Source organism: Hemitrygon akajei, chromosome 14, assembly GCF_048418815.1.
Source record: "Hemitrygon akajei chromosome 14, sHemAka1.3, whole genome shotgun sequence".
Taxonomy (NCBI): domain Eukaryota; kingdom Metazoa; phylum Chordata; class Chondrichthyes; order Myliobatiformes; family Dasyatidae; genus Hemitrygon; species Hemitrygon akajei.
This window is the reverse complement of record NC_133137.1, coordinates 67,046,842-67,168,737: the sequence shown is the minus strand read 5'-3', so window position 1 is coordinate 67,168,737 and position 121,896 is coordinate 67,046,842. Positions and strand designations below refer to the sequence as shown.

At 40.4% G+C, this 121,896-nt stretch overlaps 1 protein-coding gene across 1 annotated transcript; it reads right to left on the bottom strand.

Annotated features, from left to right (window-relative positions):
• Window positions 1–253: 253 nt before the first annotated feature.
• Window positions 254–98,976, bottom strand: LOC140738654 (uncharacterized). Its single transcript, XM_073066273.1, has 42 exons — window positions 98,919–98,976; window positions 88,931–88,996; window positions 88,587–88,815; window positions 88,155–88,272; window positions 84,008–84,086; window positions 81,646–81,752; window positions 78,433–78,608; window positions 71,717–71,775; window positions 71,489–71,614; window positions 69,032–69,152; window positions 68,809–68,947; window positions 67,876–67,980; window positions 67,703–67,775; window positions 67,483–67,620; window positions 56,007–56,162; window positions 54,040–54,134; window positions 53,098–53,224; window positions 49,695–49,941; window positions 49,554–49,609; window positions 49,351–49,451; window positions 48,582–48,730; window positions 48,354–48,492; window positions 47,187–47,291; window positions 46,883–47,074; window positions 44,891–45,127; window positions 43,953–44,109; window positions 43,574–43,699; window positions 42,173–42,311; window positions 33,902–33,933; window positions 30,532–32,043; window positions 25,481–26,089; window positions 25,143–25,375; window positions 24,209–24,392; window positions 23,876–24,092; window positions 19,868–20,052; window positions 18,160–18,229; window positions 15,181–15,281; window positions 15,001–15,032; window positions 9,792–9,854; window positions 4,479–4,533; window positions 1,514–1,622; window positions 254–660 (listed from the first exon to the last, which is right to left on the bottom strand). The coding sequence occupies exons 1-42, from the start codon at window positions 98,962–98,964 to the stop codon at window positions 483–485; spliced, it is 7,188 nt and encodes a 2,395-aa protein (XP_072922374.1). The 5' UTR covers window positions 98,965–98,976; the 3' UTR covers window positions 254–482.
• Window positions 98,977–121,896: the final 22,920 nt, after the last annotated feature.

Below are 121,896 nucleotides of genomic sequence, written 5' to 3'. Positions count from 1 at the left end.
TGATCCCTCTCAATTCCTCCAGCAGTTTTTTTTTATCATCAGATAGTTTTTACTGGATTGCTGTTGAAAATAACTCAAATCTGAGCAATTAATAAGACAAGGTCATTATTAATTAATAAAGAGAGCATCTGTGCATAAAGAAACAATATTAATGTTTTATGTTGGGTTCTTTACCCACAGCAACTGCTTGACCCACTAAGTGCTTTCAGTTTTTCCAATAAGCTGAAAGTCTGAAAGAATGACATACATCAGATAAAATTTCTTTCCGTGCATTTATTGATTTTAGTAACTGTCAGTGATGTATCATCTTATCAAAATAATTACATAGATCCCACGATTCTTTATAAGATCAGGTGGAAGTACCTTATTTTTTAAAGAGGGTTTACCAGCCAAAGCTATATCAAGAAAATCATTAAAAGTTAACTGCAGATTGGTCGCAATTTTATATTAGAGGATCAACAGATGGTAGGAATTGAGCTCAATTAAGCTAGTGTATTTTTATCACAGTTGTTACTGTTGCACTTGCAAGCTGCTATGTAAGTATAGTTGTAAGGCATGCTGACTCCACTTCCACAATCGAGATTCACTGTCCTATTTTCAGTCCTGGTAGCTTGGCAACAACTACATTCGTTTATCATGCTTTTAGTATCAGTGTCAAATCTGGAAAATAAGAGAGTGGCAAATTGTGTATCAGTTCAAATAAAATCAATCAATAGGAACCAAAAGAATTTTAGCATAGGTTGGATGTCAGCTGAAAATTAAATACCTTAAAATACAATGAACACACCAGAATAATTAAAGTATGAGATTAAATAACTGTGATTTGTAGCAGCTCCTTTCTTTTCTCAACCTGCATATCAGAAATCTGATGTGGGTTTCACATGACTTTTCACAGTGATTTCATTTTTGGTGTGTATAATTTCAAACTTTGCTTTGAACAGCAAGAAGTTTTGATAGTTCAATAAAAGGGAATTATCTTTCCTGTATTGGAATGAGGAATCTAACTCAACATCATCACCTTGCCCCTCTGGATAGTGAATAAAGGCTAAGATAAATCATTGTGATTTATGAGGAACAAAAAGGAAAGTGCAGCAGAAGTTAACATCAAATCAGAGGCAGAGCAAACTCAAAGACATACATAGTCTACTTCTCCTTCTTATGCTCTTTCCTTTGGCTGGAGAGGGCTCAAAAAATGTCAGAAAGATAACTGGCAAACTAAGTTGAAACATTGCTTTAATCGTGGAAGTTCTGGTTGACATCCTTGGCTTGAGTGAAGTTTGTTCTTCACTATGACCCCAGCCTCTGATTATGGTTGCCCATCCAATTTCACATTACGTTATGCAATCTACTCAGACTTTTATATTGTGTGATTTGTCCCCTTTTTATGCCTGCAGTTCTTCCATGTTGAACAATTTTGTGCTATGCCACCTTCTGCAACTCTGCTTGACATTTTCCCAGGCATTTTTCTCTTTGCAATCTCTATCCACCTACAATTATTCTAAAAAGTACTTACTCAACCTTTCCAGGGCAGCTACCTTGACATTTTGCCAAATGAATTTCTGCCGAGCAGCCTGATTTTGTCTGTGTGACATTTTTGGAATAAACCAACAACTGACAAGCATCTATGAAAAGAAAATTAAAATCAGGTCAACATTAAAAATAGGAAAAACACAAACAAAATGCTTCTACTTGCAGCAAAACAACTGCCATTATAAAACTTATATAAATATCATCCCTAGCAGAACATATCTAGTAGAAGGGGGAAGTGAAAGGAAATTAATTTGGTTAGGTAGACTCCCAAGGAGCAACTAACTAAAACATAAAATATAATATTATCCTCCAACAAATGTTATGGATGACAACTGTGATGGAGGATAATGACTAATAGAATTGGAAGACTAATATGAAGCCTTATAATTCTTGCAGACTTTTCAAAGTAGAGAGAAGGGAAAATCAAATTAAAAGGGATTTGGTAAATTGGTTTATTATCACTACATGTATAAGGTAAAGTAAAACACTTTGATTTGTGTTGTACTATCATACAGATTATTTTATCAGATCAGTGCATTGAGATATTACCAGGGAAATGCAATAACAGAATGCAAAATGAAGTGTTCGTTTAAAGAGAAAGTTCAATACAGGCAGATAATAAGGTGTAAGGCCATAACAAGATAGCTTGTGAGGTCAAGAGTCCATCTTTTCATTCTAGGATAACATTCAATATTTTTTTAATCTGTCCTTAAGCGTGATTGTACATGCATTCATGCTTTTTCATCCTCTGCCCAATGGGAAGGGGAGAAGAGAGAATGTCCAGGGTTGAAGGGAACTTTGATTATGCTGATTACTTTAGATGCAGTGAGGTGTAAACAGAGTGTAAACGGAGGAGAGGCTGGTTTCCATTATGTGCTGAGCTGTGTCCATAACTCTCTGCAGTTTCTGCTGGTCTTGGACAGAGCAATTGCCATACCAAGCCGTGATAATTTAGAGAGTAGGCTTTCTACGGTGCATCTATAAAAATTTGTGATGATCAAAAGGTGCTATGCCAAATTCCTTCAGCCTCTTTAGGAAATAAAGGTACTGGTATGTTGTTTTTATTGTGATGTCTGCATGGTTGGATCAGGACAAGCTCTTGGTGATATTCACTTCTAGGAATCTTTCAACCCTTTTGACGTCTGTGGCATGGATGTAAACAAGAAAATGTGCACTGCCCCTTCCTGAAGTCAATGACCAGCTCTTTATTTTGCTGAACTGAGGGAAAGGTTTTTGGTATGACACAATGTCACTGGGCTCTCTTTCACCTTTCTTTACTCTGATTCATGGTTATTTGAGATTTGGCCCTGTATGGCATTCACCAGCAAAGTTGTAGATGGAATTAGAGAAGAATCTGGCCACACAGACATGGGAGTATGGGAAGTAAGTAGAAGACTAAGGACACAGCTTTGTGATGAACCAGTGTTAAGGAGAATCATGGCAGAGGGGTTGTTGTCTATTCATACTGACAACGGTGAGTTGGTCAGGAAGTCAAGGATCCAGTTGCAAAAGGAGGTTTTGAATCTTAGGTCTAGGAGTTTGGAGATGGGTTTACTTGGAATTATAGTTTTAAAGTTATGTCATTTTTTAACCCACTTACACCCTCAGATGACCTGAATAAATGAACCTTGCTCAATATGGTACTGTCCTTTACAGAATAGAAAGACCCCAGGTAGGGATTACCAATTCAGCTTAGTGGCACTACAGGTAAATATATGGGTACATAGAGAAAATTTTAGCTGCATGTTCAAATTATAAACATTAAATAAATCAAACAGGATATATTGTACTGAACTTTTACTTGTTTATATTGAAGTACTATTTGAACCAACTGGATACATTTGGTTATTGTTTTCATGGTTAACCTAATTGGATATATTTGACATGTGTGTACACTGATATTCCAGACAGACACTAAAAGACCCAGAGCATTGTTGGCTCAATGGTCGCATTTCAGTGAGAGGTAATTTTCATTTTATATTTCATACTTTTCTCTATTTCTCACATGTAAAAGGAAGTCTTTTAGCCCATTGCTATCCTGGCTTTCAGAGCATCCCCATCAGACCCATTCCATTCCACCAAGGTATTTTTGGACATAGATGAAATTTGTGTCCCATCTCTATCAAGGGGATGAGTGGGGGAGTTCTCCCAGGTGCCCAAATTATTAGAATGAGAGTATAATTGAAAACAACTCAACATTGAAACAAAGGACCAACACGTACGTCATATATCTACTTGCAACTTTTGTAAAATTTGTATAATTTGTCATCCGCAGCAGGGTTTATTGAGGTTGGAGAATGAAGGGGAAAGAAACAATTGAATTAGGTCGACTTAGCCTCAGGCATGTTCACCAGATAACAATTGCTGTATAGCATGCTAGATCATTTTATGAAGGCTGGAGGGAAAGTAATCTGCGATTAATTAAGATTTGCACTGAGTATTTTAGCTGGGTTTTCAGGATTTCCTTTCTGTCACTAGAGAGAGGTATCACAGAGGCTGCTAGGTGGTTCAATTGAAATGTTTTTATTAGCTTGCATGCTGCACCCACTTTCTTTAAGTGGCCTGTGATTGGGGTGCAGATGAGTTGTTTCCCAGAGTGAAATTGAGGAACTCCCCACCCTAAGTACAAAAAGGAATTCCTTGGCTTTAAAGTGTGAATTTGGGTTAATAGTTCCAAAAGCCAGATGTTGAAATCTGCTGTGTGTGTGAAAAATAGTGTGAGAAGAAATGAGAACAAATGCAATCAGATGTACAAGGATTCACATCTGAGAGACTACTAATGATTGTTGTACTGGATGTAATTTTGCTAGTGATTTTGCTCCCCAGAATGACGGAACTTTTTGAGACAATCCTCTGCCTCACACTAGAATCCAGCTGAAACACACGAGCCTGTCACAGTTTGCAACTGCTTTAAACTATAACTGGGAATAAAGGTGGCACGTGAATACCTTCTTTCAATAAACATGAGTTGCAGCAGTGAACTCGATCCCAAATTGTTCTTGTCTAAACACAGAGAAAAATTATAATTAGTAAACACTATAAACGTTATCAGAATATGAATAGCACTGGAATCAGAGAAACATAAGAATACTTGCAAATTAAGTACAATTTGTCATTTTCGGTTAAAATATGATTTCATAGGCATCACCTTTCTCCTTGAAAACTTCAAGCAGGCTTACCTTTCACAAATTCACCACCCCCCCCCCAACTCCAACAAACAAAACCTCGTAACCCTGATAATCTTAATCAAATCGCCCTGTCATTTTGCCTCAGCCTAAAAATGTAAGCTTCAATATACCTGACATGCTCGTTTTACTACGTGACAATCACATGGTCCTGTGCTGCAGCTCCACTTGGGGTGGCACTTCCTCTTAGATATCCTGCTGCTGCCAGTAGCATGCCCTTCTGAACCAGAGCTGATTCCATGGTTTTATAGTTGTGATACAGTGAGGGATATGCCTGGCCATAAGTTTACAAATTCTGGCCATATACATTGCTACTGATAGTCTACAGCACCTAATGTGTAGGAGCCACGTATCTATTGACCGTCTGTAATGTATTTGTATTGTGCATCCTCATGTGGTTTGGGCAGCAGTTGGCTGGCGGCGCACGCTGTTATGTGGCGGTAGGAATAAATGAATTTAATCCTCTGTTCACCTGCATGGCGACATAGAGAGGAGGGAGTGCATTTTTTTTTTTGTTGACTACTCATCTTCACTTGAATTTGATTCAATTATGTTCGTCTCACTCAATTTTGTTTTACGTGAATTACGGAACAGTCAGATGATTTTAATGTTGGTTTGTAATGAAGGATTAAACATTTTTTTGACTTGGAATTCAGTTAGTTGGAAGCACGTCATACAGTGTGATACTCTCTCACTTAGCCTCTCAATGACTTTTTGTTTCTTTTCAAGTAGTCCCTACATTATTTTTGGCCAGTTTTGAGCAGCTTCCAAATCTAGCCCATTTAGTGATGCCGGGCATCTTCTGTGTGAAAAAGGAATGCATGCTGCTCACTTCTACCGTACTGTAATGAATGGATACATTTTTCCACAGGTAGATGGTGGGGCTGGTTTATCCCTCCTCTTTGTTCAGTAGCTGCCACAGACCCAGTCTGGTATGTTTTTCTATACTTTGCCAGTTTGGCCTGTGATCATGCTACTAGGCAACTGGTGATGATGGACATTGAAATGCATGACACCATATACTACCTTGACATTCACTTTCTTGCAGGCATTCACAATAGAATCGATGTTGGAATGGACCAGTGTTCAAGGGCTCAGGCTTTGGTGAGTAAAGGTGAAGAGAGCGCAAAACTCAAAGGTGTCAGTGAAAATACACAATTAAGAACAGGTAAGCTCTTTTTATGTCTATAAACCCTTAAACCTTAGTTCAGTGTAGGCTGGATGGTTAATGTGGTGGAATGCTCCTCCTGTGAGATGTGGGCTTTCAGCATACCTGACGGGGTCCCTGATGGTTACATCTGCTGGAAGTGCACCCAATTTCAGCTCCTGAACACCTTACACATAGGATGCTGTAGGTCAAGGAGAGAGCTGGATGTAGTAAGGACCATCCGGGAGGGTAAAAAACTAATGGATGTAACTATGGTGTACTCTGATGGGATTGTACTACAGACTCCCCGATAGCCACTGGGACATTGAGGAACAGAAATGCAAGCAGATTAAAGAAAGGTGTAAAAACAATAGGGTTGTTTTTAGGTTCTTCCAGTTCCCTCATATAAACTGGGACCTTCGTAGTGCAACTGGTTTAAATGGAACAGATGTGAATTCTGAAGGGTTTCTTAAATCAATATGTAGATAGTCCAACACGAGAAGGGGTTGTACTGGATCTGGTGTTGAGTAATGAGTCTGGACAGCTGACTGACCTTTCAGTGGGTGAGTAGTTAGGCAACAGTGACTACAGCTCCTTAAGTTTTAAGATAGCTATAGATACGGATAAGTGTGGAACTTGTGGGAGAGCATTAAATTGAGGCAGGGCAAATTATGAGAGCATTAGGCAGGAACTAGGAAGAGTTCATTGGGAACAGCTTTTTTTGGGCAAGTCCATGCCTGGCATGTGAAAGGTGTTTAAATACCAACTGCACAGAGTACAGGACAAGTATCTTCCAGTCAGAAGGAAGGACAAGGATTTCAAGGTAAGAGAATCTCGGATGTTGAAGGAGGTGAAGAAACAGGAAAAGTACATAAATCTTAGGAAGCTAGAATCAAACAGAGCTCTTGAGGATTATAAAGAAGCCAGAAAAAAACTCAAGAAGGGAATTAGGAAAGCCAGGAGGGGCCATGAAAATCCTTGGCCAGTAGGATTAAAGAGAAGTACATCAGGAGCAAGAGAATAACTATGGAGATGGTAGGATCACTCAAAGATAAAGGGAGGACCATTTGCTTGGATGCAAAGAATGTGGGTGAAGTTGCTAATGAGTACTTTACATCAGTATTTACCAAGAAGAAGAGCGTAGGGGGACAGGGAGATCAGTGCTGAGAGAATTAATAGGTAAGTGAAGAGATTTCTGGGGCCTTGACCAATTTCTCTGTGCCCCCTCTAGCTGCAGGTGAGGTCCAGGAGGATTGGTGAGTAGCCAATGTTGTTCCATTATTCAAGAAGAAAAGCAGGGATAATACTGGAAACTATAAAGTGGTGAGTCTCACATCAGTGGTAGGGAAGTTACTGGGGAGAATTCTTCGGGATAGGATTTATAAGTGGAAAACCATGGCCTAATTAGGGATGCCAACATGGCTTTGTGCAGGGCGTCATATTTTACTAACTTGAACAAATTTTAAGACATATGCCAGTGATATTAAACCTGATTCTGATTAGGTTTTTTTTTGATGAGGTGACAAGGGTGATTGATTGATGAAGATAGAGTTGTGGATGTTGTCTATATGGACTTTAATAAAGGGTTTGACAAAGCCCCTCATGGACCTCATCTCATCCAGGTGATTAAGATGCACGCGATCAATGGTGAAATAGCTGTTTGGATTCAGAATGGACTTGACCACAGAAGACAGAGGGTAGTGGTCAAAAAGACTTATTCTAGCTGGAGATCCGTAATTAGTGGTGTTCCACAGGGACCTATTCTGTGCTGTTTGTGACGTATATAAATAACCTGGATGAAGATGTCGAATGGTGAGTTAGTAAGTTTGCAGATGATAGGAAGATTGTTGGTGTATTCTTTGTATAGGTGATTGGCAAAGAACACAGCGGGATATAGATCAGTTGGTATGGATGGAGAAATGGCAGATGGAATTTAACCTGGCCAAATGTGAATTGTTGCACCTTGGTAGGTCAAATTTGAAGAGAGAGTACAGAGGTAAAATCCTTAAGTGTTGAGGAGCAGAGGGATCTTGGGGTCCAAGTTGTTAACTCCATGAAACAGGCTACACAGGTTGATAGGGTGGTTAAGAAGGCAAATGGCATGCTTGCCTTTATTTGTTGAGGTATTGAATTTAAAAGTCAGCAAGTTATGTTGCAGCTTTATAAAACTCTATAGTTAGGCAGCTCCTGAGTATTCCATACAGTTCTGTTCACCCCATTATAGGAAGGATGTCGAGGCTTTGGAGAAGGTGCAGAAGAGGTTTACCAGGATGCTGCCTGAATTAGAGAGCATGCGCTATAACAAGAGGATGGACAAACTTGGGTTGTTTTCTATGGAGTGACGGAAGCTGAGGGGAGATCCATTAGAGGTTTATAAGATTATGAGAGGTGTGGACAATGTCTTTTCCCCAGGGTTGAAATGTATAATACCAGAGGGCATGTATATAAGTTGAGAGGGTGTAAGTTTTTATACAGAAAGTGGTCAATGAAAGTGGCTCCACAAATAAGCCAGGAAATTATGGGCCAGTGAGCCTGACATCAGTAGTGAGTAAGTTATTGGAAGGTATTCTAAGGGACCAGATTTGCACTGTAAGTATTTGGATAGACAGAGACTGATTAGGGATAGTCAATATGCCTTTGTGTGTGGTAGATCATGTCTAACCAATCTCACAGAGTTTTTTTGAGGAAGTTACCCCTAAAGTTGATGAAGTCAAGGCAGTGGATGTTGTCGACATGGGCTTTAGCAAGACATTTGACAGGTTTGTCAAGAAATTACAATTGCTTGGTATTCAGGAAGAAGCAGTAAATTGGATTAGCCATTGGCATTGCAGGAGAAGCTAGAGATTAATAGTAGACAGTTATCTCTCTGACTGGAGGCCTGTAACTACTGGGTGTACAGCAGGAATCAATGCTGAGCCTGCTGTTGTTTGTCATCTATATCAATGATTTGGCCTATAATGTAGTTAACCAGTTTGTGATGACATGAAGATTGGGGGCATAGTAGACAGTGAGGAAGCTTGCAGTGGATCTAGATCAGCTGAAAAAGTGAGATGAAAAAATGGAGGATGAAATTTAATGTAAGAAGTTTGCGGTATTACACTTTGAGAGGACAAACCGGGGTGGGGCACTGGCGAGTGCACTGGAACAGAGTGATTTGGGAATAAGATTCATAATTCTCTGAAATTGATGTCACAAATATACAGGGTTGTAAATAAAGCTTTTGGCACATTGACCTTCATAAATTAAAGTATTGAATACAAGAGATGGATGCAATGTTGAAGTTGTACAAGACTTTGGTTTGGCCTGATTTAGAATATTGTGTGCAATTCTGTTCACTTATTTAAAGGAAAGATACCAATACATTTGAAAAAATACAGAGAAAATTTACAAGGATATTGTTAGGAATTGAAGAGCTGAGTTATAGGGAAAAGTTGAACAGATTAGGACTTTATTCCCTAGAGTGTATGAAAGTGAGGGGAGATATGATAGAGGTATACCAAATTGTGAGGGGTATAGGATAGGGTAAATGCAAGCCGGCTTTTTCCGCTGAGGATAGTGAGAGTGTGGAATGAACTGCAGTCCAGAGTGGAAATGGTGGATTTGGATTCAATTTCAACATTTTAAGAAAAATTTGGATAGTTACAAGGATGGAGGGAAATGGAGGGCTATGGTCCTGGTGCAGGTGGATGGGACCAGGCAGATTAATAGCTCGACAGTGACTAGATGGGCGGAAGGGCCATTTTCTGTGCTCTAGTGTCCTATGCCTCTCTGACCAATGTACGAAAGAAGACATGCTGTGCAAACGAGCTTGAGTTGTAGAGTCCATGAGTATGTCCCTTTTCTTCAAGTTCTTCAAGTATTTCTGTTACTTTTTAAAATTTTACCAACCCACTGATATGTACTGATATGTAATAAAATGTGATACCAACTTGAGATTTAATGCATTTCTGGAAGATGCATTCATCAGGGGAATTTCTCCATATTTCTCCTTCCTAGGAATGAAACATACAGAAAAAGGTGTCATATAGTTTCCAAATGAAAATAAAGTCAAATGTAAGCCACTGAGAAATTTCATTGGACTATACATGGAAATATCTTGCTTTCTTGTGCTTCCTTCACAAGCAATTTCTGGATATCCCAGTATTCATCATATCCTGGTGTTCCAGGGCTTATTTGCAGAAAAAATGTTTTGGCAGCATGTCTTAGGGTAAAAATGTGTTAAATTAAAAAAAAACTCTTAATTATGAGTAACTGTTTTAGTATTTACTAGTACATTAGTCTAAAGAATGGGACCTAAATCATGACTGGAACTCAAATGGAAAATCACTCAATTCACTCTTCCTCTACCAGTTGGATTAGACAGCCTATATAGTTATAGAATGGAACAGAACCTTATTGTTATTGCTCAAAACAATGAGATTGCTATGTTACTCCAGTCCATGCAAAACAGATATTTACAATGCATGTGGTACGGCTTAATAAAAGAAATCACATATTTACGTGCAACAAGTGACTTTGATAGACCATAACACTCAAAGGCTATTGGCAAGCCAGGGTGTAGCATTATTCATCTGCACAACAGCCCTCGGAAAGAAGTTGTTTATCAGTTCTTGTTGTGTTGTCTAAGATGTTTCTATATTTCCTTCCAGATGGCAGGAGATTGAACAGACAGTATCCAGAATGGGATGGGTCTTTAATGATGCTATGAGTGTGCTGTAGGCATCAAGAGTTGTAGATTCAGGTCCAGTTGTTACGTGTTTGTTGACTATAAAACTGCCCAAAAATAGGAGGTTTTCTGAGAAAAGTTCATTTGAACTCATTAACCTCCATTCTTACAATTTTACGAGTTTTGATTCTGTTCCAGAACTCTTCTTTTCCCACATCTGCAGATCCTAATCTCCCCTCTGATCAAGCCTTCATGTTTCAAATTTCCCATGGATACACCTATCCCTTGAGTGTTCTCAACTCTTTCTCTGAATCATTTCCCTACTCTATTCCTGATAGCTCATTCTCTTCTTTTCTCTTCAATTTCTCGCAGCCTTGAAGGCTTTGTCATCTTTCTCAGAACACTTTTCTCTCATAATTCTATCTCTAGCTGCAAATCTTTATTCATTTCCATAATTCCCCCATGATATTGCAATTCTCTCTCTGCATTTCTTCCAAGTCTCCTTCCCAGCCTAGATCTTAATCATCCCTCCTCTCCGTCATCTGCACTGCATTCCTCCCAGGCCTCAAGTCTGATTCATTTGTTCATCATATTCATAGACCTCAATATAAATGTGTCTACAAAAGAGAAGGAGTTGTTTCCAGAGTGGTTTTTTTTGCAATTATATTATACAAGTTAACCCAGGCAACCTGTTCATATTCTATACCTTCACAGTATGGTCCGGGTGAATTTTGACCTGGCCCAAGAATCCCCTCATAACAAGTGTCTATGCCAAATATCTATTTACATGTGCAATCATAATCGATTGAAAAAGGACGTGGAAGCACGGAGAAACATCGGGAAATTCCAGGAAGACCTTCGTTGCTGCTGCTGCTGCTGTGAGGTCCGGGACTCTGCTGGGAAGAACAGGCCCCCGGTCCTCGGGGTCGCGTTGCCGATGGCCATTGGCGGGGCTGTCTTAATACGCTCGGCAGAGGATGGTGCTCGGAGAAGCTGTGCCGGAGGGGATGGTCGTCGGCTCAGAGGTTCGACGGACTCGGAGTCCTTTCGACGGACTCAGGTCGCTTTCGGTGTGTGCTGTGTCTGCGAGGCTGGTTTCGACGGAGCTTCCACTGTGTGCTGTGTCTGCGAGGCTGCGTCGGGCGGCACCTTGGAAGTCCATAGCGGAGGTATTCCCTTCTGCTGCCGGCGTGGGATGGCGAGTCTGTCGGGACCCTGGGGACTTGTGGAAACTGTGGTGATTTCTTTTGAACTTACAGTCCTTTAACATCTTGGACTATTTTTACTGTGCCCAAAGTCTGTTTTTTTTTTATCAATTATGCTATTGTTTGCACTGTTGTAACTATATGTTGCAATTATGTGGTTTTGTGCAGGTCTTGTAGCTTTGGTTTTTGGTCTTGTTTTTGTCTGGTGGATTTGGAGCTCCTTTCCGGGGAACGCACTAGACGGTAGCGCGATATTAATACGCAGCAGCCTCTCCGGACTCTGGATTGGGGATTGCCAAACGTTACGTGGATTTTCTGGTGTAGTCTGTTTTGTCATATGCTTTTGTGATATCATTCTGGGGGAACGTTGTCTCATTTTTTAACTGCATTTCATTTGTAGTTTCTAAATGACAATAAACTGAATCTGAATCTGATTTAGAATGTATAAATAGCCTATCTGACATGAATAAATGGGCGATTAATCCTTAATTAATGTTTCAGAGATCTAAAGTCCATTTCAATAGATACGGGTCAAATTTGACCTGGAACAGCCTCAATGTACAAAAAATTGTAGCACATGTACAAAAGTATAAAATTTTTAAATATTTTCATTTTTGCACATTTTGGGTCACTTTAGGAAAAGCCATCAAATTTTGGCTAAAGAAATGGCATGTAGGGTGTTTTTACTGCTGTCAAATGTCAAAACGGGTCAAATTTGACCCAAACAGTGTGTAAGAATTTTGTCCTGTCATGTGGTTATGATGGAGAGCAGATTTCATGAATATTATAATGTTTATAATGTTATAATCTCCACATCTTTCAACTTTTAAGCCTTTTAGATGCCAAATAACATTTGCTCATAAATTCAGTGTGATACAATAAATAAGATTTATTTGTTGCGTCTACCTTGCTGAGGCCTGGTAGCACCTCTCACACACCTCCCCTTACCTACCCCTTGAACAGGACCCCACTAAGGAGAATCAGACCATTGCCCCACACCATCACCAAGCTCTGATTCTGGAGATCTCCCAACCACTGCCGTCAACTTCACAGTTCTCTTACCCTGAACTGGTCGCTTATACTTCCTACCCAAGATCCACAAAAGCTGACTATCCTATTAGGCCCATTGTTTCTTCCTGCTCCTGCCCCATTGAAATGGTGTCTGCATACCCTGGCTCCACTTTGTCCCCCTTGGTCCTGTCCCTTGCTACCTACATCCATGACACTTCACTTGCTCTCCATCACTTCAATTACTTTAAGTTTGCTGGCCCTGATCACCTCATTATATAATGAACATCTTGTCTCAATACATTTCTATCACTCATCAGGAAAGCCTTAAAGTACTCCACTTCTTTCTGGACAATTGATCTTACCAGTTCCCCAACACCACTACCCTCCCTCCTCTGGCGAAAATGGTTCTCGCCCTCAATAATTTCTCTTTTAGCTCCACCTACTTTCTCCAAACCCATGGTTTAGCCATGTGCACCCACATGGGCCTAAGCTATGCCTTTCTTGTCATCAGCTACATGGAATAGTCCATGTTCCAAGCCTACACTGGTAATGCTCCTCAACTCTTTCTAAGCTACAATGCATTGGTACTGCTTCCCGTAACCCATGCTGAGCTTGGCAATTTTATCAACTTTAGCCTGCACTCAGATTTACTTGGTCCATCTGACACCTCTCTCCCCTTTCTTGATCTGTATCCATCTCTGCTGATACCTTTCATGACTGTCACAGCTGTCTTGAATATACCTCTTACCACCCTGTCACTTGTTCTCAGGATAAGGTTTTCCATTCTAGAGCATCTGAGAAATCCTCCTTTTTCAAAGAACAGTTTTCCCTTCTTCTACCATCAATGCACATCTACCCTCACCTGAATTCCCTCCATTTACTCCACATGTGCCCTTACCCAATCCTCCTGCTGCCCTAACAGGGATGGGATTCCCCTTGACACCTCACCAGCCTCAGCATCCAGCACAACATTCTTCATAATTTCCTCCATCTACCACAGGATCCTACCACTAAGCACCTCCCCCCCCCACCCCCCACCATCTCTCCACTTTCCATCGGGATTGCTTTCTGCATGATTCCCTTATCCCGGAACTTATCTCCGCAAGCCGGACATGCGCCATGGCAGGTGATAGGTGAGACAAGTTAAGGGGGAGAAAATGGATGGGTAGAGAAGGGGGGATGAAGTGAAAAGCTGGGGGGGGGGGAGTGGTGATTGGTGGGAGAGGTGAAATTGACGAACTCAGCATGGGTCACAGGAAGCAGTACCAATGCATTGTAGCTTAGAAACAGATTGGGAGCATTACCAGTGCAGGCTTGGAACATGGACTGTTCAATGTAACTGATGAAAAGCCAGGCAAAGCTTTGGCCCAAAATGTTGACTATTGCTCTTTTCCATAGATGCTGCCTGGCCTGCTGATTTCCTCCAGTATTTTGTGTGTGATGTGCCACACGTGCACCTCTCCTCCCTCACCACCTATCAAGGCTCTAAACAGTCCTCCTGGGCAAGGTGACACTTCACTGGTGTGTCTGTTGGAGTAATCTACTGGTCCTCTACAGCAAGGAGACCAGATATAGATTGGGCAACAGCTTCATCAAGCACCTTTGGTCAATCCACAACAAAAGACTTGACATCTTCGTGGCAACCCATTTTATTTAACCCCATTCTTGTTCTGACATGTTTGTTAATGGCCTCCTCTACTTCCACAATGAGACCGCACTCAGGTTGGAAGAGCAACACTTCATATTCCATTTGGATAGCTTTCAACCTGATGGTATAACATTGGTTCCTCTAACTTCCGGTAATATCTGCCGCTCCCTCTTTTCCATTTTCATTTCCCTCTCACCCCTTATTTTCTCTTCATCTACCCATCAACTTCCTCTGGAATTCTCCTCCATCCCTTTCTCCAAAGGCCCACCATCGTCTCCTTTCAGATTCCTTCTTAAACTGTTAACTTTTCCACCAATCATCTCTCAGCCTCTCACTTCATCTTGCCCTCTTCTCCCAATCTACCTTTCCTCTTTAACTCGTCTCACCTACCATCTGCCAGCTTCTACTCCATCCCCTCCCCCACCTTCTTATTCTGGTTTCTACACCCTTCCTGTCCAATCCTGATAAAATTTATGCATAGATGCTGCCTGACAGGCGGAGTTCCTCCAGGATTTTTTGTATATTGCTCAAGTTTTCCAGCATCTGCAAAATCTCTTGTGAATAAAGTTTTTTTAAATTATGTAGTGGTTTCAAAAAAAAGCACTTACAAATCTTCTATTTCCTGAACTGTCTGTGCAACCTGTAAAACAAAGTATAACCTTACTGTCAGCATTATATTTCCACAAATTGCAAATAGAATTACTCATTAATTAAATATCAATTTACTTAAAGTTTACTGTTGATCAAGTGGCTTGTCCTTTTTTTAAACTAAAAATGAAGCAACTCACTCGATTTAATGCATGCAGTCCTGTTTTCAGAAAGAATCGTTCCATCTGGACAAACACAACCTTCTGACAGGGGGGATAATTTCAGGTTACGTGTCAGCTTGCTGAAAAACAGGTTTGTTTGAAAGAAATGAAAATAGCACTTCTATTAAACTGGTGAATGTAAAAGTGGCTGCAAAGTTAATACTTGCAAGCAGAACAAGTGCTACACCTGTCCCTACACCTCCTCCCTCACTACCATTCAGGGCCCCAAATGGGTGACATACTTCACCTGTATGTCTACTGGGGTCATATACTGTGTTCGATGCTCCTGGTGTGCCCTCCTGTATATCGGTGAGACCCGATGTAGATTGGGAGACCACTTTGCCAAACATCCATACCCTGCCTGTCAGAACAAGTATGATCTCCCAGTGGCCACTCATTTCAATTCCAGTTCCCATTCCCATTCCGATTTGTCCATCCATGGCCTCCTTCAATGTCGTAGTGAGACCACACTTGGGTTGGAGGAACAACACCTTGTATTCTGTTTGGGTAGTCTCCAACCTGATGGCATGAACATCGATTTCTCAAACTTCCAGTAGTGCCTCCCCCCCCCACCTTCACCATTTCCCTCTCTCATGTTATCTCCTTGCCTGCCCATCGCCTCCCTCTGGTGCTCCTCCCTCCCTTTTCTCTTTTGTCCATGGCCTTTTGTCTCTTTCACCAATCAACTTCCTAGCACTTTGCTTCATCCCTCCCCTCCAGGTTTCACCTATCGCCTGGTGTTTCTGTCTCCCCTCCCCCACCTTTCAAATCTACTCCTCAGCTTTTTTCCCCCAGTCCTGCCAAAGGGTTATGGCCCAAAACAACGACTTCGCTTTTTTCCATAGATGCTGCCTGACCTGCAGAGTTCCTCCAGCATTTTGTGTGGGTTGCTCAGATTTCCAACATCTGCAGATTTTCTCTTGTCTGCAATGTAATGTTAGTGGGTTTTGGTCAAAGAGGATGTACAGTACTGCATCATGAAGGTACTGGTGAGATGTTGGATTATTGGAATAGTAATGTGGATCACTGGGAAGGTAGGGAGACACTTTCCCTTAATTATTGTAGGAGTATCTGGCCCGGAATTTGATCAGTAGGACTACTACTGCACTTGCCACAGTAATTAGCCATTGCCCCACTTTTTGTAGTTCAATCCAAGGAATTTATTGAGTGTCCTGATAAGTGATGCCACACATAGACCTATGGTTTTAGATAAAATAGTTGGGTTATGTGATGTGGTACATAGCAACCGGCACAGGGATCCACACTGAATTTGGAGTCAGGTCTATTATCACTGACATATGTCGTCAAATTTATTGTTTTGCTACAGTGGAAATAGTGGAATATCTAAAATATACTATAAACTATAATAACAATATATATAAATAATGCAAAAGGAGAACAAAAGAATAGTATGGAAACCTTTGACATTAACCAAGGTTCCCCCCACCCCCACTCACAATACACACAAACCTTTCCCCTATCAACTTACAAACAGCTGAAGCTGCTTAAATTTGGATTATTTGAGAAGCATTTAACAATGAGTAAAGATGAAATAAAATGAGTAAAATTATTCAGTTAGAATGAAATATATTAAAAATGTTGTCATTATGCTTTAATTAAGTTAAACAAGTTTTTTTTTAATGTAACTCATTCTTATAATTCTGATTCAAAACTGCAAACCTCCATGGAAGTGAATGGATTTCAGAATGTGTGCCAGGTCAGAAGATGTTAGACTGTCTCTTTGCCCTGCTCCAAGAGCAATATGTGGATTCCCCAGTGTAAATATTTGATCTCTCAACAAGTCCATGCTTCACCATTGGACTTCACGCAGAGTCCAGTTACATAACATACTGGCAGATTTGACAGCTGTTATCAGATTCGAGGTTTAAGTAATTAGTTATATGCACATCAAATTGCTGAAATTAATTGTACCTTGTTTGGGTAAATTCTGACAGTTTGCTAATGAAATGCTTGCATTGATCGACATGATTCTGTCCAATGTATTCTCCTCAAATGTTATTAAAAAAAAATCTATGAAGCTATCACATTGCTTAATCCAGTGCATCATACTGTTTAACCAGACTAAGAATCAAAAGATTGCAGATGCTAGAAAATTTGAAACAAAACAAAGTGTTCTGAAGATATTCAGAAGTCAGGCAGGATCTATGGAATGAGAAGCGATGCTTAAGTTTTGAGTTAATCATCCTTCATCTTAACTAGAAATTGGTTCTCTAATTTACTGTATTACAGGTATTCCCCATTTTCTCCACTCCATGTTTAAACCCACTGATTTTACAATATTTTCAGTTTTGACAAAGAATTATTGACATGAAATATTAATTATTTTTCTCTGTCTACAGACTTGCTGACTGTTTCCAGACTTTTCTCTATTTGGGAAGATTATTCAAGAAAGTCATTTGATTTCATTACCTCAAACATACTTCTGAAGGTGCACCACTTGTTCACCACGAATGAACTTCTCACTAGTGAACAAAATCTGGAATATTCCATTGCAGTTTGTTTATATCATGAGATGAGGAGGAAATCCTTTAGCTAGAGAGTATGAATCAGTGGAATTTGTGGAGGGCAAGTCATCAGTATATTTAAGACAGAGATTGATAGACTCTTGATTAGTCAGGGCATGAAGGGAATCGGGGAGAAGGGGATTGGGGCCGAGAGGGAAATACATCAGCCACGATGATGTGGCGGAACAGACTTGATGGGTCAAATGGTCTCATTTTGCTCCTATATCTAATGGTCTTCTGTTAAAAATAAAATTTGTGTAGTGAATGTTTTTTTTCTGAGAAATAGTTTTGTGCTAAATTTCTTCTCTGTAGTAACAGAGATATGTACGGTTATACTGTATGTACCTTTGTTCAACGTGGCTTAAAAGCCATTTTTCAATATAGAAAATCAGCAGTCAGTTCCTTCGGTGCATTGCTGACAACTTATACTTACTTGTTTTCAAAGTCATTATTGTCCTGACTTGCACAAGGCTCGTAAACCATCCAATTTGGGCAGCTGTAATCTTGAAAAACAAATAAAAATGTGACATGTTTAGTATTAAAGTACTCTGATAAATATCAACAAGCAATTAAGTGCCAGTGATAAACTGGTGACTCAGCAGCTGGTACTGCCTCACAGATTCATGCATCTGCTTTTGAGCCAGACCCTGTGTGCTGTCTGTAAGGAGTTTCCTTGCAACTATCTGCATTTCTGTCTGGTATTATGATTCAAAGTCCAAAGTAATTTTATTATTGACGTGCATATATGTTACCATATACTACCATTGGATTCATTTTTTTGCAGACATTTACATGAAAAAAGAAATACAACAGAATTTTACCAACATAAACAAAAGCTTTAAGATATCAATGTGAAAAAGAAAACAAAATGTGCAAATGAAAATAATACTGAGAACATGAGTTGTTGAGAATCCTTGAATGTGAGTCTTTAGATCATGGAATCAGTTCATAAAAGTGGTGGATGAAGTTATTCACGGTGGTTATGAGACTCGTGGTTGTAGGGTTGTTTCTGAAGCTGGTGCCGTGGGACCCAAGGGGTCTGTACCTCCTAAGCTGATGATAGTAGTGAGAAGAGAGCATGGCCTGGATAGTGAGGGCCTTGAGGATGAATGCTGCTTTCCTGTGGCAGTGCTCCATGTAAATATACTAAATGGTGGGGAGCGTTTCACCTGTAAAGGAATGGCTGAATCCACCGCTTTCTGTAGTTTTGTTTCCACCCATATCCCAGATACTTGCTGATATATTCCTTAACACAAGCAAGAGGCAAAAAAGGATTGGAGTTGATGGGCATGCGTGAGAACAAGTTGCAAGGCTGTTGAGGAAAAGGGAATGGAATGGGACTGACGGCACTGCTCTCCACAACCTAGTGTGAACTTGATTGGCTGAATGGTTTCCATTTGTGTTGTACAAGTTTAAAATAAATAAATAAATCTGTATTACTGTTGTGGTAATTATAAACTTCAGTTAGTATCTGAATAGTAATAAATCATAAAATATCTGATCTTGCCATTTGACCTTTTTTTTAAATGAAATATTTGTCACTAACATATCCTCAATGACTTTCTTTGGCAACTTATTTTGTGTATCAACATCCTCAAGTTAAAATTACCATCCTCAAGTTAAAGTTCACCTTTAACCGTCAGCTGTAGCTGAGGTGCAGAATGCTGCACATCAAAGTCTGGATATTCATGCCGCACATTGTATCCTCACTGACAAAATTAACTAAATCAAGCCAAATGATTCACATCTCATTCTGTACTCCTGCTGTACAGAATCTTGCATTGGCTGTGCAGGAGGATACAGGCTGCTGTATCCCTCACTTGAACTCTAAGAAATGTTGCCAGGAATAATAAACTCTAAATACAAATTCTGTGTTCATCTCCCAACTGCCACAATGCAGTAATTCATAGAGGATGGCAAGTTTACAAAATTCAGATCATCAGTTTCAGTGTAAACATTGTGACCATTAGAATAATTTAATTTAGTTTAAAGAATATTGAAAGTCTATACTTTTGAAGCTTCATTTTACAGAAACATCCCCTATATCAACTTATTAATTCCTTCTGGATAGAAAAGCTTGTGATTCTTTCTTAATGAACATGTCACGTTTGGAATACTGATGACAATTATTTAATACTTACTACAATAGCCATTTGTTAATGTTCTCCAGTCAACACATATGCCTATGCTTCTACAAGCCAGGGCACAAGCTTGTAAGCTGGCACAGGCAATTTTTGTAGCATTTGTGTTGCATTGGTCAAAGAGACAAGAGTTGTAATACTGGTAAACTTCCTGGGGAATAAGATTTCTGCATTTTTCAAATGGTCTATGATGTAAACAGAAAAGAGAAAATGTAAGGGTAATTGTTCTTCATCCTCAGAATGAATTTGAAGTGTTTAACCTAACAGGCTAAATTTCCTTGAGTTCACTGATAAACATAACTATCAGTTGTGTGACCCACCATGCCCTGTTAACCATTGTCTTACTCCCAGTTTTGACTACTGGATGAGTTTCATAGCACCTATCCCACCTTTTATAATAAAGGAGTAAGTGGCTTCTTGCCTAATGAATAGGAATGACATTTAAGCGAAGTTAAGTATATTTTGTACACGTTGCAGATGTTATTTAGATATAAAGAGACTGAGACATAATTTATCGTTACTAGTTCTTCACCCAGTGCACTCAGGAATGCACCATTGGATGCTCATCCACTGGCAGTAAGAGTGATAAAATCCTAAAGCATCCTTTCAGGGTAATTGTGGGAAAGGGTTTTTATCTTAAGGAAAATCTTGAATTATGTGTCACTATTTAAAAAGAAAGGGTTAACTGGACTGCTCTCCAGATCACTTTGAGTGTTGAAACTCTCTTCCTCAAAGGGCAATGAAGTGGAACCTTTGAATATTTTTAAGATAGATACTCGGCTGTTTGAGAGCAAATAGGAATTTGGAGTTGAGATTACCAAAGACTGTTTATTTTAATAAATGTCACAGCAGCCTTGATGGGTGAGTGGCCTACTCAAGCTCATCATTCATACACTTGCTTGTAAATTATCTGGCCCTATATATTGTGCGGGCAGCATGCAATTTGTGGGCTGGTTCTAGAACAGTCAGATCCAAGTGGGCACATCTCAGCAAAACACAATTCTAACTTGCACTTGTGTGGTTTATTGTAATAGTCAGTCCCTGGGAGGACATGATCCATTGATGGACATGCCTCCTAGTAATGGAACCAGTGGATAAATAATGGAACTCAGTAACAGCCTAATACAGTGAACAGTAGGGCTCTAGAAAATATGGACAAAAGTAGCAAAGGATACAAGTCCAGGTATCCCTAAAAGTGACAACACAGGTGAATAAAAACATGAAGAAGACAGGGGATGTATTCCTTCATTGGAAGTTGCATGGATGGGCTAAGAAGTTGTATACCAACTTTATAAACAAGGCACGCACAGAGTATTATCCAGATCTCTGGTCATCATGCTATAGGAGGGATGTGACTGTGCTGGAGAAGGTGCAGAACAGATGATGCCTGATTGGTGAATTACAGTGATTAGGAGATTGAATAGGCTGGGTATACCTGGAGTGAAGGAGACTGAAGGAGTGATCTGATAGATACAAAGATAGGTGGAGGGGCAGGTGGTGTTGAGGAAGGAGAGAGGCTACAGAAGAATATAGACGAGGAAGATGGGCAAAGAAGTGGCAGATGGAATACAGTGTCGAGAAGTGTATGGTCATGCACTTTGGTAGAAGAAACAAAAGTACAGATTATTTTCTAAATTGAGGGAAAATTTAAAAATCTGAGGTGCAAAGGGACTTGGGAAACCTTGTAAACAATACACACAAAATGCTGTGTTCCACCAGCATTTTGTGTGTGCTGTTTGAATTTCCAACACCTGCAGATGTCCTCATGTTTGGGAGACCTTGTGCTAGATTCCCTAAAGGTTAATTTGCAGGTTGAGTTGGTGGTGAGAAAGGCAATCTTAGCATTTATTTTAAGAGGACTAAAATACAAAAGCAAGGGTGTAATGTTAAGGCTTTATCAAACACTGATAAGGCCTTACTCACAGTATTGTGAGTTGTTTTGGGCCCCTTAGTTAAGAAAGGATGTGTTGTCATTGGAGAGGGTTCAAAGAAAATGACTCTGGGATTGAAAGGCTTGTCAAATGAGAGGTGTTTGTAGGCTCTGGGCCTGTACTCATTGAAATTCAGAAGAATGAGGGGGAATCTCATTGACACCTATTCAATGTTGAAAAGCCTTGATGGAGTCGAGTCGATGTGAAAAGGAAGTTTCCTATAGTGGGAGAGTCTAAGACCAGAGGGTACAGCCTCAGAATAGAGGGATATCCATTTAGAATACATTTGAGGAGCAATTTCTTTAGCCAGAGAGTAGTGAATCTGTGGAATTCATTGCTACAGGTGGTTGTGGCGGCCAAGTCATTGGGTATATTGAATTTAAGGCTGAGGATAGATCCTTGATTAGTCAGGGCATGAAGGGATATGGGGAAAGGGCAGGAGACTGGCGCTGAGAGGGAAATAGATCAGCCATGATGAAATGGTGCAGCAGATTCAATGGGCCAAATGGCCTAATTCTGCTCCTATATCTTATGATCTTATAAAATTATGCAAAAGGATAGATAGTAAGAATCTTGTATGGTGGGGGTGTCAAAATCATGAGGGCACGGGTTTAATGTGAGAGTAAGTGGTTTAAAGGAACCCAAGAGGTAATTTTTAAAATATCCACAGAGCAGTTTCAGTGTGCTGTCAGAAGTAATAACACAGGTGGATGCTCTCATAGCATATAAGAAACATTCTGACAAGTACTTGAATTCCCAAGGGTTAGAAATCTACAAACCTGCAGGCAAATGGGATTAATGTAGATAGGGACAATGGGCAGCTAGGTTATTGTTGGCTGGAAAACCTACTTTGTGCTGAATTACACCATGATTCTAGAGGTCAGCTGTATTAACAAACAGAGCAAATCATATTCTTATAGGTTATATGATTTGTTGAAATACTATCTTTATCAACTGGGCATTCGGCGGAGAAAGAATTATTTCAAAGATTAGCTTTTTCAAATCATTGCTGACAGTTTAAAATTAAAGGTATTCAATAAATATCTTCTGCCCCTTAAATAAAACCACTTATTGGCTGAAAAACACTTTTACCAAATGCCATAACATTACAATTTTGTAAAAATAAGATTTAGAAACTGCATTATCAAATGGATTCTGGAACGTTTGTTAAAGACAATATAATTGATAATTTTCAAGTTTATGCTGATTTTCAACTGTTTATTAATCAGTACAGGAAATTTAAAATGAACTTTTTCTGTGAAGTTTCCATGAACTTGAAGGCTGGAAGTACCACATGTAACTTAGAGGATTCATTTAATAAACTTAGAAAAGTTTATTAAATTTAGGAAACTTCTCATACAAGGAGGGTTTGACGGCTTTGGGCCTCTACTTGCTGGAATTCAGAAGAATGAGGGGTGACTTCATTGAAACTATCGAATGTTGAAAGGCCACAATAGAGTGGATGTGGAGAGGATATTTCCAGTGGTGGGGGAGTCTAAGACCAGAGGACACAGTCTCAGAACAGAGGGTCATCCTTTTAGATGAGGAGGAATTCCTTTAGGCAGAGAGCGGTGAATTTGAGAAATTCATTGCCACAGCTTGATTAGTCGGCATGAAGGGATTTAGGCAGAAGGCAGAAGATTGGAGCTAAGAGGAAAAATGGATCAACCATGATGAAATGGCAGAGCAGACTCGATGGACCAAATGGCTTAATTCTGCTCCGATATCCTGTGGTCGTTTTGGAAACAATTAAGCAAAATAAGCAGTAGGGGCTCCATGCCAGATGTTCCCTACAGCTGATGCATGCGGACATTTGGCTGCGGTATACAGTCCAGAATCCTGGTGCAGTTCAGTTGAGATTTATCAGAATGGAAATAATCTTTGTTATGTCATTTGGCAATTTTTAGTATTGGTTTGGAAATAGTTTTCTGCTTTAATAAATGCATTCAGAACTTGTTAGATATATCATAGTTGCTGCAACCACATTAACTTCATCTGTACATTAGCCTTTAGCAGATAAAGTCATTGACATTTTACTTATTTCCATTGAATAAAAAAGAGGAAGTAGTTCGCATACTTTTCTAAAAGTATGTTGCAAAGTGGGAATTTTGGCTTGCAAGGCGGAGGGGGATTTGGAGGAGGAGTACAAGGCAAATCCATAGGAGCTGATTCACAGTATGGCTTATTCGGATCGGAAACCTTCCAGTCATTTGCAGTAACGTGGCAGCAGTCTGTGGGCATTATTTCCCCGCTCCTCCTCCTGCATTCGTCCACTGCATTATCCAAGCAAGAGCCTTTGGGGAAGAAGTTGTGCTATTGTCAGTTTGAGAGAAACTACATGGCATTAGCAACCTTGCTAATAAATGTTTTAACATCTCATTTAATCTTCCATTACATCAATCAGACTTACCACACTGTCCTTGAGTATTATTCAGGAAGTACTTTTGTGATAATCTAATTTGAAAGGTATTTCCAGAGGCCATTATGTTCACAAGGATGTCAGGAATAGTAATATATATTCTTTCATTTTCTGATTGTATGTTAATTCCATTTGAACTGTAGGGAGCAGTCACAACTTTATCATCAAAAGTTATCTGTAAAGATAAACATCATAAATCCTTAAACAGCTGATATATGTCACCCTGAACTAAATGTAATCTCCTCTTGTACTTGAATGGCTGAATAGACGCCAGCTTGCTCTAGGTTCTGCTTTCTCTTTGTTCTTTATATGAAGTTCCAAATTAAAATACAAACGTTTGTATTTGACATTTTCTTTAATGACTTCTGTGGCTTGTCTCAACCTCTATGCTCCCTCACCTCATCCAAAATCTCCAATAATAGCATCCCTCAAGAAAATGGTGCTCCTACATCTTCGTATTTGTGCATCACCCCTTTTGGTAAAATAGCCTAAAACAGCACCATGCTTGGATCTCCCATTGTTATGTATTTAATATTTAATAATATTTGAGTAATATTGTAAATATATTATTTGACTAAGCATTTTTTTGTTATTTACAAAATGCACTGTGGGATGTACTGTATGTTAAAGTACATAGATGGCATATGTCAAATGTGTCTGCCTCACTTGAAGTTAAAATTAACTAAGATGCATTATTCCCGGCTCCGTGCTTTTGTTTTCAATTTGTCTTATGTTCAGCAGTTACAAAACAAAACACCCATGGATGCTCTGTTAACTTTTCCCAGATCTCTATATTTCATCCTTAAAACCTATCTCGTTTCGCAGACTTCTGTTTTCAGGTTCATCACTGTTTTGTGATGAGTCATGAACCAATTCAATAACAGACAATGTATAAGCATTTGTTGTTCAGTAATAATTCACTTACATGTCTCTTGTCATTAGTCTGGATAATTACAGAATTTGCATTATAAAGGATGGTCAACCCTCTTGCACAAGATAAGTCGATGCCAGGAAAACAAAAATAATTATCGACTAGTATGGAAAAATTGTATTTTGGCACCCGTTCTTCCACAAGGGTGTAAGTACAGTTCTCAAAGAAATCGTACTGTGTGCCACCAAATGTGAGATAATGAGGATCTCCCCAAATTAAACATTCACCTGAAAGCATAAAAATTGTTTAGGTACAGACAGACAAGTCAATGATTCAATAAATATTTTAATTGGAAGTTAATTTATGTAATAGTGTATATAAAATGTACTTACAATAACAATCCCACTTCTCACAGCCGTTTTCATTGAGAATTATTAAAGACTTCTGACATGTAGGTTTAGAATCTGCTACACACGTTTGTGGGGCAGAGGTGGTCAGCGTAGTTGGGAGGGTGTTGTTTACTGTAGTCAGGATGGAGGTGGCTACTGTGGAGGTAGATTGCGTTGACAGGACGGTGGTCGTGATGGTGGTTGGAATCAAGGTGACGGAGCTTGATTCAGATTTTTGGAGGGAGGTAGTGCTTGGTATTGTTGGGACTGTGTTGTTTGTGGTCATGACTGTTGTGGGTGCTGCACTGCTGGAACTTGGTGTATAAGGAACACAGCAAACTCTAATCCTGTAGTCCAAACACATCAAATCTTTAGATGTCTCTGGATTATAGGTACAAACAAGGCCTATCTCTTTATCACATGTCACATTATCCTGCATCTCACTTATTGGAATCTGAGGAAATTTGACAGCTTCACATTGAATATCAGTAATATTAGAATTAGGGTACGGACATAATGGCTTAGGCAATTGATTCAATAATTCAGTGTCTGATCTCGTTTGAAGACTAGGCGTATTTTCATTATACCATTTTGACCATGTTGAACATCCTTCTGTAGTAAGAAATGAGAAAAGGAAAACATAGTTAAAGGAAATATTTACAAAATGACTTTCTCAGATTTAACTGAGTATTTCAAGTTTTCTATTAATTTATTATGCATAAATTTGATTTCACCAAATGGTAACAGATAGTAATTGAAAATTGTTTTGAGTGATAAAAGTCCTGTTGCTTTCTGTAATGTATGGATCTGTTTCTTTTGGAGCACTGACACCTCTCCCCAACTCCTCTTAAAACTATGTATCGATCAGTTGTCTACACGCTGAATTCAAAGTGAAAATACGTAGCGATGGCTTCATTCGGGAAAGTTGACAAAATGCAAACAACGTGGAGGAGCAAAAGAAAGCCCCTACACTTCTTAGCCTAATGGTCCCAAGAATGTAGAGCCTCTTACACAACCTAGGAACCCCTGAAAAGCCAGCAAGCAATACATTTGATGAAATTGTTACAATTTTACAGAATCATTTGAGTCCTAAACAGCTGGCTATATCTGAGAGATTTAGATTTTACAAAAGGAACCAAAGGATGAAAGCATTTCTGAACACTCTGCGGAACTGTGCAACCTTTCCCAGTACTGTGACTTTAGAGATGGACTTTCTGATGCATTAAGGGATAGGCTTGCATGTTGCATGCATTGTCAAAGCAATCAAAGGAGGCTACCGTCCGAAAGAGACCTAATCTTAAAACTAGTATTCACCATTGCAATATTGTTAGAGACTGCAGCAAGTGATGCAGCAGAACTACAGAAAAGGAGATTAGAATGCAAAATGCACAACATGCCTCTGATTGGTGCAAAAAGCCAAAGATACTATCAATGTGGCAAATCTTCCTATGATGCAAATGACAATTGGTTCAAAGAAAAAGTCTGCAGAGTGTCACAGACAAGGTCACATTGAGAGAATGTGCAAGGCAGACAAAAATCACAACTGAATGAACAGTCTCAAGCACAAAAAATGCATAAAGTTACCAAATATAAAACAGAATCAGACATAATAAGAGTCTTACAAAGGTGAACTGTCATGCCTAGAACTGCAAAAGTATGTGCAATGTAAAACTGAAAATGGAACTGGATACAGGGTGAACTTTGTCCATAATTCCAGAGGCTGACTGCAACAGACTGTTTTCTAAGATACCAATAGAGAAGACCTCAGTGATGCTAAAGATTTACACAGGCGAACAAGTGTCTCCCAAAGGAAACTACAAGTAAATGTGAAGTATGGAGGCCAAACACAACAGTTAGAGCTTTAAGTATTGAAAAATGGAGGGCCATCACTTTTCAGATGTGAATGGTTGAGAAAAATGCAATTAGACAGGCACTCAGTCAAAGTAGCCAATGTGGCATCAACAGGCAATGGCTGCTCAGATGGTAGCGCTAACCAGAGATTGGCAAGATGCTTAATGCTAATGAGAAGGTGTTTGAGAAGGATATTGGTAAACTCAGAGGCATGAGGGCCAGAATTGAACTGGATGAAGCAGCAACAACAAGATTCCACAAAGCGCATTCAGTGCCTCATGCACTGTGTCCTTAAGTCGATGCTGAACTGCAGAGCTCGAGGCATCTGGAATTCCCTCCAAGGCCGAGTGGAGTGATTGAGCCATGCACATTGTCTCGGAAATCAAGAAAGTGAAGGCTGGAGCCGTTTGCATATGTAGGGATTTTGAGGTGAGCATTAACCTGGTACTGCATACTGTGCAGTGTTGCCCGTCACGAATAGAAGACATCTCTGAATCTTCGGCAAGTGGGAAATGGTTTTCAAAGATTGACTTGTCACAAGCCTATCTACAAATGTAGAATGAAGAGTCAAGCAGGAAGTTCCTCACAATCAACACTTACAAGGAACTGTTCCAGTATAGTCATTTTGTCTTTGGCATCTCATCAGCTCCAGCAATTTGGCAAAGAGCAATGGACCTGGTGCTGCAAGATATCCCAATGTTACTTTGATGACATCATTGTGACTGCAACCTTGTGAAGAGCTTACCAGTCTGAGTGAGTATGGTCTGTGTGCAAAAAGAGAGAAATCTGAGTTTTTCAAGAATGCAATCTCATATTGTGGACATGTCATTTACATAAATCAAAAAGCTTTAACTCTGACATCCCTCCTATACTTTCCTCCAATCACCTTAAATTAATGCCCCCTGGTATTAACCATTTTTTCCCTGAGAAAGCTTCACTAGCTATCCACTTGATGTATGCCTTTTATCAATTTGTACACTTCTATCAAGTCACCTCTCAACTTCCTTCACTCCAAAGAGAAAAGCCATCGTTCACTCAATTTTTCCTAATAAATCATGCTATGTAATCCAGACAGCATCCTGGTAAATTTCTGCACCCTCTCTAAAGTTTCTACATCTTTCCTATAATGAAGCATTCAGAACTGAACGCAATATTCCAATCAACACTTTATAGCGTGTGGTCCAATCAACGTTTTATAGAGCTGTAACATTACCTTGGGGCTTTTGAGCTCAATCCCAGATTAATGAAGGCCAAACACAATATACGCTTTCTAAGCTACCCTATCAACTGCATGACATCTTGAGTTTTCTGGTGTTGTAAAATGAAAGCCCATCCCAAAAATAGTCTTTGACAATTTGTCAGCTCTCTGACAGTCCAGGAGGCACAACTGTTGGCCATTAGTCAACAAGATTCATCCTCAAATTTCATCTGAAGTACTCTAAAGTTTTCCTGTGCACTGCTATCTACTTCAGTCAAGTAACACTCAGTCTTACAAAGTGTTGCCCCAAATGAGGCTCCTTGTCCAGCCTGGACTAAGATTACATGTCCAGCTCCATGGCTGATTGTGATTACCTGACTTCTCAGGCATTTTAAAATCATCTTTTGGTCTAAGGATCCACCAGCAAAGCCAGGACTTATTGCCTAAGTCTTAAATGCCTTTGAGAAAGAAGAGACCTTTTTTTGTGAGCACTTTCTTAAGGTTTTGAGGTGGGAAGTAAAAAAAATCAAATCTAGCAAAAGTGAAGGAATAGAGAGATATTTGCAAGTTAGTATGCTGTGTGAACTGGAGGGGAACTGCAAACAGATGTGCTCTCTGCATATCAGGCATTGTTCTTTTTTTTAGGATACAGAATCGGGCATGGTCGTTGCCAATGTCTTAGAGTTGACGACTTTTGCCCAGTCCCTGCTGTGGATGGCCATTGCTTGGTCTCTGGAGCTGACTGTAAACTTTGCCCAAAATTGGGACAACTGCAGATGTGGGAAATCTGAAATTTTTTTAAAAAGCCAACAAATGCTGCCAACACTCAGCAAAGTGAAGTGAAAGTCCTAGAACCTGAAGAGTTAACTGTATCTGTTAATGCACTGCTTGAGGATTGACTGAGTTGACTACAATTGCCTGGTGTCTTGGGTAAACAGACCATTAGCTTGCAAACTGGACAGTTGTATTGCACAAGAGAAATGAAGCTTCACAGTGGAACCCTGCTAGCTTTTGAGACAATGATTTTGAGCAATGCTCCCACTAATTTGTAATAACCAGTGTGCGCAAAAATATGATGCTGTGCAATTTTTTTGCCCAGTGACAACATGAAGTGCGCAGTAAATAATTACTTCAATAAAACAGCATAAATAAACCAGTTCTAAACTCTGCAAACAAATCATTGCAAACTCCATATTTTCAACACTGTCCACATCAGAAATTGGAAAAGGAAATGTGATTGTGTACAATTGTGAAGTATACTTAAAATGCCAATGAGGTAGGGGGTGACAACTTTTGTGCATAGTTTAAATTCCTTTGAGAGGTGGTAACAAAAGATGTGTGTGTACGCGCGCACGCCTTCGAGGGAACATTGGTGTTGAGTCATTTTTATTCTCAAATCTGAAGGCCGTGCATTGAAATCACATTTATGGCAAAGATGTAAGATGAAGTTGTCATCTTTACAAGATCATAAAACGTGACTTTACTTCTCAAGTGGATGTAAATGACGCCATGCATTTTCTTTAAGAAAAATAGATCAGTTAGTGACCTGATAAATATTTATCCCTCTGCTAACATCTGAAAACACATGACTTGTTCATATACCTTGCTGTAATTCATGGGATCCTGCTTCATTCAAGCAAATTTTCCTACACAGATGACAGCATAGTATTTAATTGTCTTGAAAGAACATATTGTTTTCTCAGGTACTATTTTTAGGTACATCATTTGATTTAACTATGCGGATTATGAATTTTTTGGCACTTTCGACATTTAAATGGCATATAAGGTTAAACCATCCAAAGAAATTTAGCTGCATGGATTCCTTACATACTGTTCATGCCAGAGAGGTAAACAAAAGTTAGAATGAACAAAGGAGGCTGTGAATATCATACTCTGTATCCATACCTGAAAGCATTAAAATGATTGGGAGAAGCACCCGTGCCTTTCTGGATAGGCTTTGGAGTCTTATCATATAATTTTCAAACAATATTATTTATCTATTTACCTGTGGATGTTGGCGTTTTAGTTGTTGTGGTAAAAGGGCTTGTGGCTGTTGAAAGTTTGGTTGTGGTAGGAAGACTCGTGACTGTTGATATCTTGGTTGTTGTGGAAAGACTTGTGGCTGTTGATGTCTTGGTTGTTGTGGGAAGACTTGTGGCTGTTGACTCTTCAGTTGTTGTGGGAAGACTTGTGGCTGTTGACGTCTTGGTTGTTGTGGGAAGACTTGTGGCTGTTGACGTCTTGGTTGTTGTGGGAAGACTTGTGGCTGTTGACGTCTTGGTTGTTGTGGGAAGACTTGTGGCTGTTGACGTCTTGGTTGTTGTGGGAAGAGTTGTGGCTGTTGACTCTTCAGTTGTTGTGGTAGGGAGACTCGTGGCTGTTGACGTCTTGGTTGTTGTGGGAAGACTTGTGGCTGTTGACGTCTTGGTTGTTGTGGGAAGACTTGTGGCTGTTGACTCTTCAGTTGTTGTGGTAGGGAGACTCGTGGCTGTTGACGTCTTGGTTGTTGTGGGAAGACTTGTGGCTGTTGACGTCTTGGTTGTTGTGGGAAGACTTGTGGCTGTTGACTCTTCAGTTGTTGTGGTAGGGAGACTCGTGGCTGTTGACGTCTTGGTTGTTGTGGGAAGACTTGTGGCTGTTGACGTCTTGGTTGTTGTGGGAAGACGTATGGCTGTTGACATCTTGGTTGTTGTGGGAAGACTTGTGGCTGTTGACGTCTTGGTTGTTGTGGGAAGACTTGTGGCTGTTGACGTCTTGGTTGTTGTGGGAAGACTTATGGCTGTTGATTCTTCAGTTGTTGTGGGAGGGAGACTCGTGGCTGTTGACGTCTTGGTTGTTGTGGGAAGACTTGTGGCTGTTGACATCTTGGTTGTTGTGGGAAGACTTGTGGCTGTTGACATCTTGGTTGTTGTGGGAAGACTTGTGGCTGTTGACGTCTTGGTTGTTGTGGGAAGAGTTGTGGCTGTTGACTCTTCAGTTGTTGTGGTAGGGAGACTCGTGGCTGTTGATGTCTTGGTTGTTGTGGGAAGACTTGTGGCTGTTGACATCTTGGTTGTTGTGGGAAGACTTGTGGCTGTTGACATCTTGGTTGTTGTGGGAAGACTTGTGGCTGTTGACGTCTTGGTTGTTGTGGGAAGACTTGTGGCTGTTGACGTCTTGGTTGTTGTGGGAAGACTTGTGGCTGTTGACGTCTTGGTTGTTGTGGGAAGACTTGTGGCTGTTGACTCTTCAGTTGTTGTGGTAGGGAGACTCGTGGCTGTTGATGTCTTGGTTGTTGTGGGAAGACTTGTGGCTGTTGACTCTTCAGTTGTTGTGGTAGGGAGACTCGTGGCTGTTGATGTCTTGGTTGTTGTGGGAAGACTTGTGGCTGTTGACTCTTCAGTTGTTGTGGTAGGGGGACTTGTGGCTGTTGACGTCTTGGTTGTTGTGGTAGGGGGACTCGTGGCTGTTGACTCTACAGTTGTTGTGGGAGGAAGACTCGCAGTTGTTGACATTTCCGTTGTTGTAGTAGGAATGTCTAAACAGCAACATGACAATGTATTATAAATAAAAAGAAACTTCCTGAGATAAATCTGTTATGTTCTGTCATTCTCTGGCCTCTATCTCTTAGCCAGTATCTCCACCACTTAACTCATTCAGTTTTTCTCAGATATTAGTCTACATGAGAGATTGTTCTATCCATCCATTACTTAAAAATTGTTGTTTCTAACTCTAACTGATCCTTATGCAAGTTTAGTAGATCAAGTTGCATCTTATTCTCTCTCCACAGATGCTATCTGATCAATGAGTATTTTCAACGTTTTCTGTTATTAATCTGCATTTCGAAACTTGGATTGAATTAATGAAACTTTGAAAACATTAAGGGTAAGTTTTAATAAACACCAGTGTGGCATGTGGCCAAGTGGTTAAGGCATTGGACTAGTGATCTGAATGTTGTGAGTTTGAGCCCCAGCCGAGGCAGCATGTTGTTTACTTGAGCAGGGCACTTAACCACACACTGCTCCAGTCCACCCAGCTGAAAATGAGTACTGGCAAAATGCTGGGGGTCAACCTCGCGATAGACTGGCGTCTTATCCGGGTGGTGGGGGGGGGGGGAGGGTGTGAGTCTCGTACCCTCAGTCACTTCACGCCATGGAAACCAGCATAAGCACCGGCCTGATGAGTCTATATGGGTCAGGATGGACTTTAACTTTAACTTAAAGAACACCAGCAATAATATTGTGGATAAGACTGAACACTACCTAAAATAGGATTACATAAGGGACAAATATTGATTAAAATTATTTGACATTCTAATAGGACAAGGGCATGTTATGTTTCATTAGAATCTTGAGATCTAAAATAGCATTTGTTAATTAAAGTTATAGTGCTAGATTTTGATTGAGAATGAGTGTTTTATTTAGTTATTTATATTTATTTAGAGATACAGCACAGTAACAGGACCTTTTGGCCTAATGAGCCTGTGCTGCCCAATTAGCGGACATAATGTGACTAATTAGCCTACAACCCAAACGCCTTTGGAATGTGGGAGGAAACCCATGCAGTCATGGGTTATGTCATTTAAGCAATTTAATACCATCAGCTGTGTCTAAGCACTCTTGTCATGCTGAGCATCTGCAGTGGATTGCCAGATGATAATGATGAAGTTGGTAAACATACTGAACATTGGCTAATGCTGGTATTTATGAACTCCTGGGCTTAATCACTGCGACAGGTTCACCCAAAGAACTTAAGTGCTGAAATTGTTGCCACACATAATTTCATCCACATTTATAGTATGAACATTATTGACTTTTGTTCTGAACGATGTTGCTTGTTTTTATCGTTTCTCTTCTGTGCTTTGGGCATAGATTTTTTAAAATTGGGTTCTTTCAAGTTTCTTATTTTGTGGCTGCTTGTAAGTAGATGAATCTCAAGGTTGTATAATTTATATGTACTTGATAGTAAATGTACTTTGAACTTTGACTTTTCCAACTTTTTGATGCCAAGGCAAATCTACACAATTAATCTGAGAAAACTGAAATTGTCTCATTAAAAATCCCAATCAAAATTGAGGATTCTTGGTAATAAGCACATGCAAGCAGGTCCAGCAATATTTTCTTTCCCATAGTTGGAACATGCCATGTTTGAATTTGAGAAATTTAAAGTGGCTGCTTTTGTGACCGATTAGTTGTCTATTCTTTGTGTAAATCTATTGAATCAACAATGGTTACACCTTATAGACTGTGTTGATTGACAGATTGCCATTTATCTTAACCATACACAGATTGTTAACATTGCAGAGGGATTAAGTACATAAAAGGCTTATACTAAATTAACAGCTTGGAGGATAATAGTATCCATTCAATCACTCATTCATATTTTACTAAAATTACCTGTACAGATTATTTTTCCTTCAATGCAGGTACTGGAACAGAAAAAAATAAGTGTCATGATTTCAGCCTCAACAAATTATCAGCAGAATAATTACTTAGCTACTAAAATATTTCCTTAGTGGTGAGTTTGTTTTGATTGTTTCCAATTGAGAAAGTCTCATGGAGGAAAATACAAGGTCTCATGACTAGTTTTTATTTGGGAAGGTAAGTACTTTCAGACAAACTAAGTAACAATTAAAAAAAGCTTGACTGGAACTTCTTTTGATGATTTGGCTGAAGTTCAAAGTACATAAATGTTACCATATACAACAGTGCAGATACCAACACATTCACTGTATGTTTCAACATTTCCATGTGCATTTAACAAATAAAGCTAATCTTAAATCTTTAAGGTCAGAGTTCATTGATGGGACTTCTGTATGAAGATGCAGCGAACTTTACAATTACTGTGTGTTGTGGCGTATTAAATTTTGTCCAATATATATTTTATATACATATTGGATGAAAGTCTGAAAAGCTCCAAGTGACACTTTAACTCTTTGTGCACTCGCAGTATGTAAGGTGTCAAGGTGTCTGTACAAGTTAAACACTGTATAATTGTTTATGTCTAACGTTTGCTGATAACTCTTGGAGTCTTCCTTGGCATCAGGCACAGTGGCACAAAAATGTCTGTCGATGAACAGGAGTTGCTTGAATGAAAGAAACCGTGCTGAGTTAGTGGCATGAGAACAAAAGATCAAATAATTTGTCTGTCTCTGTGTCTTGCTATGCTTGTGGATTGAACCCCTACATAACTGAGGCACTTTTCGCTCAATTCTGGGGACTTCACCTAGACCTAGCGATCGCAATTGGTGCCTAGGATGTACCCAGGGTGATTTCACAAGTTGGAATTTGGACAACAGCGGCAATCAAGTCCCCCAGTGACAGCAGCAGTCAAGTGGAGACTAAGAATTGTGAGCCCTGAAACCTTTGTGGAAATCCTTATGACTTACTACATAGTATTTTGTTTGGTTTATTTGTGCTTTCTATTTTATGACAATAAATTAGGCTTGTTAGTTTGTTGTGCTTGCATGTTTTTAACCACATCTCTTGGACACTCAAATTAGTTTGGGTCTTTTGGGTCTGATCAACCCGGCCCATACACCTTTGGCACTGCGAGCAGGGTCCAGCAAACTGTGGTGGTAACAAGCAAGTTGAGCTGTACTGTAGCCCAGACTTATCAGGACCCCAGATGGACAGATAACTCTGAAGGGTTTAGGTCACCTTCTAATGATCTGTGTAAATGACTTCCTCCCTGATGTTGGGAGAAGGCATTTGCTGAATTGTCTGATGTTAAGTTTCCGTCTGCAATGCTTTTAAGCATGTAGCTTTTCCCTTTAAGCGGGATTCTCTCCCTCAAGTGTGGTGTATTTTATGACTGTGCTGTGACAATCAAATACTGAGAGAGCCCAGCAGACTGAGGAAATTCCGCCACTGCAGCGCGAGTTGGACTCTTCGAGTCTTCAGAACACTGTTTTAAACGAAACGGCACCCGCAGCGGAAGAACGTGCCAAGCGTTAAACAAGTTGCTATGGCGAATGTGATGCAAATAATGCAGGCGGCGCAGTTGTATGACCGTAGATCCTGTAAAGGTCCAATCTCTGCTCCTGCAGAATCCAGATGCCTGGGATGGGGATATCTGGAATGATGATGATTCGGGCGGGGACGAGAGCAATGTAATCGAGGCCGCGCTCCCTCAAATGTGTAGGAGTTAAAGAGGAACGCCGGATTGCAGATGAACAAAATCAAACCTGCTGCGACTGCCCCTACCACCACTGAGAACACTATCCATAACTACATTACTACCAAATTACAGGATTTAGCCCAAAGGCTGAGTCAGAGGCCAGGGGAAGCTTTACCCAGCTGATTCACCCACCTCTCAGTTGGATTTATTAATGACGGACTCATTGGACTTGACTGAATTGTGGGCTGGTCAGATTGACAGAGCTGAACTCTCCTCGTGGGCAACGCTAATACGCGCTGTTCCTGCTCGCTATCCTGCTGCTTTGGATTAGGGCGCGTCTCCATGTCCCTGGACCCTCCGAGGCTATTTCATGCCTTCTGGATATGGCAATACCTGTACAATCTGCCATTTATAATAATAAAAACGGCCCTGACGTTGTGCAGCCAATTGATGGAATGGGGACGGCGCAAAGGCGTCTCGGCTCTTTTAGGGCCAGCTGAGGGTCAGACTGTTGCATACACTAGCAGACCAATTTGAAGGGTCAGATATAGATTAGGAACTGGTGAAGGTTAAGGCTGCTTTTAAATCCCGGAATGCTGCAAAGCAACTGACGGCTGTGTCTCAGCAGCGGGTATCAATGACTCCTCTTCCCGTTTTAAGTAGAAGGAAATGTTTCTGTCTCTGCTAAAGGGAGAAAAAAAATGACAGTGCATAGTACCTACTGGCGTTCTTTATGTGTTATCCTGTGAGCATTGTGGATTGCATTTAATAGCTCAAAGGGACTGGTTGCACTTCGGTGGCCCTGACATCGGATTGGGACTAATAGTTATGCTGTTATTGATTTGGCTCAGGCTGCCTTTTCCATCTCTATTGCCGAGCAATCTCAGTTTGCTTTTAGATGGAATGTCCTCCAGTTCACCTATACAGTACACGGTTTCCAGAGGGATATATATACAGTACGACTACTTCCCATAGTGTGGTGGTACAGGCAGGGGCATATCTATGGAAAAGAGCGCTTACGGCAAGCACTGAAATTGCGCCCTGGTCTCGGCCCAAAACGTCGACAGTGCTTCTCCCTATAGATGCTGCCTGGCCTGCTGTGTTCCACCAGCATTTTGTGTGTGTTGCTTGAATTTCCAGCATCTGCAGATTTCCTCGTGTACCCATCTTTTAGATAGATTTACCATAGTATCAGCTCAAAAATACAAGTCAAGCTCATTAATCTTTTAATTAATAAATTATGGCACTACATGAAAATTATAACTGCACCTTCCTTGCTTTCACTGATGCAAATTGGTCTATGATAGGATCAAAGTCAGTTTTTTCAGTTTCTTCTCTTTCTACACTCAGCAGAGCAAGATCACAGAGTCTGCCTTGGCCCATGGAGGCTCTCAAATATGAAAGTATTAGTTCTAACTTGCTGAATGATCTCTCAGAGCTGGCGATGGAAACTGTGATGGTTAGAATTATCTGAATAGCAATGCGAAGATTGAGGAAGACGCTCTCATCTCCATACTGAACAATAAATTCAAGAAGCTCTTCAGGTCTTGATATTTTCATGTTGATCCGCCTTGATAGCAACATTCTGCAATCCAAAATTTCTTCATACATATAGCTGCTGTCCATCAACATCAGAGCTGTACAATTTGCCCAAATTTTCACACTTCTTCTTTAGGTCGTTATTGTCAGAGCCGCAACTCAATCCCTGGACTTCGAGAAGGAACCCAAACTTGGCGTCAGTGTCGTGCAAACGAGCGAACCTTTCATCTATTTCTCTGTGAAGATGTTTGAGTGTTCCCTTCATGACTCTTTCCATTTCCTCCTTAGCTGTTAACCCAGTGTCTCTCGAGTTCTCACCATTTGTTTCTTTCGTCTCTGACGTCTTTCAACTTCAATATTCCATTCTTGACAGAGACCGACTCCTTCTTCAAGTGACTCACTGGCCATCACTTCTCTTTCATCATAAAAGTGATCTCGGAGGGCTTTCAAATCCAGGGCAGCATCGTGGAAATTCATGCTAGGATAATGCAGCCTCTTTTGAATATGGTCAATGCTAATGAGTACTTTGTTCCAAAATCCTAGCAAAACCAGAAAATCATAACTCAACATCTGGTTGTACAGCGGCCTTGCGTCACTTCTTGTTTCACTGGTCTCGTTTTCTTGTCTATCGTGTCCTGGAGAACTTGAAGTATCTCCTCAAGGTACTTGTTGATGGGCTTCACTGCTTCCGTTCTGTCCTTCCACTCCACCTGGTTTCGGACTCCGACTTAACAACCACAGGCACGGCGTTTTTGACTTTTTCCCGGAGCTGTGTTGAACGAGAGAGCTTCGATGGTTCTTAAAAAATGTGACCATCATTGTATCCTGCTTAGCTGCATGTACACCCATCAAGTTGAGTGAGTGATTGTCGCAATTCACAAACATTGCCAGGTTGTTTTTCTCACTTAATCTTTGATGAACACCACTTCTGTGTCCAGCCATCACAGCGGCGTTGTCATAGCACTGTGAATGACAATCTTGTAGCTTCATTTCGTCCTTCTCTAGCTGTTTCAAGATGTATTCAACCAAGCTCTCTGCATCCTTCTGGCTTATCTGGATAAAACCAAGGAAGGACTCTCTAACACGGAATGTTTTCTTCTCAAAATCAACTTCCACATACCTCACTACTTCTGACATCTGCTCATGTGTGCCTGATCAGGAGTCGAGTTGAACATGAGACCAGAGTACTTGGCTTTACGAATGCTTCCCAGTAAACTCTGGTGAACAATGGATTCCATCATGTGGATGAATTCGTTCTGGACACCCGGTGAAAGATAAGACGTGGATCCAGGATGACTTTCCAAATGAGTGAGGTGTTCTTTTATGACTTTTATGAGTCAAAGATATCCAGTAGTTTCAGTAAGCCAAGGAAATTTCCCACATTGGAGTCATCGTCTAGCTGAAATGACTCCGTGTCCTCGCAAAGCCAGGTTCTGAGTCGCAAGGAATTTTATGCAGTGAAAGATTCTTGTCAAGATATCACGCCACTTCTGCTTTTCCTTCTCAATCTGTGACTGAAATACTGTGTCAATAACTCCTCTGTTTCCAGCTAAATTTCTTTCCATTTCTTTCCACTGTGTGAAGCATTCCTGATGATTCTTGGCATTTTCATGAACATTAATCCTTTCAGGTGCTTTCCACTGGTTGAATCCACTTTCCTGCATCAATGAGGATTGATGGTCTGACCGGGAATAGAGAAGACAACAGATACAAAATGCAGACTTTTTAGAAGGGGAATAGACCAGCCATGAGTGAGTCACTTCCTCACCACGACCATTTCTCAATTTCCTCTTGAACCACGTTTGGTTCATTGAGCGGTTACCTGTTGGTAGGAAAGGCCCCTCACTGTTCTGGAAATACTTCAAACCCAGCTTTATTATTTCTGTTCTCAACGCATCAGGCAGAATTGCTTTTCCAGTATCCTTGTTGAACTTTAGAAGTCCAATGTCATGCTGTTCAATCACTTCTGGTATGACAATTCGAGGCTCTTTGACTCCATCCAGTTCACTAGGTTCAGTGTCGTCACGTTCAATCTCGTCAATAAACTCAACATCACCACCATCACCATCATCTTCCCCTCCCATCATGTCCATGTTCTCTGTGGCAGCCTCACTCTTAATCTCATCATATTCGGATTTATCTGACTTGACTTCCTCCTTGGCTTCTGATGCACTTGATCCTGATCCACCTTCGGATTCTAACAAACGTAGCAGGTGCAGGCGACTCCATGGAGCGTGCGGAACTACTTGTTCTGGGCTTTTCAAAGAAAGGCATGAAGAACCTGTTTGACTTCTTGGCTTCCTCTGCCCCCAACTTCCGTCTCTTCCATCCTTCAGCTCCACTTTCCTTCTTCTTCATGAAGAAACGTTTCATGGTCTTCTGAAATAAGGCGATCCTAGTGCTTCTCACCCATGATAATCAAAGACAGATCATACATCTGAAGAAAATTCTTTTTTCCCTATCTGAGGATGGCTTGTCTGACTTTAATAGAAACTGCTCAGTGGCGCCCAGGGCACAAGCCATACCTGCCATACCTTAGATACCCCACTGAGTAGTTCTCTGTGTAGCTTGCTACGTAGATGATGTGCTATTGCAGGGATCCTCTGAAGAGGAGGCTTCTGAAGCCCTTAATACATTGATCACAACCCCCTTGCTTGGTGGATCCATGAATCTTCTGGTTATTTGGGGGTACAGGGTGCCATGGAGTGGTCTAGGCCATAAGGATCATTCTTCCCGCTGATATAGCTTGTACTGTGGTAGGGAATTGTGGACTATGTTTAGAAATTAGGGATTAACTGCTTATAAAATGGCCCTTGGCTGCTATTCTCTGTGGGTGTGCTCCTGTTCAGATTTGACAGATAGATTACATTGTTCCCCTCCCTTTACTGAAGCACTGCCAGTACATTCTCACTATGGTGGACTCCTCTTTTTTTTATGGCAATCCCTGCTGTTAAAGCTAATCAGGGTGGTACCCTTCAGGGATTAGAACATCTCTTTTCTGCATACCGCAATCCCCTTGAAATAATGGTTCACACTTTACGGGTTCCAGGGCACAAGAGTGGGCTGTTTCTAATGGTGTACCTGGATCCTCTATGTCCCCTATTATCTTCAGGCCAGTGGTCTGATTGAATGAATGAATGAATGGCCTATTAAAAATAACAAGTTTGTTTACTTACTCCTGCCCATACCTGGTCTCGATGGTTACCTGTTCTTCCCCCATCCTTTGTATAATTTGAACAATCACCCCTTGAATGTACTCCCCTTTTGTTAATGACAGGACAATTTATTCCTTTTGTTCCTGATGGCACAACTGAACGAGCTGATAAAGAGCCGATTCAGTTCTTCCGGTGGGGGGGTACAGTGTTTGTGACATATTCGCCTTCCGCTCCAGTGGCGGGTGAAGTTATTGCTGACAGACAAGGAAATGCATAGTGGGTGATGGTACGAGGACAGACCCAACCAATGTGTGTGGATAAGGGTAAATAGACTCCGAGAGAATGAAAATATTTCTAACTATCTCTCGGCTTTTGTTTTTAAAGGTTCCTGCTGGAATGTTGCTTTGTTCTGTTTTAATGCTTGTCTTGTGTTTTGTTGGATATTGGACTTCTTTTGAGGGGAGTTGACAAGCCACTGATAACCTTGTGATTTATGAAAATAGTATTATTGTTTCATGAAAAATGTACATTATGTGATTATGTGCTAGTTGTGCTAATTGAGGGTCTATAATTGTAATCTAACTCTTGTATGCCTGAACACAATGTGATGTTTATAAATCTTATTCATTCTGTTTAATTGTTAGCAAGAAGTTGTGAACGCCCCTTAAGGATGAGGACATATATTTTAATGTGAATGTTACAGTTAGTAATTGGATCTGTATAATTAATAATTGTGATAATATTAGTTTTCAATCATCCAAGGGATATTAGTATGTATTCTTCGTTTTAAGCAGAAGGTCTATTCAGACATTCAAAGGGGCGGAATGTATTGTGGTGTAGTAAATCTGATCAAATATTGGATGAAAGTCTGAACAGCTCCAAATGACACTTTAACTCTTTGTGCACTCGCAGTATGTAAGGTGTCTGTACAAGTTAAAGACTGTATGTTTGTTTATGTCTAACTTTTGCTGATAACTCTTGGAGTCTTCCTTGGCATCAGGCACAGTGGCACAAAAATGTTTGTCGATGAACACATGAGTTGTTTGAATGCAAGAAACCGTGCTGAGTTAGTGGCATGAGAACAAAAGATCAAATAGTATGCCTGTCTCTGTGTGTCTTGCTATGCTTATGGATTGAACCCTTATTCATTGAAGCACCTTTCATTCAGTTCTTGGGGCTTCACCTAGACCGAGGGATTGTGACCAGTATCTAAGATGGACCCAGAATTTGGAGTTCCCCTGATAACAGTGACAATCAATGACAAGTGAAGACCAAGAATAATGAACGCTTAAATCTTGTTGAATATTTGTAACTAACTACATCGTATTTTGTATGGTTTATTTGTGCTCTCTATATTATGATAATAAATTAGGTTTAAGTTACTTTGTTGTGCTTGTAAACTTATTCCCACATCTCCTAGACACAGAAATTAGTTTGGGTCTTTTGGGTCAGATCAACCCAGACCATTACATACTGACGTTTTATCTTCAAGTTCAAGTCTATTGTGATTCAACCGTACACATGTATACAGCTAAATGAAACAATGTTCTTCAGGGACCAAGGTGCAAAGCACAGTACGTATATTAGTACAAATGAGACCTCTGTATGAAGCCTCATTTTGAAGGTACCACATGTAATCAAGTTAGCACATAAAAAGCACATGATAAATTATCTCTCTTAGCAAGAGCAATTGGTAGATTGCTTCCCTCCTTTTCACTTCATGAAGTTTGGCAACTTAATGTATCAAACATCATCTTCCTATTTAGATAAATCTTTATTGCAGTTCTAAAATTGTATTATGCTACAAATAAATACTAATTTATTCCTGGAAAATATCATTAAGTGAATCCTTACCAATTTCTGCAGTCATTTCTTTCTTCACCAGGATTCAATATTTCCCCATTATAATAACAAGTACAATCAGACAACTTCACACACTTCATTGTGTTTTCGTCCAGGTAAGGACGAGCCTTAGGGCATTGTGCATAACAACCTATATTTAATAGAAAGTAACAAGATCTACATGATTCACTAATTCTTCTGTTACATTCTCCCAAATTAATTCTATTAGAAAGCAAATGAAAACTTGTAAATCCAAGAAGCTTGAAACAAAATTAAGAGTAATGTAGGAAATGAGCAGTGAGGCCTTTTCTCTGTCAGATTCAGCTTGCTTGGGTGTAGCAGGGTTTCCTAACCTGGGGTCCACAGACCCCTTGCTTAATGGTATTAGTTTATGGCATAAGAAAAGGTTGGGAACCCCTTCCTGTACCTTTTTTGCTTTATATGTTTATGTTTAAACTATAACTAATAATTATGTGGAAAATAGTATTAAATTATATTAAATATATTCAAATAAATCAATTCTCTGCTTGTAATCTCTGCTGTCTATGGGAGCCTGATGTTTAAATACACTGCTGTTTCCTATGCTACATAAGTAACTCTTGCTTAGAAGTATCTTCTTGGCTGTGACGTACTTATACACATCCTGAGAGTGTGAAACTTAAATGCTCCTACTGGATGCCATAAATGATAGTTTTAAAGTTTGATTCTTTCAGAAATATTTTCATACTTAATTTTTGTAGCACCATTACAATAGAGTATTTAGATAGTGTTTCATACTGTGCACAGTGATGTGGACTGATCGATCTGTGCCATTGACAGGTATTAAATATGAATAAACCCCTTTGAAAAGATCACAGTTGATTACGGTACTGTGCAAAGTTCTTAGGCACCCTAGCTTATATGTAGGTGCTTAAGACTTTTACACATTACATTCTATTTACATTTACACATTTATCACATTGTAATTTAAAAACCACTACTTCTAACCAAGTAAGTTGCTCAAATGATCAGATCTGTACATCCTGCAGTTTCGCTATGTACTCTGCTGCTTTTAATTTAGTTCGCTGTCACTGATCTTTAAGCAGCTACAATTGTTTGTTGAGTGGTTGTTTTAATATTCAGCCGTCTATGTGCCAGAACAATTCTATTCTGCGAGGTAGTTAATTGCACCAAAAGCAAGATGCACTGCTCCGCAGACAAGCCAAGATTTGTCTTGGTATTCAGGAGCGCATGCGGCCTGATGATCCCCTGACCATGTCCCACCATTCAAAAAGTTGATTTGATCCTGGCTTCAACTCTGCATTCTTTCCTGAATCTCTCAACTCCTCTGTGTTTTAAGAAATGCATCCTCTCAGCCGGAATACACTTACGATTCAACAATGAACAACAAATAAGTTAGAATTTATATACAACCTTCAAGAACTGCTGAAAACTTCTTTCTAATTTCATGGTCGGAGCATGTTCTTGCTGTTAAAGTTCCACATGGTTTATAGTGCCAGCTGCAATCACCAGGAGTGTTAAAATAGTCACAGTACACAGCTGCAATATAAGGTACTGACTGGTTAATACTTTATTACCAGTAATTAATTCAAGTATAAATGTAACCATCTAATCAAGTCGTATAATAAAACTGTTCAGCTTTTAAAAACTGAATCAGATGACAAATATAATTGATTACTTTAAGATAATCTATTTTATAAAAAAACTCATCTGATGCATTCACTTGCTGTTAATATTGTTATTAAGAAATGTGAAAAATGGCCCTTCTATTATTGAGGCACTTTTGACTTACGACATCGATCAGGCGTTCTCCAGTCAACACACACACCCGCCTTATTGCAAGCCTCTGCATACATTGCTACAGCAGTACAGAATCCCAGGTATTTTCCTTCCAAATCACAGGCACAAGCCTCCTCAACACAAGCTTTGTAATATGGAGTTGGGTCAACCTGAAAAGGTAAATAAACATAAGAATTGTAAAATATAACACAACTGTGAGATAAAATTCAAAGGAATGCTTTTTTATCTTTTTTGTCAGAGGACAATACAAGTAAACATGGCTAATATTATTTGTGTGGTGCCAGTTTGATTTCATGGATAGTTGCCTTGACTCTATATGAGTTAAAGTTAGAAACCAATTCCAGTCTCGAGTGCATAGTTAGGCAGAAATTCCAGTGCAGTGTAGTGGAAAAGTATGGGGATTATGTATTGGGGCATGGGAGGGAAGAGGTGTTTGTTTGCATTGGGTAGTGGGTAGATGTGCATGTGTGGTGAGGTAGTGCTACTATACTGCTGGAAAACTAGCCCTCTGACTAGTCCAAGCTGATGTTAAGTTCAGACTCCTTCTTCTGTTTTGAGAGGAGATAAAACACCCACTGGCATTATTGGAGAAAAATAAAGATTGTCTTGTCGTGCCAGCTAATAATTATCTTTCGAGCAACATCATTAAAGAAAATGGAACACTTCGCAGTTCCTGTTTAATCATAAGCATATACAGAACAACAAAATTATTTCCATATTTTCAAACATGTTTGATAGTACAAGAGTACTTCATGATATTACAATACTTTTAAGATGTTCTGAGACTGTGAAATGATTTATAGTGATGCTTCTTTTCTTCCCCTTCTTAAGTTCCAGCTTTCAAGGAGCTTTGTGACCATATTTGAATTAATGTTTGACATCATTTCGGATCCCCAACTCAAATAAAGCAGATTTTTTCAGCAGACGTACCTTGCTGTGGCATGATTGAAACATGCTGTGTTTAATTATGTCACACTTCCTCAATGACCATGCTGAACAATATGGGTTTCTCTCACATGGCGATGTTTGATTGACTGTATCTGAGCATGTCATGGACTTCCAGCTGTTTCCAAAAACCACCGCGTTAGACACCAAGGAATTCCCTTTTGTTGTCATATCATCTGAGACATCATCGTTGAAGTTCCCACATAGACCACACACTCTATTCTTTAATAGAAATATTACATTATGAAAATAAATTTTGGGAATTATCATTTGCACATTTATATCTGTTTAATAGTACAGATTATCCACTGCAGGCATTTATTTACGGTTTGCACCTAGTGTTCATTTGGCAAGTGTAATTGAGAAAGTTTGTGCCAACAATGACTTGGTAAGTATATTATTGGAAGTTCTTGATCATTGTAGCTGTGTTAAACATCCTGAGTGAAGTATAGTCTTTTGAGGATCTTGAAGATAAGAGCATTATAGCATTTTTATTTCAGAATCAAATTACTGAAATTTCCTGCCTCTCACAGTAATGCATATAAAATGTATTTAATAATTTTCAAGGACATTTTTTTGAATGTTTTTATCTATTTAAGTTATTTATTCATTCATTCAGAAACAGGGTGGAGTAGGCCCTCCCAGCCTTTCAAGCCATGCCGCTCCGATTTAATCCTAGCCTGATCATGGGACAATTTACAGTTGTTACGAACCCCGTAACTGGGTTACTTACCAGCAAAGATAGAGGCGTCCGTTGGAGTCTGATGATACTATTTTTAACAGTATTTATTAGTAAAAATACACAAAAATAATATCAATGCAAATATACAGATAATATATGTCGTCAATACTAAACCTAAAAGTGCGGGTATAATAATAATCAATAAGAAATAAGCTCTATCGTTGTCTAGGGGATAATGAATTGTCCAATGGAAATATAAAGTTCGCTGCAGTTCACACAGGCTGCCGTCGTTTGTTTGTCGCTGTGTTGCAATTGTTGGAGAGAGAGAGAGAGATAGGAGAATGGGAACAGTTACCGCTAAGTGTTTTGCCAACCTTCCTTTATGATTTCGATCAGTCGGTGTCTCGTAGTTGTGGCCGTTCAAGTGTGACCTCTCCTTTAGTTAAACCGTTCTTCCGTGATGAGCCCGCCACCCAGGCAAGGGAGGACACACACGAGCTCTCACCGGCTTCGCTATAAAACGCTGTCACTGGATTTCTAGTGTTTCTCCTGGTGTGTCTGAGGGGTGTTTCCCCAGACCCTCCTTTTATCCTCACTCACGGGGTCTCAGATGTCAGTCAGGTTGGGATGATGCAATCCCTCAACCAGACCACTCTGGTTGTCCCCTGAGGGGTTTCAATGAATAGTACAGTACTCAATACACAATTCCTTCTCCAAGAGACAATAGCAGTAATCAGTGGTTCCGTTCCGCTTTCTGTTAGGAGACATTCCAAACCTTGTGTATTCTGTGTTGTCTATAACAACTGCCTTTGCTGTGATCCTGCATCTCCCTCTCTCATTATTGACATGATGTGTATCTCTCTCATTTCCTGGGTCTCAGACCCGAAATAATAGCGATCCTGCGATTCTCAAAAAGGAGGGGGCGACTTTGCACCCTTCGGCCCCTCAGAGTTGCTCCACATTCGTAACACAATGACCAAATTAACCTACTAACCAGCAGTCTTTGGACTGTGGGAGGAAACCAGAGCGCCTGGAGTAAACCCTTGTGGTCATGAGGAGAATGTATGAGCTCCTGTAGACAGCAGTGGGAATTGGTCCCGGGTTGCTGGTACTAGAAAGCGTTGTGCTAACCACTATATTACCCATGCTGTTTTGAAGTACAACCCTGGGCCAGAAACCACCAAGTGTGCTTATAATAAAACTCTTTGGTAGCTAGCAACTCATTTTTTTAGTGTGTTTCTTGTCATGATCAACAAGAATAAAGAAGAATATTTTAGTTTTCAATTCATACTTACTTTCCATCTTGAGTCCAGTGTGATTGAAAGTCTTGTTTTTTTATCCCATATCACAGTGATGCCATTGGAAAAGGCAAGGATCAAATAGAGTCCAACAGTATGAAGTGAATAAGAATTCACTGTACATTGTGTATCATTTATAAACTTCTCAGTTGTCACCACTCGGTTATCAGTTAGAATAATTTCCTTACCCTGTACAAACAGAATAAAATATTGGTGTCCAGTGATACATGTTTCTTGCCAAAATATTGTAAGAACATTCCAATGCAGAAAATATGTGATGAAAGTTAAAAAGAAATAACACCTCAAGTAAAATTCTGGTGTTTCTCGAGCATGTCATTCCTCTTTCACAGCAGGGAACATTCTCTGTGAGAATTTGGAGAGTGCCTTCTTGACGATTACATTGGTCCTAAGAGTAAAGTAATAAATCCAGAACAGGAATTATTAACCTTCAAGAGGAGTACAACCTTGTCGCGGTTTGGTGGCTTGCTTGCCTCCATGACCCAAAGAGTTATGCTGGCTAGAGTCAGGGCTTTATGCTTCGGCTCTTGGTAGGGCTACCCATGCCAAAAGGTCAAAGGGTAGAGTCCAGATTAAGAGTGGTCCACTAGTCTTCCAGGTTCAGGGGCTAACAACCCCAACTGGATAACAAAGCTGTTACACAAACAGCAATGAAGAATCCTTCCACATCTGAGTGCAACAGTATCCTGAGTCTCCACACGGGACTTGCATGACTGACAGTAGTGAAAACATTGAAGGAAGCCCTGAACAATGCCAGAGATGGAGGAACTTCACTGCTGCCCTAAACACCAGCGGTGTCACAGGCAGTAAGTAGGTAGGTAGGAATTATAAAGCAAGGCTTTGGTCGCAGTAAGACAAATAATATTTGCATTTGGATCTCCAGCATAAAGTCCTGTGACACACAGCATCTTATGAAACTATGTTCATGGGCCATAAGAGCCTATTAGCTGCCTCTAAGCGCAGCCATCAGAAGTGGATATAGCATAAGTTACTTATCACCAATAATAATCATATTTTTTGTGTAAATATTCAGTTCAAAGATTATACAGCTAACTAGTAATGAATCAGCCTTAGCACAGTTCCCCAGGAAGTTTGTCATTTAATTTTTTTTCCTATGTTTCCTTATACAACAGGAATATTGCCTTGCCACAATGAGTTTTCAGTTTTTACTTTGTATCTTGGCTTGTATGATAATCTTAGTGAAGGATAAATAAATGAAGTGCGCATGTAATATGCAGTGTGACTTCATTAGAGTAGGCCACAAATCACCAGGAGTATTTTCTGCTTTCTGAGCTCCAAAAGTTTTAACTTATTCTGCATCCCCATTATTAGTCCATCAAGGAAATCATAGAAACTGAACTGAGTTTGATAGTGTTCTCTCATTTGTTACTGATGTGTATTTAGTCATATCTGTTATGAATTATGGAAATAGTATATGAAGCTTATGTACCTCAACAAAAATATATTCGCAATTTCCGTCATAGACATATCTTTTCCCATCGAAGGTTTTATAGTGGCCATCACCATAAACTTCGCAAGTCCTTGGGCATATTTTATTGGTACAGCTCCACAAGCCGCCCTGGCACGTGCTGCAATATGAAGAGAGCACAGCCATGGTGAGTACATTCAGAAGATCACATGGTTTTCAGTATTTCTGCTGATGTTTATGTAATCTTACCATTTATTGCAGTCCTTTTGAATCGTTTGTCCGGTAGTATAAAGTTCACCATGATAAAAACAAGGGCAATTTTCAGGTGAAATGCAGTTTTTATTGTCATCTTCAACAAGACCGTGGGGGCAGGCACACCCAGGGACACATGAACTCTTCTGTCATAACAGATTAAAATGAGCGATTGGTTGGAAGTATTTTCATCGAGACAGTGGCTAATAGAATTTTATTACATTGATTTTATTACACTGCATTATGTTTAGGTCACAGAGCTTTTAGCTATAAGCTTCTCTGAATTGAGAATCTGTAAGGCATCAGGACAATAATTTTGCTTTACAATATTAATTTATGTAATTGTGATAACTAATGTGAAACATTCTGCCTAATCATTCATTTTACTGTTCCAGACATTTAGTAGGTTCAGTTCTGTTCGAGCTTATAGGACTAGTTGTTTCAATCCCTTTGGTAAGCAGATCCTAACTTGGGTCATAGCATTGAGATCTTGAGGTGTGGCTTTGTGGGTGGCAGATGCTTCCCAGGGGTCATCAGATGGGCACCCCCCTTCTTAGATGTTTCATCAGTTTAAGCCCACTACATCTCCAGAGGGCTCAACAGTGTGACCCGGTGTCCCAGGTGCACCCCACCCCCTTTCATATCTGACCACCCATGGGTCATTATAGGGCCCGGCTGCCATCACTTCTCTTCATCCATAACCTGTGGCTGCTTCGCTTGGCTGCCTCCAAGTGTTCTTTTAACTAGGAATGTGAAAGTCACTTACGCATGGAATGCTTAGAGTTCGACATGTCTTTTTACACAAGTCTTCAGATGAAGAAGCCGTTCCGTTTGTGCAGTCAAACATTACTTTGCCACCCTTGCATCCTAAAGAAAATAATGGTCAAAAAGCACCCGATAAATGGTTTTTCCATTAATTTAGTATTTTACACAATTTGTGCACCAATGGAGTTTAGAGATGATGGTCACCTGGAGGTTCTGGGTCTGGTTTCTTCCTGCAACGCAGATGTCCATTTTGGCAAATGCTACATTTAAAATGAAAGTTGAATTATGCTTCAGCTGTATTTAATAGTTATTTTCCATAATGTTAAATAATTAAATGATACTTACCAGAGGGTGCCATTCTTCCTAACACTCTGACCATTTTCTATAAGCCGTCCTTCATAATAGCACAAGCAGTTCGACTGTTCCACACAGACTCCACGTTCATCCAAATACTTCTGTTCAGAACAACCACATCCATAAACTGGAACATCTTTAATTTTGCAGGTATAATCATTCTCTGACAGTGACCTGCAGGTCCGGTTACAAGCTCTCATGTCATCCTGGTAAACCTGAGAGTTACTGCATGATACATCTAGAACCAGATAATAATTAAGCAAACTTCAGGCTAAATATGATTCAAAAGAAGCAATGGTCTTAGCTTGTCCTATGCTTTGGCTTCAAAAGGTTATGACCTTTGATGCCAAGTTATCCCATTGCACACAAGTTCTCCACTATGGTTTTTTTCACAGTTGTAATACGACATTTATGAAGCTTTGCAAGTATAGTTGAATTTGACAATTTGAGTAAACATAGTTGTAGATCACACGAAGGTTGATGGTGTTGTCAATAGTGTAGCAGGTTGCCATTGGTTACAGTGGATCATTGACAGGATGCAGAGCTGGGCTGAGAAGTGGCAGATCCAGAACAGTTTGAAGTAATTTACTTTGGAAGGTCAACATGAAGGCAGAATAGAGGGTCAACGGCAGGCTTCTTAGTAGTGGGTAGGACAAAGCGATCCTGGGGTCTACATCCATAGATCCGCATCCATATCTGCACGTTGATAGGGTGGTTAAGAAGGCATATGGTGCGTTGGCCTTCGTTAGTTGGTGGATTGAGTTCAGGAGCTGTGAGGTAATATTGCAGCTCTGTAAAATCCTGGCTAGACCTCACCTGGAGTTTGTGTTCAGTTCTGGTTGCTTTATTATAGGAAGGACATGGAAGCTTTAGAGAGGGTACAAAGGAGATTTACCAAGGTGCAGTTAGGATTAGAAAGCATGTCTTATGAGGATGGGTTGACTGAGCTAGGGCTTTTCTCTTTGGAGTGAAGGAGGATGAGACTTGACTTGATAGAGGTGCATAAGATTATAAGAGGCATGTACCCCAGGGCAGATATGGTTAATATGAGAGGACATAATTTTAAGGTAACTGGAGAAAAATATAGGGGGTCTGTCAGAGTCAAGTTTTTTTTTACACAGAGAGTGGTGGGTGCATGGAATGCACTGCCTGGGGTGGTGGTAGAGGCAGATTCATTATGGACGTTTAAGTGACTCTTGAATAGGCATATGGATGAAAGGAAAATGGTGGGTTGTGTGGGAGGGAAGGGTTAGGTTGATCATGGTGAAGGTTGAAAGGTTGGCACATCATGAGGCAAGTTGTCTGTATTGTGGTGTAATGTTCTATATTCTATTTTCTGAATGGTGCATGATGGTGTCTACATCACATGGAAGCACTAGAACAAGCCAAGATGCTTGAAAGGCAAGCCCCAAACACAGACGTGAAAGTAAATGGTGCCTGAGCACCTGTAAAGCTTCTTACAGCTAAGGCTACATCCACACTAGACTGGTTAATTTCGAAAACGCCGGTTTCGCGTAAAAATGAGAGGCGTCCACACTAAGCGTTTTTGAAAATACTTCGGTCCACATTAAAACAGATATTTCGGCAAATCTCCTCCTACTGCGCATGTGCAGGACGCATCTACCGAAAACAAGCGACATGTTTGTTGTTGAATCTTACCGTGAAAGACTTGGTGCACGTTTGTTCAGTTACAAACTAGAAAAACTCAAACAACGGACAGCTGTTGGCTCTCGCGCAGGAGGACTTAAAACTAAAAAAAACAAATACTGGAGCGTATGGAGGCAACCGACAGGGAGTTCACGGACAGATTGACCTGGCTGATGACGAATATTGAAAAACTGACTAACTCTGTTGCATTAATAAAGCTACTTGTTAAATGTATAAAACATGTCTGCATCAGTATTATCTTGTACTTCCATACAATGTTACATTAGGCTGTTACAGATCTATTGTCAGAGAAGTACTTGCATAAATAGGTAAACCACCTTCATACGAGCAAGGACAGAAAACAGGGCAAAGTGAGTATAGGAGGAAGAGTATAGGAAACTGATACAGGACTTTGTGATATGGTGCAACTCAAACTACCTGCGTCTCAATATCACCAAGACCAAGGAGATGGTGGTGGACTTTAGGAGATCTAGGCCTCATATGGAGCCAGTGATCATTAATGGAGAATGTGTGGAGCAGGTTAAGACCTACAAGTATCTGGGAGTACAGTTAGATGAGAAGCTAGACTGGACTGCCAACACAGATGCCTTGTGCAGGAAGGCACAGAGTCGACTGTACTTCCTTAGAAGGTTGGCGTCATTCAATGTTTGTAGTGAGATGCTGAAGATGTTCTATAGGTCAGTTGTGGAGAGCGCCCTCTTCTTTGTGGTGGCGTGTTGGGGAGGCAGCATTAAGAAGAGGGACGCCTCACGTCTTAATAAGCTGGTAAGGAAGGCGGGCTCTGTCGTGGGCAAAGTACTGGAGAGTATAACATCGGTAGCAGAGCGAAGGGTGCTGAGTAGGCTACGGTCAATTATGGAAAACCCTGAACATCCTCTACATAGCACCATTCAGAGACAGAGAAGCAGTTTCAGCGACAGGCTGCTATCGATGCAATGCTCCTCAGACAGGATGAAGAGATCAATACTCCCCAATACCATTTGGCTTTACAATTCAACTGCCAGGAGTAAGATATGTTAAAGTGCCGGGGTTAGGACTCAATGTATTTAAGTAAACTACTTGAGAACTTTTTAAAAGCTATTATTAATACTTTTTGAGAGGGTGATTTTAGATGCATATCATATTTTTACTGAGTTAAGTATTGTATGTAATTAGTTTTGCTACAATAAGTGTATGAGACATTGGAAAAAATGTTGAATTTCCCCATGGGGATGAATAAAGTATCTATCTATCTATCTATCTATCTACTTATTTATTCAGTAAGTTATGGGTCAAAGTATTTGGTGAGTACATTTCTAACTCTTCTGGCTTCAGTCTCATTGCTGTCTGTTCTGAAATTGTTAGGTTGTGTTCAAGAAAACAATGAAATGGCACACTGCCGTCACCATCTGTTCTGGCACATCATGATAGCGTTTTTAGATTTCTCCGGTTAAACCCCGTCCACACAGCTCTGGCCAATCTGGCGTTTTCAAAATTACACACTCTGGAGGGCGTTTTGGAAAAGCTCCTTCTTGGGGGAGGAAAACACTGTTTTAGTGTGGATGGAGGGTCAAAACAAAGAGAAAAAGCTTCGGTTACGGATTTATCCGGTGTAGTGTGGACGTAGCCTAAGGCTAATAAATACATTTGTGAAAGGCTGATAAATACATTTCAGTTGAACCAGTTTAGGGTTAGGGACTTTAAGACTAGTGAAAACTTTTACAAAACTCAAATCTTCTCAACATACTGCAAATGCCACTTCTCCAGTTTCTCATGATGACACCATTAGCAGCACACTCATGGGCATAGGCTCCCAATGCTGCACACAGGCAGTCGTTGATATTCTCACAGGCACAGGTAGCAGCCACACACATCTGGAAAAATGGAAATTAGCCTAATTAATCTCATTGTTCTCATTGTTGTACCAACAGGTTATCTAAATAGTGCATGATGGCAGTGGTGTCTAATCACATAACAGCACTGGAACAAGCCTAGGTGCTCGAGTCCTATCAAATACTGAAAGTTTTTGTTAGAGTAGATGTAGAGAGGGTGAATCCTATGGTGGGGAATCTAAGACCAGAGGACACAGTCCCAGAATAGAAGGATGTCCATTTAGAACAGAGAGGAGGAGAAATTTCTTTAGGTAGTTGTGAATCTCTGGAATTTGTTGCCACAGACAGCTGTAGAGGCAAAGTCATTGGATATATTTAAGGCAGAGATGAATAGATTCTTGATTAGGCAGGACATGGAGGGATATGGGGAAAAGGCAGGAGATTGGGGCTGAGAGGGAGATGGATCAGCCGTGAAGAATGGGACAGATTCAATAGGACAAATGGTCTAATTCTGCTCCTGTATCTTGTGGTCTTGTGGTCTAATCCACATATAAACATGTCAAAAACTGTGCTTAGTAAATACTAGATGATAATATCACATAGGAACACAAGGACAAGACAAGGTGCATGAAAGGCGAGCACCAAGCACAGACACACAGTCATTGACTTTTGCCATGTTTTAAATTGTAAGTTGTTTTGGAATTTTTCTTTATCAATAGATTTCATTTTTCCTTTGTGATAGATGATGGGTGAGTATGGGACTGCTGGTGAATAAGGCGTTGAAGTATTTTTACCGGCTTCACAACCAAATGCTTTGTATGGTTTTCCCAATATTAACTCCTCCACAGGAACCTTACCTGGTAGTAATTCATGTAATCCACTGTGGAGTGACATACTGAGAAGGCACCTGCTGGATTTTTGAGAAGGGAGCAGTGCTGTACGGCATAGTGTTCTGCAAATCAAGTTTAGTAACAGATGTTTTTAATCACCATGTTTTAAGAATTAATTCAAATATAATAACTAAAACAAATTAATTTTACTCTAATAAAATCTCAACATTCATGCACATCCCCACTGTACCATTTGACTTCCTGGTTTTGTGCCTTTGGTACAATTTTGAATTAATTCCTTTGCCCTCTAAATGTAAATGCTAATGGTTATTATAGAAGGAAGCCTATAAACATAATGGACAGTAGTTTCCTTTTAAAGGATTCGTTTAGTTCCAACTCCCATTCACAATGCAAGTTATAATATTGTGAATTTTTTTCTTTCCATAGAAAAACCTGAGATGTGGAGAGGAAAGATCTGCTGGCATATCATAATTTCTTCTGTGATTATTAACTAATGTTTGTGATGGGATAGATTTTGATTTAAATGGACATTTTGAAATCATAAACCAAAGAATGGAGAGGTTGGGCACATATCACTTTTCCCCCTGCTACCCAGACGATTTAAGACCACCTCAAGTATTTGATCCCACACACTACTATTTTCCACGTGTTCATACTGGTCCCATATCAAAGCTTTTTGAGCTCTCCTCTTTTTCGCCTTGTTTATAATAGTACCTTCTTTCCACTCAATTTGCTCTTCCCTTCTGAAGTCTAATGTTTATTTTCTCTTCCCATTAATAACTGTCACCAGAGTTTCATTTCATTTCCAGGACCTTTCATCACTCACTTCCGTAATGTCCCACGATGATCTTCTTTCTATTACCTCTAATCAACTTCTTGTTTCTTTTGCCCTGAATACCCAAAGTCTTTTCTTCCCCATTCTATACCTAAGGTTACTGTACCACTTCTGCCCTCTGTATTTTTTTCTACCGACTTTTTGTTTTGAACAATGTCATGAACAACTGCTCAGAGTCTGAAATTTTAATGAGGTCATTCCAGCAGCAGAAGAAACGGAGAAGCTTGAGCCATATTTCATTGTTGGTGTCACTTGCAGAACACTGAGATGAAATTGCTCAGGCCTTGTACTGCCCAGAAGACAGGGATGCCAGAATATTTCCATGCTGTTTTAATAGATGGAGAGGCCATCAAGATTACTCTCATGGGTCGAATGCAGATGGTGAGGCTTTTCGTGAGTTCTGATGAATGGTCTGGGCCTGAAATGTCAGCTCTTCATTCATCTCCATAGATGCTGCCTGACCTGCTGAGTTCCTCCAGCACTTTGTGTGTGTTGCTCTGGATTTCCATCACCTGCAAAATCTCTTGTGTTTATGGTGAGACTTTTGCAGAAATTAGTATGTCTGCTTTGGCTTCATTTATTTTTCAAACTGAAATACTTCCATGAGTCGAAGGAAGTTCAATCAATATTTGAATCTGTCTTTCCTGGTACTGTCTTTTTACTTAGTTCCTTGGGTACTGTAACACGTTGGTGAACAATAAAACTGCCTTCAGACTACTACACTGGGACTGGCTTAAGAAAAACAGGGAAAACTCTTGAGCAAAGGAAGATTAATGATGCTGTAAAAAGCTTGTTTGACCAGCTAACCTGTATGTAACATATTGGTTGAGAAGAACTAGAAAACTAGATATAACTAATCTCATGTTTTGAAGCAAATTTTTCACATAGAAAAGAATGTGACTGTAAGGTATTATACAAAAGGGGCAGTGTGAGAGAGAACTTCATGAACTGACTATTGAAGGGTGACCTACATTTAAGGTTACACATCAGGCTTGTCACTACCCATGGAGACTGCAAGTTGTCAGTAGGATGCTTTAACTTCAGTGCAGGACAGAAATTGGCCAGGAATTTTTCAAACAATGCAGCTGAATAAAACTATTTTTCTATTATTAAAAAGCACAATTCTTTGCTGTATTACCATTTTCCGAACTAATGCACGGGTCAGGTGTGATCGGCGGAGGACAGTTGTTTTCAACGGCCCAAGAATTGGCAAAAGTAAGAGGGGCATTTTCCACAATGTTATATGCAGATAAGAAGTCATCATTTGCATTGTCATTAAAGGTGCCACATAGACCTGTGAAACAGAAAATATATATTATTAGAATGATACATGAACATGTCTTTTAATCTGATTCGTTGCTAAAGTGATTACAAGATTAATTTTTACCACCTGGAGTGGCTCTGCTTTCAACAAAATCTTAGTTGGTAGAACACTTGCCCTTGGGTTGAAAAGTTATGGATTCTAATGTCACTTTTGAAATGTATTCTAGTGTGTTACCATATCATTACTGGACCATATCATCAACTATTATGTTTTTAACTGAGACATTAAAACCAGGACTCTGGGGTAAAAGCAAGCAATTTCAAGGTGCTTTTCCTAAAAGGAGAAGAGCAAACTTTTAGGCATCCTATGCAATATTTATTCTTCAGCCAACAACTTAAAAAAGTAAAATAAATTACCTATGAAATGGTTGCGCAACTCTACAAATATTATAATTTTCCACCTGCTTTATTACCTATGTGAAAGATACTGAGATTATGCATATGTATTTGCTAGCTTTCTGGTACCATCTGGTTTTTGTCAGATCCTTGATAATTAAAATTTACGTGGAATTGGAACATGCAATGCATTAAAACATAGCAATTTACTGTTTATACAGAATGCATTAAGAAATCATTACATGGGGACATCACCCCTGTCTGTCGATGGAGTAGCAGTAATTCTGTGCTGCTCTTAGCTTTCTCTCTCTCTCCCCAGCTTAAATTTTGAATTTATAATTTTTAATTGCTGATTCTTGAAGGGGAGTAATATGTCTATGAAAAGTGGGAAGAATTTGCATGAATCTACTGACAAAGGGAATGGAAAAGGTAATGGAAAAGGAAAGATGCCGAAGGAAAGATCTGATGAAATGCCATCATGGGCTGAAGACATCGTATGGACACTGAATTTAATTCAAGAACAGAATATGGTAATTAAAGATCAACTGGAAAAGAATAATAATGAAATGAAGTTATTTCTGGGAAATCTTAAAGATGTGGAAACTCAAGTTACTAAACATGAAGAGGAATTGAAGTTAACCAAGCAGAAATTGTCTGAAACTACAACCCCTTTGCAAAAATATCATGATACGATTATAGATTTAGAAACCAAGTCTCACCAAAACAACATACGAATTGTGGATTGCAAGAAGCAGCTGAAAATGGAGATTTAGCAGTTTACTTTGGTAAGCTCTTTCATACTTTATTTCCGACTATTTTATCAAAGCTGCCTGCTATTGAAAGAGCACACAGACTTTAGAAATTTAAAAACTCAAGCAGACCAAGAATTATTTTGGTTTGTTTTCATCACTTTAAAATTAAAGATCAAATAATGTGGCAGGCAAGAAAACAGAGAGTTTTCAGATTTAACGAGTCTGAGCTCTTTTTTTATGAAGATTACCCGAAAGAAGTAATGGAACAAAGATCAAGATTTGTTTCGGTAATGAAACAAACATATGATAAGAAATTATTTCCAATTCTGAGATATCCAACAAGAATGAAAGTTTTTCCTCCTAATTCTTCTCCACGTACTTTCTTCGACCCCAAAGCCTCGCTGGATTTTGTTCCGGCTATACCTATCACCAAAACCGATGTTACTACCGAATGAACTATCTGAAAAGCTGTTTGATTATTTGTATATTATTCATAGTTTAAAAAGAAGATATATGAAGGCTAATTGGATATTTTATTGAGAGATTAATAAAAGAAGATAAGAAAACCTGCTTATTATTATATCGTGGCGACCCATTTTCTGCGCAAGCGAACCGGCTCACAAATAGCCAGCGCACGGGGGGAGACTTTGGTAATGCACTTCTGACGTCATTTCCGCCCGGAGAGGGCGGGCGATAGGGATTAAATGCCAGCGCCGCGAAGTTTGAATAAACTAGTCTCGAAACGATTTACCGACTGCGTGTCGTTGTCTCTCGCTCTGTATGTAGTACATCGCTACATTGGTGACCCCGACGGTCCAAACGGGATTTGGACCAAAGATGACCGACTCTTCATCTGTTCACGCAGTTTCGCTAAAACTGCCGACTTTCTGGACGCTGCGACCACGCGTGTGGTTTAGCCAAGCAGAAGCCCAGTTCCAGATTCGGCAGATATCTTCTGATTCCACGCGTTACTACCACGTGGTGAGCGCCCTTGACCAGGAGACAGCCGCCCAGGTTGCGGATTTTATACAGTCGCCCCCGGAAGAAGGCAAATATGAAGCATTCAAAGCGCTGCTCATTGGGGCCTTTGGCTTCTCACGTGAGTGGGGTGCCCGCCTGCTTCACCTGGATGGTTTGGGAGACAGGCTGCCATCAGCATTGATGAACGCGATGCTGTCCCTGGCTGACAGACACAAGCCCTGTCTCATGTTCAAGCAAGCGTTCCTCGAGCAGCTGTCTGAGGACATACATCTGTTGCTGGCCGACGCAGATTTCAGTGACCCCTGGAAGGTGGCGGCCTGGGCAGACGTGCTGTGGAAAGCCAAGAGGGAGAGCGTGGCGTCCGTCGGTCAGATTACCAGGCCACGCGCCCAACAGCGGACCAGACCAGGCCTGGCAGGGGGGCGCACACAACACAGAGGTAGGAGTGAGGAGGACAGTGAACAGTGGTGTTTCTACCACCAGTGGTGGGGCACAGAAGCCTGCCGTTGTCGCCCGCCCTGCAAGGGCCAGGGCCAGGGTCAGCTGCCTCTAATGACTATGGCGGTTGGCCACCAGGACAGCCTCTTGTACATCTGGGACAAACAGTCGGGACGCCACTTCTTGGTCGACACCGAAGTGGAGATCAGCGTCTTGCCCCCGACGGGGTACGACACCCGCAACAGGAAGCCAGGACCCACACTGAGGGCCGCAAATGGCAGCACGATACGGACCTACGGCACCCGCACAGTGCATCTGCAGTTCGGCACCAGCCGGTTCACGTGGGACTTCACACTGGCCGCCGTGGCCCAACCACTCCTGGGGGCGGACTTCTTGTGAGCTCACAGCCTGCTGGTCGACTTGCAAGGGAAAAGACTGGTACATGTAGAGACTTTCCAGACGTTCTCTCTGGGTGAAGCCAAGTTGCTGGCCCCACACCTGGACTCCATCACGCTGTCGGACAACAAATTCACCAGAATCCTGGCGGACTTTCCATCAATTCTGGCACCGCAGTTCACGGCAGCCATGCCCAGACACGGGGTACAACACCACATCTCGACCCAGGGACCACCCCTCCAAGCCCGCGCACGAAGGCTCCCCCCGGAAAAGCTCCACCTGGCGAAGGAGGAATTCAAGAGGATGGAGGAATTGGGGATTGTATGGAGGTCTGACAGCCCATGGGCCTCCCCCCTGCACATGGTGCCCAAAGCAGCCGGGGGTTGGAGACCATGCGGCGACTACCGCAGACTGAATGAGGCTACAACTCCAGACCACTACCCCGTGCCGCACATACAGGACTTTGCAGCAAACCTGCACGGGGCAAGAATCTTTTCCAAAGTAGACCTCGTCCGGGGATACCATCAAATCCTGGTGCACCCTGAAGACATCCCCAAAACAGCACTCATCACCCCTTTCGGCCTGTCTGAGTTCCTCTGAATGCCGTTCAGCCTGAAGAATGCCGCACAGATGTTCCAGCGGCTAATGGATGCAGTGGGATGCGACCTGGACTTTGCGTTCATCTATTTGGACGACATCCTTACAGCCAGCAGTAGTCGTCAGGAGCATCTGTCCCACCTCCGCCAGCTCTACTCCCGCCTGAGTGATTTTGGCCTCACGATCAACCCGGCCAAATGCCAGTTCGGTCTTGATACTATCAACTTCCTGGGCCACAGGATTACCAAGGATGGGGTAACACCTCTGCCCGCCAAGGTAGACGCGATCCGCCACTTTGCCCGGCCCAACACAGTCAAAGGCCTGCAGGAGTTCGTTGGTATGGTGAACTTCTACCACCGTTTCCTCCCCTCAGCAGCCTGTATCATGCGCCCTTTGTACACCCTGATGTCGGGTAAAGGCAAGGACATTACTTGGAACGAGGAGGCCGCGGCTGCTTTCGTTAAAGCCAAGGAAGCCTTGGCAGATGCCATGATGCTGGTGCACCCCAGAACGGACTTTCCGACCGCCCTCACGGTGGACGCATCCGGCACAGCAGTCGGTGGGGTGCTGGAGCAGCTCATCGAGGGGCGCTGGCAACCTCTGGCGTTCTTCAGCAAGCACCTACGGCCACCCGAACTCAAGTACAGTGCTTTCGATTGGGAGCTGTTGGCATTGTATCTGGCAATCTGGCATTTCAGGTACTTCTTGGAAGGCAGGCCGTTCACCGCGTTCACGGACCACAAACCGTTGACCTTCGCGTTCACGAAGGTGTCTGATCCCTGGTTGGCTCACCAGCAGCGACATCTGTCCTACATCTCCGAGTACACGACGGACATCCAGCATGTCTCGGGAAAGGACAACGTCATGGCAGACGCACTCTCCAGACCAGCTGTCCAGGCCCTGTCCCTGGGGATGGACTATGTAGCACTGGCGGAGGCGCAGCAGGCAGACGACGAGATGCCCAGCTACAGGACCGCAGTCTCGGGTTTGCAGCTGCAGGACTTTCTCATAGGCCCAGGTGAGAGGACCCTCCTGTGCGACGTGGCTACCGGCCAACCTCGCCCCATCGTCCCGGCAGCCTGGAGGCGGCGAGTTTTCGACTCCATACACGGTTTGGCGCACCCATCTATCAGGACAACTGTCCGGCTGGTCTCCAGCAAGTTCGTGTGGCACGGACTTCGCAAGCAGGTCAGTGAATGGGCCAGAACGTGCGCGCAGTGCCATACAGCCAAGGTGCAGCGGCACACTAAAGCCCCGCCACAGCAATTCGAACCCACCCACTGGAGGTTCGACCACATTCATGTGGGTATCGTGGGCCCCCTGCCAGTGTCCCGAGGAGCGCGGTACCTCCTAACTAGAGTAGACCGGTTCACGAGGTGGCCAGAGGCGGTCCCGCTCACCGACACATCTGCCGATTCCTGCGCCCGAGCACTGATCGCAACCTGGGTAGCACGTTTCAGGGTACTGGCCCACATTACCTCCGACAGAAGCGCCCAGTTCACCTCCAGCCTGTGGTCGGCTGTGGCCAGCCTGTTGGGAACACAGCTACACCACACTACTGCCTACCACCCACAGTCAAACGGACTAGTGAAACGCTTCCACCGTCACTTGAAGTCGGCTCTCATGGCCCGACTGAAAGGACCTAACTGGGTGGACGAGCTTCCCTGGGTCCTGCTTGGAATTGGCACAGCGCCCAAAGAGGATCTGCACACCTTGTCGGCCGAGTTGGTGTACGGCGCACCCCTGGCCATCCCGGGAGAGTTCATACCAGCCCCAAGGGGACAAGAAGAAGAACCTGCAGCAGTCCTGGACAGACTATGCAAAAGGCTCGGCAACCTGGCCCCTGTACCGACTTCACAGCACGGACGGACCCCGACCCATGTACCCAAAGACCTGCAGAACTGTAAGTTTGTGTTTGTACGAAGGGGCGGACACCGGGCACCGCTACAGCGGCCGTACGAGGGGCCGTTCAAGGTGATCAACAACAACGGATCCATGTACGTTCTGGACATTGGGGGGAAAGAGGAGGTTTTCATGGTGGACCGACTCAAACCGGCCCATGTGGACTTGGCGCAGCCGGTCGAGGTTCAGGCACCGCGGCACAGAGGCAGACCTCCCAAACAGACGCTGATCCAGACTGTGGACATTGAGGGGTATATCGCTGGTTCTGGGGGGGTGTTATGTGGCGACCCATTTTCTGCACAGGCAAACCGGCTCACAAATAGCCAGTGCGCAGGGAGAGACTTTGGTAATGCACCTCTGACATCATTTCCGCCCGGAGAGGGCGGGCGCTAGGGATTAAATGCCAGCGCCGCGAGGTTTGAATAAACTAGTCTCAAAATGACTTACCGACTGCGCGTCGTTGTCTCTCGCTCTGTATGTAGTACATCGCTACAATATCCTATTGGATTTTTTTTGGAAAGAAGATTTATGGCTCAAGTTTGACTGTTTAAATGTCAAATTAGATATTTGACTGTGAAAAGAGGATAAAGGGATTTGTTCCTTTTATCTAATATTTGGTTTTGGTGTTTCTTTTTGTTGTTTCTTAATTTACTAACTGGTAGTTTTCCTTCCTATTAATAGGGTTTCTTTTTATATATATATATATCCGGGAGGGTTTAGTTACTTATGATATTACTAATTAATATTTCTGTAAAATTTAGTTCAGTTAAATATACTATTAACCCTTCTTTTTTAAATCTGTTTTATTATAGTGATATATAACTGAATTTAATAGTTTTCTTAGAGATTTAAAGCTTAATTTAAGATTGCGTTGGTTTTTCTCTTTAAGAGATTATATTATTTCGGTTCTTTTTTGTTTAATACATGACGGAATGTAAACACTTGCTGAGACGTTACTGTCTTTCTTGCAAGGTCATCTTATTTTTTGTGTACAGGCACTCGGGGGGGGGGGGGGTGGGGGGAGGGACGAGACAGACAGAGCGGCCCATGGCTTCGCATCTATCTTAGTTCGCTTGCCTTTTTTTGGGCTTTTGGGAGGGTGGGCGGGTTTAGAGTTAGGAGTTTTTTCCCATTGGGTGGTTCCGGAGCATGTGTGTTTTCTATATGGTTGTATTCCTCATCACCGCCATCTTTGATAATCCTGTATTGGTATGTGCTCTGCGCATGTATAAAGTAAATTAGAATAAATTTATACTATGGCAGTCAAACGGATTAATGTAATAAGTTGGAATGTACGTGGTTGGAATCAACCTATCAAACAAAAAAAGACTTTTAAAATTATTAATCGATTCCAACCTGATATAATTTTTGCTCAGGAGACACATATCAAGCCGGGAGATCACAATAGGTTTTTTAGATGGTGGAATGGTCTGCATTTCCATGCTACTTCACAAAGTAAAACTAAGGGCGTATCTATCTTTATTAAATCTAATATATTCACTCAAGAGGATGTTGAATCAGACTCTAATGGTAGATTTTTAATTGTTAATGGAGTGATTTGTCATAGAAAGGTTGTTTTGGTTAATTTGTATGGTTCCAATTTAGATAATCCTTTTTTTAAAAAAGTATTCGCTTTATTGCCAGATTTAAATGAGTATTTGTTAATAATGGGTGGGGATTTCAACTGTTGTTTAAATCCTGTGATTGATAAGAGTTCAACTAATCAGAGACTTCCAAACCGCTCTGCATCAGTTATCAACTCCTTTTTGATCGATTTTGGGTTGATTGAATTATGGAGGCATTTATACCCTGATAATAGAGAATATTCCTTCTTTTCGCATGTCTACAAAAATATTCGAGGATTGATTATATTATAATTGATCCCCACCTTTTGCCTAATGTTAAAAACTGTAAATATGATGCTATTGCTATATCTGATCATGCGCCTTTGAGTTTGACGATGTCATGTTTCTCCGTCCACCATGGCACATGTCTCAGATTTTGTTGCAAAACTCTGATTTTATCAGTTTTATCGAAAGCCATATAAAAGAATTTTTTCTTTTTAATGATATAGGAGGTATGTCCAAATTAATTATATGGGATACATTCAAAGCATTTTTACGTGGTCATATTATTTCTTATACAGCTAAACTCAAAAAACAGACAAAAGCAGAATTAGATAAAATTTCAAAACAAATTAAAGATTTAGATAATGTCTATGCGGTTTCCCCTAATATTGACTTATTTAAAACAAGGGTGGAACTTCAATCATAATATAATCTATTATTAACTCATCCAATTGAAGGTTATCTACTTAAGTTAAAGAGCCAATTTTATATGTTTGGAGATAAAAATAATAAATTACTTGCATTTCAGCTAAAATCGTCTGGAGCCAAAAGGCAAATTTTGAAAATTCATAGAAAGGATGGTACCTTGGCTCGGGATATGAAGAAATCAATAAGATTTTCCAAGATTTTTATACTGAACTTCATAAATCTCAATCTTCAGTAGATTCTTCTGAAATGAATGTTTTTTTACGAAAGATTGTTTTCCCTAAAATTTCTGCTGAGGATCAAAAAACTCTTGATGCCCAAATTACTGAATCCGAAATCCATAAAGCTATTTTTTCAATGTAATCTGGTAAGGCCCCGGGACTTAATGGTTATCCTGTAGAATTTTATAAAAAATTTGGAAAACTGCTTTCTCCATATATGTTGGAGATGTTTAAAGATTCTTTTGTGAAAAGTGACTTACCCCCTACTTTCTATGAAGCTTCTATTTCTTTAATCCTCAAAAAGGATAAAGATCCTACTGATTGTGCCTCATACAGACCTATTTCATTACTGAATGTTGATGCTAAGATTCTCTCAAAGATAATGGTCAATCGGTTGGAGAGTCTTTTGGGTAAAATCATTTTTAAAGATCATACAGGCTTTATAAAGGGTCGTTATTCTTTTGCAAATGTTCAGAGATTATTTAATATTATATATTTGCCCTCTTCTAAAACTCCACAATGTGTCATATTTTTGGATGCTGAAAAAGCATTTGATCGAGTTGAATGGAAATATTTATTTACTGTTTTAGAAAAATTTGGTTTGGTATTAATTTTAATAATTGGATTAAAATGATATATAAAGCTCCTGTTACTACTGTTGTCACCAATAACTGTAGGTCTCCCCTTTTTCAGCTATCACAGGGGACAAAACAAGGTTGTCCATTAAGTCCTTTGTTATTTAACTTAATATTAGAACCCCTTGCTATTGCTCTTCGTGAAGCTAGAAATATTCATGGGATTTTTATGAATGGGACCATGCATAAGATCCGTCTTTATGCTGATGATTTATTGGAATATATATCTAAGCCTGAAGAATCTATTCCTGCTTTGCTAAAATTATTTGACAAATTTGGAGATTTTTCAGGATATAAAATAAATTTTAGTAAAAGTGAATTACTTCCTTTAAATGAAGTTGTCTCTAAATATGATAATATTCCTTTCAAAGTTACAGATTCTTCTAGATATTTAGGTGTCAGAATTACAAAAAATATAAGGATCTTTATAAAGCTAATTTTCCTCCTTTAATGGACTCTATGAAGTACTCATTTGGTAAATGGAGCCCACTTACATTTTCACTTGTTGGTCATATTCATATAGTTAAAATGATGATTTTACCGAAATTTTTATATTTATTTCAGAATATTCCTGTTTTTCTGACTAAGACATTTTTTGATCGGATTGACTCTATTTTTCTATCTTTTATTTGGCATAATAAAAGACCAAGGATCAGTAAAATCATTTATAAAAGTTGAAAAAGGACAGAGGTCTCACTTTACCTAATCTAAGAATGTATTATTGGGCTGTTAATTTGCTATACATGTCCTTTTGGTTATATTGGGGTGATAGAAATGACTGGCCAGTTTGGGTAGACCTGGAACTGAGAGCTGTGAAACAGTTTTATTTAATTTCATTATTAGGAGTTGCTCTACCTATACAATTAGCTAAAGTTGCTAATTTAAATTTATATCCTGTGGTTAAGCACTCTTTAGAAATTTGGCTCCAGTTCCGCAATTTTTTTAATCTTAAAAAATTTAAACTTTGTAGTATAGTTTATCATAATTACTTTTTTAAACCTTCCTGGAGTGATCCAATTTTTTTACTTTGGAAAAATAAAGGTATTAAGTCTTTTTTGGACTTATTTAAAGAAGGCAGATTGATGTCTTTTGAACCATTAGTCGATAAATATTCTCTTTCATATTCACACTTTTTACAATATCTTCAAGTTAGACATTTTTTACAAAAATATTTAAGTAATTTTCCTTATATATTGGTGGCTGACTTGTTAGTCACTGTTATGAATATGAACCCCTTGATGAAAGGTTCTATTGGAAGAATTTATAATTCATTATTACAATGGGATAAGTGTCCTTTACTTAAGATTAAACAGGATTGGGAGAAAACTCATTTTGACTTTTATATGGCAGGATTGGATGCGGATTTTGAAGTTGGTTAACTCTTCTTCGGTCTGTGCTAGTCATTCACTGATTCAATTTAAAATTGTACATTGTTACCATTGTACAAAAGAGAGACTTTCTAAAATATTTCCCAATGTTGACAAGTATTGTGATAGATGTAAAACTGAGACAGCTACACTGACACATATGTTCTGGTCATGTTCTATATTAAAACCGTTCTGGAAGTCAGTTTTTTTGACAATTTCTAAAGCACTTAGAATCAATTTACAACCTAATAAATTGATTGTGCTTTTTGGAATAAATCCTCAAAATATTCACGGTATTTCTCTGTCTGACCAACATGTTATTGTGTTTGTTACATTGATAGCTAGGAAGGCCATTTTGTTGAAATGGAAGGATATATTAGCTCCTACTTTGTCACAATGGTTCTCTCAAGTGATGCTGTGTCTCAGTTTGGAGAAAATTAGAAGTCGAACCTTTGAACCTTTATTTGATTTTGAGAAGAGATAGGGCTCATTTGCTCGTTACTATCATTTCAGTTAACTGAAAGATTTCCTCCACGATCTAAGTGTAAATTTTGTTCGATATTTTTTTCTTCTTGTTGGCGGTTTGATGTTTATTTTTAGAAGCTTTCCGTATGATGCATGGCTCCAGGATTGTACCCCCAATGGGTTATTTTTTTTCTCCCACTTTTCTTGCTTAGTAGGGTTTTTTTTAATTGACAAAAATTTTCAATTTTTAAGATAATTTTTTTTGAGGTACTTCGATGTACCTGTGTATTTTTGAATAATAATAATAATAATAATAATAATAATAAAAATATTTAAAAAGAAAAGAAATCATTACATTATTGGGCATCATGGTAGCATAGCGGATAGTGCAACACTATTACAGCTTGGGGAGTCGGAGTTCGGAGTTCAGTCCCAGTGCCCTCTGGAAGGAGTTTGTACGCCTTCCTCGTGGAATGCATGCGTGTTCCCCGGAGATCCAGCTTCCTCCCACAGTCCGAGTTTGTACTGAGTAGGTTGATTGGACATTGTAAATTGCCCCACGATTGGATTAGGGTTAAATTGGGGTTGTCAGCGATTGCTGGGTGGGTTAAAGAGCTAGAAGGGCCTATTCTGCATGGTATCTCTAAATAAATAAATCGTATTACCAAAATAAAGGCCAATAATTCATGTTTTAGACAGTTCACAAATTAATCTGAATGGTAAGAAACTAACAGGTGGCTGAATGTATTGGGGAGGGGAAACCAGAGTGAGAGACTGTGACAGAACTGATGCATGCACAGTCAAGAGGGAAATATGAATAGCATTATTCTAGAGCACAGTCCAGTGCTCTTTCCATGTGTTCAATGGGAGTTAATTTTATGCATTGATTTAGCAGTCAGGTACAGTTTGGAAGAATTAAATACTTTACCTCTTGTGTGACCTTGTAAAACTTCAGGCAGTGAGATGTAAAGCTGCATGAGGGGAGATGTTTGCACTTGCATTTTCAGTCCAAATGCAGTTGCCACTTGAAGGAACATGGAAGACTGTTGAAATATTATTATATCAGCTGTAAAAAGAGAAACAAATAAAAGTTTTGTTAGTTTTGTTGCTATTTATTTAGTAAGTGAAACAAGATTATTTTCTTTTACCTGTTCTAAGGGGAAGACCAACTTTATTCCCATCAGAATAAACATTACCATCACTAGTAAATGTATAATGGCTCTACACAAAAGAGAGAGAAGAAAAGGAATATTTGTTTTGTAATTTCTGAAACACGCCACAAACAGAAACGATATGATTAAATAGAATTGTATATTTTCACCTGCTGGTTGGAGAGTACCACACGGTGTAAACACGTCTCTTTAAATGCAATTTGACATGGCCTCACTTCAATCACTACATTCCATGCATTTGTCTCTGCGTAAAACTATAAAACACAAAAACACGTATTCTGTCAAATTGATAGTGAGTTAATATATTATTGACTCCAAACTCTGAACTAATCCAAATTTCAGCATCTTAATTAAATTTGTATGAAGTTTAAAGCTTATAAATCATTTTCACTGTACTTCTATAAAATGCATTGTAGTGCAATTGTCTATGTGGAAATAATTAAGAATTTTGAATTTAGTGGAAGTGTTATTTATTTTAAAAGAGGCAATTCGATGGTAATACTTAATTCAAATATTTCTCACCCTAATTTGTTCTTTCCCATAAATGTGGTTTTTACTTTCCATTAGTGTATTCTTGCCTCTCACCACAACCACTCAAGGTGACATAACTTGTTCCAGTTTAATTTCCTCGAGTTAAAGAAGTTTCTCCTCAATTTCCCTGGTTTTATTAATTATTTCCTCATAGTTATGAATTAGTCATGGATTTCCTGTCAGGATTACTTTCCTAAGGTTTGATTATACACAAATGTACATGCACAAGAATATACACACATGAAAGGATACTATATCTTGCTTGCATCCTTGATGCATGCCAGAATTTTACACATTATTAAAACTATTTAATATATATTTTAAGTTTTTAGTTGTTAAATATGCATCTACTGGACACGTGATTTTCACTCCCCGTAGGCACTGGAAGTTCAGAAATAACAAAGGTAACCCCCCTTTATTCCTTAAAGGTATGCCCCACTGCCTAAGTAATCAAAATTGGGCATAAATAGATGGAACTTTGCCTAATTTTGGACACATCTTGCCTTATTTTCCTTCCTCCCTAATAGCACAGGAAATGAGATCTTACGTACAACAACAGCATAGTAAGAGCAATCTCCTTTCATTGTGTAATATTTATTATCAAATGTTGTTATGTGAGATCCCTCTTCAATTTTGCATCTTCCAGGGCAGCTGATGTCTGAACAGTTCCACATTCCACTATGACAAATACTAATAAAGAAAAATGTAACCGTTAGAAATTTAGCAAATAATTCAGTGTTTTTATATGAAAAATCTGAGATCTGATGTAATTACCATGTATGACAAGAGGTGTTTCTTATTTGTCCAGGTTCATAAATCTTTCCACCATATTCACAAGGACACGCACTTTTTTTGATGCACCAACCCGATCCTCTTATGTCATCGAGGACAGTGCCTGGGTTGGATAAAATAAGTAAACAATGGCATCTTGGTCCAACAGAGAGTGTGGCTTTCTCTTCAATTGAGAATAATTGTGACCGTTGTTATTGCAACAGAGAGGAAGGTTGGCATTTTATCAAAGCTATTTTAGAGTAAGTTCAGTAATAAATTTCCTGATAAGTTACAAACAAAATAAATTTGTCCTATCGAAGAGTCTCGGCCCAAAACATCAACGGTACTTTTTTCCATAGATGCTGCCTGGCTTGCTGAGTTCCTCCAGCATTTTGTGTGTGCAGATTTAAAGGTTAAGGTTTTCCCTTTAACCTTTCTCAGTTCTGTTAAAGGCCGTCAACCGGAATAATAGAAATGTGTGTGCTGATAAGTTACAACACTATTTTTGTGTAGAACTTAAATCTTATTGTGAGCAGGCACTGATTTTTTTGAAGTCACAGTCTCTGCTCATTCTGATTTTACTCATCATATTAGTGGATTTATGGCCAAATTTGCCGATGATACAAAGATAGGTGGAGGAGCGTGTAGTGTTGAGGAAACTGAGAGCCTGCAGAGAGACTTAGATAGTTTAGGGGAATGGGCAAAGAAGTGGCAAATGAAATACAATGTTGGAAAGTGTATGGTCATGCACTTTGGTAGAAGAAATAAATGGGCAGACTATTATTCAGATGGAGAGAGAATTCAAAATGCAGAGATGCAAAGGGACTTGGGAGTCCTTGAGCAGGATACCCTGAAGATTAACCTCCAGGTTGAGTTGATGGTGAAGAAGGCAAATGCAATGTTGGCATTCATTTCTAGAAGGTATAGAATATAAGAGCAGGGATGTGATGCTGAGGCACTATAAGGCACTCATGAGACCACACATGGAGTATTGTGTGCAGTTTTGGGCTCCTTACTTTAGAAAGGATATACTGACTTTGGAGGGGGTTCAGAGAAGATTCAGGAGAATGATTCCAAGAATGAAAGGGTTACCATATGAGGAATGTCTGGCAGCTCTTGGGCTGTATTCCCTGGAGTTCAGGAGAATGAGGGGGAACCTCATAGAAACATTCTGTATGTTAAAAGGCCTGAACAGATCAGATATGGCAAAGTTATTTCCCATAGTAGGGGAGTCTAGGGCAAGAGAGCATGTCTTCAGGATTGAAGGACATCCATTTATTAGAGAAATGCAGAGAAATTACTTTAGTCAGAGGGTGGTAAATCTGTGGAATTTGTTGCCATGAGTGGCTGTGAAGGCCATGTCATTGGGTGCATTTAAGGCAGAGATAGATAGGTTCTTGATTAGCCAGGGCATCAGAGGGTATGGGGAGAAGGTAGGAGAGGGGGATGACTGGAAGAATTGGATCAGCCCATGATTGAAAGGCGGAGCAGACTCAATGGGCTGAATGGCCTACTTCTGCTCCTATATCTTATGGTCTTATATCAACTTTCAGGTATGTTTTCCCAGTTGAATTGCTTGCTATCTTTAAAGAGAATGTGGCAATGATACCAATTAGCCCACTATAAGTAGTATGGGCTGTACATCAATTACCTGCAGTGTATATTTATCTATAGCAAGAGTGTAACCTATCTTGAGTGATAATGTCTGTCAGTTTTACTAACCATCAAAACAGACAAATGGAATATAATTTAACCAAAGGTCTACATCTCTAAAAGCATAACTTTTCCTCAACAGGATGCTTGATTTGTGTGTTATTATGAATGACTGAACATTTATTATTTCTCTAGCAACCCACACAAAATGCTGGAGGAACTCAGCAGGCCAGACAGCATCAATGGAAAGGACTACAACTGACGTTTCAGGCCGAGACCCTTCATCAGAACTGGAGAAAAAATATGAGGGGTCAGAGTTAGAAATTGGGGGGAAGGGAGGAAGAAACACAAGCTGATAAGTGAAACCAGGAGGGGGGAGCGGTGAAGTAAAGAGCTGGGAAGCTGATTGATAAAAGAGATACAGGGCTGGAGAAGGGGGAATCTGATGGGAAAAGACAGAGGGCCATGGAAGAAAGAAAAGGGGGAGGAGAACCAGAGGGAGGTGATGGGTAGTTAAGGAGATGAGGTGAGAGAAGGAAAAGGAAATGGGGGAATGGTGAGGAGCGGGTTGCAATTACTGGAAGTTTGAGAAATTGATGTTCATGCCATCGGGTTGGAGGCTAACCAGCCAGAATGTAAGATGTTACTCTCCAACCTGAGTGTGGCCTCATCGCGACAGTACAGGAGGTCATGGACTGACATGTCCGAATGGTAATGGGAAGTGGAATTAAAATGGCTGGCCACTGGGAAATCCCGCTTTTTCTGGCGGACAGAGCGTAGGTGTTGAATTTTTTTTTAGATAGTTACCTTCTGGGCATTCGCAAGTATTCACACATCTGTCACATTGTTGCTGTGATTCTGGGTCGGAGCAAGAGGGTAAACACAGAGCACCGCATTCCTTGTAGAGTTGGTTTCCAGGACAACTAGGGATTACTGGTTAGACAAGTTATACGTTTGTGTAAATCTCAGAATGCTTCAAGAATAGGGTTATATATTTCAGCATTAATATTACATGTTTATTGATTTAACTCTTACCACATGTAACCTTTGATCTCCATTGTTCCCAGAAGTTCTGCAGGGGGTTTTCATGTTCACTATAAACAATAAAGACTTATAATAAATGAGTCACATTACTAAATATTTTTTCTTTATCTGAAATGTGTTATTTCTATCATTTATACTGTATATAATTTCATTGTTTCTCAATGGTTTTAATGAAGTGATTATTCCACAGGATTCAGGACCAGTCCCGCCATTTGCAAGGTTTCATCATGTTATGCCATCAAGTTGATGGCACTTACTTTCTATCTATCTATCTATCCATCCATCCACCTACATACAGCATGGAACAGATCTTTCAGGCTCTTCATAAGAACATGTGAAATAGGAGCTGGAGTAGGGCATCTGGCCCATCGAGCCTGCTCCACCATTCAATAAGATCATGGCTGATCTAGCAATGGACTCATCTTACCACAGAACTCAGCATGCCCCAAGTTAACCCTAGTCTATTCACAGAACAATTTACAATGACCATTTAATATACCAACTGTTGGGTCTTTGGACTGTGGGAGAAAACTGGAGGACCCAGAAGAAACCAATGCAATCACGGGGATAACGTACAAACTCTTAACAGATAATAGCCAGAATTGAACACGGGTCACAGGTACTGTAAAATGTTGTGCTAACCACTTCACTACCGTGCTGCCGCAGTTACTTATTATGTTGGACTCAGGGTAGGTAATGTATGGCTCTTTTAAGCTTAATTCCCAATATTTGAGGGAATCGTCAGATAGTCTGTAAGATACTGTCTGAAGAGAAAGTTGTTTTTCACAAGCACTTCCATTGTTTTGAGGCCAGGCTAATAGAGATAGCAAAGTGGATTAGGCAGTCCATCCAAGTTATTGATACCGGACTCAGTTTGAGTGATGCAGGCATTCTTGTGTTCTATCATATATCTACAGCACAGGAAATGCTGAATATGTGCTTACCTTAGAAATTACCCAGGGTTGCCAATAGCCCTCTATTTTTCTGAGCTCCATGTAGCCATCCAGGAGTCTCTTAAAAGACCCATCATACCCACCTCCACTGGCAGCCCATTCCACTTACTCACCACTCTCTGCTTAAAAAAACGTATCCCTGACATCTCCTCTGTACCTACTCCCAAGCACCTTAAAACTGTGCCCTCTCATGCTAGCCATTTTAGTCCTGGGAAAAGCCTCTGACTATCCACACGATCAATGACTCTCATCATGTTATACATCTCTATCAGGTCACCTCTCATCCTCTGCCTCTCCAAGGAAAAAAGGCCGAGTTCACTCAACCTGTTTTCATAAGGCATGCTCCCCAATCCAGGCAACATCCTTGTAAATCTCCTCTGCACCCTTTCAATGGTTTCCACATCCTTCCTGTAGTGAGGTGAGCAGAACTGAGCACGGTACTCCAAGTGGGGTCTGACCAGGGTCCGATGTAGCTGTAACATTACCTCTTGGCTTCTAAACTCAATCCCATGATTGATGAAGGCCAATGCACCATATGCTTTCTTAACCACAGAGTCAACTTGCGTAGCAGCTTTGAGTCTCCAATGAACCTGGACCCCAAGATCCCTCTGATTCTCCACACTGCCAAGAGCCTTACCATATTCTGTCATCATATTTGACTGACCAAAATGATCCACCACACACTTATCTGGGTTGAACTCCATCTGCCACTTCTCAGCCCAGTTTTGCATCCTATCAATGTCCCGCTGTAACCTCTGACAGCCCTCCACACTTTCCACAACACCCCCAACCTTTGTGTCATCAGCAAATTTACTAACCCATCCCTCCACTTCCTCATCCAGGTCATTTATAAAAACCATGAAGAGAAGAGTAGGGGTCCCAGAACAGATCCCTGAGGCACACCACTGGTGACTATCTCTATACAGAATATGATCCATCTACAACCACTCTTTGCCTTCTGTGGGCAAGCCAGTTCTGGATCCACAAAGCAATTTCTCCTTGGATCCCATGTCTCCTTACTTTCTGAATAAGCCTTGCATGAGGTAACTTGTAAAATACTTTGCTGAAATACACACTACATCTATGGCTCTACGTTCATTAATGCGTTTAGTCACATCCTCAAAAAATTCAATCAGGCTCATAAGGCATGACCTGCCTTTGACAAAGCCATGCTAATTATTCCTAATCATATTATGCCTCTTCAAATGTTCATAAATCCTGCCTCTCAGGATCTTTTCCACCAACTTACCAACCACTGAAGTAAGACTCACTGGTCTATGATTTACTGGGCAAACTCTGCTCCTTTTCTTGAAGAATGAAGTGATATCTGCAATCCTCCAATCCTCCAAAACATCTCCCTTCCCCATTGATGATGCAAAGATCATTGCCAGAGGCTCAGCAATCTCCTCCCTCACATCCCACGGTAGTCTGGGGTACATCTCATCCAGACCCGGTGACTTATCCAATTTGATCCTTTCCAAAAGCTCCAGCACATCCTCTTTCTTAATATCTACATGCTCAAGCTTTTCAGTCCGCTGTGTCATCCCTATATTCACCAAGATCCTTTTCTGTAGTGAATACTGAAGCAAAGTATTCATTAAATACCTCTGCTATCTTCTCCAGTTCCATACACAGTTTTCCACTGTCCCACTTGATTGGTCCTATTCTCTCTCATTTTATCCTCTTGCTCTTCACATACTTGTAGAATGCCTTGGGGCTTTCCTTAATCCAGTCCACCAAGGCCTTTTCATGGCCCCTTCTGGCTCTCCTAATTTCTTTATTAAGCTCTTTCCTGCTAGCCTTATAATTTTCTGGATCTCCATCATTACCTAGTTTTTTTTTTAACCTTTTCTAAGCTTTTCTTTTCTTCTTGACTAGATTTACAACAGCCTTTGTACACCATGGTTCCTGCACCCTACCATCCTTTCCCTGTCTCATTGGAACGTACCTATGCAGAACTCCATGCAAATATCCCCTGAACATTTGCCACATTTCTTCCATACATTACCCTCAGAACTCCTGTTCCCAATTTATGCTTCCAAGTTCCTGCCTGATAGCCTCATATTAAACGCTTTCCTAACTTGTCTGTTTCTATCCTTCTCCAGTGCCATGGTGAAGGAGATAGAATTGTGACTGCAATCTCCAAGATGCTGTCCCACTGAGAGATCTGACACCTGACCAAGTTCATTTCCCAATACCAGATCAAGTACAGCCTCTCCACTTGTAGGCTTATCTACATATTGTGTCAAGAAACCTTCTTGAACACACCTAACAAACTCCACCTCATCTAAACACCTCCCTCTAGGGACATGCCAAATGATATTTGGGAAATTAAAATCTCCCACCACGACAACCCTGTTATTATTACACCTTTCCAGAATCTGTCTCCTTATCTGCTCCTCAATGTCCCTGTTATTATTGGCTGGTCTATAAAAAAACACCCAGTAGAGTTATTGACCCCTTCCTGTTCCTAACTTCCACCCACAGAGACTCTGTAGACAATCCCTCCATGTCTTCCTTCTTTTCTGTAGCCATGACACTATCTTTGATCAACAGTGCCACGCCCCACCTCTTTTGTTTCTCTCCCTGTCCCTTCTGAAACATCTAAAACCCGGCACTTGAAGTAACCATTCCTGCCTGTGAACCATCCAAGTCTCTGTAATGGCCACAACATTGTAGCCCCAAGTACTGATCCATGCTCTAAGCTCATCTGCTTTGTTCAATATACTATTTGCATTAAAAAAGACACATCTTCACCATCAGTCTGAGCGTGTTCCCTCTCTATCACCTGCCCCTCTTCCCTCTCGCATTGTCTCCAAGCTTTCGCTATTTGTGAGCCAACTGCCTTTTCCTCCGTCTCTTCAGTTTGATTCCCACCCCTCAGCAATTCTAGCTTAAACTCTCCCCGATTGCCTCAGCAAACCTTCCTGCCAGGATATTGCTCCCCCTGGGATTCAAGTGCAACCCGTCCTTTTTGTACAGGTCACACCTGCCCCAAACGAGGTTCCAATGTTCCAGAAATCTGAATCCCTGCCCCTTGCTCCAATCCCTCAGCCACGCATATATCCTCCACCTCACTTTATTCCTATACACACTGTCACGTGCCACAGGCAGTAATCCCAAATTGACTACCTTTGTGGTCCTGCTTCTCAACTTTTTTCCTAACTCCTTGTAGTCTGCTTTCAGGACCTCCTCCCATTTCCTGCCTATGTCGTTGGTACCAATATGTACCACGACCTCTGGCTGTTCTTCCCACTTCAGGATATTGTGGACGCGGTCCCCGACCCTGGCACCTAGGAAGCAAACTACTATCCGTGCTTCTTTCCTGCATCCACAGAATCGCCTGTCTGACCCCCTAACTATAGATTCCCTGCTGCCATTCTCTTCCTTTCCCTACCCTTATGAGCCACTGGGCCAAACTCTGTGCCAGAGGCACGACCACTGTTGCTTCCTCCAGGTAGGTGCCTCCCCAAGAGTAGCCAAGCAAGAGTACTTATTGTCAAGGGGGACAGCCACAGAGTTACTCTCTAGAATCTGAGTCTTGCCCTTCCCTCTCCTGACTGTGACCCACTTAACCGTCTCCCCAGGCCCCGGAGTGACCACCCGCCTATAGCTTCTATCTATCATCTCCTCACTTTCCCTCACCAGACGAAGGTCATCGAGCTGCATCTCCAGTTCCCTAACATGGTTCCTAAGGAGCTGCAGCTCGATGCACCTAGCACAGATGTGGCCGTCTGGGAGGCTGGGTATCTCCCGGACTTCCCACATCTGACACCGAGTACACCACACTGGCCTCACACACATCCCGTCTGTATTCTACACAGATAACCTACCTCGCCTCGACCTGTTAACAGCTAAGCCCCCTTGAGCCAAAGCCTTCTTACTCTGTCTCCCTCTACTCAGTTGACCGCTCTATAAGGCGTCTCCTTTTAAACTCTTCTCGCTGTTCTCACTGGCTGACGTCCACGCGCTTGCACAGTCGTGCCCTGATCAAACCGCTGAAGGAATAACCCACATGAACATACAGGGGTTGTGGCCACAAGGACTTGGTATTATATATGGTAAGCCCATTCTCCTAGCACTTTTCAAGAACTTTTGTGAAGCTTGTTTTTCTACTCCCTCTTTAATACTTACACCTTTCTAGAGCTTTGTGTCCTTTCTGACTTTTGCTATGAAGTTATACGGGATAAGTTTATCTCATTCTGGGATAAGGGCCAGGGATTTCAACCCCCCCCCCCCACCAGCATTGGCGTAGACTGTAGAAGTTCTCTTGTCACGTGAAGCATATGCACTGATGAGCCCAATGTGCCAATTCCATCCTAAAATGAACCAGAATACAAGAAGAGTTCACCTATCCTTCAAGGATAGTCATTGAATCCCGGTCTAGGTCATTTTTGTTAGTAAAAACTCTCTTCAGATCTGACCCTCCAAAAGAAGGCATACTGACAACCCAGTCCTTTATACTGGGTGCCACGACCCTTTATGTTTCATTCAATATCAATATGAGTTCCCAATTATTCTGTGTCCCAAATATCATGATGCAAAGTGGAGGATGCTTACATGGCTTCAAAGGTTTCAAGGGTACATTTAATGTTAGAGAAATGTATGCAATATACATCACTGAGATATTTTTTCTTCACAACCATCCATGATAACAGAGGAGTGCCCCAAAGAATGAATGACAGTTAAATGTTAGAACCCCAAAGCCCCCCACCCCAGCTCCCCCCTCCCACTGGTAAGCAGCAGCAAAGCAACAATACCCCCTCCCCCACCAGCAAAAAAATCATCAGTACTCCCCACCAAGCACTCAAGCATGACCAACAGCAAAGACACAGACTTGCAGAAACCCAAAGACTACTCGTTCACCCAGTATTCGACATACCGCAGGCTCTCTCTCTCCCTAATAAGGGAAAAAGAGATGTCTATGTTTCACAGCGAGAGGGGAGACATATCTAACAACTCACTGATCTACAATGTTAAAAGTCCTTTGTGTTGCTTTTTCCGAGCTCTGTGCCCAATGAACTCAAGTCTCTGGGCACATCGCCAGCAGCCAGCCCGCTGCTTTCGATTTTCTGTCTCCCATGACACACCGAATTCCTGAGAGGCACCGACCTTTGGCTCACCTGCCTCCAGAGCCACAGAATCCCGGAATTTGGAAGATGTTCTCCTAAGCTGCATCTTTGGCATATCGAATAACGGCCAGTCATGAAACCCCGAGAGTGAACCTTTGAAACCTTTGAAGGCTATTATTCTGGCTGGAGCTTTGTGACCAGTGGTGTTCTGCAGGGATCTATGCAGGATTTGTGATATATATTAATGACATGGATGAAAATGTAAATATGTGGATTGACATAATGTGTGGATTTACAAATCACACAATGATTGTGGAGTTGTGGGCATGTAGAAGGTTGTTAAAAGGTACAGCAGGATACAGATATGACTTGGGATTAGCTTAGATGGGCATCTTGGTGGACATGGACGTTGGGCCAGAAGTCCCATTTCTGTGCTGTATTACTCTCTGACTCCATGACATCCTAAGCCTCTGAAGGTGGGGTTAACAGCGCACAAGTCACCACCTTTAGATAGGAGAAGGATAAAAATACTTTGAGACAAAATTATTAGCTTTGCCAATGACAAGGCCATCAAAGTTTGTAATAATAGTAACATTTCTCAATGCACAGTGAAGCCCATTGTAACAGGATTACATTCTCAACTTTGACATAATAACAATTGATAACTTAATGAAATAATTACCTTGTCACAGGTTGATTTGTACATTGCCTGGATAGCTCTTCGAAAGTGTCACATGCATATTCTTGCTTATCTCCACGAGCACAAACATCCTTTTTACACAATTCCAGGTATTCTCCAGTTAAGGAATACGTATCAAGACATGTGGAAAAGTACAATGATATGGGAGATAGGCAGCTCTGAAAGTGGAAAAGCAGAAGGGAGAATGAGAAATCACGACCTTGTCCTTCATTCTGTGGTTTTTATTGACACTGAAGTGGTCCTTTCCAATGAAGAATTCACTGATACATATCTTTAAAAGTCATATATAACAAATTATTATACCATGATGCAGTGATTGCAGTATGCCTTTTACGCTCAGTTTGACTGACAAAGTTTAAAATTTGAAGTAAATTATTACCAGAATATATATATATATCGTTGAGATTCGTCTGCTTACAGACAACCACAAAACAAAAGACCTTTCAGCTCCAGAATATTTTGACAACAAAGATGTATAATGACAAGGTGCTGTTCATTGACAACAGCTCAGCATTCGATACTATCATGCTCTTGAAACTAATCACTAACCTCCAAGCTCTTGGGCCTCAGTTATTCCCTGCGCAACTGTATCCTCAATTTCCTCATGTGCAGACTGCAGTTAATAAACTTTGGCAACACCATCTCCTCAACACTCACCATCAGCACAAGGGCACCAAAGTGATGAGCACTTAGTCCCTGGCTCTACCACTTCATACTTATGCCATTCTTAAGTTTACTGGTAACACCACTGTTGATGCCAAATCAAAAGTGGTGATAATTGGCAGATTGAAAATCTGGTTGGGTACTGTCACAATAACTACCTCTCCCTCAATGTTAGCAAAACCAAAGAGCTGATTATCAGCTACAGGTGCAAGAAGTTGAAGGTCCATGAGCCAGTCCTCATTAGGGGAACAGAGGTGGGGTATGTCAGTAGCTTTAGCTTTCTTGGCACGGAAGCTCCCCTACTTTCTTAGAAGTTTGTGTAGATTCGGCGTGTCACCAAGAACTTTGACAAACATCAGCAGATGTGCAGTGGAGATCATCCTATCTGGTTGGATCATGACCTGGTATGGAAACACCAGTACCCGGGAATGGAAAAGGCAACACAAAGTGATTGATACAGACCAGTTCATCCCAGGCAAAGTCTTCCCCACCATTGTGCACATGTACATGGAAGGCTGTCAATCGAAACGAGCATACATCATCAGAGGACACCGTCATCCAGGCAATGCCCTCTTCTCCTTACTACATTGGGCAGGAGGTATAGAAGACCTAGGTCCCATGCCACCAGGATCAGGAACAGTTATATCCCTACAACCTTGCTAAACTGCTGTGGATGACTTCAATCTTCTATAGATGACTGAATAATTCCTGTGAGCTGAACTGACTCTGCAAACTGCAGACTCACTTTTATGGACTCCTTAAAATTCATGTTCACAATATTATTTATTTAATTTGCACAGTGTGTCTTCTTTTACATATTGGTTGTCTGTCAGACTTTGTTTATGTATAGTGCTTTGTAAATTCTATTGTATTTTCCTTTTCCCTGTAAACACTCGCAAGTAAATGCAGGATAGTTTATGGTGACATGCACATACTTTGATAACAAATTTACTTTGAACTTTGAATAGCAACTCTTTTTGTGCACTGTATAATTCAGTTTCAGTAAAAGTATGACGTATTAGGGAACTGAAGACTTGCACATGGATCATGATGTGTGCTTTTTCTTACACTAGGTCCTGTGTATGTGTGACATCTAACACACAAGAGCCTGGATTTGTGCAGTGGTAAGCCAACAACATTTAATGTTTGTCTGACACTCATTGTTCTTCAACTGCACATTCATGGTCTGTGCTGTCCTTGGTCCATGCATGCAGAAGACAGCTTTAACTGCGCCTGTCTTGCCCACTTCTCTGTCTCTTTGAAATAGGTCCAAAGCTGATGCTGGAAACCCAGCTCAGTTACGTCCCTTTAAGAAGTTTATTTATCTAACTGCTCAGGAAAGCAACCATCTCCCACCTCAGCCCAAAGCTAGCAATCCTTACACGATGACCCCGAGTCAGCAATCTGCTGTTCGATTGACCCCAACACCGTACAGCCTTCATGCTTCCTGCTCTCACCATCCTCCACACATAACCTACCCAAAGGTCACATTCTCATCACTACCAAATGCAACCTCTATCTACTGATCTTTAACTCCACACCGCACCTTGGGCTACAAAGGCCATGACACGCTGATCCCTGGCTCATTGATTTGCTCTAATCCCTGACTCTGATTACATGTACAAAGGAAAGCATGGGAGTCTGCAAGAAACACCATTTCCAGAGGACACATTGCTGGTGGCCACCCATTTCAATTCTACTTCCCATTCGCATTCTGATATGTCAGTCCATGGCCCTCTTACTGCCACGATGAAGCCGCATTCAGGTTGGAGGAGCAACACCTTTTATACCATCTGGGTAGCCTCCAACCTGATGGCTTGAACATCGATTTCTTGAACTTCTGGTAATTGCCTCCATCCCCCTTCACCATTCTCCTTTCTTGTTTCCCTCTCACACCTTTTTCTGTACCTGTCCATCACCTCCCTCTGGTGTTGCTCCCCATTCACTCTCTTCCATGGTCTTCTGTCCTCTCCAGTCAGATTCCCCCTTCTCCAGCCCTTTATCTCTTTCACTTATCAACTTTCCAGCTCTTTACTTCACCCCATTCCCCTCTCCCGTTTTCGTCTCCCAACTTGTAATTCTTCCTCCTCCCCCCCCCCACTCTCTTAATCTGACTTGTCAGCTTTTTTTCCAGTCCTGATGAAGGATCTCAGCCTGAAGCGTCGACTGGTTATTATTCCCATCCATAGGTGCTGCCTGACCTGCTGATCTTCTCCAGCACATTGTGTGTATTGCCCATTCAAAGCATAATACCTTGGTCCTTGTGAACTATTGAATATTACAGCAAAGGCCTCGCCTATAAAATATTCATTGGCTCTTTAAAGGCTGACAGGCATCAGACAGAAATTTGCCAGATTGTTATTTATTTCCATTTGAATCATTCTTGTCCAGACATCTCTCATCTGTTTTAAAGATGTACTGACCAGTCTATCTACCACATTCATAATTATAAACAGAGTCAGAAATGAAGAGAGTGTTTATCATTTCAGTAAGCAATTGTTTAGCAGAATTTAGTTGATTATCAAACCTTACCGTAGCTGCTGTGCATGTTGAAGGTGTTGGCTTGTCACTAACACAGACTTGGCCTAGAACATCCAGCTGATTGGCAATGATAGTGTTATATAAGGCATCGTTAGAATCTGCACAGACAGAAAAGGAATATACGCTATGAGATTACGGGGTGACCACCTACTTCAGTTCTATTTCCCATTCTCATTCCAACGCATCAGTCCATGGCCTCCTCTATTGCCGCAATGAGATCACACTCAGGTTGGAGGAGCAATACCTTGTATTACATCTGGGTAACCTCCAACCTAATATGAACATCGATTTTTCAAACTTCTGGTAATTGCCCCCCCCTTCATCGAAACCCATTCCTGTTTCCCTTACCTGCCCATCACCTCCCTCTGGTGCTCCTCCCCTTCCCTTTATTCCATGGTCTTCTACCCTCTTCTATCAGATTCTACCTTCTCCAGCCCTGTATCTCTTTCACCAATCAACTTCCCAGCTCTCTACTTTATTCCCTCCCCCTCCCCCTCTCCCGGTTTCACCTATCACCTGCCAACTTCCGTCCCTCCCTCCCAGCTTCTTACTCTAACTTTTCCTCCTTTTTCCCAGTCCTGATGAAGGGTCTTGGCCCAAAATGTCAACTGTTTACTCTTTTCAATAGATGCTACCTGATCTGCTGAGTTCCTCCAACATTCTGTATGTGTTGATTTCCAGCGTCTGCAGATTTTCTCATACTTTAATATACTATGAGATACCAGGTTCTGCAAATCTCCAAAATGCTAACAGCACTTTTTTATTAGGAGATTTTAAGCTGTTCCTTCAGTCATTTATAATATATGAAACATTTAGATATGAGTTAAGTGTTGCATTTTGGGAAATCAAACAGTGAATGGGAGGGCCTACAGAGTTTTCTGAATGCAGTCTCATAGGTAGACAGGGTGATGAAGAAGGGATTCACTTTGCTGGCCTTCATCAGTCAAGGTACTGAATATAGGAGTTGTTCAAGATGTTGATGAGATCACATGGACTATGTGTACAATTTTGGTTGCTTTATTATAGGACAAGGTATCATTAAACTAGAAAGAGTGCATAAAGGATTTCCAAGGATGCTGCCAGGATTTCAGGATTTGAGTTATAGGGAGAGTTTGGGCAGGCTTGGACTTTAACCCTTGGGGTGTAGGAGATTGAGGATGACCCTAAAGATGTGTATAAAATCATGAGGGTCATAAATAAGGTGAATGCTCATAATCTTTGTCCTGAGTGAAGGGTAACTAAAAACTGGAGGACATACCATAGGATGAAGGTGATAGGTGAAAAATAGAAACTGAGGGGCAGCTTCTTCTTGCAGTGGGTGGTATGCATACGGAATGAGTTTTCCAGAGGAAGTATTTGGGGCAGGTACATGTGCGACATTCAAAAAGCATTTTGATGAGTACGTGGATTGGAAGGGTTCATGGGCTATAGGCCAAATGGGATTTATTTGGTGGCATCATAGTCAGCCTGGCTGGAGATGGGCAAAGGGGCTTATTTCTGTGCTGTATGACCACACATTTCCCATTGGAGCATTGTGTCACTATGTTAAGTTACAATATTGATTTGTGGCCCTTAAAAGTTCTATATCGAAGCTCATACAGCGTTCTGTTCAGGATAATAATTCACATTGTAATTGCACTGTTGTATTCCTGAAAGTTTCCAATGATGCCGTATTTTATTTTATCGTGTTCTTAAGGCAAATGTTAGTTATATTAACTTAAAACAGTGCCGAGAAAATTCATGTCGATGTTATTGGGACATAAGGACCAGAGTTATAAGGAAAGGTTAGGACTGCACTTACTGCAGAGTGTAGAATGAGGGGTAGAGATAGTGCGAATGCTTGCAGAGTTTTTTTTTCCCGTCAAGCTGAGTGAGGCTAGAACTAAAGGTCATAGATTTAGGGCGGAAGGTGAAATCTCTGAGGGAGAACTTCTTCATTCATAGGGTAATGTGAGTGTAGAAAGAGCTGCCAGTAGAAATGGTAGATGTGAGTTCAATTGTAACATTAAAAAAAATTGGATAAATGCATGGATGAGAGGGATATGCATGCAGGCAGATGGGAGTAGACAGATGACTAGGCTAGGATGGACTAGATGGACTGAAGTTCTATGCTGTGGTGCTCTATGGCTCTTTAAATTGTCTATTTCTCCCCCCCCCACAATTTAATTAATTGCTTATTATTATTTAGCACCTACTGATACTTTATCAGAATATCACATCCTGGATTACATTCTGCAATAGCTTTGTCCTTCAGTAAGCTTATTCCACCACCCATCATGACACTATCACAAGAGGTTTGAGTGTTGTGCCAAAGTATCCTTTAACCCTTTAATATCTTAGCAGCTTTAATTACCAGAACTGATTCCCATTTGTTCTTGAAAATTTCCACATAGGCCACATGTTTGGTTTTTATACTTTGCATCCAGGATTACCTGTAGATAAAAGTTGAAATTCTAAATATATTATGAATATGTTATGGTAAGTGATACCCTTCTAGGAATATGCTAATAAGCTATTATCAGTACTCACTAAAATAAGCCACTGGTGGTTTGTTTAAATGTAAATAATTTCTTGATGATAAATTTAATGATAAAACTAAATAATTATGGCACTCAAATGAAAAATAACATCTATCCTTCAGCAATAGTATTTTACATTGAAATCATCAGATTGTGAGTTCCATTCACACTCTAATGATGTGTTGGATTAGGGTACAGATCGATGTTATTCCTTGTTTTGAGTTTTAGCTTTCTGCATACTAGCTTACAAGCTTGTACAATCATTTGCTGTCTGTAAACCCTTAGATATTTGAGGTATATATGGCTGTGTGTTACTGCAGTACCTTTGTCTGTAAAACTGAAGTGTAACTCAGATAGTCCTTTTCCCAGGTTGCTATCAGAAGATGCCCCAATTAGAGCAGTTTAGACTGATTTGCAGTATAAAGGGAGAGCACAAGAGCACGTTCTTTGCCTTGTTTGCTGACCTGATCTGATCTTTACTTTGAAGAATATCCAATAAAATGGCCATTACCATAAGACTTTCACCTCATCCTTGACTTCCAAAGAACCTTTGGGACGAGGTCATCTTCAGATCTGAGAGACATAAGCTCTAATTCCAGGCTGATACTTCAATAAACTACCGAGACAGAGCCTCTCTGTTGGTGGTTCCTTCAATAAAACAGTAAACCTCTTTCTCTCTCATGTAACGTTAAGTATGTGACTGTACTTCTTTTAAGAAGAGCAAGTAAGTTTTCCGTGGGGAATATCTTTCCCTCAGAAAAGATAATTAGCTGCTTACCATCTGCAAAAGCTGGAAGGGCACAAATTGACTTTCTCATTTCTTGTCTGACGTTTCAAAAACATTTCATGTAAAGCAACTGTAAAGTGCTTTGGGATGCCCTGAGGGCATGAATAATGATTTGGAAATTAAAGACTTTACTTAAATAATTGAATACCCCACCAGTAACATGAGACATGATCACCAGCTATCCTAGGAGGATTCAAGCTATGCTTTACATCAGCCCACTTTACAACCAGGTGGCAAGACCTCCAAAAAGAAATTCCAACCGGTTGTACCATCTCTCCCATCTTGTTGGTCATGAGTATGAACCTCCTCATTAATGCACCATCAATAACTCTTGGAGCCAGGAAGTGAACGATAGGCTTTTATTAACAGCAAAAGGGAGCACGACATCTCGGAGACTGAGGGAGGGGCAGTGCCCCGATCGCCTTTATAAAGGGGTCTGTGGGAGGAGCCACAGGAGCAGTCAGCAGGGGGCGTGTCCAGACAGGTATACATAGTTTACCACACTCATATCAGCAGCAGCAGACGTAACCTAAGGCCTAGCGTTGGAGCCTGGGATCTGAGAACCTATAATATGGGGGTTCATGGCCACTGTAACCCATGTACAATCAAGATGGGTATTGGAAACCCTGGACAATGTAGCTACCTGGGCTAGGATAACCTTCAAGGCCAGGAAGTCCTGATGCATGGTGATCAAAAAGGGCAAGGTTACTAGCAAGTTCAGTCTTCAAGTACAGGGAGCAGTCATTCCACCCATAGAGGACAACCAGTAAGAAGTCCTGGAAAGTGGTTTCATGCAGCAATGACGGACGGCACCAACATCACCGACACAGTAAAGCAGACTGAAGAGTGGCTGAAGAAGATTGACAAAACCGGACTCCCTGGTACATTTAAGGCATGGCTGTACCAAAACGGTCTTTTACCAAGGCTGCTCTGGATTTTCACGGTGTACGAGTTCCCCATGACCGCTGTAGAAGGCATTGGGAGGAAAGTCAATAAGTACCTGTGGAGGTGGCTGGGGATCCCAAGTTTTTCTTCAGAGGGGTTCTACACAAGATCAGGCCAGCTACAGCTCCCGTTGCCATCGGTAGTGGAGGAGTTCAAGGCGGCAAAGTGTTGTTAACACTGAAGGGCTCTAATAAATCAAGTAGAAGTCACATCAACTCTGCCATAGACCAGGCAGTGAGCTCCCTGCAATTGAGAGGCATCTTCGGCAACCCATGCCTGGGATGGCAAAGCCTCGACGCTGCACACTTCCGATGATGGAGGAGTGCAAGTGCAAGGGATAGGCGTGACATGGCTCAGGCAGAGATACAGAACTGTGAGGATGAAAGGCGGTTATTGAAGGCAGTGGAGTCGGGGTCACAGGGCGCCTAAACAAAACGCATTCTTCCCAAGCGCAAGTTCACTTGGGCAGAACTTTGGAGACTGGAGCCCTTCCGCACTTCTTTCCTCCTGCGGTCCATCTATGACACTCTCCCTACACCATCACAGCTGCACACATGGAGGCTGAGAGAGGACCCCAACTGCAAGCTTTGTGGTCAGCCGAGTTTCCTGGCTCATATACTGTCAGGATGCAAAACAGCTTTAACACAAGGACAGTATAGGTGGTGTCATGACAAGGTCCTGCTGACACACTGGAATGGGAGAGGTGTAAAAAAAGAGACCAGTTGGCAGAGAGGCAAAAGGCTAGTCATTTTCATCAAGGAGAGGGCCATGCCAGTCATATCAACGAGGCCTAAATCCAATCTGCTGCAAACTGCCAAGTCATGGCAGATGAGGGCTGATATGGGGAGGAGGCTGCAGTTCCTGAAGGTGGTGACCAGCTATCATGCTGTGGCCCGCCAAAGAAAAGAAAATCATCATGGTGGAGCTCACACGGGTGGAAGGTTTTAAACCAGTTCTTAGACCAGAAGTGCAGAGACAAAGGAAGGCAGATGTGGCTACTCCCCGTGGAGGTTAGCTGTAGAGGGTTCCCAGCAAGGTCAGCTTAGAGATTGCTGTCTGCACTGGGTTTTGATGAAAAGAGCAAGAACCAAGCAGCTCACAGGATGGGGGATGAAGCCAAAAGAGCCTCTTGCTGGATATGGAGCAGGCAGGAGGAGTTGGGCTGGAAGTCAGGAGCAGATGGGTACTGACTCGGACACCACTGCTGACCCGCCAACTGGAAAGTGTAGTGGTTAAGGGCTGAAACATTCTATGAAGGATGGGCACCACCTGACGACATCTACTCCTGGCCAAAGGCTATGGTTACCTCATCAAGTAACTGAAGAGAGCACCCTGGAGTATGATGCAAGTGAAACCTAGCAGAATTAACTGTCATTCGGTTAAAAAATATCACTGTATTAATTGTACCATTATAATAATGACAGACACTGGAATTATTGAAACAAAGGACATCATCTATTCCTTATTTTAATTACTTCAATTGGTAATTTTCATTACTAATTTCAGATGTTTCACCTGCAAAGTCCCTCATTTCTGGAATTTCCTTTATAAACAATCTTCCTCTGTACTTTTACCTGCTCCCCTACAAATGTCCTACTTCTTTGAAAACTAAAGTCATTAATTCATAATAATTCCTTCTGAAGCCTGGTGTGAAACGTTACCGTGTTAGTGATGCACATAATATAGGCTGTTGATACATTATTATTCTTTGGAAGTTAATACTCTGCCAAGACTGCATCAACTCATGATATAGGGATGAAGAGGGGATGTGACTCAGAAAATATCTATCATATGTCAAAAAAAATGAACTTTTTCCATACAAAAGCATCACTCGAATTGAGCATAGAAACTGGTGCCATTTTTCATAATAAAAGAATAATAATTTCTTCAGGTGAAATGTAGTCATCAAAGGATAGTTACATGTAGGTTCTGTGCCTGAAATCAATCTTAGTTGCTTAATGTTGTGTGGTGATTGATACTGGTTGACAGTGGATCACACATTAACCATCTCCTCTGCGATTTGCTAGTGTTGTCTCTGCAATACAGCTATTCTGTATTGAAAATAAACCCCAACCTTTCATTCTCAAATAATTTTGAACTTGACCTTTGTATTTTTAGTGGGAAGAATGGACAATTGGATGCCATAATGCACACAATTCTTGTTGAGTGTTGCAGGTTAATACTTCAGAAGTAGAAAAAAAATAAAGATATAATATTATCCACAGTGAAAATTCCAATTTTTGTCTTACCGACAATGAATTCCGCTGATTCCAGATCAGAGCAATTGTATGCTTTCTGTTTGAAAAGCGCGTGTAAACTCCATATTTCTGCACAGTGATGATTTTGTCATCATAGGGCACTTGTATTCTATAAAGCAATAGTGTGCAGTTATTTTCTAATCTGGATCTGCAAGAGAATCTGAGAAACAGTAAATATATCTCTTGACATTCGCAGCAATAACCGTGGATGACTGGGTATCCTTTTTATGTTTTTGGCTTAGTGACATTCGAATAGCTTTCAAGCAATTCAATGGCAAATTAGATCACACCCAACTTTGATAACAGGAATTCTGAAGACATTGTTGTTCATGTGAAATTCTAGCATGACCCATTAAAGAATCAAGATATTTGAATTAAAATTTGGTAAATAGACCCACAGAGGGTGATCTAAATATAACTTACATCATATCTTTCACAGTAATTGTTTTATTTTTTATAATAACAGAAACACCTTCAATTTTCATGTGTACGTCTTCCAGATTGCCATTATAGCCTCTGCGAATCTGAATGTTAAAGTCCTCTCCAAGGCCCTTGCACTGACGACTCAAAACAAAGTTGCACTTTGATGTGAAATAGAAAAAATCATTCTGAAAAGTCTGGAATGCTCCTTTCCCCCAGGTGTAACATGTCCCTGATGGCAAAGAAGAAGTAACAATATTTGATGATACAGTGGCAGCAATTCTTCAAAGATGCTTCAAAGAAAAAAAAATGCAGAAAATTTAACCAGAAGATTAAGAGCTTCTTACCAATGCTTTTGTGTGATGTGTCCTCCAAACTGCTGGAGATCAGTAAATGTACAGAGTCATCTGGACCTGATTTAAAATGAGACATTGAGATTCGTGGATATACATTACATAAATGCATTTTATTAGGAGTGCCACAAATATTAATCCATGAAATCTCGGTGCTTGTATTTCAATACAAATTTTCTTGCCGTCAAAGGTTTAGAATCTTTTGATAAGAAAAACACAGGATGGGTTTCTCTATAGTAAATCATCTTTACAGAGGTTCATTTCATTGTCTAAGTATGCATTTTCAATACAACTCTGATGTTCGTCTTCTCCAGATAGCCATTAAATACAGAAAAACCACAGAAGCTGTTGAAAGAAAAAATGTCAAATCCTCCTTTCCATGCAAAAGGAAAAATAAACAAAACTTGCAAACTCAAACCCCTTCTATCATGCAAAAAAGCTAACAGATCACCCACACAAAATCATCAGCAGTTACAAAGTTAATGTGACAGCAAAGTCAAATCTAGCAATGTGCATAATTCTGCAGAAGTGAATGGATTGGAGATGTAAATATTTATTTTTTATACTGTTTAAAGTTACATAAAGAGATTGCCTGACTGGACCTAAATTACTCCATTATTATCATTATCTTAATGCTCCATATTTGGCTTAGACTCTTGCTTGATCGTTCTCTTTGAGATACAGAGACATGTATCACTACAGCACAAAAACAGGTCTTGAGGACTACCTTGTCCATGCTGAACTATTATTCTGTTTAGGCCCACAGACCTGCACCCGGCCCTTAGCCCTCCATACGCCCTCCATACCCCTCCCATCCATATACCTATCCAAATTTCTCTTAAATGTTGAAATTGAACATGCACCCACCATTTCTGCTGGCAGCACATTCCACATTCTAAGTGAAGAAATTCCCCTTAAACATTTTTCCTTTCACCCTTCACCCATTCTAGTCTCACCTAATCTCAATGGAAAAAGCCTGCTTTCATTTACCCTATCTATACTCCTCATAATTTTGTTTTAGAGCTATAAATGGAATTCACCATTGTCCGGTCTCAATGAGCATTTCCACCTTTGACCCTGTGAAGGATGAGAGAACATTAAAGAAGAAACTGAAGATGATGGGGCCTAGAATGTCACCCTGAGGTATCCCATCATTGAAATGTTCTCTCAGCCTATGGACTCTTCATCTCATTCTCAATGCTAATTAATTAATCAATCAATCAATTCATTCATTCATTTTGTATTAGCAATTTGTTGTTTTTTGCAAACTGGTTGAAAACCCAAGTTGGTGTTGTCTTTCATTGATTCTATAACGGTTATTATTCTATTATGTACTTAATTGTGCATGCCCACAAGAAAATGAACCTGGACTTCCGGTAAGATGGCGATCGCTTAGCTGCTCCGAACTTTTGTTCCGTTACTGTCGCTACCTTTGCACTAAATGTCTCCATTTTATAAAGCTTAGTTAGGAATTATTTCGGTATCTCTTACTTGCCTGTGAATATATCTAACCTACAATGTCTAGCAAGAGTTCTAAATCCGGGAGAAAAGAAACTATGACCTCGTCGGCGCTTGAAAATCTCCGAGACGAAATCTTAAAGCAAATTAAAACCGCTTTCAAACAGTTAGAAGAGAAACTGGATCAGATCAACGATAAAGTGGACAAACATGCTGAACACTTATCTCTCATCGATTCGACTTCTGAAGCTTTAGAAAGTCGGGTTCGATACTTGGAGACTCTCTGTTCCAGCTTAGAGGAAAAATCTAATAAACTTCTTTCCAAAATGGTGGATCTCGAAAATCGCAGCAGACGCTGCAACATCAGAATTCTGGGATTACCAGAGGCAACTGAGAAGGGGTCAACCGTGAAGTTTTTCGCCGAGTTTCTCAGTGAGATATTCGGGAAGGATCTGCTTCCAAACCCGCCCAAGCTGGAACGGGCACACAGAGTCTATGTCTCCCCCGGAATTCTGGGATCCCGTCCACGACCAGTAATCTTGTGTTTCCATCAATACCAGGTAAAACACAGTCTAATTGTGGAGACACGTTGCAGAGGCTCTTTTTCTTTCCAGGATACAACCATTCGCTTTGTGGAAGATTTTGCACCCCAGACCTTAAAGATGCGCGCTGAGTATAAAGGCGTAATGAAAGTGCTTTTTGATTGTGGTTTCAAACCTTCCTTTCGTAATCTTGCTGACCTAAGAATCAAGTTTAATACCGGGGAATTCAAGTGGTTCAAATCAGCGAGGGAAGCTGAAACGTTTTTGGCAAGTCTTCCGGCTATCCAGTCATCTTCGGAATCTGATTGGACCTCCTAAAATGGTGGATAAGTACTCCTCGTAATAAAATTACTTTCTCTGGACTCGGAATTCACTTGAATCACTCAGACATTATTCACTGAAACTCTAAAGGCTGTTGACAATCTCTCCCGGGATTTGGTGTGTGTGTAATCTATTTTTACCTCTGTATAACTTTACCTACAGAGTTCTACAACTAAATCTAACTTGTTTTGGAGGTTTGAAGTCTTTAGTGAAGGCCTCCCTGTTTGTCGGTTCACAGTTCAACTGCTGATTTATTTCTCCTCTGTTTTAAATACTTATTTATTTTATCTTTTTCTTTTCTTCATCCCCTTTTTTTTTCCATTCTCTGAATGTTTTTTTCTCCCTTCTCGGTAAACGGTTGATAAATACTCGTCTTGAATTTACAATTTTCCCCTTCCTCTTTTTTTTCTTTTTCCTTCTTACCTTTTTTTTTTCCCTTTCTCTTACTTTATCCTTCTATAATATTTCGCGGGTAGGTTAGTTTTGGTTTTCTTCCGATTTTCTCTGTATTAAGTTGTATATCTCGGCAGAAGGTGTTCTAATCTGTAGTTATGTTTTCTAGTGCATAAACTAGTTACTGTTTGTTATAGCATTTATACGGAACTGCTGTCAATGACACAGATCTGGAAGTTGTATTTGGGTTAATTTTTCTGGTAGAGCTAGCTACTTGTTTTGGTAGCCATCTAGTCTTGGGTTGTGTGGATGGGGTGGATTTTCCAGTTCCAACATTTCTTTATTGTTTAGGACATGTTTATATTTTGACCTTACGAATCTATGTTTACATCTCTGCTCCCAGACTGCTATTGTACCGCTTGATTTTTTATATGCCTGCTGCCTTTTATGCATTAGTAATTGATAATGGCTAGTGCACTTAAATTTGTGAGCTGGAATGTAAAGGGACTGAACCACCCTGTTAAAAGGAGGAAGGTATTCTCACATATTAAACAACTCAAAGCTGACATTGCTTTCCTCCAAGAAACTCATAATCGTTGTTTCGATAACTCCCGGCTTCTGTCCAAGTGGGCGGGTCAGCATTTTCATTCATCCTTTGCCGCTAAAGCTAGGGGAGTCTCCATTCTTATTAACTCAAATATTCCTTTTGAACTCCATAATAAAATATCGGACACAAATGGCCATTTTATTATTGTTTCTGGTAAACTATATAACACTAAAGTTGCACCAGCAAACCTGTATGCCCCCAACTTTGATGATGTTAACTTTTTTGAACGGTTTTTTTCCTCACTACCAGACTTAAACTCATACTCTCTTATATTGGGTGGTGACTTTAACTGTTGGTTGGATCCTAAACTGGACCGATCGTCCTCTGTTACCAGATCACCTACCAAATCTGCCTTAGCTATTCAGTCGTTTCTCTCTAATTTTGGTATCTCTGATATATGGCGTTTCCTCCATCCTACGGAAAGAGATTATTCCTTTTTCTCACATGTTCACCATACCTTCACTAGAATTGACTATTTCCTACTCGATAACCAACTTATCCCATTTGCCCACTCTTGTGACTATCAGAGTATACTGATTTCTGACCATGCCCCAATTACCCTCTCTCTGAACTTTCCCGGTCTCCCTCAGAGGAACAAACACTGGCGGTTCGATTCAACTTTATTATCGGATGATGATTTCGTAAAATTTATTAAAGACCAGATAACCTTCTATTTTAACACTAATACATCACCTGAAGTGCCATCCCAGATTGTCTGGGATGCCATGAAAGCATATTTGAGGGGTCAAATAATCTCTTACACAGCAAATCTCAATAGAAGATCCCGTGCAGATCGAGCAGACCTCATTAACCAGATTAAAGATGTGGATCAATTATATGCCCAAACTAAGAACCCTGAATTATACAAGAAGCGCGTTGAACTCCAAACTAAATTTAACCTTCTGTCCACTCAACCTGTCGAACGCCAACTTCTCGAAAGCAAGAGTCGCTTTTACATTCATGGGGATAAGTCTGGTAAATTCCTAGCCAATCAGCTGAGGCGTTCTAAAGCCAAACAACATATTATAAAGATCCGGAAGGAGAACGGAGACTTTACATCGGATCATTTAGAAATTAATGACGCATTTAAAAAATTTTATTCTCGGCTTTATTCCTCTGAATCCCTGAATGACAATATCTCTGTGGATCAATTTTTACAGAATCTGAATATCCCCTCACTTTCATCTGATTTCAAAGCCAAACTTAATGCGCCTATATCACTAGAAGAAATATCTTTTGCAATTTCTGCACTGTCCTCAGGGAAATCTCCTGGACCTGATGGGTTCCCTGTGGAATTTTATAAATCATTCTCCTCACTTCTTTCTCCTCAGTTACTTTCAGTATTATCTGATTCATTTAACTACGGCAAATTGCCACCCTCTTTCAATGAGGCATCTATTATTCTTCTTTTAAAAAAGGGCAAAGACCCAACAGAGTGTTCCTCATACAGGCCGATCTCTCTGCTCAATGTTGATGTAAAGATGTTAGCTAAAGTGTTGGCTCATAGATTAGAAACCGTTATTCCCTCCATTATCTCTGATGACCAAACAGGCTTTATTAAAAACCGTCTCCCTTTTTTTAACATTCGGCGTCTATTTAATATTTTATACTCAGTTCCAACTGGGACTCCAGAATGTGTTATCTCCCTTGATGCGGAGAAAGCATTTGATCGTATAGAGTGGAACTACCTTTTTGCAGTCTTAGAAAAATTTGACCTCGGCCAAAGTTTCATCTCTTGGATCCAATTGCTGTACCTGTGTCCTACTGCTTCTGTTCTAACTAACTTTCAGAAATCCCAAGTATTCAATCTCAAACGTGGCACCCGTCAGGGATGCCCCTTAAGTCCCTTTCTCTTTGATTTGGCTATAGAACCTCTGGCGATAGCATTTCGAAAATGTCCTGAACTGACCGGGATTTGGAGAGGGGGTGTTGAACATAAAGTCTCTCTCTATGCTGATGACTTACTACTCTTTCTCTCATATCCGTCTACATCCTTACCTCTAATGTTTTCACTTCTTGACCAGTTTAGCCAGATCTCTGGCTATAAACTCAACTTACATAAGAGTGAACTTTTCCCAATTAATAAAGAAGCACAAGAACTAATATTTTGAGATCTCCCTTTTAAAGTAGTCCATAATCAATTTACTTATCTTGGAATTACAGTCACAAGGAAGTTTAAAGATCTCTTTCGTGAAAACTTTGTCAACCTTTCATATGCTACAAAACAGAGTCTGGTACAATGGTCACCTCTATCTATGTCCTTGGTAGGTCGTATCAATGTTGTCAAAATGTATGTTCTCCCCAAATTCTTATACTTATGTAACACTTACCCAACAGGCTGGTATATGTCTAGGGGAAAAAGAAATCCAGCCACACACCAACCCCGCCTCCCGTTCACGCAGGTGCTGTGAGAATCGAGTTTATGCCTCGCGCCCCCGCCGGCAGTATCAAACTCACAACAAATACCGGTATGACATACACTTTAAAGAGTTTACTAAAATTAAAAGAGTATTAGGCAGTACAATATATATATATATATATATATATATATATATACAAGAAAAAAAACCAAAAGGCGCCAACTTATCAAAGTTCAGTCAGTTTAGTGCACATCGGTGGAGCTCATCCAGCGAACCATTCGACTCCTAGGTGGTCGTCCTCCCGAAACTCCCACTTCGGACTCCCCGGTGGTCTCCCGAGCGCACGTCCTCCTTCCTCGGCGTCTCCCTCCGGACTCCTCAAGCCCGCGCAACCCCTCCCCCAAGGTCCCAGCCTCACAAAACACAATAACATTCCCCATTGATTAACAAGTGAATACAATTACCATATCAGCCATTCTAAAGTGAAACAACGGCAAGAGAAACTTTTAACAGACAAAGAAGCATTTCTACTCGTAACAAACCAAAGAAGCCCTTTTTAGTAACATACACAGGACATTGTACACTTATTTCAATCTATCCTAATTTTTATTCCTAAATCTTTTTTTGATTCCTTAGACTCTATTATTTTGTCATATCTGTGGCAGAATAAGCGCTCTAGAATTAATAAAATCCACCTCCAAAAATCTAAAAAAGAGGGTGGCATGGCTTTACCTAACTTTCGCTTATATTACTGGGCAGCTAATATACGTTGTGCTGCCTTCTGGTCTTTCTTCCACGGTCAACCTGAGTGCCCTAACTGGGTGGCAACGGAGTTGAGCTCCACTAAAGAATTATCTATATCTGCACTTCTTGGCTCTGCAATCCCTAGCAGTCTGCCCAGATCAATAGCTAATCCTCTGGTTAGACACACTTTGCGTATATGGGCTCAGTTCAGGAAATGCTATGGTTTCCAGGGGTTTTCCATTTCTAGCCCTGTCACACATAACCACCTTTTTTTACCTACCACGTTCGATTCAGCATTCCATGTTTGGTACAGGAAGGGCATTAGACATTTTGAAGATCTCTTCATTGATAACCGCTTCGCTTCTTTTCAACAGCTCTCTGTTAAGTTCAACCTGCCTAACGCTCACTTTTTCAGATATCTCCAAATCCGACACTTTACTGCTCCTTTAATTCCTAACTTTCCTGAAATGCCTGCGAAAAATGCTATGGACCTATTTCTCTCCATTAATCCACTAGGTAAAGGTTTAATTTCAATTTTCCAAGATAAACTAGCAGCCTTACGACGGGCCCCTGTGGATAAAATTAAAATGGCCTGGGAGCAGGATTTAAATATCTCCTTATCCGAGGAGAGCTGGGACTCAGTTCTCAAATCGGTTAACTCAACCTCTCTTTGTGCTCGCCATTGTCTCTTACAGTTTAAGATTGTTCATAGAGCCCATATGTCTAAATCTAAACTATCTCGATTCTACCCTGGCATTAGTCCGCTCTGTGATAAATGCAAGAGGGGCATGGCCTCTCTCATCCATATGTACTGGCTCTGTCCTAGCTTGGAGAAATTCTGGAAAGATGTCTTCACTACACTATCGGGTATTCTGAATCAGCACCTAGAACCTAACCAACCCCTTAATTGCTCTGTTCGGTTTTTGGGGCGAGACAGATTTATGTCTGGGTCCGACCAAATGCCGAATACTATCCTAGCCTCTCTCCTGGCGAGACGCTTGATCCTCCTTAGATGGAGAGATGTTGCCCCGCCCACTCATGCGCAATGGCTTAACGACATTATGGCCTGCTTGGACCTCGAAAAAATTCATTATTCTGTTCTCAATTCGGATTTAAAGTTCCATAAGATCTGGGGGCCTTTTATCGAGTACTTTCATAACCTTCCTCTTGACCAGGGTTTTTTTTACTTTTCGGTCCCTTGCTTTCAGCTCCCTTTTTTTTCGGTAATAGGCATTATTATCCTCTGTTGCTAAGTGTATTCACAGTCTGGGAGTTTGACTGTCCGGACTTATACTCTCTATACTGTGTGGTGGTTGGTCTGGAATTGTTGTTTTTTTTTCTTGTGTTGTGGGGTTTGGGGAGGACACTAAGCTCACTTGTCTTTAATTTAGGTGCTTTTTTGTTAAATTTTCTTCCTCTGTAGCATATTGTTATTGTATGCTTAACCTTGCTCTGTATTAATGCTCCTCATTGGGATTTGGGGTTTTTAATTTTGTAAAATGTTTTGAAAAACTAATAAAAAAAAAAAAAAGAAAATGAACCTCAGGGTTGTATATGCTGACACATATACAGTGGCATACAAAAGTTTGGGCACCCCTGGTCAAAATTTCTGTTACTGTGAATAGCTAAGCGAGTAAAAGATGACCTGATTTCCAAAAGGCATGAAGTTAAAGATGATACATTTCTTTAATATTTTAAATAAGATTACTTTTTTATTTCCATCTTTTACAGTTCCAAAATAACAAAAAAGGAAAAGGGCCTGAAGCAAAAGTTTGGGCACCCTACATGGTCAGTACTTAGTAACACTCCCTTTGGCAAGTATCGCAGCTTGTAAACGCTTTCTGTAGCCAGCTAAAGGTCTTTCAATTCTTGTTCCACTGGTTATGCTCGCTTAAGTTTTTCTTGCATTAATTCTTATCTCCTTTGGAGTGGGAGGTTTGGGTGAATAGTGAGAGAATGGTGCATAGTAGGGAATTACACTTAGCTGGCCCTAGATTAACAGGTGAAGCAATTGGTGCTTCAGAGGCCTGTAAAAAGCATTCCATTTTGGAGTTTTGACACTTAATGATAATGCTCAGTCTCTTCGTTATCTAAACTGTAACATTAATTTAACCCCACCTAAACATGAAATATATGAATCAATGCATTTAACTGTGAGCATCCTTTATAAGCACATTGGAAATATTTAATAGTACTGATATCAGGAAACTAGAGCTATAAATCTGCTCTGGTGGTGGACATTCTGATTTACTTTATTTGAATCTCACAGCTTAAAGAGATGTAAATTTTGTGCCAACCTGTCCATGAATAACATAGGGCGTAGAGTTACTTATTTCAGTGAAAATCTTGGAATGTTCCCACAATTGACTATGTGAAAATCCAAGAGCAAATTCATTGATGACCCAATTTTTGGTATAAATAGATAATTAAAATATTATTGGACTAAGGTTGGAAGTAAGGATGTTGGGTGGAAATGTAACAGGCAGTGGATGGTATTTCCAAAGGAAACCTTCAGCGTTCAGCTGCTCCCAGTCACCAGCTGTAAGTTCAGGATGTACTAAGTCTCTAACCCCAGTCTTTCTGGAAGTTTCCAGCATTATACTGAGGACACAGCCTCACTAATGCCACACTGGTCAGAGTTGCCCCAAAATTGGAGATACCATTCAACTGAGGGAGAATTGCTGCCATAGAAAGGTGGAGGGAAAATATAAGGTATTTCTCTTCACTTACTTTATTTCAAAGGGCTTGGTGAGTTGAAGTCAAGTTTTGCTGGGTTTTATATGTTTTAAAACTCATACATCTGGAGCTTCCCTGATCAAATAAAATCAGTCAGCACACCTCACAGAATCTCTTTTCCATTCAAACTTTTGCATCCTAATTTACACAATTGCTTATTATATTTTTGCAATATATATATGGAGAATAAGAAACTTTATTACAACTTATTTGCTGAAATGTTGCATACTATCAACAGCATTTGAAGTCTATTGGAAACATAAATATTCTTAAAAATGAAATATATATTAAGTTTTACATTTTATAATTATATGGAACCAGCATGAAAATAATAATTTGATTACTATTCCATAATGAAAAATTCTCTATCATAGAATATAAAAGTATCTTCAATTAAAATATCCCAATAACTCTGCAAAGGTCTTGCGTAATGTCTTGATGCACACTATAACCAGGTTTGGCAATATGCAAACACCTTTAGTCTCACTATACACAAGCGCATATTTCACGACATAATTAGCACAAGCTGCTGAATATATCGGACAGGGAAAGATAAGCATAATAGTTAAGTAAACAAGGCAAAATACTATAGACTTTTAAATAAAACAAGTTTTTTTCAGCTTTTGAGTGCAACTCGGTTCAAGATCAGTGTTCCTTGAAGAATTTAATGTTTAAACAAGTTATTTGTACTTTAACAAAAATACCATACACTTCAAAAATTGTTTCCATATTTCATAAAAAAATCACAAGCATTATTTTTTTCTGGCAATATTTTTTTCTTAATTGCAATCCAAATGACTTGCATGGAAAGCATTTCTTACCCATGAACAGAAGAGTCAGAACCGCAAGGAAATAAAAGTATTTCATTGTCGTACCATTCCTATGTTCTCACTGAGGGTTTCCTGATTGCTGTGATTTATATTCCTACATGTGTTCATCTGATTTGAATAGAATGAGGAAACTTTAAAACTGGACAACTTTAATGATAGTTTAACTCTAGGTCAATTAATCATATACCTAAATCAAGACTTTCCTTCATAAGAATCCTTGTATACCAAAAGACTTAAGGATATATTTTAATGAATAAATACCCAGGTTTGATTTTGGCTCAATACTGTCATGAATGCATACAAAAATTACTATCCTCATTGGAAATTTCAGCTATTGATCTGGAGCCAATTCATATCATTACAGTTCAGTCACTGATTACATTTTCTGATAAAATTGGCATTTTTTCCCAATCAATTAAAGTTGAAAGGAACAAGGTAATATCCTATGTTATAAAAGAAAGAATCTGCAGTTGCTGGAAATCCAAGCTACACACACAAAATGCTGGAGGAATTCAGCAGGCCAAGCAGCATCTATGGAAAAGAGTACAGTCAACATTTTGAGCCGAGACTTTTCATCAGGACTGAAAAATTTAGTCACTGTGCTTTGTGCTTAGCGAGTTTACAGATATTGAATGATAAGGCATGAATTGATGTTGAGCAATGAGGATCTGTGAAAGGTTTACGTGGATGTGAGGGGAAAGTTGGTTTAATATCTGGATGTCTGGTGTATGGACTTGTGGAGCTTGAGAGAAATTTGCAGTAAGTGGAAAGTTACTGCAAAGTAACTTTTACAACATTAGAACATACAAATTAGGAATAGGATTACATATTTGAGTTAAGCATCCTTTGATTGTTTACTTAATTTATTACAGGTTATACAGTGCCTTGAAAAAGTATTCAGCCCCACAACTACTTTCACATTTTACTGTCTCATTTTCTAAATTTAAAATATATAGAAGATTTTTTGAGCTAATCTACAAAACATTGTACATCATGTCAAGTCAAAAGAACAATTACAAAACCTGTCAACAATTTACTAAAAATTAAAAAAAAACAGAATTGTGAGGCTGAAAAAGTATTCATCCTCTTTGTGCCAAATTTTCTCAGGTGCAATATATTGTATTACCTTAACAACTCACCCAATTTGTTGAAGTAGAAATTTGGAGGGTGACCGGTTTTCAATGAATTCCTAAGGATAAATGCACCCTCTCTCTGTGAGGTCCAATAGTATGCTAGATTTTCAACAGACCAAACCAAAGGTAGGGGAAAAGAGCATTCGAGACAAGTGAGGGAAATGATAATAAGAGAAGCATAAATTGGGGGAAGGGTATAATTCCAGTCCACAGGCACTGAACATACCTTGGAGCTCAGTGCAGTCCATCATGAAACCACAGCCACACTGCATAGGTTAGGCTGCCCCTCCAAACATATACAAGAAATGAATGGCACTTGTAAGAGAGGCTACTGTGATACCAACAGTCTCTTTAACTGAGCTGCAGAAATCAATGGCTGCAACTGGAGATGAAGTTCATGGCTCTACAATCTCTGAGGCCTTACACAAAAATGTTATTATTGGAAGAGTGGCAAGGAACAAACCCTGTATAAAAATAGCATACCTTTGCCCATAATGACTTTGCAAAGTGTCACTTAGAAGATACTGTAAGGATGTGGATGTGTCATGGGTCCTGATCGTTAATCCCCTATCTTGCTCCTAATTTCCTTTGATTATGCCTTGTTTCTGATCATTAATTTCCCATTTACTGCTAATTCGCTTTGATGACAGTACACCTGGTCTCCATCAAGAACTGCAGTATAAGAACCCTGGCATCACAACCACTAGTTGTCAGTTTGTTGGTCTTTTTTCCTGTGAGATAACTATGTTCCCTGACTGCTTAGAACTGTTTGTTCTAAATCTAGCTCCTGTTTCAAGGTTTACCTATCAGACTCTGTTTCTCTGAGTCAGGGCTCCGTGTCAAGACTCTAAGTTTAGTCTCTGTGTCAGGGTTCGTCCTGTTTGCTGTTCGGTGTTTATGTCCGTGTAAGCAGCTAGACTCCATCTCCATGCCTGTGTCCTGCCTTGTAACAGGATGAGACTAAAGAGGAACTTTGTGGCCTCAACATTAAGCAGTACATGTAATGTAAATCTAATAGTGTGCATCAGCTAGGTAACACCATCCCTTCTGTAAAGTAATGTGGAGGTACCGTTTTGCTTTGTGGATGCTTTTCTGGAAATTTGGTCAGGATTGATGGGAAGATGAATGCTGCTACATGTAGAGAGATTCTGGATAAAAACCTATTAGTCTCTGCCAGAAAGCTTAAATTGGGGAGGATATTCCACTTTCAGCAGGACAATGACCCACAGCACACTACCAGAGCAAATATGGAGAGTTTCGAATGAAGAAAATTGATGTCCCTGTGTGTCTGAGCCAACATCTCTGGCAAGATCACAGACAGTTGCTCACTGTCACCCCCACCCCCCCAGTCAACCAGACACAGCTTACAAGGCACTGTAGGTAAGAAATGCATGATTGGCCTACATACATCATTACACCACCATGTCATATGTGAGTGCCTCACTAAAAGGGAAGCTAAATGAAGTGGACCCATTATTTCCCAGCTCAATGTTTTTCTTTCAATTAGTTTATGTTTTGGAATTACAAAACATAACAAGATAGAAGGAATAGAATTGTCCTCCCATCTTCCTTGGTTTAGACTTATTGAGTTCCTTGCAGACCTCCACTTTTCTTGCACTTGACTTGGCATCCGGGACTGGATTTTTGAGCAGCAAACTACTCTGGATTATGAGGCCTAATGTTGAATTGTTTTATCTTTTGTGAGATCCAAACAGATGTGCCAACCATTGCTCACACACTTGGGCACTGGGCTTGAATCATTCTCTCTCCTTTGTCATCAATTTTATTTCTTGACTGTGAGTGCAGAATATTTTTCAACCTAAAACGTACTTTTGCAATTTGGCTTCTGTTGAAAATGTGGAAGAAGAGATAAGGAAAAAATGTTATAGAAAGCCTTTCATCTTTGGAACCTGGTACTGTATGTTACGGGTGTAGCTGTTGATAATATTCCACTCTGTCTTTGTTCATTCTTACTATTATTGTTTCTTTTGTTTTTGGAATGTGTCAGTTTTGTTATCTGGTCCAGTCAAGATGCTTAGTTGTTGTTCAGACCAAACATCAGAATGAGGAAGAAATGTGATCTTAGAGACTTTGACAGTGAAATAATTACTGGTGCCAAATGGGGTGTTTTGTGTATCTCAGAAACTGCTGATCTCCTGGGGTTTTCATGTTTAACAGTCTCTAGAGTTTACAGAGAATGGTACAAAAAGCAAAACAAAATTTAAAAAAATCCCGTCAATGGCAGTTATGTAGGTGAAATGCCTTGTTAATATGAATGGCCAGACTGGTACAAGCTGATAGGGAAGGTGACAGTAACTCAAATAATCATTCTTGCATCAGTGGTATACATATATATAGTGTAAGTACTTTAATGTATACATAAAGTATATAAAGTCATAAAGAAGTACAACATAGAAACAGGCCTTTTGGCCCATCTAATCAATCCTGAAACCACCTAAGCTGCTTACTCCCATCACCCTGCTCTGGGAACATAGCTCTTCATACCCCTACTATCCATGAACCTATCTAAACTTCTTTTAAATGTTAAAACTGAGCTCACATGCACCACTCATGCTGGCAGCTCAATCCACATTCTTATGAGCCTCTAAGTGAAGAAATTTTCCCTCACGTTCTCCTTAAACTTTTCATCTTTTACCCTTAACCCATGATATCTGGTTGTATTCTCACCCAGCCTCAGTGGAAAAAGCCTGCTTGCATTTACCCTATTGATGACCCTCATAATATTGCAGATCTCTATCAACTCTCCTCTCAATCTTTTACGTTCTAAGGAATAGAGTCCTATTCAACCTTTCCTTATAACACAGGTCCTCCAGTCCTGGCAATATCCTTGTAAATTTTCTCTGTACTCTTTCACCTTTATTGACATCTTTCCTGTAGGTTGGTGACCAAAACTGCGTGCAATACTCTAAATTAGGTGTCATCTATGTCTTATACAACTTCAACATAACATTCCATGTTCTGTACTCAATACCTTTATTTATGAAAGTCAATGTGCCAAAATAATCTTTCTTTATGATCCTATCTACCTGTGATGCCACTTTCAAAGAATTATGGATCTGTATTCCAGGATCTTTTTGTTCTACCAGACTTCTCAGTGCCCTACCCTGGCTGGTCCTACCGAAGTATAATTCTTTGCACTTGTCTGCATTAAATTCCATCCGTCATTTTTGAGCCTTTTTTTTCAGCTGATGCCAATCCCTCTGCAAGCCATGATAGCCTTCCTCACTGTCCACTATACCCCCAATCTTGGTGTCATCTGCAAATTTGTTGATCCAGTTAACCACTTTATCAACCAGATCATTAATAGAGATGACAAACAACAACAGACCCAGTGCAGCATCCCAGTTGTCACAGTCCTCCTGTCAGAAAGGCAACCATCTATTACAGCTGTCTGGCTTCTTCCACAAAGCCAATGTCTATTCCAATTTACTACCTCATCTTGAATGTCAAGCAACTGAACCGTTTTGACCAACCTCCCATGTGGGACCTTGTTAAATGCCTTGCTGAAGTCCATGTAGACAACATCCACTGCCTTGACTTCATCCACTTTCTTGGTAACTTCCTCGAAGAACTCTATAAGATTGGTTAGACATGACCTACCACACACAAAGCCATGCTGAATATCCTTAATCAGTCCATGACTATCCAAATACTTATATTTCTGGTCCCTTAGGATACCTTCAAATAACTTTCCCACAACTGATGCTTGACTCACCAGCCTATAATTTCCTGGTTTATGCTTAGAGACTTTTTAAACAGTGGAACAATATTTGGTTATACTCCAATCCTCTGGTACCTCTCCTGTCACTAAGGCTGATTTAAATATCTCCGCTAGGTCCCTGACAGTTTCTGTACTTGCCTCCTGTAGGGTCTGAGGGAACACCTTGTCAGGCCCTAGGGATTTATCCACCCTCATTGGCCTCAGGATAGCAAACATTTCCTCCTCTGTATTCTGTACAGGGTTCGTGAAGTTGATAATGCTTTGCACACTTCTATAGACTCTGTCTATCTTCTGAGTAAATACAGATACAAACAAATCACTTAAGATCTCCCCCATCTCTTTTGCCTCCACACATGGATTACCATTCTGATCATCCAGAGGGCCAATTTTGTCCCTTGCAATCCTTTTGTTCTTAACATATCCGTGGAATCGCTTAGGATTCTCCATCATCTTGTTTGCTCGAGCAAAATCATGCCTTCTTTTAGCCGTCCTGATTTCTTTCTCAAGTCTCTTGCATTTCTTCTACTCTGTATGCACTTCATTTGTTTCTACTTGCCTATATGTTTTATGCACCTCCTTTTTTTTCCTCCTTCCCAGGACCTCAATATCTCTTGAAAACCAAGGTTCTCTTCACTTGTTATCTTTACCATTATTTTATCCTTTATTCTAACAAGCACGTACAAGCTTTGTACTCTCAAAATTTGAAGTCCTCCCACTTACCAAGCACACCTTTTCCAGAAAACAGCCTGTTCAATCCACACTTGCCAGACAATTTCTAATACCATCAAAATTGGCCTTTCTCCAATTTGGAAACTCAACCTATGGACCAGACCTATTGTTTTGCATAGTTACTTTAATGGCATTGTGGTCACTGGATGCAAAGTGTTCCCCTACACAAACTTCTGTCACTTGCCCTGTCTCATTCCCTAATTGCAGATCCAGCATTGCACACTCTCTTGTTGGGACTTCTATGTACTGATAAAGAAAACTTTCCTGAACACATTTCACAAACTCTATCTCATCTAGTTCTTTTACAATATGGGATTTCCAGTCAATATGTAGGAAATTAAAATCACCTACTATAACAACCTTAACATTTTTTTTGCAAGTCTGCATTCTCTCTACAAATTTGTTCCTCTAAAACCCTAGGAACATTGGTTGGTCTGTAATATAGCCCCATTAATATGGTCATACCTTTCTTTTTTCTCAGTTTCACCCACCACACCTTACTGAAGAGTTCTCCAGTCTGTCCAGATGGAGTAATGTCATGAAATTTTCCCTGACTAGTAATGCCACCCCTCCTCCTTAGATCCCTCTCACTCTATCACATCTAAAACAATGGAACCCTGGAATATTGAGATGCCAGTCCTGCCCCTCCTGCAACCAAGTCCCACAAATGGCTACAATTTCATAATTCCAGGTATTGATCCATGCCTTGAGCCTATCCACCTTTCCTACGATACTTCTAGCATTGAAATATACACAGGACACTAATCACACCCTGTTCAACCTTTTGATCCCTGACTTTGTCTGAGGTCTCACCAACATCTGTCTCCACAATTCCTCCACTAACTGTTCTGGCACTCTAGTTCCCATCCCCCTGCAACTCTAGTTTAAACCCAACTGTGCAACATTAGTAAATCTTCCCACTAGGGTATTAGTCCCCCTCAAGTTCAGACACTAATGATCCAAAAATCTTATGCCTTCCCTCCTACACCAACTCCTTAGCCAAGTACTAAACTGTATAATCTTCCTAGTTCTGGCCTCACTAGCATGTGGCACAGTTAGCAATCCTGACATTATAACCCGGGAGGTCCTGTCCTTTAACTTAGCACCTAACTCCCTGAACTCCTTTTGCAGAACCTTGACATTACCAACGTCATTAGTACCTACAGGGACCACGACCTCTGGCTGTTCACTCTCCCACTTATGAATGCTGAGGACTAGATCCAAAATGTCCTGGACACTGGCACCTGGGAGGCAACATACTATCGGGAATCTCTTCCTTGTCCGCAGGACTTCCTTTCTGTTCCCCTGATGGATTCCCTATCACCACAGATTGCCTCTTCTCCCTCCTTCCCTTCTGAATCGCAGAATCAGATTTGGTGCCAGAGGCTTGACTTCTGTGTCCTTCCCCTGCTATGTCATCCCCCCGAACAGTATCCAAAGTGACATGGCTGTTGTTGAGAGAAATAGACACAGCAGTACTCTGCACTGGGTGTTTAACCCCTTTCCTCTTCCTGACTGTCACCCAGTTCCCCGTGTCCTGCATCTTGGGTTCAACTGCCTCTCAATATGTCCTATCTATCAGACCCTCAGCTTCCCAAATGATCCGAAATTCATCCAGTTCCTACTCCTCTAAATCCTTAATGCAGTTTGTTAGAAGCTGCAGCTGGATGCACTTCTCGCAGGTGTAGTCATTAGGGACACTGGAGGTCTCCCTGCCCTCCCACATCCTGCAAGAGATCCACTCCACTTTCCTGCCTGGCATCTCTACTGTTCTAACTGAGCAAATGTAAGGAAGGGTGGGGGGAAACTCTACCTGAAGCTTTTCTCTTTCGGTCAAAGCTCCAAAAAAACTGCTGTGAGTTGCTGCCTTTTATACCTGGTCAGCTGACCTGGGTGAAATACGTCCCCTCAAGCTTCTAATCTCCTGATTGATCACTGGTCAATGTTCATATATAAGATAAGGTAATATATACCTTTTGTAATTTATAGCACATTTTTATGTATTGCACTGCCCTGCTATGATAAGAGAACAAGTTCCACAACATTTGTCAGTGTTGATTCTGATTCTGATTCGCATTTCCCTTCTTGGACAAGTGCACAAAATTTGCTACTCTCCAGTTCTCTGGGACCTCACCTGTGTTTAGAGAGTGCACAATGATCTTTATCAAAACCTCATCAGTATTCCTCACTTGCTTCTTTCAATATTCTAAGATACATGCCCTGTTGATTTATCCATTTTAATGCTTTTCAGAAGACCCGGCACTACCTGCTTCCTAACCTCAAAATGTGCTGGGACATTGGCATGGTGCACTCTGCTTTCACTGTCCTCCAAATCCTCGAAATACAGACATAGAATACTCATTTAGCACCTCAGCCACTTGCTCTGACTCAAAGCACAAATTCTTTCATTTGTACTTGAGTGGATCTACCTGTCCTTAATTATTCACTTTGGCTTAACACAAGTTTGATATGCCTTGCGATTCTTCTCCAAAAGTGCTTCATCACCCATTTTTGCCTTCCTAAACTTCTCACTATGTCTAATTTTCTCTTCTTAATGCTGATGTTGGGGACTGGAGCATTTCAAAGACTGAAATCACCATTAAAAGCTTACATTTCAAAGTTTGAGAGCATTTACTTGATGAGCATGTGATCAACTGGTAAGTTTAGCTTTCCTGGCAGTGTGGAAGCTGCTTGGGAAACTTTACCATTTTATTCTCATTTTAAAAAATCCTCATTGGATCACACAGCAATAAGTGATAGTTACACAACACAGAAATAACATCTTTGATCGCTGGGTTGTCCACCAGCCTCTATGCTTGGCAAGCCTGTGCTGATCTTTATTTTATACTCCCCTCATTCCCTTCAACTCTGATTCTATCACTCATCTACTTACTTACTTCAAAGATTCAAAGTACATGTATGATCAAAGAATGAACAAATTACACAACCTTGAGACTTGTTTGCTTTTAGGTAGCCGCAAAGCAAGAATTTTGAAAGAACCCATTTTAAAAAATTACTCTATTCCTCTCTGCACACAGAGAAAGAGAATAAAAACATGAATCAGCTGGACAACAGAAGTGAGCAGCAACAACATTCCAAAGCAAAATGAGTTCATAGATCCAAAATCCCTGGATCAGCCCAGAGTAGGCCCAAAGCCTAGTATTCAGTTCATCATGTTAGTGGGGCAATTCAACACAAGGTTTACAGACATGAAGCACAGCAGCCGAGGCAGACTCACAGCCTTAATGTCGCAGAGAGAGGACCCTCCTCCACCCCCAGTCTATTTGGGCCAGCATTTAAATTGCCTGGACAGTGGACAGTACCTTGCACTAGGACCTGGGCTCCACTGCAGCAAATCTCTCCAGGCCTAGATTTCGGTGCCGAAGAAGCCTATTATGCAGCTGTGCTTAGTGATGCAATGGAAGTTTGATTCATCACTGTTGCCATAACAATTTTTTTTTGACCAGTCAGGGTTGTTAGCCCAGAGCCGAATTTCTGAACCTGGAGGGATGGTGGGCCATCTTAGTCTGGCCTCTACCCTTTGACCTGTTTGACTTGGGTGACACTACCAAGGGCCAAAGCACAAGGCCCTGACTCAAGCCAACTCAGCTCTGCAGGTCATTGAGGCAAGCAAGCCTCCAAACCATGAGAAGGATATGGTTCTTCTGGAGGATCATTCACCTAGAACTTAGCCTACCAACCTGCATCCATTTGGGAAGAAACTAGTGCACAGAGAAGAAATCATGCAGTCGTAGGGAGAATGTACAGTCTCCATAAGATAGCATCAGAGTTCAGAAAGAAACCTGTGTCACTGCAGTTGTGAGACAGCAGTTGTACAGTTCTACAATTGCACCTCTGCTGTAGAAAGGTATTGTTTTAAACCTTTGACATAGCAAAACATTCCTAGTTACCATATAAGAGGTAAGTAATGAAATAATAGAGCAAGGGTCCAAGAATTTAGTCAAAAGGTAGGTTTTTAAGGAGGTTTATAAAGCAGAAGAGAGAAAGTGAACTTTAGGGGGGGATTTCTGAGTTAAGGCAGCTGAAACATGGAAAATGATCAAGACAGGAGTGGAGAAATACACAGAGTTTAAAGGTTAAAGATCTAGAAATGAATAGAGTGTTAGAAAAGGGTAAATCAGAGGAACCATTTTGAAAAATGCATTTACATTTTAAACTCTAGGTATCACTGGGCTTGGGACCAATCTAGTATAACGGCCACAATAGTAATAGCTGAGCAGGGTTTGGTGCATCCTTGAAAATTCACAGACCTTGAGTGAAGAAATGTCTTTATGGCACACTCTTAAGTGGTAACCTTGATCGAGAGGCATTCACTCCCAGTTCCTTGTTTTCAAGTTAGTACATACACTCTCACTTTCTCAAGCATTTTAAACATTTCAATGGAATTCCCCTTTACATTTTGAAACTCCAGGAAAGAATGCTGATATGATTCAAATCTTTCTATAGCAGTGCCTTTCTCAGGAATAAGTTCACTGAAGCTTCACCTGAGCCCTAATATACTGAATATACATTTATTTCTATATATTTTATTGAAAAATAATTGGCAGTATTTAGGAATAGTGGAGATGTAAACACTTGCAGACGTTGGAATTTAAAGCTAAAAAACAAACAGCTGGAAGAACTCAGTGGGTCAGGGTGCATGTGTCCGTAAGACCATAAGATATAGGAGCAAAAGTAGGCCATTCGGCCTATCGAGTCTGCTCCGCTATTCAATCATGGGCTGATCGAATTCTTCTAGTCATCCCCACACCCCTGCCTTCTCCCCATACCCTTTGATGCCCTGGCTAATCAAGAACCTATGTATCTCTGCCTTAAATACACCCAATGACTTGGCCTCCACAGCTACTTGTGGCAACAAATTCCACAGATCCCGCCCTCATTTTCCTGAACTCCAGGGATTACAGCCCAAGAGCTGCCAGATGTTCCTCATACGGTAACCCTTTCATTCCTGGAATCATTCTCCTGAATCTTCTCTGAACCCTCTCCAATGTCAGTATATCCTTTCTAAAATTAGGAGCCCAAAACTGCACACAATACTCCAAGTGTGGTCTCATGAGTGTCTTATAGAACCTCAACATCACATCCCTGTTCTTATATTCTATACCTCTAGAAATGAATGCCAACATAGCATTTGCCTTCTTCATAACTGAATCAACGTAGAGGTTAACCTTTCAGGGATCTTGCACAAGGACTCCCAAGTCACTTTGCATCTCTGCATTTTGGATTCTCTCCCCATCTAAATAATAGTTTACCTGTTTATTTCTTCCACTAAAGTGCATGACCGTGCACTTTCCAACGTTGTATTTCATTTGCCACTTCTTTGCCCATTCCCCTAAACTACCTAAGTCTCTCTGTTTCCTCAACACCACATGCTCCTCCATCTACCTTTGTATCATCAGCAAATTTAGCCGCAAATACCATAGCCCAAATCACTGACATACATTGTAAAAAGCAGCGGTCCCAACACCGACCCCTGTGGAACTCCAGTGGTAACCCACAGCCAGCCAGAATAGGATTCCTTTATTCCCACTCTCTGCTTTCTGCCGACCAGCCAATGCTCCACCCATGCTAGTAACTTCCCTGTAATTCCATGGGCTCTTATCTTGCTCAGCTGCCTCATGTGTGGCACCTTGTCAATGGCCTTCTGAAAATCCAAGTACACCACGTCTACTGCATCTCCTTTGTCCACCCTGCTTGTAACTTCCTCAAAGAATTGCAGTAGGTTTGTCAGGCTGGATTTTCCTTTCAGGAAACCATGCTGGCTTTCGCCCATCTTATCATTGTGCCTCCAGGTACTCTGTGATCTCATCCCTAACAATCAATTCCAACAACTTCCCAACCACTGATGTCAGGCTAACAGGTCTATAGTTTCCTTTCTGCTGCCTCCCACCCTTCTTAAACAGTGGAGTAACATTAACATTTTTCCAGTCATCCGGTACAATGCCAGAATCTATCAATCCTTGAAAGATCATTGTTAACGCCTCCGCAATCTCTCCAGCTACTTCCTTCAGAACCTGAGGGTGCATTCTATCAGGTCCAGGACAGGTGCAGTGCCACAAACCTAAACATCAACCACTACTTTGGCCCCACAGATGCTAACTTTCAAAAGATTTAGAATCAGAACAAGTTTATTATCACTGTTTTACATGATGTGCAAATTGTCATTTTGCACAGCAGTAGTAGGCAGACATAAAATCACTGTAAACAAACAAAATTAATAACTAGTGCAATAAAGGAGATCGTGTCATGGGTTCATGGAGAGTTCAGAATTATGATGGCAGTGAATTGTTGTGTGTGGGTCTTCATGCTCCTATACCTCTGCCTCCCTGATGGTAGTTATGAGAAGAGGACATATCCCAGATAGTGCAGGTCTTTAGTGATGGATCTCACCTTCTTGAAGAGGCCCTCAATGGTGGGGAGGATTGGCCCATGATAAAGCTGCATTTAAGAATAATATGAGTTGAGACATATTTTTGATCGATTTTGTGGTGTGTTTGGTATTGTTTATACCTTTGCACCTATTAATCAGTGCTGACCTTAAGTTTTTCAATAAAGGAAATCAAAGAGTTTATGCTATAACTAGTCATGCATTAAAAACCATTTTGAATTAAATTGGATTTCTGGAGATTATTAACCATAAGAGTAAGTTCATGCCCTCGACTAATGACAAATCTTGATTTTATAATCTGCACAATTAATGTGGATATCGTGTATTTAGAACAGGAATGCATAAGCAAGTATTTCCTTATTTTTTGTTTTTCCCACAGTGGTGTCTTCCCATGCTATCACTTACATCAATGCCCACTGCTTATATGTAGTGAAGGGTGACTGATTTGGAATTATACAATGTTTGCTGTTACATTGAAGGAGAATGTAAGGACAGGAATTTACTTTTATAGGTGGAACCTTTTAAACTATTAACTTCTTGAATTTACATTTAGTAACTCAAAACTGATTATGAAATAGTGAATAGCATAGGCAGGACTACGTGCATTTTAAAATATTTCTCAAGCATCCTTGTGATATAAAAGCAGGGCATTCAGCCACTGCAGTCTTTGCTCTTAGAGTATTCTTATTAGTTACAACTTACCTTTTATTTCCTTGTAACTAGTTTGTCATATCACTCCAACCTACTGATCTCCAACTCTCCTCTCACCCACCCTATAGTGGGGCAATTTACTTATTAATATGTATTTGGGAAACTGGAACACCAGGGAACAATGCACACGGGATAATGAGGAAAGCTTCACTTATGAGCACTCCAGGCATGACTGAAACTGGGTTGCCTGAGTTGTGTTTAATAACTTGTAAATTTGTTCTCACAGCTTCACTAAACAGAGTGGCTACAGGGTCTTACGTTGGGGTGTTTCTTAAGCAGAGCATAAACTTGATAATTTAGTCAGGAGATGATGCTCACCTCTAATTCTTAATCTGCAAAAACATGAGATAGAAAGTATTTCAACTTTTGTCTACCATTTCAGACATTAATATAAGTCTTGTATAGTTAAAAAGACAAATCAAAAATTAAAAAGACATGCGCAGCTTATACTGTATAGGCTAGATTTTGACAACAGGTTGTGCAGTTAGGAAAGCAAAGGTTTTTAAATAGTGAACCTGTTCTGAATGAGATTACCTGTAATAGATGATCTGCATATCTTTCTGGCAAAGCTATCGATGGAAATGTGACCTGTGCTCATTCTGAGGTGGGTTTTAGGAGGTGTTCCTAAACAGTTCTATCTATAAGAGATGCAGGATCAGAATGGGATTTATATGACTGGTAATTTACAAACTGAGATGGATACTGAGGACTCATGGAAACTGATGCAAGAGGTATGGAGTATCTTCTAATTATGCTGATAAAGATATTGCCGCAAGTTAAGTCAGATTGAACAACAACAACAACAATTGAGACAAGGTAACAAGGAAATGGATTCTGTGGTCTGGGTGGAAGAGGTTATTGATCTGGAAGAACTCCAGTCTACAAATCAGTGAATTCAAATGAATCATGGACAGTGGAAGCTGGCAGACCAATTTTCTTTGTTCTTGCCATGAGAGAGGAGATGGAGGTTGCCATTTTATGAAGAGACTGTGTTTTCCATTTTGAAGGTACATTAAATCTCTTATAACCATATAACAATTACAGCATGGAAACAGGCCATCTTGGCCCTTCTAGTCCGTGCCGAATGCTTACTCTTAAGGAGGAGTTAATTAAACAAGATTGGAATACAGTTTATGTTGATGATGTAGATGAAGCCTATGAAGCATTTGTTTCTGTAATAACTAATTTGTCTGATAAACATTGCCCACTACTTAAAAACATTGACAAAGAGAAGTATACTGATAAGCCTTGGTTAACAAAGGGAATACAAAATGCTTGTAAAAAGAAAAAATTATTATATAAGGAATTCTTAAAACATAGAACAAAGGAAGCTGAAATTAAATACAAATAAGTTAACAAGTATTATGATTTTTAGTAAAAGGAGTTATTATAGTAATTTGTTGGAGAATACTAGTATTATGATACGGCAACAATGAATATAGAATCAAGACAGGTTTTTTATAAACAAATAAAACATTTATTAAACATTGCTCAATAAAAAAACCAAAAGTAAACAAATGACTAACTTAACTGGAAGTTAACAGCTATACAGCAACTCGAACAGTTCTTAAAGCGATAAATGCGTACACAGTTCTTAAAAGTGGTAATTGCAAGAGTCGAAATGATTTACACAGTCAATTAGGAGAGACTTCCCTGAAGTAACAAATTCCTTGACGACGTGACGTTACTGCTGATCCCAGCTGAAATATGCCTTGCCCGAAGGATTTACGGTGAAGGAAATAAAATGGCTTAAAGGCACTGACCTTTACTTGGCGAAACGCTGCGTCTAGCTCTTTCTGCTTTCATAATGAAGGAGCTATCTCGGATGCAGGTTACTACTTTCTGAATGAGGATTCAATAAGGTCGACCCTGTATTATTGTTGATGACAACAACTTTACTTGATCCTTCGGGTCTCTGCACTTCAATAAATTCTTCACTCTCTGACTGGACTGCAAAGGTAGGAATCAAAACTGGCAGCGTTTGGCGAGACTGTTGGCAATAACATTTGAGACATAAGGAAGAAAGTAAAACTCCACCTTAAAACAAAACTGCGTTATGAGATGAATATACAGCATAACGGAGTGACTGATGAATTAAACCATGAACTGACCTGCGTCACAGCAAGGCTTTCCCCTTTTATACCTGTTGAAACAGGCCATCACCTGACCTCTCACTGGCGGGAAAATTACATCATGTGACCTCACACTGGCAGGAAATTACATCACCCCACCATTACAAGGCCATTGCAGCATGCCCATCAGTCACAAGATACCCATGGGGTATGTAACACCTCCCTCCAAAAAAAAATTGATCTGTCATGAACAAAATTTTAACAATTAACTATTTACAAAAATAAAGATACAAATGTATAAGATTTACAACATACACAGTATACATAGTATTATCATACAGCACCTTACAAATTACTATACAATAGGAGTGTTACAAATGTTAAAATGTCATTCCATAAAAAAAGTTACATTGTACAGTCAACATCTAGATAGACAATTAGCAATCACATTACCTTTGCCTTTAATATGAGTGTGTTGCCTTTATGGCATTTGTTTAGCTTATAATATTTTCGCTTTAGTAATTCGTTTGTTAGCATTTTTTAGTTAAAGTTAGAATTGTTTAAAGTAAATTCGTTGTCTGTGATATATCGCAGCATGCGATGACGTCACATCCGGTTTCGCCGCGTCTTGTGGGAAAATACCGGTTTGGAGAAACGGGAAGGAGGGGGCTCACATGTGTGAGATCAGCGCAAGAAAAGTTGTCTTTCTACGCATTAGAAACATAGTGAAGCAACGCCGTAAGTTCATGAGATAATCGATATGTTGAATTAAAATGTTAACGCTGATTCTGTTAAAAGTAACGACGGTCGATAAGGTTTATGTTTTCGTTAGTTAAAGAGTTGCGGATAGTTTGTGTTGAAGTATATTTAAAGCAGTCAATGGCGTAGGTAGATTCTGACTGCATGCTGCATTTTAATGTAATGTAGTTGTTGTAGTTTACTTTTGCAAGTATTTACGATGTAAATGTGATATCAAGAAGGAAACAAATACTGTACAAATCTTGTATTGTTTTGTCAACAGTTTTCACCATACGTTAATGTGGAAGAGTGAACAGTAAATGGTTAATCTTACTGCGATCCTGTTTTCATTGACTACGGTTTACCTCGGTGTTTAGTTCGGCGTTCTGTTACACCTGAGCGAGAACACTACAGTGTAAAGGCGGCATTATCAGGTGTTTCAAGTGCTACAATGACAACTCAATCCAGCATCAAGTCATTGCCATCCAGCGACAGGGGCAGTAGGGCATCATCAAGTAAGGCCGCCCATGCAAGAGCTAAAGCAAAATCCGCCAGGGTGCGAGCGCTCTACGCCAAACAAGAAGCAAAATTGAAAATGGAAGCGGCTGCCAGAGAAGCCGAAAACCAGAAGGAAGCGGCTGCCAGAGAAATGGAAAAGGCTGCCAGAGAAGCCGAAAACCAGTTGGAAAGGGCAAGGATAGCGTCAGAGTTAGAAGTGCTGACGCTACAACGAGAAGCAGAAGCTGCCAGGGTGGAAGCAGAGTTAATAGAAGATGCCGAAGAAATGCATGATCTGGTTGACGTAAAATCTACTTCAGAAAAGATCAGATTGGAACGCACAAGCGACTATGTCCAATCTCAAATAGACTGGAAGACTCGTTCTTCCTCTCCATACTTATTTGATAACGTCCCATGTCATGAGGAGTCTCAGAGAGGCCCGATTGCATCACATCCATCCGAGGAAGACAATTTACCCTTGCAACTCCGCGATGAATTCAAGAATGAAAGGGCTGATGACAAATACTTCTCGACACCAAACTTACCAGATTTGGCGAGAAGAGAGCCAAAGGCCGAATTCAGAACAGCAAATTCCAAAACAGATGTATGCCCTCAGTCATATACCCGCCGATGTATTTCCCCAGTCCACATGCCACTTGCAGTTGAACCCATGGCACAGTATTTAGCACGACAAGATCTTGTCACTTCAGGACTATACCAGTTTGACGATAAACCTGAAAATTACCGTGCAAGGTACTCCACATTCACCAACGCTATTGACGGAGTCCAGCTCAGAGCAACCCAAGAGTTGGATCTTATGGAGAAATGGCTGGGAAAAGAATCATGCGAACAGGTGAGACGCATACGCTCAGTGTACATCAACAACCCCAAGCTAGCCTTAAGCAAAGCATGGGAGAGACTTCGGGAAGGCTATGCGGCCCCCGAAATTATTGAAGCGGCGCTATACCGACGTCTGGAAAATTTTCCTAAGGTGTCAGCCAAGGACCACACTAAGTTAAGAGAGCTCGGAGATTTACTCATGGAGATTCAAGGCACCAAAGAAGATGGCTACTCAACTGGTCTAGTATACCTAGATACTCCACACGGGATTAGACAAATCGTGGACAAACTTCCATTTGGGCTGCAGGAAAGGTGGGTGTCTGTTGCCTCAGAGTACAAGGAAGACCACAAAGGTCGATTTTCTCCCTTCGAGTATTTCACTAGGTTTGTGTGCAAGGAGGCGAAGAAGCGAAACGACCCTAGCCTCATGGGTCCAGGAAGCAGTACAATTTACACCAAGCCAGATAAATCCTCTTCGAATAATTTCAACATTAATAAACCTGTCTCAGTGCTTAAGACCGAAGCCTTTACAACTAACAACGACCCTAGCAGGAAATGTCCATTACATAACAAACCCCACCCCCTCGAGAAATGCAGAACGTTTAGGGAAAAACCCCTTGAAGAGAGGTTGGCCCTTCTCAAGGAGAAAAGAATATGTTTTAAATGCTGCTCCTCTACCTCTCACCTTGCTAGAGAGTCTACGATCGCCGTGAAGTGCCCGGAATGTAATAGCACTAATCACGATGGGGCCATGCATCCCGGCCCATTACCGCAAACCGACAACGCTCCTTCACCCTCACAACAGGATGGCGGGGAGGGAGAGGCTCATTCCAGGACAACTGTTGTCAGCTCGAACTGCACAGAAGTTTGCGGTCAAGCTCAGTCAAGCCATTCTTGTTCAAAGATCTGCCTCACTAAGGTATACCCTAAGGGAGCCAAAGACAAGGCCATCAAAGCCTATGTAATTCTGGACGATCAGAGCAATCGCTCACTAGTCAGTCCAGAGTTCTTTAACATGTTCAACATTGAGAGTAATCAGTTCCCATACTACCTTGGAACTTGCTCAGGCAGCGTGGAAACTTATGGAAGGAAGGCAGAATGCTTCCAGCTCGAGTCCCTGGATGGTAAAGTCGTCATCTGTCTCCCTCCACTCTTAGAGTGCAATGAAATTTTGAATAACTGCACTGAGATCCCGACGCAAAGTGTGGTGCTACACCAGCCACATCTCCACCACATCACCAAACACATCCCAGAACTGGATCCAAAAGCAGAAATGCTCCTGCTATTAGGAAGAGATGTTCTCTGGGTGCACAAGGTTAGGCAGCAGGTCAATGGACCACACGACACCCCCTTTGCGCAACGCCTGGATCTGGGCTGGGTGGTGATAGGAGAGGTGTGTCTCGGCAACGTACACAAACCGATGGTTAACACATTCAAGACCAATGTGCTAGAGAGTGGCCGCCATTCAATTTTTCAACCCCGCACCAGTGTCACGTGTATTAAGGAAGCACGACAAGGCTTTATCAAATGTAAAGTAACCGACAAGACGCTGGGTCAGTCAGTCTTCGCTCAAACTGAGCATGATAATAAACTTGCTCAATCAGCTCAAGATGCCATTTTCTTAAAAACAAAGGACACCAAGGTCTTCAGAGATGAAGCAAATAATGGGGTCACCCCACTGCCTTTCAGAGAACCACGCCAGTGCTTGCCAAACAACAAAGAGCAGGCAGTCAAGCGGTTCACGTCCTTGCAAAAAACCCTGAAAAGGAAACCTGAGATGCAGCAACGCACCCGATTGACCCACGAGGTACTGTGCACACTAATGGCAGAGGTCACAGCCATTACAAATGCACGACCACTCCTACCCATGTCTTCTGACCCGGAAAACCCCTTCGTACCCTCGCCATCAATGCTCCTTATGCAGAAGGCAGGAGCTCCCCCTCCACCAGGGGACTTCTCTGATAAGGATTTGTTCACAAAGCAATGGAGACAGGTCCAGGCTCTGGCAAATTCGTTTTGGTCTCGTTGGAGACAGGAATATCTACCTTTGTTGCAACACAGACATAAGTGGACAGAACCCTGCAGGAATCTTCAAGTTGGAGATTTAGTCCTGCTTAGGGACAAGCAAATCGCCCGCAACAGCTGGCCAATGGCCAGAATCACTGCCACATTCCCTAGTAGGGATGGACATGTCAGGAAGGTTGAGTTGAAAGCTACCGACCAAGGTGATGTGAAAATTTACCAAAGGCCAGCTACAGAAGTCATTCTACTTCTACCTAACGACTGATTTAGAGACTGAAGTTTGTATTATGTTCATTGTGACCTTACGAAGGTCAAGTGGGGAGTGTGTTGCCTTTATAGCATTTGTTTAGTTTATAATATTTTCGCTTTAGTAATTCATTTGTTAGCATTTTTTAGTTAAAGTTATGATTGTTTAAAGTAAATTCGTTGTCTGTGATATATCGCGGCATGCGGTGATGTCACATCCGGTTTCGCCGCGTCTTGTGGGAAACTACCAGTTTGGAGAAACGGGAAGGAGGGGGCTCACATGTGCGAGATCAGTGCAAGAAAAGTTGTCTTTCTACACATTAGAAACATAGTGAAACAACGCCGTAAGTTCATGAGATAATCGATATGTTGAATTAAAATGTTAACACTGATTCTGTTAAAAGTAACGACGGTCGATAAGGTTTATGTTTTCATTAGTTAAAGAGTTGCGGATAGTTTGTGTTGAAGTGTATTTAAAGCAGTCAATGGCATAGGTAGATTCTGACTGTATGCTGCATTTTAATGTAATGTAGTTGTTGTAGTTTACTTTTGCAAGTATTTACGATGTAAATGTGATATCAAGAAGGAACCAAATACTGTACAAATCTTGTATTGTTTTGTCAACAGTTTTCACCATACGTTAATGTGGAAGAGTGAACAGTAAACGGTTAATCTTACTGTGATCCTGTTTTCATTGACTACGGTTTACCTCTGTGTTTAGTTCAGCATTCTCTTACACCTGAGTGAGAACACTACAATGAGTTATCAAAATATTATACTCCTGTAACATCAAATTTTTGTTACTAAATTGGAGGCTGATGTATTTCCTTAACCAAGCCTGGACCTACAACAGAACCAAGGTAAGTCACAGTGGCATGCCCAAATTCACTTTTAGCTAAGTTAATAGTTAAGTCAGCTTCTGAAAGCCTTTCAAATAGTTTCTTCACCGTAGTAACATGTGCTTCCCAAGTATCATTTCCTGTAACTAAATCATCAATATAAGCATCTGTATCTTTTAACCCCTGAATCACAGAGTTAATTATCGGCTGGAAAGTATCTGGGGCATTCTTCATCCCAAATGGAAGAACATTATATTCATGTAACTCAGATGGGGTTACAAATACAGAACTCTCTCTACCTCTATCCATCAATGGAACAAACCAATACCCTTTTAATAAATCAACCTTTGTAAGGAACTTTGCTTTTCCAACTTTACCCATGGGGTATGTAACACTAGAAATAATATTAAAATACTTGGAGAGTTTTAAATGAAATTATTAAAAAGGATAAAAGAAAACAATCTACCCATGTTATTTTAATTCAAACAATAATACGGTAATTAAGGATACTAACTTGGTTGTAGATAGGTTTAATGATATTTTTTGTTAACGTGGGAACTAAATTAGCTAAATCAATTACTGAACCCAGCAATAAAGATGGAGTAAATAGTATTATTATCAATATAAACACTTACACTATCTTTATTAGAGCAACTGGGTTAAAAAAATTGATGTAGTATATAAACCAGAGAGCAAGAAATCAACAGATTGGAATGGATATGATATGTATTTAATTGAAAAAACATCATTGACTTTATTGTGAAACCACTGACTCATATTTGTAATCAGTCTTTGATTGCTGGAGAATTTCCCAATAAAATGAAAATAGCCAAGTTCATTCCAATATACAAAGCTGGAGATAAACACGTGTTTTCAAACTATAGACCAGTTTCTTTGCTCTCACAGTTTTCCAAAATGTTGGAAAAATAATTGTAAGAAGGTTAAATGATTTTATAACAAAACATAATATTCTCTGTGAACAGCAATATGGTTTCAGAAAAAAAACAGAATCACTACAATAGCATTAATAAATTTTGTAGAAGAAATATCAAACATTATAGAAAGAAATGAAAACACAGAGGAAATATTCCTTGATGTAAAAAAAGCATTTGACACCATTGACCATAAATAATTATTAACAAAATTAGAAAGATATGGTATTAGAGGGGTGGCACATAACTGGTTAAGTAGTTATTTGGAAGACAGGTATCAGTATGTACTTATAAACAACTCGAATTCAAAACTTTTGGGGGTGCTTGGTCCATTGCTGTTCATTTTGTATATAAACGATATATGTATGGTGTCTCAGACATTAAAATGTACATTATTTGCTGATGATACAACTGTATTTTGCAGTGGGAAACATCTGAAACAACTTTTGGATACAGTGGAGAAAGAACTAAAAATTATAAAGAAATGGTTTGACACTAACAAATTATCACTGAATCTAAGTAAAACTAAATTCTTTGGAAACCACGTACCAAACTCATATAGTAAACTTAGAATAAATGATGTCGAAATTGATAAGGTATCTGAAACAAAATTTTTAGGAGTGGTAATAGATAGTAAATTAAGCTGGAAACCACAAATAAATTATGTCAAAGCAAAAATGTCAATCTATTGCAATACTGTACAAAGTGCAAGATTTCTTAAATCAGGAATCTTTGTATACATTATACTATTCACTTATAGTCCCATACATGACTTACTGTGCAGAGGTATGGGGAAATACATACAAAACACATACAAATTCATTTTTCTACTCCAAAAGAAAGTTATACGAATTGTAAATAAGACAAGTAATTATGAGCCAACCAATCCACTATTTATTCAACTAAACACTTTAAATTTCAGAGATTTTGTAGATTTTAAAATAATACAATTTATGTATAAAGTAAAAAATGGACAGCTACCACAAAGCATCCAAAGGTTGTTTAAAATGAGAGAAAGTCAACATGATTTGAGAGGAACATGTATTTTTCAAAAACAAAGGATAAGAACAAATGTAAAAAATCATTGTATTTCAGTCAGGGGGTGAATCTATGGAACAGTTGTAGTGAGAATTTTAAAACATGCACCACACTTAACAATTTTAAAACATTATTTAGAAATTATTTAATGAACAAATATAAAATACATGATTTAAAATGAATGTGTGTAATGTAAATAAATGATATTTGGAATTAGATTTTGTGTTAAAAGATTATGAATTTTTTTGTTTTTGATGTGATGATTGATGCCAAATATGTTGTTGTATAAGTAAGAGGGGTAAGCGTAATAAGCTGTAGCTTCAGCCTACAGCCTTTTGGTCTGTTTTAAAGAATATCTATGCTTTTTGTTGTAATTTAGTCCTATGAAATCATGGTTGTAAATGATGCTTTTTGTTATGTTTGTACTGACCAAAATAAATTAATTTCATTCATTCAAGTCATTTGGCTTGATCAGTGCTTTAAAGCAGACACAGTGATGTCTCAGGTAATCTACTGGACTAAGGTTCATTACCAAATAAGAAGTTATTTGTGAGGTGTTCTTTGGTTGGAAATAACAGGTTTTTGACTGTTGGGCTCTGGATCTGTTCTGCATGATTCAAGCTGGTTGCTGATTGAGAACAAAGAGTCATAAATTACCGATTCGTTAGTCACTTGCTAGGAAGAGAGCAATAAATGGATGCTGGCCTGGATCGGAGGTGCTAATAACAAGGTGTTATAGGTTAGACACATGACTTATAGCCAATGACACTGGAATGTAACATTTGATTTGTTAAGGAATGAATATAAAAACAGATGCTTCAAGTAGGGGATGTTTTGTACCCCGTAACTGGGTGTCAGACCAGCAAAGACAGAAGTATCCGTTGGAGTCTGGTGGTACTATATTCAAAAGTGTTTATTAGTAAAATAAGCAAAACAATACCAATAATGCAAATATACATATAACACAAGTTAGCAGTAATAAACCTAAAAGTGTAGGAATAATAATAAGCAATCATAAAC

Coding starts and splice junctions, on each gene's coding strand:
- LOC140738654 (XM_073066273.1), bottom strand. CDS start 98,964: ATGAAATACTTTTATTTCCTTGCGGTTCTGACTCTTCTGTTCATGG. Junction 54,135..56,006: donor GTGCATTAGTTCGGAAAATG/GTAATACAGCAA, acceptor CTTGATTTGCAG/AACACTATGCCGTACAGCAC. Junction 45,128..46,882: donor CACTGGACTCAAGATGGAAA/GTAAGTATGAAT, acceptor TTTCTATTAAAG/AATAGAGTGTGTGGTCTATG.